This window comes from Natator depressus, chromosome 3 (genome assembly GCF_965152275.1).
Source record: "Natator depressus isolate rNatDep1 chromosome 3, rNatDep2.hap1, whole genome shotgun sequence".
NCBI lineage: Eukaryota > Metazoa > Chordata > Testudines > Cheloniidae > Natator > Natator depressus.
Window position 1 is genome coordinate 197,856,103 of NC_134236.1, and position 119,556 is coordinate 197,975,658.

General features: G+C 43.7%; 1 protein-coding gene across 2 annotated transcripts; it reads right to left on the reverse strand.

Moving 5' to 3' along the window:
* Positions 1-217: 217 nt before the first annotated feature.
* ISM1 (isthmin 1) lies at positions 218-69,147 on the reverse strand. 2 transcript variants are annotated; one of them, XM_074947174.1, is made up of 6 exons: positions 68,725-69,147; positions 21,378-21,617; positions 14,723-14,990; positions 11,357-11,500; positions 6,155-6,244; positions 221-3,640 (listed from the first exon to the last, which is right to left on the reverse strand). In XM_074947174.1, the coding sequence occupies exons 1-6, from the start codon at positions 69,145-69,147 to the stop codon at positions 3,123-3,125; spliced, it is 1,683 nt and encodes a 560-aa protein (XP_074803275.1). In that variant the 3' UTR covers positions 221-3,122. The 2 variants fall into 2 exon arrangements, with proteins under 2 accessions (XP_074803276.1, XP_074803275.1); XM_074947175.1 differs by lacking the exon at positions 21,378-21,617 and having other exon boundaries at positions 218-3,640; positions 68,725-68,942.
* Positions 69,148-119,556: the final 50,409 nt, after the last annotated feature.

Below are 119,556 nucleotides of genomic sequence, written 5' to 3' on the forward strand. Positions count from 1 at the left end.
CAGGTTTTGTTAACATAATCTCACCACTTAAAACAGCAACACAGAGCCAGGTCCATTCAAAGAAAAGACAAAATTAAGGGTCATTTATTTAGCTGCGTGGAGAAAGCCTAATGGAAAGTAGAGTGGGCACAGGGGGTCTCACATAAACTTACTATTGCCCCAGTTTTAAAATTCCTTCTGGGGGGAGGAGGGGCATAATGGCTGTTGAGAACTCTTCAAAGAATCTCTTGGACAGTGTCAAAAATCTTTTCAAAACACTGGTTGACTAGGCAGTGTATGTGTGCGCGCGCGGTACTTAGGTATGCTTTAGTTCCCCCTACGTTTCCCTTTGTTTTATACGCTCGCTTTATTCTATTGTAAACTACATGGTAAGATTTGGTCATAACTGTTTATACTGCGTCTAGCAAGTTAGGGCCCGATCTCTCCATTTGTTTAATTAATGAGACTGAGTCAAATCCATGCCTGGCTGAATGCCAGCATGTTAGAGTTACACCAGGGAGACATTTGGACAATGATCTTTAACAGTTGTTGAATGCAAAGATACAAAACCAAATGGGTTGTAATTTCAGATACAATAGTGCTAATTTTGCTTTTACTTTTTTTTATTACAGTCTGCAGTGATTGAGAATTCTTTCCTCGTGATCTCTGCTCCAGGACCAGTGCTAGGAAAACGTATACTGATCCCGAAAACATTTGTAATGGGCTGCCAAAATGTTTCTCATTTTGGCGCATTGTAAGCAGTGGGCCTTGACAGCTTTTGTCACTTCGTTTATTAAAATAATTTACCTTCCCCACATACCATATTTGTTGTGTGGTTGAATGTTCACGGTGTATTATTAAAAACCTCTCCATAGTTCCACAAATCTTAAAATATATAATTAATTTGTGACTCCTATACACATCTCTCTCCCAGAGAAACCTGAGTTGCTGGTTTCATCCCACGCTGTTAGAAACTGCTGATTACATCACTTCCTCCATTTTCAAGTCATCTAATTGGGCAAAACACTGGTCCATTTTTAAAGACTCCCTCCCTTTGTAATGGGTGATCTTTGAGAGGCCTAAATGTTTAGCCCATCTGCTGTTAATTTCACTGGCTCGAGGCTCCTTACCATGACTGGACTTGCAAGGGTTTACAAAAACTGGTTTTTATAAAAATCAAGGGGACAGATCCTGAAATGAGGGACAGTCCTTTCGTTTAGGGACATATGATGACCTGCCCTGATCAACTGATTCTGATAAAACCAAGAAGCCGAGAGATCTGCATGTTTTCCTTTTGAAAGCTGATTAATCTTCATACAGTAAACTGAATCCCAGTGGGTAAGGTTTCATGTTTAGTACGTATGCATGACTGACTGACTGGGACTCAAGTGAGCTAAATGTAGCTAGCAGTGGAGTTCTCAACAAACTAACTTAAGTGTTTATTACTCCTTTTCACACACTGCAATTTTCTTTTTCTTTAATGAGAATGCAGGTACCAACTGTTTAATTGTGGTTTTATTGATAGATTCACTTTTCATGGAGATCTGCAAGTTAAACATTTGCCTAGAAATAGTCTCTTTCCTGGCCATCACATTCCAACTACAGAAGCCCTGCATGTTAAAAACACCCATTGCATGAGTTATAGCAACATTTTAATAAATACTTTACAAAAATAATGCAAGTTTTTTAAATCACTGACAACTCCTTATTCCTTCCCCACAAAAAAACTCTTTAAAGAATAGCTTTTTCTGTATAATACTGTGCAGTCAGGACATGCTGGAAGGAAAAAGAATTAAGAAGGTGACTTATTGTACCCCAGTGAATATGTTCAAAAGTCTATATTCGTTTCTCCTTTTTAAAAAGTGCACTTATCTCTTTATAGCAGAACCCTTCTAATTACATGTAGGAATTAAGAAATCCCAGTTAGCTCCTAGGTTTTTGTCAACATCCTTTTCCTTTTAACTGCACTCTTCAGCCTCAGCAAATTTTGGCCCTTTAGTCCTTGATCCTGCAAAGACTTACTTACACTGTTTCTTTCTTTGTGCACACTGTGTGGCAGATTCTCTAGTGGTGTGAATTGTCATGACTACATTCCCTTCCATGGAGCTATGACCATTCATAGCAGCTGTAGATCTGCCCCTGTGCATAGTCCCATTGAAGTCACTGACTATGCGCAGTGTGGGAAGTTAAGCACATTCATGTCTTTGCAGAATCCGAGGCCTTATTTTGGATTCTTCTGGTGTAGCCCAAAGGAACATGGCAGCTGCATCTCCTGGAAACCCTACCACATATATACAGCTAACACCTGAGTGACTGGAAGGGCAATGGAAGCTTCATCTGAGAATGATTAACGTTGGTTTATTGATCTTCAGCATTTCTACCTGTTTTCTCCTCCAATAATCAAGATCTTTCCCTCCCAACAATCCTTCCCCTCTTCTTAAAGATATGATTAAATACTTTCATTAATACAGCTCCAGTGAAAGTGTTATTTTTAACAGCTGTGTTTATATTAAATAAGTTACATATAAAAACTGTTTATGAGAGTTTAGGCTTTTTGGCCCTGATACAAAAAAAACCCCTGTCCATGTGGCAAAGCAGGTAAGTTTGTGCTTATCTCTAAGCACATGTTTAAGTCCCATTGACTATAATGGATTTAAGCATGTGCTTAAGTGCTTTGCTGACTCAGGGCCTTTGAGCCTGATTCGCATTTCACTTCCCCTAACTTTACCCTGCAATTAGGAACCGATCATGCATGATTTAAAATCAATAGGATTTAAAACTGACTTTAATGGGAGCAGGATCAGAGCTTTACTGATTTACACTGATGTAAAATCTGTATCAAGCCCTTTATTCAGCATGAATTTATTCACACTATTTTTCCCTGTGGGTTTTGAAATAAAATGCATTTTATTGCTATATAAGCTTCTATCATTAAAGGTTTTATGTATGTTTGTATGCAGAGAAGTGTGAGTGTGTGTGAGATATATGCATATATAAATTACACACACACACAGAGAAAAATACACATATATTATATACAAATATATACACTCATACTAAAGATACTGACCAACCCCATTTCAAATAGATTGTGCCATCTATGGGAATGATCCCCATTTTCCTGTCTGAGGAGGAAAATCCCTTCAGTATTCCCTTGCTTCCTGAAACTGCTTGTAATAGTCTTCATCTGAAGGGTTTTCTGTACATTTCTGACCATTGTTAGGGGGCCGTGCTTCATTGTATCGGCTCCAGTCTCCTTTGCATATAATCCAAGGCAAAATGTCTACTTTGTAATGGAGCTCGGCGGAGAATTCTACGCTGATCAGGTTTGGTGTGCCCGCCCCTTTGCCCCGAGTCATCAGCTGCATATTGTCATCATAGCAACAGTGCTGCGCTGCGAGCGTTGTGCTCTCCAAGGAAAGCATCGAGCGGATACAATATCGGGCTGTGGGCTTGTAGATCTCCAATTTTTCCTTTGGCCCACTGGCATCTTTCCAGCGAAAGTTTTTCCGCTTAATCCGATCATAGATCTCCGCAGAGCTGTAAGCGACTTCTGTGGGGTAGGTGCAAGGGCAGCTGGGTAGGTCATTAACCACTTTGTGCATGTATTTCTTCAAGAACTCACTTTTGCAGCTCATCCATCTTTCGCAACTATCAGTGTCTGTGTGAGGAGGAGAGATACATTACACGGCATGTAAATTAATGACATAGCTACCAAGATAACACAATGAAGATAACCAATGAGAGAAAAGTAACTGTCCTGCAGAGAGTTCTGTGTAACCAAGTAAGGGCTATAAAGCATGCCTGCTTGCAGTGTGGTGACTTATCTTGCTATTGGATAATCAAGAAAGCAAGTAAGTGAATGATATGACAGGAAAAGGCCATCCTACTGTGCATTACATTGCCATAGCTACGTGTATCCTTGGCACTTACTCAGCTTTCATCTTCTTAGGCTTTCAAAGTGCCTTACAAACTTTAATTAAACCTGGCAACAGCCCAGTGAAGTACAATAGACATCAGACCCCGGTTTCGCAAGTGAGTGAACTTGAAGCACAGAGAGGTTAAGTGACTTGCCCTAGGTTAAACAGTGACTCCGAATTGTGAATAGATACTGGCAGCCCTTGCTGTTGACCCTCAGCTCCAAAACCCAAAATCACACAGCCTTCCTGGGACACCACTTGGGGTTCTGAAATGGTACGTGAGGCTCAACTGGTTTATGACGACACTAAAGACTCCAAGATGATCAGCATAGCCTTGTATTTATGAAAAATACTTTGGTTAGGGCTTCATTTATTTTTCTCTTGCCACGTCCTCTGCCTCTCCCAAAAGGATCTTTCAAACAGCTGCAGTTCAAACATGGAGACTGGTCTACAGCACCCAGTAGCAGTTCCAGTTACATGATGTACCATCAGACAATTTCCATAAATTAGGATGGTCTAATGGCACTAGACCTATGAATTTTGGTGCAGGGTGGAGGGGTGGCCAGAGTAGAACATTTACAGCTGCTGTTAATGGATTATGTAGAAGGGGACTGGAGAGAATCAGTTAAGTTTCTCATATTGTTTTTTGGGGGTCCAAATCATCTCAAACTATGGGTCTGGTCCCACATGTAGGGGCTTCATTCCACATTCATAGAATCGTACAATATCAGGGTTGGAAGGGATCTCAGAAGGTCATCTAGGCCAACCCCCCTGCTCAAAGCAGGACCAATCCCCAACTAAATCATCCCAGCCAGGGCTTTGTCAAGCCTGACCATAAAGACCTCTAAGGAAGGAGATTCCACCGCCTCCCTAGGTAACCCATTCCAGTGCTTCACCATCCTCCTAGTGAAAAAGTCTTTTCCTAATATCCAACCTAAACCTCCCCCACTGCAACTTGAGATCATTACTCCTTGTTCGGTCATCTGCTACCACTGAGAACAGTCTAGATCCATCAGGTAGTTAAAAGCAGCTATCAAATCCCCCCTCATTCTTCTCTTCTGCAGACTAAATAATCCCAGTCCCCTCAGCCTCTCCTCATTAGTCATGTGCTCCAGCCCCCTAATCATTTGTGTTGCCCTCTGCTGGACTCTTTCCAATTTTTCCACATCCTTTTTGTAGTGTGGGGCCCAAAACTGGACACAGCACTCCAGATGAGGCCTCACCAATGCTGAACACAGGGGAATGATCATGTCCCTGGATCTGCTGGCAATGCTCCTACTTATACAGCCCAAAATGCTGTTAGCCTTCTTGGCAACAAGGGCACACTGTTGACTCATATCCAGCTTCTCGTCCACTGTAACCCCTAGATCCCTTTCTGCAGAACTGCTGCCTCGCCACTTGGTCCCTAGCAACTTTATTTATGTCATCAGCACTCAATGGGTCTCATCACATGAGTAAGGTGAGCAAAGTTTGGGCCTAAATACTCCAAACATATTAACTCAACGATTTCATGTTCAGTTTTTCATACATTTAAGTCACATGCCCGGTTGTCAATAAGTACTATAGTTTGCCTTACAAGCATACACTAGGATTTGGCATGCCAGGTAACACTGTTGATCCAACTTGTCTAGTATCCTACCTCCATAAGTGACCAATCCCTGATGCTTCCATGGTAGGGAATAAACCCTCACAGTACACGTGGCCCATTATGTGCACTGTTGTACATGAATGGAAGAAAGTTACATACAGCAACCAGCTCCTACCCTGAGGCATTGATTTGGTTGACCCTATCTTGCCAGACACAGCTAAAAATGCTATCATTGCTCATAAAATTATCCCGCTCACATCAGCTACAGCTGTAACGCTTATAAAAATGACCACGAATAAAATGCTGCTATAGCGCCTTCAACTGAGGCTATCGAAGCGCTTGCAAATTAACGTTGAGCAGTATAGCACTGCTGTGAGGTAAGGACGCAGCATCCCTGTTTTACAACTGGGGGAACTGAGGCACAGAGAGCGACTTTGGTGATTTGCGGAAAGTTATTCAGAAAGAATCCCGTGACAGAGCTAGGGATAGAACCAAGCTACTCTGAGGTCTAGTGCTGTTCCTTAACAATAAAATAATCAACAGAAATTTGACTCATTTTTAAGACAGAGGCTTATGAGCCCAAATATTATAGTGATAGTTTAAAAAAAAAATCCTAAAAGGAGCTTGTCTCTTTACAGTAAGAAATACTAGATGGCCAGCTGCTTACCAACTTCGAATAGCTTGGTGGCATTGAACTCTTCGCTTCCTGCAAGTAAGCTCACTTCTGTGGCAGCTGTCCTGAAGGTGTCTTCAATCCCTAAAGACAAACACAAACTAATAGCTGTGTTTTCTTAACAGTAAATAACAATGAAAAACAAAAACAAACAAAGTTTTTATTGCATTGCCTCTATTGAGTTTAGTGCTGGAGGAAAACATTAACAATATAATGATGAGAAACAGGCTGACCTTGTGGTTTCCCTGTAGATAACTGGTGTACTTGCTTGGCCGTCCTAAAATAGCCAGGCCAAAAGTTCCAAACTTGGGTGCCTAGAGCTAGTTAGGGCACCTACATCTATATTTAGGTATGTAACTAAGTGGCCTGGTTTTTCAAAGCTGCCCAGTAACTCCCAGGAATTCCAATAGAAGCTTCAGGTGCAAAGTACCAATGAAAATCCATCCACTTGGTTAGGTGGCCAAGTTTACAGATCCAGATAGCCTTTTCCTAGCATGTGTTAGGGATGGTTGATGACATCTCAACTTGTTGAGAAATTTCTTAGTGAAAGCTGTAAAGCACAATGTGGAATCTGAAACCTATTGGAGCCCATGCTCCAGCTGAGTTGAAATGCTCCAAAATGCTGAACTGGCACTTTTTTTTGGGAGGGGGGAAGCTGGAGCAGCGATGGTCCCAGGTCAGGTGGCTCCTTTCTCTCCCCAGCTGCAGAGAGTCAGTAAGTGCTGATGCTAGGCCTGGGTGGGGGCACTTGGCAGCAAGTCAGCTGGAGGGAGCTGGGGATGCTGCAGCCAGGGGAGCATTGGGGTACAGAGCTGCCAGGAGTCCAGGGTGGAGCTGGAGTCGGGCAGCAGGACCACATGGATAGTGGAGGGAGGAGCCTGGCCCAGGTAGGGGGAGGCAGGGACAGGACAGACTCTATGGAGAGTCACTCCCTGCTCGCCCAGGCCTCCCTCAGCTCCCCCGGTCTTTCTCCCTGCTCCCCCCACTACCTCTCAGCCACCCTCTGCTCCCTTCCAGGGCCTCCCACAGCCCTGCGTTCCAGCACTGCTGTTTCAGACTCCAACACTGGTTGGAGACCACCTCAGCTCCACCTTTTAAACTGATGGGCGACTTGCTAACATGTTTATGTTTACTTGTTGGCAGGATACCAAATGTTTTTCAGTGAGTGAATGCAATAGCGCCTGCCCCAACAAACTGAAAATGTATTTGTGTGCTTCGTTCTTCAGTTACATTCTCTTCCGCTGCTAGGGGAATGAAAGGAGTTGGGAGGAAAGAGACAAATATGGAGATAATGGTCCAAAAATCTTAGAAACTTGGGTTGCCTGGCAAGCTCCAGTAAAGCATTTGGCACCAGCCGAGAGAACCATGGAATAACAAAAAAAAGTGTGAAAACACGGTCATTACTGGGCTAATTGTATTATGCTCAAATGAACACCCTTTCGATGCTATTTTATTGAGCATATATGTACTTAGCTAACTACTATTCTCTTTATATGAAAGCCCTTCAAAGAAGCATTTCAGCATGTAATTTTTATTCCACTGCATCATATATTTCAAAAGTAAGACCAGAAAACTCTCAGGATACAAAAACCGTGTGGTTAATGTAGCCTGTTTCCCTTCCATCCCCTTTCCAGTGAACTTTATCGTGGGCTTGTTACTGGTGCACAGTAATACAAACCAGTGCCTTGCAGAGCTTCCAAACAGCCTCAGGCTTCCTTACAATAATTTATTGTAAGGGCTTTGCCTTAACTGCAGCTGTAGATGCAGAATAATAGATACCCCAGAATCCTTACAAGGTAATAATTCGCTGCAGAGGTTCTGCTGGCAGTATAGACAGTAGACGCTGAGCTTTTTGCCCTGATCATTTTAAAAATACCAGCAGAGACTCGAAGAGTGTATTACATTTTCCTTGCTGATCCTCAGGTGTCTGTTATGTGACATAATACATTCTTTCAAGTCTGCCATGGTTTGATGCTCGATGGTAATAAATACCTGAGACTATAACTGGGAGATGGTGACCTCTTCTGGATTTAACCCATTGTTGTTCAGGTTTGAGGGGGTGGGGGAATGATCAACAAGCAGATTACTTGTATGTGTGAGAGTCAGTGTTTCCTGCAGTGGCTAGGAAACAGCAAGCAACATCCTGAGATGGATGGGTGTGCATGTCAGAGAGTAACTGCTACACACTGCTTGTAGAGTGACTTTAAAAATCTCTTGCAGTGCTGGTATTTGTATAGTCCCAGTGCAACAGCTGATCTCATACTTAGGATTTTACAGGTCTTTCACTTCCTTTACCTTCCAAACTGTGAAGCTAAACGTGGCAAAATGTTGGTGAAATGCAATCTGCTGGGGTGTGCTCCCCCTGGCTCTGCCCAGGCACCCCCTTCCCCCAAGGCCCCACCCCCACCCTGCTTCTTCTCACCCCCGCTCTGCCCCCACCCTGCCCAGTTCGGACCCCAGCCCCGAGCGCACGGCACCCTCGCTTCTCCCCCCTCAGCGCCTCCTGCCGCTGCGAAACAGCTGATCCAGCTGATCCGTGGCAGGCGGCAGGAGGGAGAGGGAAGCACTGATCAGTGGGGCCTGCCAGTGGGCAGGAAGCGCGGAGGGGAGGGGAAGGTTCTGGTAGGGGGGCTGCCAGTGGGTGCTCAGCACCCACCATTTTTTCCCCATGGGTGCTCCAGTCCCGGAGCACCCACGGAGTGGTACTGTAATGTGGATGCACCATTCTGCTCTCTGCGGTGTAATTATACAGCTGCAATGCATCACCCTCAGTACTGCATCATTATATCACAATGCTTCTAACAATCCAAACAGGAATCAATGTTTAAATAAAAGCAGCCCAGAATCTTGCATGTCGATAGTTTTGGGGGCCCAATTTTGATTTCATGAAAAGCATGATAACGGCACCCCAAAAAGTGGGTGTGCAAATGTGGATTAATATGTATAAGCAGAGGATCCTCTCAACACGTCGCTCAAGCTGAAACCACATCCTTAATCTGCCCTGTTGTACACAGGCATTGAAGGGCCAAACCTGCCGGTGTTGAGAATTTTCCAATTTGTAGGCAAAATGGACTAGGAGAGATAGATGGCATTTTAGCCTTAATTCTAGACTTGCTGGTTTGTATTAAGAGACAGGAGCTTTGTGGTTTAATGTCTATTAAAACAAAAACGAAAAATCCCTTGAGTCAACTGCAACAGCTCTTTAGCACATTACTCCTGAGGGCATTCTGCGCCTAAACGTTCTGCATCAAAACATTTAAAATTCTGCGCACATTTTAAAATTCTGCAAAATTCTGAAAGTTTTATTTGTCAATAAATAAATGTAGAGGCTGCAGCATGGCAGTCGGGAGCACAGGCCACTGGCTGCACGAAGGTGGGAAATCACCCACCCCCGGGAGACGGACTCAGTTGTGAGGCTGCACCTGACCCTGACACAGCACAAGGCCTGGGCCTGCCCCAGAAACACCCTTGGACCCTGCAAGGCGCACTAGGTGTGGGGACCCAAGTGTAGAGGGGCTCAGTGTGGGGGGATCCAGGTGTGGAGGGTGAGAGGACTCTGGATACAGGTAGCTCAGTGTGGGGTCTAGATGTGAGGGGATCTGGATTCACAGAGGCTTGTTGGGGGGATTCCAGGTGCCGGGGCAATGGGATTCTGCAGGGGCTTCCGGGTGTGGGAGTCTCAGTAGGGGGGTCTGGGTGCTGGGGGAGTGGGGGTCTAGGTGCAGCTAGTTGGGGGTCAGTGGTGTGGGGGTCTGGATGTGGGGGCTCAGGATGGTGCAGGGGGTGGGGCTCTTGAGTGCAGGGAGTTCACTGCGGGGGTGGTCTGGGTGCAGGGGTGGGAGTCCGGAGGCAGGGCGGGTCTAGGTTCAGGGGGCTCCAGATGCAGGGGTTGAGCGTCAATGGGGTGGGGCTTGGGTATGGAGGACTAGGGAAGTTCTAGGTGTACACGGCGAGGCTTGGTGGGGGTGTCTGGGTATGGGCGGTCCGGATGCACAGGAGTTGAGTGGATGGGGGAAACAGCTCCCCGTACAGTGACCCCTACCCCCCTGCGGCTGAGGAGCGATGGGGGCAGGAAGCAGGGGAGGATGCTGAGCTTCCTGCAACTGGAGGAGGTTTCTAGGGGTGGGTCTGACACAGCCCCAGCCGCTCCTTGCAGGGGGAAGAGGAAATCCCGTCCTCTCCTGCCTCCAGCCCAGCCAGGACTAGCAGCTGATCCCAGCTCAGGGTAGGAGCCACTGACTGGGGTGTCCCCAGCCCTGTGGTGATTTACCTCTCCACCGGCTGCTCCAGGTGCCTAAAACGATGTACCTGCACAGCTAGGAGTGGTGCATGACTGCTCTTGCAGCTTTCCCTTTGCTTCCCTGTCAGAAAGTCATTTTTCTGCAGAGAAGGAAAGAAATCTGCGAGGGACATGAATTCTGCACATGTGCAGTGGCACAGAATTCCCCCAGGAGCAGAACATCTAGGGTATAAGGCCATGTTTCAGATCTCCTCTAAAGCCACTTTGCAGACAGTTGGCATGATACTTTAAAAGGCATATTATTAACTAATATGGAGCCATTATTCCTGACATTATGGCAAGTATATACATTAAATGTATTGCAATGTATGTACTTATTTTCAAATAATAGTCACGTGGCTGTTTTAAAATTGTAAAATTAAAAAACCAAATGTGTTCTAGGTGAAATGAGTGCACATTTCTTTGGGCAAAAGCTTCAGTCCTGTGACGTGCGGACTGTTCGGGTAGGCAAGAAGTAACTGCAGCAACAAAAGAAGTTTGCTTTTAGACTGAAACTTTCTGTAGCAAATTTAACGCCTTGTAGGTGACAACACTGGATTTAATAACAAATGCTTTGTTAATTTAAAAATAAAAACAGAACTACCCTAAAACATAAAAGACAGACATGGTACATTAACATTAAAATACCATGTCTGCCTTTTACATTTTAGGGTAGTTCTATTTTTTTTTTTATGCTGCCACATATGAAATAAAAGTTCATAAGTGACCTTCAGGATTGGAACACCACTTTCTAATAGCACTGTTACCCACCCATGGCCCAAATGTGATGCAGGCCTTTAACCATGTATGGTGAAGCCCGCCAAACCCAGTGCTCTGTCCCCTGGTACAATGATCTTTCTAATAACAATTAAGGTTCTCTCTTTAAAAAACCAACCACCACCATTTGTTAACCAAACCTGGGCAGTTTGGCCTATCACATGTCCTCGACTCAGTGGCTGTGCAGGCATATCCACAGGACCTGGTTCGCTTCTGATTGCCATTCCCGCAGGTTACGCTGCAAATGGACCATGGGCTCCAGTCTCCCTCTCCATCAATATAATCTATCCAGGAACAAAGATGAGGAAGGAAATGAAAAACAAAAACCCTACTACCAAAAACTACTGTATAGATGGTGGTTTTTATTAAGTAGGCATAGCAAGAATGGAATCCAGATGTCTCTACCTGAAACCTGGGCTGAGTGCCAGGCTTAAGCCTGCTGTTTAAATGGTTTTCACACTTGACTCTCCTCAGGGACATGCATGCAACATTATTTGAAAAAATATTTCCTTTCTCTTTTGACCTTTTGGCAGCCGAGAATCTTCAGCAGTAAAGCTGGGTCATGAACTAACAGAACATCTATTCAAACTTTATTTTTCCATCGGTAGGAATATGCTTTCTGATCATAAACCGATCAGATATGTAATAAAAACATTTACTTTAACCTCCTTCCCCCCCCCCCCCCCGAATAAACCCCTCCAAACATATCTATAGCACACAAAGATATTCAAAACTTAATTGGATTTTAGGACAGAATGCAGGTTGGATTCTGTTTGGGTAGTTGATTGTATGTGGAAATATTTCAGCTTCATTCTTTAATCTCCCCACACGTCAGAGCAACGTCTATAACTAACATGTTATAGAAGAAGTCACTGCCGTAGTGAATTACGAGCTCTTTTCAAACCCGTGATAATGAACATTTTATAACACTAACTAAATGACTAACTGTTGTCACTGAGGGCCTGATCCCGCACCATTAAAAGCTCTTTGGGTCAGGAACCAGCATTTTGTTCTGTAATGACTGGGGCTTCTAGGCACTACCACAGTGGAAATAATACAAACATGACTCGGCCCAAATTGAGTGAAATATTCCACTGACTAGTCTGGGAGGCCCAGAGCATAGAGTGTACTGCCTAGTCCCGCTTCATTCCCGATATCAAAGATGCCACTTCAGTGTTACATGTTTGCTAGAAGACCAACCAAGCTCCTGTCTCTCACTATGTAAAGGACCGGGCTAGTGCAGAGTTTTCTGCCAGGGTTAGGGGTGTCTATTTTATAACACGGTTTGTTTTATTGCCAGTGTGGACAGAAAACATGGATAATAAACCCCATTAAAGATGGGCGTTTTAGCCTAGAGAATCCACACTGGGAATAGAAATCTTCTTTTAACACTGATGCCCTTAGGTGTGGCAGAGCACTGTACATCTTTTTGTAGTACTAAAATTTGTCCACAAATACAAGTACAAGAAGAAAGGACTTTAAAATTCTGGCCCAATAAGTATTCAATACTTATGTACATATTTAAATATAAAATTCAGCAAAAAAGCTCTCTCTAAGTTAAGGCTCTAGACTCAAACCTAATCAAAACAAGGGAAACAAAGGGCAGGTCTACACTACAGCCCGGATCTATGCACTGAGATCGATCCAGCAGCGGTCGATTTAGCGGGTCTAGTGAAGACCCGCCAAATCAACAGCAGATCGCTCTCCAGTCGATCCCTGTACTCTCCCCCCACCCCCCGAGGAGAAGAGTAAGGTAAGTTGATGGGAGAGTTTCTCCCTTCAACCCCCCGTGGTGTAGACCCCGCGGTAACTCGACCTAAGGTACGTCGACTCCCGCAACGTTATTCACGTAGCTGGAGTTGAGTAGCGTAGGTCGACTTACCGGGGTAGTGTAGACATGGCATAAGGCTGAAACAGTAAGCTAAAGCCGCTCTGTGTGTAGATGATGCAACGTGAATGACAGGGAATAAAACCACTGCTTTGAAATGCTGCTCTACCTCAAATCTTAAGTATAGGGCCCTACTAAATTCACGGTCCATTTTTGGTCAATTTCACAGTCATAGGATTTTTAAAATAGCGAATTTGATGATTTCAGCTATTTAAATCTGAAATTTCATGGTGGTGTAATTGTAGAGGTCCTGACCCAAAAAGGAGTTGTTGGGGGGAGGGAGGGCTGGCAAGGTTATTGTGTGTGGGGGTGGTTGTGATATAATTCCCTTACTTCTGTGCTGCTGCTGCTGGCGGCGGCGCTGCCTTCAGAGCTGGGCAGCTGGAGAGCGGCGGCTGCTGGCCGGGAGCCCGGCTCTGAAGGCAGCGCCGCCGCCAGCAGCCGCGCAGAAGTAAGGATGGCCCGGTAGGGTGTTGCCATCTTTACTTCTGCGCTGCTGCCTGCAGAGCTGGGCCCTCAGTCAGCCCTTTGGCCGCCCAGCTCTCAAGACAGCAGCGCAGAAGTAAGGGTGGCGTGGTAGGGTATTGACACCCTTACTTCCGCGCTCCTGCTGGCAGGGCGCTGCCTTCAGAGCTGGGCGCCTGGTCAACAGCCACCCCTCTCTGGCCGCCCAGCTCTGAAGGCAGCACAGAAGTAAGTGGCAATACTGCAACCCCCCTAAAATAACTTTGTGACCCCCCTATAACTCACTTTTGGATCAGGACCCCCAATTTGAGAAAGGCTCATCTCCCCTATGAAATCTGTAGAGTATAGGGTAAAAGCACACAAAAGACCAGATTTCACAGGGGAAGACCATATTTCACGGTCTGTGAAATGTTCTTCATGGTCGTGAATTTGGTAGGGCCCTACTGAAGTATATTTTGATTTACAGCTTCATCCTTAGAGGCGCTGAACCATTTGCAACTCCCATAGTGTGCATGAAAAGTCACCTCCCAGAAGTCATTCCAAAATGTGTAGCTATAGCCCAATGTGATGGTAAGGAAATAATTCCTCCTTTCTATTTTCTGCTTTCAGCAACTGTTTCATACAACAAGCTGAAAACAATTGTTTTCCCCATGATACATCTGGAACAGAATTACACAAGCAAAATGTTCCTGCTGTCTATGCCACTCCCTACACAGGAGTCAACGTAACTTGTCTTATTTATATCTCAACCAAACATGACCACATTGTAGTTCTCACTCATTTATCCTCCAGTTACATTTTAGCTTCCAAATCACTGCACATGGTTCTAAATTTGTAGTTATCCTTATACTAAAAATAAATGAGACCTTGTTTCCTTTGTTTAAAAAAGTACACTTATGAATAAAAAAAGAATTCTTGTAGGATAACTGGTATAATTTTCAAGATTATAGACTTACAAATGGAATGTGGCTACCACAGCCTAGTTTGTGCATCTGCACAGATTTGTCTTTAAAAGCCAATGAACAAAAGCCACATGTTGGAAAAATTCTATTTTGCTTGGCCTACTTTCAGCGATGCCTCACCATTCTCATTTTCCCCCAAACTAGTTTTACAATCCCAAGGTGCCCATAAGAGGTCTGGAATGCGAACTCACCATACTCTGGCTGTTCCTTGGATTCAAAAGTCCGGTGGTTGGGTGCATGCCTATCCCACCCACCAAGAGGGTTTAGGAAGTTGCTGTCTTCGGTGGTGCTGTCATGCTTGTAGTCCTGGTCACCGCTACTCATGCGAGTCAAAGTGGATGACGTCTGCCACCAGTTCCTCCAGTCAGGGGATGGGACTGGCCAGCTAGGTTTGCTGCTCTCTTTGTGTAGATCCTTCTCTGGTTCAGTATCAGGGCCATCAACCACTTCTATGGTAACCTAGAGAATTCAAGTTATGCCAGGTCAGTCAGCATGCAAAATCCAAAACTAGATCATCTCCACAGCTCTTCTATACAGCAGATACATGGGACTGATGTTATCTAGCAAAGGGGGCTTATAATCCTTTGGGGCTAGCCGGTTATAAACCATATGTGGATTACTATGAGCCCAGAGATATGCAGAAACTGAGTGATCCCTTCTGCCACCTTTTCCATGTCAAATCTTGGAGCAAAAAGGCCAAAAAAAAAAAAAATCCTGAACAAAACAAGAACCAAACCTACATCTTAAACCTTTACAGTGAAGCTTTCTGTCTTCAGGGGGAAAAGTCGTTTAAAAGTTTAAGAAGAAGAAAAAGAAAAAAACACTCACTTTAAATTCATTGGGCCTGAATATGAAGTGAATGTGAAATGTGCTAGATCAGAACGGTAGCCTTTGTTGTTGGCTTTGCATAGGTGCAAATAACTACACCAGGTGCAAGGCAGTACAGAATCAGTTGCATTCTCTTTGCTTGTTGAATACCTGCTCAAGTGTTGGCCTGGTCGCTGGCTGATAAGAGGATTTGCACCCCAGAATATTTTCGTATAGTGCAGTTGTAACATTGTAATATTTAGGGCTGGCACTAGCGTGTGAAACCATAGTGTAGGTGGCCACAGATTCATTACATTCTTCTTTTACCCTGAGATACCTTTTATATCCAAGGGCACAATGGGAATTTTAATCATAAATGACTGTCAACATTTTTTCAACAAAATATAATAAATAATATACATTTTATATCACTATTCATTAGAGAAGCTTTAAGCATTTTTTGTCAATTATCACAACAGCCCTCTGAAATAGATTTGATTATACTCACTTTCCAGAGGGGTAAGAGGAGGTACATTTAAATCACTTGTCTAAAGTAGGACAGGCCACTATCAACCAGGAATAGAACAGCCCAGATTCAAGATTCCCTGCTCAAATCCCTAGACCACACATACATTCATGCATACAAATAAATCTGTATAATACTGTATAGTAATTATAACACACCCTTTTGCTGCTTTTCAATGCATAAAAATAAATGAATTAATTATGAAACTCTTAAATAAATGTTGGGTGCGCACATACATGTGTATTTAGGGAGACACTGGCACTAGCAATCAGGAATCTAGGGTCCCTGTGTCATGGAAATACAGTGTGACCATAGACAAATAAATTATGGGTCAGAGTCATTGGTATGCCCTTGCTGCTTTGTGCTGCTCCACTAATGCAGTGCAGCTGTAAACCCAGTTCAGCTTGCTGAGTAAGCTGGACTTTTGGGTTGGCCAAAGGAGCCAGAGTGTAGAGGCGGTTCTGTCATATATATCTAATATATAAAATGTGTGTGCGTATGTACATTTTATAGATACACCTACATGTTACAAAAGTCTTTTGGACAGAACTTTCTTAAAATTGGGTTTTTATAAACCAGACAAAACACAATAGCTTGTTATGCTGGGGACATGAAGGCAACGGGATTAGAGTTCGCAGTTTCATAAAATTGGTTTTAATAAAATCATGGTTTACCTGAACACACACACACACACTCTCTCTGGCAAATAAAACCCCATGTACTTTCTATATCCGTCATGCTACCTGTGAGCTGCCGAGGGACATTACACAGGAAGTGGAATGGCTCCAGCTGAAGATCTGCTGGAGCTCAGTTGTGCAGAATGCAGTTGTACACTTACAAAACAATGCACACATTTCCTTTTTGGAGAAACAAGCCATCGCATTTACACACTACTTCCCCTCTGACTATGGTCAGAAAAATTGAGACGAAATGACTAGGAGGTCACTTCCACTGGGAAGTTCCATGGGAATTGTATAGAAAGAAGCAATACAGGTATGCAGTTGTTGTAACAAAATAAGTCTCTGGGAAGGAGATAAACAAAAAATATGCTGGGCAGCTTTGTCTTACATTCATTTTAATGGTGGAATCAAAATGATTACTCCAACAGATTATTCACTGCACTTTCTACAAACTGAGAATTAAAATAGATTTCATATGCTTGAAACGATAAGTGACAGTTCATGGGCTGTACGGATCCAAGTAAAACAGTGTTGTGCATCCAATAAGTGGGAATAAACAAGGTGCTTTGTAGCAGTTTAAAGACAATTAGCTATGCTTGGAAGATCCTATCACTGGCTAAGTATTAACAGGACTTTTTTTTTAAAAAGCACATTAACTTTAAAAGCAAAAACTAAACGAAAGGAAACAAAAGAGATTTTCCAAAGGGAGCACTTCAGAATCAGTCCTTCTTTGCTATTTTTAAATTGTAATAAGATGACCTCTCTGGGTATTTCAAGCAGATGTAACCTGAAATCCCATAGGAATCTAATTTAAAAGATTACTCAGAATACGAAGTTATTTTTAAGATAGTATAAAAAGATCTTTGAATTTTCAGTTAACCCTGCTATATTTTTAATGTGTTCGCTATTAGTCTTATTACAGGGTACTTTAAAACAATAAGGATTGCACATCTCAAAGTAACATTAATTTCTTCTTAAAGCTGGGTTAAAATACAAAAAACCTCCACTTCCACCAATTATTAAACAATTATATTATTCTTTCTGACAGGCCTAAGGAAAATGGATTTAGTCACCCTCCATTCTGCTGCAGTTTTCCCAAACACACCACTCTAATGCAAACTGCAAGGTGTTAAACTCATCTGATACAAATGGATTATTAATAAAGTGTGTACTATATACTTCCACAGAGATTTCACTTCTCCAGCTCTGGAGTCCAAGTATTTCTAACATGCCCATCATTGCAGAATTCAGCTGTCAGACTGTGTAAATTCACATTAATGAAGTAAGTTTGTGTGTGATGAAACTTGACAAAGAATCAAGTTCCCACAGGAGGACAAAATACCACTACCTGCCAAAACAGAAGTATTTTCCCCTTGCCAGGTGCTTCATGTGTCATTTACCACCAGCCTTTTCTGCTGTACTCCCAAGGTGCCTGTATTACAATGGGGAGCGGCAGAGCAGTGGAATGGGACACAGCAGCACAGCACCCTTTAGGGTCCACAGGAGTGGGAAACTGTGACTTGAAATTCAAGCGCAGGGGAGAACTAACATTCCAATAAAAACTGGGGTATCAGGTTCCAAGTTCAGTACCCCCTCAGAGCTGGGTAGGATTGGATGGGTTGTAGCAGGGGCTGGAAGAGAGGAAAGCTCAGAAAGAGAAAATAAATAGGTGGCCACATCCCATTCATGTGACTTCACTCTCGTTGCTAATGGGAAGGAAGAAAGTGATTCTATTTTACACTGAGTAACCCTGCCACACTGGCAGGTCTGCATGCGTTACTGACCTGGCATTTGTCAAATCAATGGAGACCAACAAAAGGGCTTTTCGGTGAGGAAGAAGAAAAAAAAAAATCTGTGCTCCCAAAGGAAATATGGCACTGGTTTTAAAAACCACCTCACATTTTAGAGGACCTCCAATGAATTAGTTTATTTGAGTGCAATGGTGCATTTGGCTGCAGCTCTGACACCAAGCTAAAAAGCAGCCACCATACACTAATGGCAACAGCTGCTGTGGTTACTCCTTTAAACAACCTCTTGCCTTATCAATACTAAACAACTGTACAAATGCAGCATGAAATGATGCAGGGGTTGAAAAATGGGCCAAACTTCTGCGGGGCTAACAGATCACAGAAAAGCCAGTAAGAGAGTCCTTCTTGTATTACTCGCAAAGGGCTTACATACATCACAATAGCAGTGAGTGGTGTTACTTTAGCAGTTATTTAAAAAAATAAAAGTATTTGACAAGTTTTGCATAGATCTTCTAACTAGAACTGACTTTTTTGTGGCTCTATTCGTTTCTAGTGTACTGGATCCAATACCTTTATATTCAACAATGACCTTGTAGTTGGAGTAGTAACCTTGGGGCAGGGCTAGTTTTCTTAACACTGTGATTATACTCCCCATAACCGCACCTCCCCAGGAATAACAACAACAACAAAAATGTGGACAAGCGCATAACTATGACATGATACAGCAATTGCTTTCTTTACCGCTATATAAAACAGGGCTCACAGGAATATCATTTCAAACTGTTTTCACAGGCTGACTTTCAGGCCTGTAAAGTATACTTCTACAATTTATAGGAAAAATGTCTTCATTTTTTGATGTATTATTATTGGTCTGTGTGTATGTCCCAGAAAACATTGGACAGCAGGACCAAGATTTTCAGAAAGAGGAGCCCAGAGCTGGGATCCTAAATCTATATTTAGGCACCTAAGTAAGTAGCCTGAAATTCTGGCCACATATTTAGGTGCTTAAATTGAATTAGGTCCTAAATGAATTTAGTAGCCTAAAGTTAGGCTCCTGTTTCTGTAAAATCTTGGTTTTCTGGGAGAGAAGGCTAAGTTTCTCAGGCCCAAGACCCCACTGTCACTACTGGTATGCCATTGCATGTGTTGTACAGTTTTCAGATGCCACATCATCCAGTGAAAAGGGAGCTCAGAATGACAACAATTATTTATTTGTATGGGGAAGCCAGGAAAATGTTACTCCTTATTTATCCATTCTTTGGCTTTAAGCATTCAATAACTTTCCTGCCAGAGAATGTATCCCCCCTGTCCCCCTCTATATTCTGTGGTTTACATTGTTATTTGTAAATATATATATATGTATAGTGGCACACTATTTACCTCAGTCTGAGCTCCAGGCCTTTGTACAGCTTCCCAGACTACCCTCCTCTAGGAATTCATGAATATATAACGGGAAGACTTCTAGTAGCAGTGGGGGCAAAAGACATATCTGGCTTTAAGACTAAGCTTGATAAGTTTATGGAGGGGATGGTATGATGGGATAGCCTAATTTTGGCAATTAATTGATCTTTGACTATTAGCAGTAAATATGCCCAATGGCCTATGATGAGATGTTAGACGGGGTGGGATCTGAGTTACTACAGAGAATTCTTTCCTGGGTGTCTGGCTGGTGAGTCTTGCCCACATGCTCAGGGTTTAGCTAATTGCCATATTTGGGGTCGGGAAGGAATTTTCCTCCAGGGCAGACTGGCAGAGGCCCTGGGGGGTTTTCACCTTCCTCTGCAGCGTGAGGCATGGGTCACTTGCTGGAGGATTCGCTGCACCTTGAAGTCTTTAAACCATGATCTGAGGACTTCAATAGTTCAGACATAGGTTAGGGGTTTATTACAGGAGTGGGTGGGTGAGTTCTGTGACCTGAGTTGTGCAGGAGGTCAGACTAGACAATCATAATAGTCCCTTCTGACCTTAAAGTCTATGATTCTATTAGAAAGCATGTATTCAACATACAGTCAATTTACTACGTAGGCCTGTTGAATACTGGAATGGCGCTAGGTCCAAATCTGTAAACATTTGGAACATTACAACTTGTCTACGAAGTAATGGAGCATCAGCTTTGATACATTTTGTTGTTTCCTAATAATGTCTGTGACTAACTAAAGTACATCTTTATCTTTAGGTATGGATGCCTAATAGACAGATATATACACTGGTAAATTTGTGGGTGGATGGGTATAGAGTGCCAGGAATGTATTTAATAAGAGAATTTGTTATAATAGTGCATTATGTTTTTGTAAACACATGTTTTAGGCAGATCAATATTTCACTAAATTATTTTGGTTAAACATGACTTCTTCTTAATGCAGATTTTCCTTTGAGACACTAAATTAAATTGCTAATTTTTTTCTTCCTAACCCTCTGTCTTTAAGATGCAAGTGACTTGTAACAGGTTATTCCAAAACCAAGAAGATGATTTTCACTAAAAGCACATCAGATTTTTGCGGAGAGAAGGACTTTCTACTCAAGGTGGCTGCTGCTAAAATTAACATTTAATTCTTTGTTTTCTGAACAGAGGGCCAGATTTCGATCTCTAGGTGAGAATTTAATCTACAGTCATTCCACTGTAATCTGTGGAATCAGTTGAGATTTACACTAATGTAACAAATGAGAACGTGACCATAGTTTCCAAGATACTAGCTTCCTGATAGTCACATTGCCAGTGGTTGGCTACAGAATAAAAGAGATAAAACGCTGCCCAAAACCAAAGAATGGAAAATATCTATATGACAAGAGGATGAAAGAAAGACATCTGCAGTGTCATAAGAAAACTATGATTCTACCTCTAGCTCTGTGCAGTCAGTGGCATTCATAGAGGGGTTCGGGGGAACTGGGATCTGTACATCCAGGTAGGCAAAAGGTATCCAGAATCTCTCTCCACATAACAGCACGATGGGTTGGGATACCACACAGAGGAAGGGTATAAGATAAAGTCAGTGTCTAAAGGACTGAAGCAAAGCTTAAAGCTGGCTTGGTTGGGTTAAGCCTTTTTCCATAGTGTGTAAAATATCAGTCTTAATGAAGTGTGTACCTGAATGTTGGGGTTTTGCCCATTGATGTCTGCTTTTGATAGGTCAGGAAAGTTTGGGAGATCCAGGAGGAAGGATCTGGGTCCATCTCTTTGTAATGATGTGTGTTCATTTTCCTGCCTGAATCGCTGTTTGGGGAATGGCCTGTGTGCTGCCTGGTGGTCAGGATATTGTCTTCTGTCATTAGGGTTTAACGTGAAGCTGGTTTTGGGAGCAGAATGGCCATCGGGATCCAGGGTGTTCTGGGGAGAAAGGAATACAATCAAACAACAAACAACAGTAACAATAAAACAACCCAGCCTTGGCTACACTGACCCCTATCTCCAACTTTTAATTAATGAAGATAATCAAACAGACAGCATGTGTGCAACCAGCAGAATACCAGGACAACATTGCTCAGGCAGTCTTTGTACATTCTGCAAGGTGCATATAAATCCTTACATGTACATCCCAAAGCTAAGAACCCAAGTACATAAAATATAATGCTAGAATTTTCCTAAGAGCTCGGCATCCAACTCTCAGGGAATCGTTCAGTTACAATGGTATAAATCTGCAGCCAGACCAGATGAGATAAGATTCAATGTTACTTGGGTACCCTCGCTCCTTCAGGATCTTTTGACAATCTCAGCCTTCCAGCAGGTCCTTCAACATGGACATGGGCACGTAACTTTAGGCACCCACACGTGAAATGATTGGCCTTCACACCCTGAGCTGCAAAAATGTGGTGCAAGATCAAAAAGTGCTTTTGAAAATCATGCCCCACGTGTTTTCAATGACCTAAAACAATGAAAGGGCATCATTATTGTAAAGTGGTTTGGTTTTGTCCCACAGCCAAATCAAAACAGAAGTACTGAATGCAAAGTTCACGTTGGACTTTGCAGGGTTAAAAGATCATCACACTGCTGAACTGGACAGCTCTTACTCATCTGCCTTCAAACTCACTTAGACACATAGACTTATAGGCTTTAAGGCCAGAAGGGACCATCATGATCATCTAGTTTGACTTCCTGCACATTACAGGCCATAGAACCTCACCCACACCACTCCTGTAATAGACCCTTAACCTCTGGCTGAATTACTTATGTCCTCTGATCATGATTTAAAGACTTCAAGTTACAGAGAATCCACTATATATTCTAGCATAAACCAGAAACTGACCTGAGCCCTCTACTGCAGAGAAAGGTGAAAAACTCCCAGGGTCTCTGCCAATCTGACCTAGGGGAAAATTCCTTCCAAACCCCAAATTCGGTGATCAGTTAGACCCTGAGCACGTGGGCAAGACCCAGCCAGACACTTGAGAAAGTGTACTCAGAGCCCTCCCTATCTATTGTCCCATCACTGACCGTTCTAATCCTCCATGCTATTCCTCTTTGGTCTTGAGCATCTTCCTTTCTGTGGGATCAAATTTTCATGTTTTCTTAATGGTGGGATTGAATTTCACCAAGGTTCGGGTCAGGGGTTAATGCTTTTGCTTTTGTTGAGTGTGTTTTTGCAGTGTATCTTACAGAAGGCTGCCTTCTGCCCAGTAGCTGGGTTGCCAATGTCTTTGACCTAGCCAAAGTGACACATTTTGTATCAAGATAAACCACACCTCAAACATGGTCAGGAGTCAGGACTGTCCTAGGGACCCAAGGAAAAAAATAGCAATCAAATTCCATCTTCTTACGTAGCTTTAAAATAACAGGGCAGTGGACAGATTCAACACTGATTTTGCTTTTGACTCTGAATTTTTAGGATTGAGGTTGCAGGCATGATTGTCTGAGGATCTTTAATGTCCAGTTCACAAAGACAGAAAGCCTGAATGGGGTAAATGTTTTAAAACAAGTACAATTAAAATGAAATGGCCACATGTGTTTCTACTGTAGCATGTTTCTGGCAGTGTTGCTGGTTAAGCACAAGCTCCACCTCCTTCCCCTGGCTCAAATTAAGCTTCCATACCTTTTGTGAAGATCTCAGCTAATAGCATCAGTGAATTTTCATTTAAATATTTTTTTGCTACTCATAAGAGCTCCCAATTGCATTTTGACAGCTTTTACAATATAATCTGCACACATTAGAACAGAACATTCAGTGAATTAAAAAAATTAAAGACAAATCTGGGATCTAGAGAAATCTGCTCTGAAAATAAAAATTAAGCAGATTTCCCTCCCCTTTATTAAAAAAATAACAGAAGCAGAGTGGGTTGAATTTAAAATGTCCTTTCAGCATTTATGTACCACAGCTTGTGATTAGAATGGTTATAACATGGAAGCACAGTATTTTTTTAAAGCGCCAGATTTAAAAATTAATATTAGGTAGTTTAAGGATTAGGGCTCGTCTTCACTATCGGCTAAATTGGCGCCGCTGTGATTGATGCAGTGGCGTCGATTTAGTGGGTCTGGTGAAGATGCAATAAGTCAATGGCAGAGTGCTCTCCCGTCGACATAGCACATTGTAGACACCCACTGTTAATGGATCTAAGCTATGTTGACTTAAATTACGTAGTTTATGTAATTTAACTAGCGTAACTTATATTGACTTACCTCGTTAATGTAGATTGGGCCTTAATAGTGTTAAAACAAAACCTAAACATGGGGACTAAACTACCTAGTCCTCCCTGTCTGTGCTGGAGGATAATGGCAAGGTTTTTGGAGACCAGATTATATCCTCCAAATTAACCTAGTCATCTAGGGCCTGATCCAAAGCCCACGGGAATCAGTGGGCTGTGGATCAAGCTTATCGATTTGATCCAAGTCACACTGACATCACTGACTCAACGCTGATAGACCCTCAGTGGTGTGGGATCAAGCCTCTAGTGCAGTACAGTAGGTTTCAAGTCTAGTACTGGATAGCGATGTTTAGATGACTAGTGCACTCAGTCCATCTTCTCTGGTTCCTCCTACACAAGCTCTCTTCCCTTTGACAATGACACTCCTCCCCTCCTGTCTCCTGCTAGCTGCCATCCTTGAGAGGCAGTGTGTCCATGTGGATAGAGTGCTGGATTGGGACAGCACTGGATTCTATTCCTGGTTCTACCACTGGTCTGCTGGCTGACTCTGAGCAAGTTAATTCACTTTGTGGTGCCTCAGTTTCCCTATCTCCAAAATAGAGATAACAGAGACAATGACCTGCTTTGAAAATCATGTTGAGAGCTACAAGAAAAGGGCTAGGTAGTAACATTATCCTACTTAAAGTTCCATTGCTCTTGTACCACAAGGCATTATGGGGCACTTCAAATACTCATGCTTTCTGGCTTGCTGCCTAATCTTGAAAGTACAGTTTCTAACTCTCAGATGTTGGAGATTAAATAAATATCAGACAATTACTGAATAAAGCTTTTCCCCCTATTTTCCTCCCAAATGGTCATATTGCACTTTTGACTATAAGACACCCAATTTGATGTTGGGGGGTCTTGCCAGGTAGAGCATTTTCAGGTTATTCTACTATTATGGTATTTGGAACTATTGTGGTATGTTCCCAAATTGAAAGTTAGCCAAAATCTGGATTTAGGTTAATAAAAAAAATTCATGTTGAGGCTGTCTTTATACATCAAGAAAAATCAGGAATGAGTAAAACCAAACATTTTATTTTTCTTTGCACTTATCCTTGAAAGAGAAGAGTTTGTCCAAAAGAGAATGATCAAGCTTTTCCTTTTAACGGGATAAACAAATAAAAGGTTCTTCTATCTCCATGTATAATTTTCCTGTAGTGAGATGAAAATATTCTCTTAAAAGTTTAAAATACTAGAGGATAATAAAAAGAAAAGGAGGACTAGTGGCAACTTAGAGACTAACAAATTTGAGCATAAGCTTTCGTGAGCTACAGCTCACTTCACGAAAGCTTATGCTCAAATAAATTTGTTAGTCTCTAAGGTGCCACAAGTCCTCCTTTTCTTTTTGCGGATACAGACTAACACGGCTGCTGTTCTGAAACGTGTCATTATGCGAGGCAGAGGACAACAGTTATCCAAAAGGTCAGTGACTGGTCTTTATAGCTATAATTCCTTTAAATTAGTGTCATTTTCCTCCTAAACAAAGAGAGAGCGGAGGACAGAAAGGAGAGAGAGGCAGAAAAGTAATCTCAGTAACACATGAAAAACAAAGAGCCCAACTTCCCTCAGTAAACTCTTGCTCAGGGTAAAGCTTACCTACTGTTATCACACATTAGAGAGGCATAATAACGGGCATCTGAGGTAACAAAGTCTTCCCACACACTGAGTACCGTCAATCACAGTGCTAATTATTAAAGATATGCAAACAGGATATGGCACTTACAAATCTCGTATATAATTTTAATAGACAGATTGTAAAGTCCAGCCACCTTCAGCTAATGTATATGTTTCTGACAGGAATATCAGTTTAAGGCTTTAGATTTCTGTTAGATAATGAGTAATTTACATCAGTTTCTTGGAGCACTATGATTAAACAGCTTCCCAGCCATGTACATCCGACAAAAGACACTATGCTGCTATAAAATAAATTCAGACAGACAGAAACCAATGAAGAAATCTGACATTTTACTGTTTTGGGGCAGGGTATCTGATGCTAGCAATGACTCTTATTGCAAAATTAAATATCCACTTCATTCCTTCCTGTTTTAAAGGGTTTGTCCTACGATTTCAGAAGCATCTTAATTTTCTACACTAATGCAGCCTGTGTATTTGGTCAGCGGGACTACATAGCTTGAGGGAATTAGTAATAGATATGCACAGCCTTATATCTCTGTATCACTGGTTTAAATTCAAAAAGGCTCAGTATTGACCTGTAGCTCTTGTAACAAGGGTGTGACACACAGGAGTGGTGGTAAGAGACTCAAATATATTTCCACCTGACCTGAATTGGGGTTACAAAAGTTAATACCCTTCACATAACAGGAGTCAGTGGCTACTATTATGCTTACTGCCATCCAGTAGTTCAGTGCTCAAGGTAAGATAAACTGGTGGTTTTAATTCAGTCCTTAGCAGGCAGGTGTCCCCATTATAAAACCATCATCAGCGTTATCGCTAAGACCAAAGGCTGAAAGGAATTGGAGACTGGATTCCCTGGACAGCACAGAGACTATGCAGGTGAGATGAAGGAAAAGGCTTTCAAGAATTAGCCAGCACCGTAATATTTCCTGTTACTGCGAGACTCTGATAGTTAAGTTAGGTTATAGGCCTTGATAGTTAAGTTAGGTTATAGTCTGGCAGTTCTTCTGGTTTCCTCATTGAATTTGATATTCAAATAGCTACAGCGGACAAAAACGCTGGCTTCCAGCTGTGACTGTTAAGAAGGCTCCATCACTTACTACGTGACAATTAGCTGGTGACAATTAGCTGGTTACAGTAGCTCCTGCACCTCTATGACCTCCAGATGGATTACTACTGGGAATGAGTGCACTGGGCTTTAAAACAAGCTCCAGCTGGTCTAAAACTCAGCATCCTGCCTCACAAGCAACATTGGCTGATGAGAGCACATCACTCTGGTCACTACTTTGGTTGTGCATGTCACACAGGTCTGTTTTGAGTTTGAATAAGCCCCTCCCACCCAAGTAACATAAGTTACACCGACCTAAGTACTGGTGTGGACAGCACCACGTTGGCGGGAGAGCTTCTCCTACTGACACAGCTACCGCCTCTCATGGAGGTGGATTTAGTATCCCGACAGGAGAGCTCTCTCCCGTCAGCATAGAATGTTTTCCACAGATGGGGTGCAGCTGTGCCATTGTACCGCTTATAGTGTAGACTAGCTCTAAGCTTAACTTCAAGTATTCAAACTCAACACTCTTCATTGCGGAAGGTGTTCACAATTTGTAGTCCACATTTCTTCATGGAAAAGTATAGCTGCCTGCCTTGTTTTGGAAGAAGGGCCATTTGAGATAGCAATCTCCAGCCAGTCTCTCTGACGTTATGAAGTCTCTGAATCAGGCAGATGGGTTTCTTGTATAAATGATGCATCCCCTCTAAATTTCTAAGATTGCACCAGTATTTCATTTAATTGAAAAGGATTATTCACATCTTTTACATTTCATAAAATAATTTTAAGCCTTTACGCATGACTGCCACCTGCAAAAACAATTCTCTTTAACCCATGTGGAATCAGATATTTATAACTATTCAAAATGGGAAAACAACTAAGATTTCTGAGCTCTCTGAAGTATGCATAATATACACCAGGGGTGGGCAAACTTTTTGGCCCGAGGGCCACATCTGGGTATGGAAATTGTATGTCAGGCCATGAATGCTCATGAAATTGGGGGTTGGGGTGCAGGAGGGGGTGAGGGCTCCGGGATGGGGCCAGAAATGAGATCAGGGTGTGGGAGGGGGCTCCGGACTGGGGCAGGAGGTTGGAGGGGGGGGGTCTGAGGGTGAGGACTCCATCTAGGGGGTGTGGGCTCTGGGGTGGGGCTGGGGATGAGTGGTTGGGGGTGCAGAAGGGTGCTCTGGGCTGGGACCCAGGGGCTCAGAAGGCAGGGATCAGGGCTAGAACAGGGGATTGGGGTGTAGGAGGGGGATCAGGAACAAGGCTCCGGGTGGCGCTTACCTCAAGCAACTCCTGGAAGCAGTGGCATGTCTTCTCTCCGGCTCCTAAGTGGAGGCGCAGTCAGGTGGCTCTGCGCACTGCCCCGTCTGCAGGCACCGCCCCTGTAGCTCCCACTGGCTGCAGTTCCCCACCAATGGGAGCTGCGGGGGTGGTGCTTGGGGTGGGGGCAGCATGCAGAGCCCCTGGATGCCCCTATGTGTAGGAGCCAGAGAGGGGACAGGTCACTGCTTCCGGGAGCCGTGCAAGCCCTGGACCCTGCTCCCTGGCAGGAGCTCGAGGGTCAGATTAAAATGTCTGAAGGGCTGGATGTGGCCCCTGGGCTGTAGTTTGCCCACCCCTGATATACGCTGACTGGAGCACATTGCTAATGGCCATATAACTAGGCAATGCAAGCAGCTCATTAGAGAGAGAGACTGCCACACTAAGGAGCTTTTGTCTGAGGAAGACAGTAGTGTCCTTTCTCCCAGCTCAGTGCCGTGTGTCAGATTCTTATTAGCAGCTGTTCATTTCGGCTCAGTGTGAAGAAAATAAAGATCAAGTGCAGAAAGATTTGTAAGTAATTAGTGGCAGCATGGAGAGCATCCCTGTCTCATTCACTGCCATAGTTCTATGACATGTAGCACGTGATGCAAGGGACCAATGGAAGAGGAAGAATGGTGCAGGCTCTCAACTGAGACCCAGAATGTGACCATGGCCCAGTTACTTAAGTGCTTGAAAATCCCATACCCTAATCTTGCTGTGCCTTAGTTCCTCACCTTTAAAATGGGGAATAATAGTAATTCACTGCCTCCACAGGGGTTTAGTGGAGATCACTGTGCGTGGGACCCAGAGGTTGGGTGAGCCATGTGGGACCTTGACACTGCGGGAATTTGAGGGTGCTGGGCAAGAGCTAATCCTACAGACAGGAGAATTTCCTTATCTGCTATTGCAATGGAACTTTTTAGTAATTAAAACATTATTTGGAAATTCCCCCCCCCCTTGCTCTTTTGCATCCCTCCACAACAGTGAGAAGCGAGCAGCATGGAATTGCACAGCCTCTCTCTCCTAGTAGGGGGTAATACGGGATTGAAACAGGAATGGGAGCTCTCCTTCTACTTTTAATAGCAACAGCCAAAGCGGGGGGAGCACTCTCTATATTTTCAGCAGAGGCAGGGAAGCTGTCCTTCCTCTCCCTCATTTTAACCTCTGCTCCCGAGTTGGAAGTTCAGCTGAGGCAGAGAAGTAAAGGGAAGGACAGGAGCAGGATAGGATATCCTGGAGGAACTACTCTTTCTTTCACCCAAAAGGAGATTGTCATAACGGACCTGGTATTTGCAGATGATGCAACCCTTGTGGCTCAGAGTGTTGAGGCCCTACAGCATCTTATTACCAAGTTCTCCAATTCATGCAAAATCTTTGGGCTAGCAATAAGCTTGAAGAAGACTTATCATGCACTACAGCTCTTCAGAACGAGTTCCAGATATCACCTTAGATGGTATTCGTCTGGATGTTGTTGACCAATTTTGCTACCTTGGCTTTACTGTTACCAGCAATGTAGATCTTGATGCTGAGCTCACTAACAGAATCAGCAAAGCAGCCAGGAACTTTGGTCTTTTGCAAGACAGAGCCTGGAACAATAACAAATTGTCAACTAAAGTGAAAAATCTATATTTATGAAGCGTGTTTTATCCACTCTTGTACTGTATATGGTTCAGAAACATGGATGACTTATGCCAAACAATTTTCATATCACATGCTTCCGTAAAATTCTTTGAATAAGATGGCAAGACAGGGTAACAAATGTGGAAGTGTTAAATAGTACTGGTATGTCATTCAGGGGAATGTTTATTAGTAAGAAAAGACTCGGTGGCTTGGATATGTCAAGTGAATGCTGGATTATAGGATCCTGAAGTGTGTGCTGTACTCTGAAGCTCATGAAAGGTCTAGAAAGAGAGGCAGACCGCTGCACAGACTTTTGATGTTTGCAAAGATGACTTAGATCTTTTGGAATCTCTGTGGATGATTGGGAAAGGAGTGGAGAATGCTGCTCTGGTTGGCGGAGTCAGCTTGTAGATGGAGAGAGGTATTGTGAGGCAGACTTGATCAAGCTTTGTGATGACTGGCATCAGAGGAGGAAAGAATCTGCTGCTTGGATTCAGAGCATAGCTAGTGCATGGGTATGTCCTACCTGTGGACAGGACTGTCACTTGTGCATCGGGCTCAGCACCATCAAAGAACTCATTGGCACACACACCATGCTCTGTAAAGAGTGCCATTGAGTTTTGGCACATTTGCTTGAGCTCCTTAGCCTAGAGATGAATGAATTTGGAAGCCAAAGTGCAACTGACATGTCAAACAGCCCCCAAGTGGCATGGAAATTTATCACAGAAACCTCTGTTCAGCTGCACTGATTTATATTTTTTGGTATTCAACTTTGTCAACATCATTTTACAAGCTATTTCAAAGATCCTGGGCTGAAACTTGACAGTACACCACTGCACTTTCATGATGCACCTGTACAGTTTCCTCAACCACCAAGAACTAATAACATTTATTTATTAGGAAACCTCTCAGATGCTATTAAAGATTATATTGCTTTCAGAGCCTAAGTAAGGCCCAGAGGCTTGACAGAAAATCATTTTAGTCATTAGGTTTCATTCCCCACCTGCCTTAACAGACTGTTTTGATTTTGAAGAGCTGTTATATGTTTCCAGAGATAGTGACTGCTGAAGAGAAGCCAACTCTGGTTTTAAAACACAACTGATGTTTAGCACTGTGTGTTAAGGCATACTATGCATCAATTTGGTACAGTAAGGTTAGAACGATATTGTATCAAATTAAAACTTCTAAGGAAGGATAAGAGAGGCAGGATTTAACGACCCACTGTCACAGTGTGAGTTGGGGATTTACAGGGTTCACCTGGGCCTGGTTTCTATGATCCCACACACTGACTCAAATAGAGCAAGTGAATGAGTGCAGACCTGCTATGAAGTATAAGAGGCAGAACCATTTCTCATTGTGGGAGAGAACGGATAGAAGCAGTGCTGTATCATGTGGCTCTCTATGAACTGGGGAAGTGACTGGAGGAGCTTCCCTGTTGAAAAGGAAGTGCTTCTGTGTATGGAAGAAGGTACTATAGTAAATGGCTCTAGCAAACAGTGGTATAGGCAGCCTACCAATTCAGGGTCCCAGTCTTGGGTATACTCTTCTCCACCTGGATATGAAACAAAAATCTCTGTACTGAGGGGGAGGGGCTGAAGGAGTGTTTTTAGATTAGACTCTTTTCCTTTGCCCTGGAAGGGGAAGAGCTTTATTTTAGCTAGAAATACCCTCTCTCTGACAACCCCACATCAACTGTCCAGCTAGAGGGGACGTTTTGTGATATCGTGTACGGTAAGCTGTTGCTACACCTAATGTGTGGTTACATTTCTTTAGGACTCAAGGGTTAGTACCCCAGGCCAGTGGTTCTCAAACTTTTTTTTTTTGCGGACCACTTGAAAATTGCTGAGGGTCTCGGCGGACCACTTAATGATCTTTCTAAATGTTGTTTGTACCATTAGCTAACTATTGTAAAGCGCTTTGGATAAAAGCACTATAATTAAAAACAACCTTAATAATTAATGTTTTTTTGTTCTACAAATAAAAGCACACAACTCATATTTTAATACCAGAAGTCTTACATTTCTAATGTGATGGATGTGCCCTCTCTTCCCTGCCGCAGCAGCCCCTGAGCTGGGGCTGGGAAGGAGGGCCGTCTCTCCCTGGCAGCCGCAGGCCTGGAGCTGGGGAAAGTCGCCTCTTTCTCTGGCTGCTGCAGCCCTGCACGGCCCAGATTCCCCACACCCCCTCTTCTCACCCCACTGCTCCCTACCCCCTACACCCCCCAAGGCCACCACCTCACCTTATATGCACGTCTTCTCCAGGGTCCTGGCACCTAATTAGTGGAGCCATGCTGGCACAGCTCCACTAATTAGGTGGGTGGCCCTTCATTCTCTCATGTATGGCTGCCCAGGTGTGCATCTTAGAGGGAACTATCTGCGGACCACCTGAATGGAGCTCGCGGACCACAGTTTGAGAACCTCTGCCCTATGCTGATGGGAATCCGAATGACTAGAGCCCTGCATGGATATAAAATTTGTATCTGTGATCCACAAAAATGCTCTGACCGTTCTTTCACTGCAAAAAATATGTAGCAAAAGGAGCAAAGCAGATGCAAAGGCAGAATGCAATTGAGTTTCTCTCTACAAATGTTGACTCAAATTTCTAGCCAATGCATCATTTTAACCCCCACTGAAATCAGTGGAGCTATGCTGACTTACATCAGCTGATGCTCTGGCCTGCTGTATTCAGTCATAATACAGTAAAGTAGTATTTACTTGCCCCATGTTACTCAAAGCATTGCAAAACTGCCTGTTAGTTTGCAGTACTTCTGACAAATTATCCACATGTCTGTGCAAGCACAAAAACTGAGATCCTGCTCCCCCTTAGGGCTTGTCTACATGGAGAACCATTCCTGATTAGTTACATGTGTGGTTGCTCTTAACAGTGTGTATACATGGAGTTAATCAGGAATAGCTATTCTGCTTTAAATCCACACTCTACCTTTATTCTGAATTAACTACTATGTGAAACAAGCCCTTAGAAAAGGTGGAGAGTGATGCTAAGTGAGAAGTTAGTACAAGGGCAAGGTCGCGTGTCAAAGCTCAAGTCTTTAGACTTATGAAGAAAGAGTAGATGCAATTGCCAATGCTGCTTATTACCTTAAATAATCCCTCCTCTTCCTGGGGTAGACTGAGGCATAGGTGCAAGCCAATAGTGCTGCACTGAAATTGCACCAGAATCCCAGCTTTTGTTTTCTACTAAAAGCTTCTAGCCTTTATGGCTGTGAAGAAAATCTTAAACTGCAAGTGTAACCAAAGCAGTGATATGTCTGCAAGTACCTGACGCAATAGCTCTGAGGTGTGAACTGCCCCATGAATGTCAGTGGGTTTACTCCAAGACCCACTACTCTGCTGGAGAGCTCTGCCAACAGCACCCTGGCAGAGTACTATATATGGCAGGAGAAAGAGAGCGCAGGGGGCCTGGGCCCCTCCTCCTCCAAGCAACTACACCCTGGTTGTTGAGGTAAGCTATGCCCTCCAAACCCAATTTATACCTCTACCTCTCTGGGGCTTGGTTCATAGGTATTTTGTGATAATTGGGGTTAGAACAGCCTGGAGGCTGCTCTAGCTAGCTTGTGCCAACAGTCTATGGTCCCCAAGAGACGAGTGCAGTGCACTCTGCCCTACTAGCTGTGGGAAAAGAGGTGTAAGAAGCCAGATATGTTGGCTCTAATACCACCAGTGGGTCCTCTCCACGCCCAGCCCAGGACGTGCAGATGACTTTTGATACCTGAGCAGAGTAGGGTAGAGATTCTGCACCAAACCATTTCTTGTGGCTGCTTGATCTCTTTGAAACAGTATGTTTGGCCCTCAGGCGGAAAGCGCTGGACACCACTGTTTCAGGGATACTTTCTCAGCGTATGTGTGTGCGCATGCTACTGAGCTCATTACCAACTGGGTGATGTGGTGAACAAAGCATACATTTCTGTACCAGTGGGATGTTACATAAGAAAACTCTCCCTTGGAAAGAAACCAGAAAGGCAAAGCAGGAGAGGACACAGCTAGCAAATACGAATTCTGCCTTTCCCGTCCATCCCATGCAAGCTCTATACCATCTGCTGTGAAATAATGGTCTCCTTGCTCTTTCACATCTTATAAACCTACATGTGCAAACTGTTCAATTCGGTGCTTTATGGCATGGCTGAGCCACTCCATAAAGTGGGAGCAGATGCACAGAGACATCAATGCATTGTGGTTCCTGGGTGGTGGAGTACAATGAGATATAGCCGGTTAGGCCCGGCTCCACAAAGGAACTTAGACATTGCAATGCTTAACTTATAGGCGCTTAGAAAATCAAGGGAATGACAACGGGATCCACAAAGACTCAGTTAGGTAGCTAGGCTCCTTATACAAGGAATGGGGAGAGAAAGGTGCCTTGCAATGGGATCCACAAAAGCCATTATGTGAGGCAGGGAGCCACCTAAGTTAGCCAGTGGGAGATGCCAATGAGAGGGGTGTGTCCTAAGCCCAGCCTCTCACAAAGACAGGTGACTATCTCTGCTAGGGATCTACAACCAAGAACCCCTCTCCTGGTGTCAGGTGGCTTAGGCACCTGTGTTGGGTCTTGGGAGAATGCTAGGAGTTGGAGCAGGAGGAGTGGACCACTATGCTATATAATTGTTCTCACTTGTACTCTCTCTGTCCCAATGACTATTTAATTTATTTATACAAGATAGAAAAGTTTCTTCAGGAGAGACTGAGGGAGCCTCATATCAGAATATCTCATAGCTTAGCACTCAACTGAGAGGTGGGAGACCCCTGTTCAAATCCATCAGGCAGAGGGGAGAATTGAATGTGGGAGACCCAGATTCCCGGTGATCATTCTGGCCACTAGGCTAAAAGTTATAAGGTGGACAAAAGCACCACCGCTGGCCAGATCTTGACTGGGACATGATCCAGTGGGCAGTCTCTGAGCATGCCTACTGGATTGGGCCATATGTAGATGGACACTCCTCCACCTATCTTCCCTGGTATGTGGATTGCACCAGGGCTTAGGCAGGACATAGATGTCTGGATGCCCAGAGTAAGGCAGCAGTGCACATGCCCAGAAGCAGCAACTTATGTGCTTAGGGAACTCTTAAAGTAGAAACTTAGGTTTCAAATGAGTGTTGGCCCCTACAGGGTTAGATGGCAGCTAACCAGGACTCTTGTGGATCACAGTGGTGCCTAAAATTGGAACTTAAGTGCCTAAGTATCTTTGTAGATCTGGGCCCTACTGACTATAACTTGACCTAGCTATTCCCCCATCTGGGACCACTTACATTACCTAGTGCTACGTCTTTTTCTACTCTGTGTTCATGACGTGGAGTCAGGCCTGAGGGTTGCTCAGGAGACCTCTGTCTAGCTAGCTTGTGATTTTGTACATTGCCCATTCCAATAGTATCTGAGTCCCTCTGCCCAAAGTGCCAAAGCAACTAAATCCTGGGTCAAGGTAACTTAGCACATGTACATAATTCAGTGAAACTCAGTGCTGATCAGTGCAGAATAATGCACATTGGAAACTACAATCCCAGCTATACGTACAAAATGATGGGGTCTAAATTAGCTTTTACCACTCAGAAAAGAGAGAGACCTTAGAGAGACCTAGAGTCATCGTGGGTAGTTCTCTGAAAACATCTGCTCAGTGTGCAGCATCAGTCAGAATGTTAGGAATCATTGGGAAAGGAATTGATAAGAAGACAGAAAATATCATGATGCTGCTATATAAGTCTGTGGTACACCCACCTATTAAATACTTCATGCAGTTCTGGTTGCCCCATCTCAAAAAGCTATTACGGTCAAGGACGCAAGCCCATGCGCTGGGTGTCCCTACATCTTTAATTGCCAGAACCTGGGACTAGAGACAGGGGATGGATCACTTGATAATTGCCCTCTTCTGTTCATCCCCTCTGAAGCATCTGGCACTGACTGCTGTCGGAAGGCAGGAAACTGGGTCTAGATGGACCATCGGTTTGACCCAGTATGGCCATTCTTATGTACATAGTATTAGAAAAGCTAGGGTCTCCTTCTCCTGAAAAGACCATCCTGCAAGGCCTAATTCAGACCTAGTGTAAGTGAGTACAATTCCACCGCTGTTGCACCCAGTCTAAATCTGGTCCATGATTTAGCATCTGATTTAAGGACAGCAAGATTAGGATTTTGATGTTTTGTGTAGATGAACTGTTCGCTTTTACTATTCTGAATTCCCCAGATCTATAGCACAAGGCCCAAGTTATACCTATACTTCCTTTGTGCGTGGACTCATTCATTTGCTGAATGAAATATGGCATTTAGAAAGGTCTCGAGCTAATCCATCCTTAACTAAGTTTCAGGGGTGACTTCTTCCTTGCCAAGTTCCTTGTCTTTCACAATATTGGTGAATGTTGGTTCCAGATCTGAAGTCCTCTAACAGACAATGGTTTTTCTTCAGAGGACTGGGACAAACCCAACCCTCCTATCCCCAAATTTGGAATCTCTTTGCTACAGGCTTTGAACACAAATTCTACAGCATGGCTGATCTCCTCGTGCTCCATTTTTAGCTCATTGTCACTCTCCCCCTCGCTTGTTAAAATACAAACAGTACAGCTCAGCTTTCAGGTTAGGAACTGACAATCTCTGTAAATCCCCTTCTATTATAAAAAGGTTTATCTGTGGCCAGAGCTCCAGGTCGGCAGGAAAAACAAGCAAGTTATTTGTTTTAAATACACCTGGTCACTAATTCTGCAGCAGATAAACCTATGGGGATTGTTATGCAGGGAGGGGACAAATTATGTGGGGCCTTGAAGGAGTAGCAGCACAAAATTTAACTGTAATTAAGGAGAAGATTTTTTTTTTCAAAGTCTTAAATGGGAGGTGGGCATCCAGTTGCCTTTTGTATCTCTGAAAATCTCCCCTTTAAAACATTAGCTAGCAACAGCTTTGTGTGCAAAAAACTTATTGACTTCACAGTTGAAAAGGCAAAGGAACGGTTGAAATGGAGTCCACCTATTTCACTTGTATTTCAGAACCATCAAGTTACAACAGGTTCTCTTTGAAAGTACTAATTCTGCTAGCTTTTTTTAATTTTAAGACTGGTACAAAATCTTGCCCTGACCACCCTGGAGAACGAAGTGCCCACAGAACAGGTGCAGCAAGGCAGCAATGCCAACTTCTCTGCTAACGTGCCTCAACCCTGATTTAGGGTTGCTAACTGGCTAATCAGACAAACCCAAACATCCTTGCCCCACCCCCTGCCCCGAGGCCCCGCACTTTCACCAGGTTGGGGGTGGGGCTAAGGGGTTCAGAGTGTGGGAAGGGGCTCTGGGCTGACCCTGGGGCAGTGGATTGGGGTGTGGGAGGGGGTATGGGGTGCGGGCTCTGGGATGGAGTTTGGGTGCAGGAGGGGGCTCAGGGCTGGGGCAGGGGGTTGGGGTGCAGCTGGCACATCCCTGCGGCCCCTGGGGGGAGAAGGGGGCTCTGTGCACTGCCTGCGCCCCCAAGCACCGCCTCTGCAGCTCCCATTGGCTGCAGTTCCCGGCCAATGGGAGCTGCAGAGTTGGGGCTTGGGGTGGGGGCAGCACGCGGACCTGCCTGCCCCCCCTCCACCAGGAGCTGCAGGGACGTGCCAGCTGCTTTTGGAAGTGATGCAGATCCAGGGCAGACAGGGAGCTTGCCTTAGCCCTGCAGCGCCATTGGAATTTCAGCACCTAAAATCTCCCAGTTTGGCTTCGATAGCCTCCAGGAGATAGGGCCTGATTCCAGAAGACTCCCGGCAAAACTGGGAGGATTGGCAACCCTACCCTGGTCTCAGGGCCGTCCTTACCCGTACGCAGCTGCGTAGGGCACCAGGAGATTGCATGCTGCTCCAGCCCCTGCTCTGGCTCATCCCGCCCCACCCCTTCCCAGCCCCTGCTCTGCCCCAGCCCCGCCCCCAATCCCCTGAGGAGTGCAGCAGGGCTGCACTGGAGGGTGGTTCCCCTCTGCCCCCCAGGCCAGCCCCGCCCCCCCACTGAGACCTGGGCCCAGCCCCCCTGCAGAGGCCTGGCCCGCCCTGCCCCTTGCGGAGGCCTGGGGCCAGCCCCCCCGCTCAGGCCTGCTCCCCCATGGGGGGGGCGTAGGGCCCCAGAATTGCTAGGGACGGCCCTGCCTGGTTTGAGGGGCCATCACCAAGGGCATGAGGACAGTTCAGTCTCTGGTCATTATTCATTATCTGTATTATAACAGAGCAGGATCCCATTGTGGTAGGCACCGTACAAATACAGAACAAAGTTAGTCTCTGTCCCAAAGAGATTACAATCTAAATCCAAATAAAATACCACTACCAGACATAATCTTGTTCTCTGCTAAGGTGAATCTCCAAGTAAACGGTCAGTGGTATAGCTAGTAGGGGTCTTTCATATTTGCTTGACTGTGAAAGATTCTGCTCTTTCACAGTCAATCTTCAGAAGATTCTGCTTCTGAAAGAGCCCTGCTTTGTGCTCTTTGTGGTGTGGATTTTACACCAGTGCCACTACCTGGAGTTGCTCATGATCACATTTCTGAGAGTAGACTGACCAACACTCCAACCTGGGCCCACCTGACATGGGATCCGTCACCCACTGAAGTGAACAGGAACCCTTCCTTTGACAACAACAGGCACTGGGTCAAGCCTTTAGCCATCTCAGTGCAGAGCAAGATTCAGTAGTGTTGCACGTGTTTGTACTTGAGCTGAAATTTTGTCTATGTAATCTAAAATCCCAATATTTGGAAATCATGTCATCTTTTACACACAACAAGCAAGTCCCAGCGGACTGGAAGTATCTGCTAAAAGCTAGATTCAAAGCCACAAAGAAAATTCTGAAATCCAGAGTGCTAATGTTGCTTGAATGCAATATTTTGGTCTGTGTGGTGGGTTTTTGTTTTTTTTTTGTTTTTTTTGTTTTTTTGTTTTTTGTTTTTTTTTTTTTTTTTACAGGCCAGCATGTATAGTCAGTGTAATTGAAAGACAATAGATACCTACATCTAAATATCTTCTTGTGGCTTTTTAAGATGACCTTGAACAAGTTCATTCCACTCAGTCACTAAGACTATGATTTCAGTGATGTAAACCAGGTTTAATAATGGAAGTTTTTATCTTATCCCAAGCGGAAAAAATGACCTTGCTTGAAAACAATTCACAGTTTTCAAGGTTGCCTTCAGCTGTTTATAGTTTCCAAGAAACAATTACTCCCTGCATCTATGCCTTCCTCGTAAAGGCCACTAAATATTCACCCTGGGCTTACAGAAGTGTCTGTGATTCTGGCTGTGGTATCTGGCAGATGTTTTCCTTGGTGACTTGAAAGTGTTAATTCCACGTGGGTCACAAGCTACAGGATGACTTCATCACACAATCAAAAGCTAATAATAGGGAAGCAAGAAAGCAGACAAGTGTTATATTTGAAAAACATGATGTTTCCTGTGCTTCTGGCAAAATACTACATATGTAACTGAAAAGGGCAAATCACTAGAGTCTTGGATACTGAAAACATGCCACCAAACCACTGTTAGTCTGCTTGCCTGCCCCTCTCCCCTCTCCCATCCTATCCCCCCCCCTTTTTTTTTTTTTGAGGGTGAGTGGGAAGGCAACAATTGCCAATAATAATTAGTGCTTCATACGTTCAAAGCACTGTGCAGATACTAATCATTATTTGCAACAGTCATGTCAGGTAGAGATCTTCCCCAGTTTAGACAGAGAAACTGAGGCAGAGACTTGAAGTGATGAGGTCAAGGTCACGTACCACATCTATTTCCTTGCCCATTATATAAGCAATATATTTTTAAGCCTGGAAGCGTAATGTGATTTTTTTGGCAAAATCATCTCTAGCCCAGTTTCCCATGGGCTATTTTGTTTAGGATTCAACTTTCAAAAGGGATTAGTGACTTTTGGGATCTCAACACTTGAATGCCAAACTTGAGTCTTTATAAAGGTGTCTAATTTTCAGAAGTGTGGAGCACCTATTCTCTGAAAATTGAGGCTTTTTAAGGTGTCTCCATTTGTGCACCGAAAGTTGCCCTTGAAACAAAACAAAAAATTGCTACCTATATTGGCCCCAATTTTGCAAACACTTAGACATGTAACTTTGCTCATGTGGGTAGTCTGACTGACTTCCCTGGTACTACTCATGAGAGTAAAGTTAGAAATGTGTGTTAGCAGAATAATGGTCACATGTTTTTAATTGTTGCTATGATAAATGAAGGCAGGGAGAGAAGCTCCCTTTTATGGGCATCCAGCCAGCCAGTTAGCTGTAAAATCCCTCTTGGTAGCTGTTCTCTGCTTGCTTTACCTGTAAAGGGTTAAAAACTCCCCCAGGTAAAGAAAAGGGAGTAGGCACCTGACCAAAAGAGCCAATGGGAAGGCTAGAACTTTTTAAAATTGGAAAAGAAGCTTTTCTTTTTTGTCTGTTGTGGTTCTCTGGGAAAAAGGGGAACCGAGGGCAGCAGGAATGCTGTGTAAAGTTTCAACCAGGTATGAAAAATCATCTTTCATACCTAGGAGGATTCACTGGGACAGGGAATGTTTAGATAGAAGCGATTAGGTTTATTTCCTTATTTTGGCTTGTGGATCTCCTCTGAGCTAACCCCAGATGCTTTTGTTTGCTTGTAACCTTTAAGCTGAACCCCCAAAAAAGCTATTTTGGGTGCTTAATTTTTGGAATTGCTCTTCTAAAAATCTAGCAAAAGCCTAAATTCCAGATGTATTTTCTTTTTTTGTTTTTAATAAAATTTACTTGTAAGAACAGGATTGGATTTTTGGTGTCCTAAGAGGTTTGTGCACATATTGTTTGATTAGCTGTCGCCACCAGTTAATTTCCTTTGTTTTCTTTCTCAGCTCTTCTCTGGAGGGGGGGTGAAAGGGCTTGAGGGTACCCCAAAGGGAGGAATTCTCAAGTGCTCCTTCCTGGGTCCAAGGTGTTTTTTTGCATTTGGGTGGTGGCAGAGTTTACCAAGCCAAGGTCAGAGAAAAGCTGTAATCTTGGGAGTTTAATAGAAGCCTGGAGCGGCCAGTATTAATTTTTAGAATCCTTGCAGGCCCCCACCTTCTGCACTCGAAGTGCCAGAGTGGGGAAATCAGCCTTGACAGTTGCTGTTTAATTCCTCTTTATGTTTGAGTGGGAGGAATTAATGTCAGATATTGAGCATTGTAGTCAGCCCCCAAATTTTGGGGGTGATGGTAATATGTCTTGTGGGGGGGGGGGGAGGAAGAGGGGCTAGGGAGGCTGACTGGTGCTCCAGCTCTCTTCCTTTTTAAGAAAAGCACAAGTGAGTAGTGGGGACCTGGCATATCCCCTTAAAACCCCCTCCACACTCATGTATGCAAAAACTCAAGCACTGACTTCAGTTGTAAACTCCTCCCATAATCAACAGTGGAAAGAATTAAAATGGCAATACCCAACGCAATCACATGGAGAACATTAAACTTGACCTTATTCTGACCATATATAAAGTGACAAGCAAATCTTATTTCAGCATAACAGTCATTCCATACAAAGCCCTATTTTTGACTCACTTTTAACGTGCTATTTTAAAAAGAAGATACAGCAAAACAAAACAATCTTATTCCTGGAGCGGGACAAAGGCATGAGTAACTCTGGCAGGGTCTGCATCCAAGAGAAATGATCACAAGTGGCACAACAAACAAGATGGAGAAAGGCATTTTTGGCCCCTGGAGGTACCTGTGATTTCAGGTGCACTATGGGATCTAATTGTTTCCCTGGTGCAAACCTCCTTAAGCACTCTAGTTGCTACCTTTAACCAGCCAGTTATACCTCTGCCTTAACTGAACTGAGCTTTGGCCAGTTTGCTTTCATCAGTCTGCATCTTGGGAAACCAAAGACCCTGCATCATCTGGGCCTGATGAGGGAGACAGAGCTTTGGTTGGGCACAGTGTGTGTGTGAATTGCTGCTAAATGTTTCCTTTTTCTTAAATGGTCATCAGCCTAGACTGAATCAGAGTGGTGGCGGATTTGAACTCCGCCGATTTCCGCACAAGAGCTGTCAGGGTGGATGAGTTACGGCACAATACTGCCTTCTGGTATTTCTCCATGGTCTCCACACCTGCCAGAGTCCACAGCGGAGTCAAAGCCTGGTGGTCAGCAATAGTTGTGGCTGACAGATGTATGGTCACCTGACCTTTGCCAAACATAACCAGGGGATCATCCTCCACCAGATCAACAAGAAACCTAGTGACGCGATAGCATCTTGTCTTGGCACTCCTGCCATCTCAGCAGCTTTGACTAGATGGGCAGCTAGATATAGGACAATTTAAAGATCAGGCTTAATGACTGATCATTTGAGAGATGCTGGGGAAGTGTTAGTATCTCCATCTATCGCCCAGGTCTTCTGCGTACAAGCCACAGGAGGCTCTCTCCAGGGTCAGGGCATCCTCACAGTGCTGCAGAGTTAGTGTTGCAGCTCCAGCTCTGCCCCCTACACCCTGCTGGTCCCCAGCTGCCAGACTGGTCGACCCCTGGAACTATTGATATAATTTAAAACTGCCTTTCGGTGGCTCTAAATTACAGATCAGAGACCAGCCCAAGATCAGATAAGCACAAGCACCACTTTCATATGTCCCTCCTGAGCTGCACTGGGCATGGTCTGGACGTAGAAGAGAATCTAGGCCATTACCTCATCACTTCATTTTACTAACCAGGTGGATCATGGGGCCAACTTACAGGTAAAATCCCCAAGTTCTCCCAGCAACTTTGGAAATTCTGTAAAATGAACCAGTCATAACTCAACCAAAGGGATGCAAAAAATCCCATATGAATGAGTGATCGTATTTGCAAAAGAGGTCAAAAATTGTGACATGTGCAATAGTTATGTTTCCAGCGGGTGGTATCACAGATTCACCAACCACTGTAATTTCACCAAATTGTTTATCACCTTTTATTTAACAACTGCTTTCCAAATTTGGCAAAGAGACTATTCATTGTTGAGGGGCAGTCATGTGTCGACTGAGAATTCAGTCCTCTGAACCACTACTGAGAGGAAAAGGTTTTAAACTGAAGGAATAGATTGCCCCTTACACAAATAATGTCAGAAGACTGAATGGTCTCTGCTCAGACTTACTTTTTTTTTTTTTTTAAATCTCTTCAGGCTGAGACCACACATGGAAATCTTCAACCCAAATGAAGATCTTTGTCAGAAAGATGTAAGCAAGTATACATGCAAACCAGAGTGGGATTATAATGTTATTCTGTATGTAACCCCAATTATAGTATTAACTACACATTATTTATAATCTCTACAAGCAGAAAGGGTCCAGTCCTGCAACACTTAATCATGCAAAGAGACCAAGATCACTTGAGTAGCCCTAGTCACTTCTTACACGTAAAGACTTATCTATTACTGAAAGCATTGCAGGGTGTGTACAATAGTTTATAAGACCAAGTAGAACTAACTGAGCTCCAGGTAGTGCACCCAGGATGGGGTCTACTGCTGAGTCTATCCCCAGGCCAAAGGTTAGATTCTCAAGTGAGCCATACTTCCATGCACCCCTCCCACCCTTTAGAGCAATTCAGGATCGTGCTCTATGGTAGGGCTACTGGAAATGGCCGGAGTAAACCCAATGTAACTGGCTCTAAATCAGCTGGGATCCTTCTTTTCAAGGAGAATGCCCACATGCTCTGCTAGGGCAGTTCTGAGAATGCCCACATGCTCTGCTAGGGCAGTTCTGTTAACTTTGTGTTTGGGGTCTGGATCCAAATATTTTTTGCTTGTATTCATGTTTATAAATGTAATTCCAGATACTCATCCAGAAGCAAATGTTGCTGACATCCATGGCATACACTAAAAGTTTGGTTTCTATGTCTATTGCTCTACATGCTAGAACAGTGGTCTCCAAACATTTTATGATCACTTTTTGATCACTTTATGATCACTCCAAGATCACTTTTTGAATTTAAGGGCAACTCAGGATCTACCCTGCCCCTTCCCTGAAGCCTTGCCCTACTCACTCCATCCCCCCGTTTCTCCATCGCTCGCTCTCCCGCTCACTTTCACCGGGCTGGGGCAGGGGGTTGGGGTTCAGGAGGTGGTGCGGGCTCTGCGCTTGAGCTGAGGGGTTTGCAGTGTGGGAAAGGGCTCCGGGCTGAGCCTGGGACAGGGCAGGGGGTTGGAGTGCAGGAGGGGGTGAGAGGTGCAGGCTCTGGGAGGGAGTCTGGGTGCAGGAGGGGGCTCCAGGCTGGGGCAGAGTGTTGGGATATGAGGGGGTATAGGGTGCTGGCTCTGGGAGCGGGATTAGGGCTGGGGCAGGGGGTTGGGGCACAGGAGAGGGGCAGGGGTGCAGGCTCCGGGTGGTGCTTACCTCAAGCAGCTCCCGGAAACAGCGGTATGTCCCCCCTCTGGCTCCTACATTGAGGTGTGGCCAGGCGGCTCTGTGCGCTGCTCCGTCTGCAGGCGCCACCCCCACAGCTCCCGGAAGCAGTGGCATGTCCCACCTCCGGCTCCTAGTGGAGGCGCAGAGCCAGCCAGGTGGCTCTGTGTGCTGTCCCCTCCACAGGTGCTGCCTCTGCAGCTCCCATTGTCTGTGGTTGCCAGCCAAAGGGAGCTGCAGAGCTGGCGCTTGGGGTGGGGGCAGCGTGCAGAGCCCCCTGGCTGCCCCAATGCATAGGAGCTGGGGGGGGGGGGGGGAAACATGCCGCTGCTTCCAGGAGCTGTGCGGAGCCATGGCATGCGTGGAGTGGGGCAACTCCCTGACCCCGCTCCCAGGCTGGAGTGCTGAAGCAGGGCAAGCCCCCGACCCCGTTCCCCGTCAGGAGCTCAAGGGCTGGATTAAAAGGTCTGACAGGCTGGATGCGACCCACCTCTGTTTTAGGGTATAGGAGAGAATACGATGAAGAAAAAAGAAGTATTTAAAGCCCAGAGAGGGGTGGAAATGACAAAAAGGTAGTTCTGATAATAGAGAAACTGCAAACTACTTCCTCATATCAAGATGCTGCACTTCTTTCCCATAGACAGTTAGGACTGAGCATATGGTACAGACCTCTGATATACATGGATTGTCGTCTATAACAATTGTAGTGAATGCAGACTTGTTTCGATGTTATGGAGGCCAATCCTCCTCCTCTGCCTCTGCTCTATTGTTACAACATCAAAGACCAACTGCTGGCTGAGATGCAGTCAATATGAAAAGGGCGACCAGCAAATTTACTGCTTGACTTCATCCCCTTTAAATGGAATAGGCACCATGGCCCTTTTTCAAAGCTCAGTCACAGACATATATCTTCTTTATAGGACATCATGTACAATACTGTGAAGCTGTAACTTGGGGGGGAAAATCAAACACCTTTAAAGAAATCCCTTGAGGTGAACATTCCTTTATAAAAATATCACTGTGGTTACAGGTTTTCAAACACTCAGTGCATTCTAGCTATAGTCCGTAAAGCCTCTACTATACAGAACTATTTTACTGAACTGAATTATATTTTAGGTAGGCTTAACACTTGAATCTCACTGGTTTCAAGAAAATAACGTTCATAAAAAGTGATCTATTTCAAATAAATACCCATGCCATTCAAATAAAATGAAATGGCAGCATTCATGTCCCGTGAATCATTAACTATTTTGTTACTGTCTGATCTGCGTAGTGAACATTGACAGAGCTCTTAAGCCCAAACTAATCTTAAAATCAGTCGCAGATAATGCCACCAACATCTACATCACATCTTCATATAATAAGAAATGTAATCCATCTTAGTTACTGGGCTACTCTCAGGAGACTCTTTAACATTTGCAGCCGCTACAGTCATGTTAAAAATGGGAAATTATAAAAGGCTTTCATTGCTGTAGTGTTGCTAAATTATTTCAGTCTCTTCCACAGGAAATACAAGGTAAGTGAATCAGATGTAAATTGAGGGATAAATCTGATATGGAATTGAAGGATGTAGGCCAGTAAAATTGAGGCCCGATCAATAAAATCATTCTGTAATCACTGTATAGTACATTTTTGTTGTTTAATGTCTACACTGCAAAGAAAAGCCTGCAGTGCCATGTCTCAGAGCCCAGGTCAATTGACTCGGGCGCAGATTGTGGAGCTAAAAACATCAGCGTATGTGTTCAGGCTTGGGCTGGAGCCGGGCTCAGAAACCGGATGAGGGGGGTGGCTCTCAGAGCCCATGTTCTGGCCCAAGCGGGAACATCTATACTGCTCTTTTTAGCCTCACAAGCCTGAGCCCCGCAAATCCAAATCAACTGACTCAGGCTCTGAGACTCAGAGTCACGGGTTTTTCTTTGCAGTGAAGACATACACTTGGTCATGGTTATTTGCCTTACACACTCTTCTCTTACAGATAGTTAATCCCTGCATACCTTGTTACTCATGTTATGGCTTCCATCTTGATTTAATTCTCTCCCCAGCCCTGAAAACATGAGTGTTAGGGTGCCACCTTTCTAATTGCTGGTAACTGGACCCTGAGGCCCTGCCCTCTGCCATGCCTCTTCCCCCAAGGCCCTGTTCCTCCTTTTCCCCAAGGCCCCGCCCCCCTCATTTGCTCCTTTCCCCCACCCCGTCGCTGGATCATCTCAAGGGGCCTGCCGGCATGTAGGAGGCGGCCCTGCCTGAGCAGGGGATGGCACAGGTTAATAACCTGGTGCCTCCTCCCATCCCGCAGTAACCGGAGTTTTGGTTCAAGTGCCATTTAGGGTTGCCAGATCCCCTTTTTGACCAGATTTTCCAGTCGAAAAGCCATCACCCGGTAACCCTAAAGGGCACCCAGACACAGAAGCCAAAAACTGGAATGTCTGGGTAAAACCCAGAGGGGTGGCAACCCTAATGAATGTGAATGTATGCATGCACCCATACAGTTTCCTACAGGAGATCGTAGTTTTCTTAAGGATGGACTCTTAGTAGTCTGGCCCACAGTTTGAAAAAATATCTGTTAAATGAAAATGGTGTATTCAAAAAGTAAAGTGGAAATTAAATAACTTGAACTATCAAAGGCATTATCTTTAATCAACTCAGAATAAACAGCTCTCTGGGTAACATATTGACAAACTGAATTAATCTAAGTGAGGTTTAAATTGATGTAACCATGTCTGTATTAGTGGTTTGCACTGTAACTAGATCAACTTTAAATTGATTTAATAAAATTGCACTGCTGTAACTCACAGGCAAAGCTAAAGACTCAAATTATGCTCTGTTGCACCTGTATTAATGCAATGCAATGCCTGTTGATTTCAATGGAGTTATTCTGTTTTTGCACTGGGGTAACTTGTAATGTTTTTGACACCATGTACTAGCACTTTTGGTTTTGCTTGAGTAGCTGTATCTGTAGGCATCAGCTATGGATTAAGACTGATTTCAGACAAAGACCCTAGTGCAGACCACCAACTTTATTGGTGGTGTGCTCAATTTATAAAAGAACCACACCACAATTGACATGCCTTTGTACCGAGATCTAGTTCTTTTTCACATGGTTAAGCAGAACTTTAGGACTATCTTTAAGTGTGCTGTCTGGTATATCCCAATAATATTACACAGGTGACATGAGACTCTGGCCCACTAACAGGATACATTTTCAATAATACATACAGAATTTAACCATTAAGTATGATGGACAGCTAAATCCAATGCATCAGGCTGAAAATTAACCTCTTAATGCACAGAGGAATATTCCTAACCAAAGGGTAGAACAGTTTTTCTAAAGAGAAATGTAATACATTTCTACATTTATTTTGGTCCAGGCTGTGGCTGTTTTGTGACCTCTTAACAAAGCTCTTTCCTCTTTAAAAAGGTGAAAAGACCATAGGTTTGTGGTTAACACAGGGTCAGGAATTCAGCAGTGCAGGGGATGGTATAGACAGAGGATTCCTTCCTCTCTCCCCCATGGCAGCCTGACAGAACTCACAGTTGCTAAAAAATGGGTATATGTATAGAGGGAAGGGACTGGTGACAGATTACTACAGTGATATGGGCTGTACAAGAACCTGAATAGGACAGATACTAATCCCAAATTTATCTCAGTCCAGGAACCTAGTCCAGAATTTTTCTGAGGCCAACACCTCAAAATTCAATATTCTACCCCAGATTGAAAAAGTTAAGTCCCTTAGAATGTAAACATGACAAATGGGTGGTCTGCTACCATACTTATACTGCTTGACTACCATAAGACAGCATTATTCTTCAGCCCCAGCATGACTTAGAACAGCCATGGGGCTGCTCTAGTTTACCCCAGCAGCATATATAGTAGAACCTCAGAACTTCGGGAATGGAGATTATTCATAACTCTGAAATGTTTGTAACTCTGTACAAAACGTTACGGTTGTTCTTTCAAAAGTTTACAACTGAACATTGACTTAATACAGCTTTGAAATTTTACTATTCAGAAGAAAAATGCTTCTTTCCCTTTATTATTAGTAGTTTATGTTTAACACAGTACTGTATAGTATTTGCTTTTTTGTTTGTTATTGTCTCTGCTGCTGCCTGATTGTGTACTTCTGGTTCCACATGAGGTGTGTGGTTGACCAGTCAACTCGTAACTCTTAACGTTCGTAACTCTGAGGTTCTACTGTAGTCCCTAAAGGACCTTGTACTACCTGAGAATTTGTGAAACAGAGCTCTGTCCTTAACTCTACGTTGTGGTGGAGAGTAGGCAGGAGACATCTGCTTTATTCAAGCTGAGAGCTCCCCCTGCCAGTAGAGTTCTCTGCTTGCTGATTACAGATTTTGGTTCCTTTGCATCACCTGAGCAGGGCCCAGGAACCAGATCAGATGTGAGACTCTGGCTCATTATTTTTATGTATTCTTCAGAATCCAGAAACTATTATCTGTTTCAGTCCACCGTGCTTACTGAAATTTCACAAGCTTTGAATCTGGAACTTCCACATGTGCGTTAACCCAGGCTCTCTCTGTCCTTTCAAACTAGACCTCAGAGGAATACACTTTACAGTGTCCTGTCCCTGCACAGCTGATGTGTGATTGGTAGATAAGGCCAGAAGGCATCACTGCAATTATCTAGTTTGACTTCCTACATAATACAGGCCATTGGACTTCTCTGAATAAGTTCTTGCTTTAAATCCAACAGCTGCATATCTTTTAGACAAACATCCATCTTGTTTTAAAAATTTCCAGTGATGGAGAAGACATGATAAGTTGTTTCAATGGTTAATTACTATTAATTCACTATTAAACATTTGCACCTTATTTCTAGTCTGAATGTCGTTAGCTTAAACTTCCAGCCAATGGATCTTGTTATACCTTTGTCTGCTAGACTGAAGAGCCCTCTATTATCAAATTTCTGTCCCCCTGTAGCTTCTTAAACTGCAATCTATTCACCCCATTAACCTTCTCTTTGAAAAGATAAATAGATTGAGCTCCGTGAGCCTTTCATTGTAAGAAATGTTTTTCAATTCTTTAAATCATTCTTGTGGCTCTTCTCTGAACCCTGTCTAATTTTTCAACATTCTCCTTGAATTGTGGATGCCAGAATTGGCCACAATATTCCACTGGTGATTACACCAGAGCCAAATACCAAGGTAATATAACCTCCCTGCTTCTACTTGATATTCCCCTGCTTGTACATCCAAGAATGCATGCACTGTATTGCAGCTAGTTTTAATATTAATATTCAAATATTAATATGAATTTTCCATTAGTGGATTTGCCAATGATCTGACTTTTTTGAGGGGGGAGGGAGAGAGAGAAGGGGAGAGGAGAACTAAACCCGAGTCACTATCCTCAAATGGTATTGTTAGTATCCTATATGACTGCGTTACCAAAGTGTCCTCTTCACTGTTCCTTCTGCTCTCCTACCTCTCTGTTCGTTACTTTCTCTTCATCTTAGAGTTCCTGCTCTTTGAGGCAGGGACTCCATCTTCATGTATCTTACATAGCACATAAGTGTGCATGGGGCTTTAAAAGGGCCTGATGCTACATTCACTGAAGACAATGGGAACCTTTCTATTGGCTTCACTGGACATTGGCTTGGGACTTAAGTAGTCATTACTAAGAACAGGGCTGTACTCTACCAGAAACTCTACTGTTAAGAGAGGGAAAGCAATCAAAGCCCTTACGGGGGGTTGTATCTAGTACTCATACTGGCACCTTGTACTGTAGTATCTGAGCACAGATATCAAAGGCTACACGGGTAAAGGGGTAAACTGATCTTTTCTAAGCAGAATGTTTTCTTTAGTAACCTCACAGTCCAAGCCCTTTCCTAGATGCTATATTAAACCATAACAATAAAACATTTTGGATCGAGGTGGACTCTCATGATCAGAAAGGATCCAGGTTCCCCAAGGCCCTGATTATCTCTGCAGGAGGGATGTTTTTGCTATGCACATGTGACTTTGCAGAATGGCTTAGTTGTGAAGAACAGCCAGCTCTTAACAGGAGAAAGCGAAGGAAGAAGACTCTCAGCCAGTGGTTTAGCTGGTGTAAAACTGGCATAGCTCCACTGAATATAATGGAGCTAGGCAAATGTACATCACTGGAGGATCTGACCTGGAGTGTACCACCACACAACCCTAGAGTGATTAGATGGATGAAATAAGGTAGAGTAGCAAGAGGGAGATCATCCTTCTGCATTTCTTCTCGGGTTTTCTTGAAAAGCTACTCAAGGTGGAAAGGGTCTAGATGGCTGCATGACTATACCCTCATAGAGGTGAGCAATGACACATCTGCTACCATCTTCTTGGTGTCTAACACAAGAGAAGAACAGAAACTATGTGACCCACAGCTGTGATTGTTCTCGGAGATGCAGAAAAAACAAAAGGGCAAAAGGAAGTGAAAGGAAGCAAGGAGCAGTCCTACACGCCCCCCCACTCCTCTGAAAATATTATGCTGCTGCCTACCTGAATGACTGAAGTAGCTACCTATCAGTTTTAACATAGTGATAATTCATCCTTCACTTTGTTTGGATTGTTGGCATTTTCAATTTCAAATATTTTATAAAACAACAACGCTGGGACTGTTCTGCTCTTAGTGATGGGTAAATGAGTGATCACTGCCCTCACAACTGCCTAAAGAGTAGTGGAAAATTCATGGAAATGTTAGTCATCTAGGTTTCTTTGTGATGTTCTCAATGACAGACTTCAGGCCTGACATTTTCTGCATTCAAGACTTATTGTAACAATATTCCCTTGGACACATTTGTATTAAAGGGCAACAATTATCACTGCAGTAACATTTCCTTCTACAGCTTGCTTAAGCAGCCTGTTTTCTTTCCCTAAATTATCACTTTCTTATTTGTATTGTGGCAGTGCCTAGGACTGGGGACCCATTGTTAGGCACTGTACATAGATAACAAAAAGCTCCAAAGAATTTAGGGTAGGATTTTCAAAAGGGCTTAACGCTGGCCTAATTTCTGCTCCCATAGAAGCCAATGGTAAAACTCCCATTGACTTTAAAGGGAGCATGCTTCAGCCAACAAGAGCTTCTGAAAAAAAACAAAACAAAACAAAACACAACCTTATTATTAAAAAAAGTGTGTAAAGGGAGACAACAGGTAGATACAACAAAAAGACAAGGCGAGCAATAGGTAACAGTGAGAATGGAATAAAACAGATATAATTTGACGTAAAGCACAGTGGTAGAACTGATTGCAACCCAACCCGTAAAACTAAAAACTGGAACTTCCAAATGTTTGAATATCATTTCAATTTTCAGGATGTGAGCACAAAGAAACAAACTGTTTTTTTAAAATAATATTTTGGACAGATCTGTGCCATACAAAAGTCCCTTGAAATCTCTCAATATACCTCAGAAGTTATGCATACAACATACCTATCTTTTCTTTTAACCACTACTCAAAAGAATTTACAAGCATAAAAGGAAACATTTAAATGCTAAAATTATTTCCTACCATTAGCTGTATTCTAATCACTTTTTTCAAACTAAGGAAACAATGAGAAATTGTAATATATAAAATAACACATTTAACTATCCAGAGAATTTTGAATGTCTTTGGTTTGAATGTCAGTTTATTTTTCCTCTTTTCTTTCCCCATGGGAAATATATAAAATACATATTCATACCACAATTTTCCTTATGTTCTCATTACATCAAAAGATATATTTGCTCAGCAGTCTGCCAAGATACCAACATCATACTTATAGATTAATCTGTCAAACATCATATTCATTATTAAATCTATAGTTGAAAATTGTATACCTCATGTTAGTTGTGTACTTAAATTTCATGATGCTAGAACACAAAACACAGGAAGTTTTCAGACTTTTGAATAATGTTTTCATTCTGGAATTTTTCACACCACATTTCCATTTGTTATAATTTATTGATAATATATAAATTTAGTACAAGTGCTTAAAATTAAGACAAAAGCTCAAATGTTAAATACTTAAGTTTATATTTAAAATAGCAACTGGGCTGGTTAACCAGATTTCTCTGTGGTAAAATAATTCCAAAATGGAGCAAGGTGCTGAAAAGCTTGATGTTTTGAATACACAAGTGGTAGATGTAGATTATCTAGTAGCAGGTCATGATATGCATGTTCAAACCACAGTGGGAGTACACTGAAATCAGCTCCCTAATGTAAAATAGAGTTGAGGTCTCTGCAATCTTAAAGATCATCAGCAGAACTTCAACCCGGATTCTCATTTTCATGGGCAGCCAGTGTAAATAAGGACATATAGCATCCGATGAAGTGAGCTGTAGCTCACGAAAGCTTATGCTCAAATAAATTGGTTAGTCTCTAAGGTGCCACAAGTCCTCCTTTTCTTTTTGCGAATACAGACTAACACGGCTGTTACTCTGAAACCAGTAATGTGACAGTACAGAACACTGAAAAAACTAAAGAGGTACAGCAATGTGTAAAATCTTTTTTTCAAAGGAAGCAATGAGTTTGACAATAACCAGTGGAACAGAAAATTGGTGCATGAATCAAAATGGTGGTAAAGAAGAGCAAAGAAAGTTGTTAAATTCTATTTTAGAAATAATGAGTAAATGATATGGTGAGACCGTAAATGGTGTGATTAAGAAACAAAAGATTGCTACTGAAAAGGACGGACAGATCCATGAATGATACAACTACTGCAGGCTGTGTCATTCATTCAATGAAGTGGAATCCGGGGAAAGGACATAATACTGTTCATGGTCAATAGAAAGACTTCCATCATGAGAGAATCCTAGTGCATCCAGCATGTGATATTTTGGGCACCAAATAATTTGAAAATGAATAGCAGGTACAGATACTTAAGCAGATCTGTCATTTATCTCTATCTGCCATTCACCAAGAAGAAAGAACAATGATGAGGCCAAGACTGAATCCTGAGTGACAACAGCAGCTAAAAGAGACAAGGTGGGTGGGGTAATCTCTTTTATTGGACCGACTTCTGTTGGTCAGAGAGACAAGCTTTTGAGAAGGACAGAGCTCTTCCTCAGGGACCTCTGTGTGGCTCAAAAGCTTGTCTCTCTCACCAACAGAAGTGGGTCCAATAAAGATATGACCTCCCCCGCCTTGTCTCTCTAATATCCTGGGACCAACAAGGCTACAACTACACTGCAGTAGCAGCTAAATCATATGAGCAAGACTTATCAAGCTTATCCAACATTCAGAGTAGACAACCAGGTACTTGTAGATAAGAGGCAAACATGTAAAATCCTGACTACCCAAAAGCTGAGCAGAAATAGTGAAGAAAGATTGTAGATGTAGTCAACTGCTACAGATAAGTCCAAGAGGATAAGAAGGAACCGCAAACATGAGACTGAGCAAAAGCCCAGTTAATAAAACCTTGAAATAATGTTATTTAGGTAGAATGGCTAACTTTTGCAAACCAGGAGCTTGAGAACAAAGGAGCTTGAGAACAAAGGAGCTTGAGAACAAAGTTCATGATCCTGCATGAAAAGAAGTGGTTGCTTACTGAAAAATAACTGGGAGTACCCACCTCAAAAAGTGATTAGACAATGTCACTGTGTAGCTAGCCATTATTTTTCTTATCTATTTATACATTGCCCTTCATCTGTGTAACATGACACATGATATCATAGGGAATCAGCTCTTCCAATGACAAGCCCTCAATTAACTTGTTGGTACTGAGCTGGTTTAAAACTAAAACTAAAATTAAAATTTAAAAAAAAAAAAGGAATTTCATTCAGTTTGAGTTAGATTTATTTTTCTTTTTAATTTGCCACTGAGTTGTTAGTAAAATGTTTCTTTGCTTTGAAATTTAATTTTCAAAACCAAATTTTAAAATTTGGAAAAAATCCCCCATATGACTAAACTATCCAATCAAAATTGGGAATGCAAAAAACATACAAATGGTGAAGAATGAACAAACAAAACATTGGTCTCCAGAGTCCCCAGGGGCCACACTACAAACAGTGACAACCAAACATTAAGAGGAAAAAAGGAGGACAATGGTTGCCCTACTTTATCAAATCAAACACAATGACTGAAGACAACTGAACATGAAAGAGAAAACAGACAGAAACATGAAGATGGGAAACCAAAATTGTAAACAAGGTAACATTTTTTGCTTTGTTTCCCTTAAGTTTTCAAAAGAAAAATTTGAAAAACCTAATAGTTTAAAAATGCAATTTTGGTTCAGAATCCACATGCTCTATTTATTACGCTGTAGCAAAAGCAAAATATTAGATTAGCTTTGAAATTATTGCGACCTATCACAATTTTTTTTTTTTTTTTTTTAAAGATTGATCTTTGTGCACCGATGAAGCTGGGGTTTGTTTGTTTTTTTAAATTTTCAACAGTCAATTTAGTGCTCATGACTGGTACTAGCCTATCAGCCATGAAGAATGAAGACAACTATTTATCCACAGAACAGGAGCTTGCAATACAAAAGTGCTCTGATACAGAAAAGCCAATCCTTGGCCTCTCAATGTCACCCTTGTTGACAGTGGCAATTAGTGCCAACGGGGAGAGTGGTCTGTATTGTGAACATTTACCCTCTGGGAAATTGGACTCAGCCCAGCCACTCATTTCACACCCCACTGGTCACCCAACAATATTTACATGGCCTAGAAACGTTGTAGTGAGTTTCCCTTCCCCCACTAGCTCAGATGAAGGAAGGTGTCTTTGAGGGAGACGAAGGGTATGCCTGCAGTTGGAGCTAGTGGTGTAACTCCTGCTTCGCATGGATGTACTTGCACTGGCTCCACTCCAGCTAGCATGCTAAAAATAGCAGTACAGCTGTGGTAGCAGAGGCAGCGGGGCGTGGTGGCATGGGGCTAGCTGCCCCGAGTGCCACCCACCTGACCCCAATGGCGAGCCCGTGCCGCTGCTCTCCCCTGACTGTGCTACCGCGGCATTAGCAACTTGTAGCACATTGGCTCGAGTCCACTACGGTGTTTAGGGCACTTGATCAAGCGGAGCCAGTGCTGGTAAATCTGCTCCACCTGGGAACAACACCCCTGGCTCCAAGTGCAGATGTAGCCTCAGGGAAATGGAAAGAGAAAGTGTGTTTTTGTGTTGTGGGTTGTTTTGTTGTTGTTGTTTTTGAATGTTGCTGTGCTGTAGCAAGGCCTAGAAGGTAAGCTCCAAGCCCACTGAAGTTAGTGGAAAACCTTCCATTGACTTCATGGGGCTTCAGGGCTGGCCCTATGGAAACAGGCACTGCCTGCCATATAAGGGCTCTGGCTGAACTACAGGGTTTTAAGGTAAGTTGACTCTTCTCCTTCATTCAGATAACCCTGATGCTACAACACTTTAAAAGTCTTTCTTAAACTAGTTTCAGAAGATTCAAAAAGAGGTGACAAAAGTCTGTTTCTTTCAAAAAGTGGGAAAAAAGTACTAAAGCTTCCTGTTTTGGATTATCTTTCCCATTTCCTAATTACTGAACCAGTGCTTCGGAGTGGAACTGAAGTCCCTACAACTGAAGGTGTGATCTTCTAATGACAGGGAAAGCCAAAGACCTGACCAGCAATGGTCACGGAGTATCCCATGGTAAATGTAGGGATACAGGTAAGAGTAGAGTTTGGAGGGAGGGTTGACAAGAGTGGGGTGTTTATCTGAGTGTCCTGGCCACATTCCAGCTCAAGAAATTACATTCCACCTACCTCACATTGCCCTCTGTAGCTTCAATTGGATATAGTATTCTTCGATCACTTCCCATTCTCAACTGTTGGGGTGTTGCATAGTGCTAAAAACAGTTGCCATATCCTACCCAAAGGATACTATAGATCAGGGGTGGGCAAACTATGGCCCGTGGGCTGGATCCGGCCCATCGGGGCTTTGAATCCAGCCTGTGGGATTGCCACCCCATGGCGCCACAGGCCCTGCGCTGCTCCCCAAAGCAGCTGGTACCATGTCCCTGCAGCCCCTGGGGGAGGGAAGGGGGGCAGAGGGCTCCGCACACTGTTCTTGTCTGTGGGTACCTCCCCTGAAGCTCCCATTGGCCGGGAACGGGGAACCGTGGCCAAGGGAGCTTCGGGGAAGGTACCCACAGACAAGGGCAGTGTGCTCAGCCCTCTGCCCGCCCTCCCGCAGGGGCCACAGGGACGTAGTGCTGGACGCTTCCTGGAGTGGTGCGGGGCTGGGGCCGGGACAGGCAGGCAGGGAGTCTGCCCTGGCCCCAGTGCACACCGCTGCCACCTCTGAGCCGCTCCAGGTAAGCTGCGTCAGGCTGGAGCCCGCACCCTGAACCCCTCCTGCACCCCAACTCCCTGCCCTGAGCCCTCTGCCTGCACCCCGCACCCCCCCTGCACCCCACACCTCCTGCCCTAAGCCCCCTCCCACACTCTGCGCCCCTCCCTGCACCACTGCCCTGAGCCCCCTCCTGAACTGTGCACCCCCTCCTGCCCCCAACCCCCTTCCGACCCCCCTCGTACACCCCACACCCCTCCTTTGCCCCAACTCCTTGCCCTGAGCCACTTCCTGCACACTGCACCCCCTCCCGCACCCCAACCCCCTGCCCCAGCCCTACATTCATGGCACTGCATGCAAAGTTTGCCCACCCTTGTTATAGATACTTTCCACTGGTAGGTGAATATATCTCTAGGAGATAAGTATATGGATCAGATGAGGCTTAGTTAATCTTTTTTTTAAAAAGGTCTGAGATCTTCAAATGGGAAATGCCTTTCGAAGAGCAAAATATTTTAATATTGGCTTTCTAGCTCTAGAACCTCTTTTTAAAATTCTTGCTGATGTCACAGCTTTGATGAAAGTGAATGTGATGGTTTCTTCAAAGCCCATGTTTCTTCGCTTTTTCTTTTTTTTTAAATCAGCACACAAGTGAGACACTTCATGGGCAGCCTCTGGGTTAGCTTGAAGTAAGCTGGTATTTGATGCAATGGCATAATCACACGGCCAGCTGATTTGGTCTATACACAGAGTTGCACTGGTTTAACTAACGGTGTGGTTTTTAAATGATTTAGTTACAGCAGAGCTGGATGAACTCCTGCCCCACTGAAATCAATGACAAAACTTTTCATTTACATTCAGTAGAGCCAGGATTTCACTTTTGGTATTTAAATCTGTTTTCTATGGAGTCATCTTGCACCAAGCATGCCTGTAACTTACAGATGCAGCTTAAATCCATATAAGCCAGGTCTAAACCTATTAGAGCATCTACACAAGGGTTTGCACTGGTTTAACTTAAATCAATTTTTAAAAATGAATTTAATTAAACTGGTATAGTTTCTGTATAAAGACAAACTTTTGTTTGCTCCATTGCCAGCCGTTTCTCTGTTCAAAGTTGTCCCAAGAACAGAACTACAGGATTTCTTAAACTTAGAAATGAATTGCACTGGCAAAACTATTCTGGAAAACCACCAGGAATATTGAACTTGCTTACCATTTTTATAAGCTAAAAAAGCTAAATTACTTTGCTTAAAGAAAGAATTGACAAGTCATTATTTCTCTTTGCATGACTGAGGTATGCTTCATCATCAAGTGAGCTAAACTTTCCCAGGGACTGCTTTTTCTTTGTATAGAAAACACTCCACATTTCTAGTTAATCATAGGCCCTATGTGATCAATCTTCAATATTCTTACTTAGTGTGTTAAATGCAATAAATGAACAAGAAAAAGCAATGGTCTGACCCTACATGGTGTTAAGGGCGCCTCAATTCCCAAGGAAGTCCAAGGTTCTGGCATTAATACTTTAAAAGTAAAGTTTAAGTATAGTTGTACAGCAATCTTTCAGAGTTCAGATGGGCTCACAAAATTCTTTGGGCTAGGCTGTGGAACCCTTACTGGTGCCGACAGGTACTTTCCAGTGGTCCCATTAGCTCTGGAGAATAAGTGCTCACTAGCATGAGTACAGATGGCAAGATTTAGCCCAGGCTTGTGGAGTCCCACAGGAATCAGTTCTTTCTCTGGTTATATTCCAACATCTACATGCCGCCACTAAATCAACTGGCAAGATGATATTGACTGAAATGCCAGCACTATGCAGACAATGCAACTCTACTTAATCATTCGCCACATATATTACCATGCAAATACCATCAAGATGGCCAAGTGGTTGGAGGAGATCAGCTCATGGACAAAGAACAACTGACTGAAGCGGAATGTGAGCAAGATAAAGGTTATGTTGGTGGGCAGAAGGAAAACACTTGGAAAAAACTTGCATGGTGCAGCCTCCTTTGGCTGATGATAAAGAGTTAGTCAATTCTGCCTATAGTTCTGGAGTGCTGATGCTAGCTAATGCTAAACTCTCTACAAAGCAGCATTCACAATTAACACTTCCTGTCATCTTGGGTTGACTAGGAAATTGTCCTATTCTGGCAGACACTGACTCTAGCCTTGGTTATATTCACTTTCCTTACCTGGAATAAAATATTGGGATATACCTGGGCATGAAGACATCAGCCGTTAAGAAACTCCAGCTAATACAGAGCTTTGTAGCAGATCTCCTCAGCAACACAAGCTATGGCAAGCATGTCAAACCTGTCCCCGGAGTATTAATTCAAGTTCAACATCTCGGTATTTACCTTCAAGGTGGCATATCTAACAGATCACCTAAAGCTCCGGGATGAAGACCAGGGTCAAATCCTCCACTTTTCCAGCACAATGGAACATTCTACCAGATGGGTAAAGCTTGTCTGTGCAGGAGACACAATCCGAGGGCCAGTCCGAATCCGTCCATCAAACTCCCAGAGAAACTAAGGACCCTCACAAACCTCTCCACCTCCTCCAAGTGTAGGGTACATTCCTTCAACCTTCCTTCTCTAACACACACCGAGCAGCATGTACCCTTAAACAAAAACTAAAAATCCTCATCAAAACAAAAAACTTTCCTCAGAGAGAGACTTGCAAGTGGGGTGTGAGGAAAACAGGAGACTAAGGGGGGGAAATGATAGAGGTATATAAAATCATGAGTGGTGTGGAGAAAGTGAATAAGGAAAAGTTATTTACTTGTTCCCATAATATAAGAACTAGGGGCCACCAAATGAAATTAATGGACAGCAGGTTTAAAACAAATAAAAGGAAGTTCTTCTTCACACAGCGCACAGTCAACCTGTGGAACTCCTTGCCTGAGGAGGTTGTGAAGGCTAGGACTATAACAGGGTTTAAAAGAGAACTTGATAAATTCATGGAGGTTAAGTCCATTAATGGCTACTAGCCAGGATGGGTAAGGTGTCCCTAGCCTCTGTTTGTCACAGGGTGGAGATGGATGGCAGGAGAGAGATCACTTGATCACATTTCCTGTTAGGTTCACTCCCTCTGGGGCACCTGGGATTGGCCGCTGTCGGCAGACAGGATATTGGGCTGGATGGACCTTTGGTCTGACCCAGTATGGCCATTCTTATGTTCTTATGAGGATGACAGCATGAATCACCCGACAGAAATCAGTCATGTGCTTCAGGCATTACTGGAAGGCACTCAGATACTACAGTGATTAGAGTGGTCTAAGAACCTATTTGGAATAGAAAAAGCCCTCGGTAAGCAGATAGCACTTTGCCTGTCACTGTCGAACAGCACAAGTCAAATCCATATCCTTTAGGGTGAACAATGTATCCACTAAAATGAAGTCACATATCATCATTAAGCGATTTCAGTCTTCAAAGTATCATCTACTTTCATTCATAAACCAACTGCCTTGTAAAAGTAATTTGTGTTGTGTTAAAACTGTTGATCAAGCAGGTCACGATTTAGTGCCTTAAAATCACTTATGATGAGTGCTTGCTTATCACTCATTTGATTTAACAGGCCAAGGGCTGTCTGGAAGCCATCAATGGAAAAGTCTTAACACTAAGATTTTCAAAGATGCCTATGTGATTTGGATGGCCAATCCTCTTTAAAATTAACAGGAATTAGGGTCCAAATCCCCAGCCATCTTTGAAAACCTCAGCCTGAAAGTCCCCAAAAATATACAGCAATCCTGTTCAGATTGATAGAACAACTGAAGAATTTTGTGTGTGTGTGTGTGTGTGTGTGTCTGAATAGATATCTTGTTGCATTTTGATTAAATATTTCTAAAGAGTAGTGAAAACAAAAAAGCTGCAGGCTTACATACACATTATAGAGCGCTGAAACACTTCCTACCACAGATGGCAGAGAACACACCAACATTTTAAGAACTCTTTCTCCTCTGCTGCCTACCCCTTATGCAGGGCCGGTGCAGCCACTAGGCAAACTAGGCAGCCATCTAGGGTGCCAAGTGGTTGGGGGCGGCCAAAAGTGCGCTCCAGGGAGGCAGTGGAGCAAAGGTGAGCTGGGGCAGGGGGGCGCAGGGAGGGCCACCTGCAGCAAGTAACCGGGGATGGGGGCACGCAGGGGAACTGCTCCCCGCCCCAGCTCATCTCTGCTCCGCCTCCTCCCCTGAGTACGCCACCCCGCTCTGCTTCTCTCGTCCCAGGCTTGCAGTGCCAAACAGCCAATTGGCGCCGCAAGCCTGGGAGGCAGGAGAAGTGGAATGGTGGCGGCGTGCTCAGGGCAGGAGGCAGAGCAGAGGTGAGCTGGGGTGGGGAGCTGCTGCACGGCTCCCCGGGCCGAGGGGAGGGGGGGTGCGGGAGAGCTGCCGCACGGCTCCCCGCGCTGAAGGGGGCAGGGAGCTGCCGCAGGGGGGGCACCTCAGGGCGTTGGGGGAGCAGGGAGCCGTGGTCTCTGTCTCTGGTATTATGAAACTATCTTTGCTTGAAAAATTCCAAAAGCTACTCATCAGCTATTTGTAGCTAAGAATCACTTAGGTGTTAGTGAAAGCACAATATAAATCCATAAAGAGTGCATCCCTGTACACAAGAGGGCTTGAATCACCAGTTAATATAAACCAATTGGCATAAAACTTCAGTAATACAAGGGTGAGTCAGGCCCATTGTCTCTTTGCAGCAGTGGTAACACCTCTGCTCCTACACATAGCATATCCCTAGCAGGAGCAGCGAAGTGAATATGACTCGGGTTGAATCAGTGTTTTCTCCCCGGTGCTGCTGCTACCAGAGCATTATGGTCAGCAACAGATGCATAACATGTACCAGATGGCTGGGAAATGGACACACATGTAGGGAGAATAGCAAGAGCAAAAATAAGGATGGAGATAGAAGCAAATTGTTTAATTTTAGGGTGGGAGTTTTATCTGAAATTCTTTCATCTACCAACCTAATTAATGATGAGAGTTAACTTAATTGGAGGGCAAAAAGAAGTCAGACATAAAACCTCACTTCTAAAATGCTGGAATCTCTTCCGTTATTTGGAAGAGCAAGTGGTAAGGGAAGGAATAGATCCTCCCAAAGAGACTGAATTAGAGGCCTTTACATATAAATATAAAATACCTTTATTTATAGTCTGTAGATCTGTAGCCACACTTGAAGTTTATAGGGCCTGATTCAGAAGGCATCCTTATGCAGGAAAGGCACTTAAGAATGTACTAAATCATTTCTGTTTAGTCCTGAATTCTCATTCACACATATAGGGCCCAGAGAAGGAGAGCAGTCAACAGAAACAGAGGGAAACCTTCCCATAGTTAGGACCCTCCTTCCAGATGACCTTGGGGTATCCTCTAGCACTGAGGTTGCCTCTCCGGGGGAGGGAACTCCAGTCATTAGGAAAAGACAGGTGTTAGTAATGGGAGATTTGATCATTAGAAATATAGATAGCTGGGTTTGTGATGACTGGGAGAACCGTATGGTGACTTGCCTGCCTGGTGCGAAGGTTGCGGATCTCTCGAGGCATCTCGATAGACTTATGTGTAGTGCTGGGGAGGAGCCAGTGGTCGTGGTACATGTAGGTACCAATGACATAGGGAAGGGTAGGAGAGACGTCCTGGAGGCCAAATTTAGGCTGCTAGGAAAGAGACTGAAATCCAGGACCTCTATGGTGGCATTCTCAGAAATGCTTCCAGTTCCACGTGCAGGGCCAGGTAGGCAGAGTCTCAATGGGTGAATGAGACAATGATGTAGAGAGGAGGGGATTAGATTTATTAGGAACTGGGGAAACTTTTGGGATAGGGGGAGCCTATACAGGAAGGATGGGAAAAGGATAAAGTATGGGCCAGATCAGACAAGAAACATTCACATAAAGAATCTGACACATCAGAAAAGGGCAGACAAATAAACTGTGACAAGTTTTTAAAGTGCTTGTACACAAATGCTAGAAGTCTAAATAATAAGATGGGTGAACGAGAGTGCCTCGTGTTAAAGGGGGATATTGACATAATAGGCATCACAGAAACCTGGTGGAGTGAGGACAATCAATGGGACACAATCATTCCGGGGTACAAAATATATTGGAAGGACAGAACAGGTCGTGCAGGGGGGAGGGAGGGAGGGAGTGGCACTATATGTGAAAGAAAATGTAGAATCAAATGAAATAAAAATCTTAAATGAATCCACATGCTCCGTAGAATCTCTATGGATAGTAATTCCATGCTCTAATAAGAATATAACAGTAGGGATCTATTGTTGACCACCTGACCAGGACAGTGATCGGGATGATGAAATGCTAAGGGAGATTAGAGAGGCTATCAAAATAAAAAACTCAATAATAGTGGGGGATTTCAATTATCCCCATATTGACTGGGTACATGTCACCCTCAGGACGAAATGCAGAGACAGAATTTCTCAATATTTTACATGACTGCTTCTTGGAGCAGCTGGCATAGGAACCCACAAGGGGAGAGGCAACTCTCAATCTAGTCCTGAGTGGAGCGCAGAATCTGGTCCAAGAGGTAACTATAACAGGACTGCTTGGAAATAGTGACCATAATATATTAACATTTAACATTCCTGTGGTGGGAAGAACACCTCAACAGCCCAACACTGTGGCATTTAATTTCAGAAAAGGGAACTATGCAAAAATGAGGAGGTTAGTTAAACAGAAATTAAAAGGTATAGTGACTAGAGTGAAATCCCTGCAAGCTGCATGGGCGCTTTTCAAAGACACCATAATAGAGGCTCAACTTAAATGTATACCTCAAATTTAAAAACTCAGTAAAAGAACTAAAAAAGAGCCACCGTGGCTTAACCACCATGTAAAAGAAGCAGTGAGAGATAAAAATGCATCTTTTAAAACGTGGAAGTCAAATCCTAGTGAGGTAAATAGAAAGGAGCATAAACACTGCCAATTTAAATGTAAAAATGTAATAAAAAAGCCAAAAAGGAGTTTGAAGAACAGCTAGTCAAAAACTCAAAAAGGTAATAACAAAATGTTTAAGTATATCAGAAGCAGGAAGCCTGCTAAACAACCAGTGGGGCCCCTGGACGATCGAGATACAAAAGGAGCACTTAACGACGATAAAGTCATCGCGGAGAAACTAAACGAATTCTTTGCTTCAGTCTCCACGGCTGAGGATGTTAGGAAGATTCCCAAATCTGAGCCGTCTTTTGTAGGTGACAAATCTGAGGAATTGTCACAGATTGAAGTGCCAATAGAGGAGGTTTTGGAATTAATTGAGAAACTTAACAGTAACAAGTCACCGGGACCAGATGGCATTCACCCAAGAGTTCTGAAAGAACTCAAATGTGAAATTGCGGAACTATTAACTATGGTTTGTAACCTATCCTTTAAATCAGCTACTGTACCCGATGACTGGAAGATAGCTAATGTAATGCCAATATTTAAGAAGGGCTCTAGAGGTGATCCTGGCAATTACAGACCAGTAAGTCTAACATCCGTACCGGGCAAATTAGTTGAAATAATAGTAAAGAATAAAATTGTCAGACACATAGAAGAACATAAATTGTTACGCAAATGTCAACATGGTTTCTGTAAAGGGAGATCATGTCTTACTAATCTGCTAGAGTTCTTTGAGGGGTTCAACAAACATGTGGACAAGGGGATCCAGTGGACATAGTGTACTTAGATTTCCAGAAAGCCTTTGACAAGGTCCCTCACCAAAGGCTCTTCTGTAAATTAAGTTGTCATGGGATAACAGGGAAGATCCTTTCATGGACTGAGAACTGGTTAAAAGACAGGGAACAAAGGGTAGGAATAAATGGTAAATTTTCAGAATGGAGGGGGGTAACTAGTGGTGTTCCCCAAGGGTCAGTCCTAGGACCAATCCTATTCAACTTATTCATAAATGATCTAGAGAAAAGGGTAAACAGTGAGGTGGCAACCTTTGTAGATGATACTAAACTGCTCAAGATAGTTAAGACCAAAGCAGACTGTGAAGAACTTCAAAAAGATCTCACAAAACTAAGTGATTGGGCAATAAAATGGCAAATGAAATTTAATGTGGATAAATGTAAAGTAATGCACATTGGAAAAAAATAACCCCAACTATACATACAACATGATGGGGGCTAATTTAGCTACAACTAATCAGGAGAAAGATCTTGGAGTCATCATGGATAGTTCTCTGAAGACATCCACACAGTGTGCAGTGGCAGTCAAAAAAGCAAAAGGGATGTTAGGAATCATTAAAAAAGGGATAGAGAATAAGACAGAGAATATCTTATTGTCCTTATATAAATCTATGGTATACCCACATCTTGAATATTGCATACAGATGTGCAGTGATGAGCTGCCAAAATCTTAACCAGTTCCCTCCTCACCCCATGAGGGGGTCATGGCCTGCCCCCACCCCCTGGGACTCCTGCCCCATCCAAACCTCCGCGTTCTTTGATGCCCCCCCTGGGACCCCTGCCCCATCCACCCCCCCCCCCGTCGCCTGACTGCCCCCAGAACCGGGCAGGAGGGTCTCGTGGACCACCGTAGTGGGTGCCCACCCCGGCCCGCCCCTAAGAGCCAGAAGGACCTGCCGAGGGGTGAGGTGGGGAGTCCTGGCGGTGCTCACCTGGGGCGGCTCCCAGGAAGCATCCGGCAGGTCCCTCTGGCTCCTAGGGGCGGGGTAGCATAGCTGGGGGGAGCAGGGGGAGCGGCCGCTCCCCACACTGATCACATCAAAAGTGGTGCCTTAGGCTGGAGCACCCACAGGGAAAATTTGGTGAGTGCAGAGCCCCCACCGGCAGCTCCCCACCCCGAGCCCGGCCCCAGCTCACCTCACTTCCGCTCCGCCTCCTCCCCTGAATGAGCTGCCCAGCTCTGCTTCTCCGCCCCCCCGCCCCTCCCACGAATCAGCTGTTTCTGCGGGAAGCCGGGGTGGGCTGAGAAGCAGGCATTAGAAAAGGTTCAGAAAAGGGCAGCTAAAATGATTAGGGATTTGGAACGGGTCCCATATGAGGAGAGATTAAAGAGGCTAGGACTTTTCAGCTTGGAAAAGAGGAGACTAAGGGGGGATATGATAGAGGTATATAAAATTATGAGTGGTGTGGAGAAAGTGAATAAGGAAAAGTTATTTACTTGTTCCCATAATATAAGAACTAGGGGCCACCAAATGAAATTAATGGACAGCAAGTTTAAAACAAATAAAAGGAAGTTCTTCACACAGCGCATAGTCAACCTGTGGAACTCCTTGCCTGAGGAGGTTGTGAAGGCTAGGACTATAACAGGGTTTAAAAGAGAACTTGATAAATTCATGGAGGTTAAGTCCATTAATGGCTATTAGCCAGGATAGGTAAGGAATGGTGTCCCTAGCCTCTGTTTGTCAGAGAGTGGCGATGGATGGCAGGAGACAGATCACTTGATTATTACCTGTTAAGTTCACTCCCTCTGGGGCACCTGGCATTGGCCACTGTCAGTAGACAGGCTACTGGGCTGGATGGACCTTTGGTCTGACCCAGTATGGCCGTTCTTTTGTTCTTATGTAGAGCCAAATTTATGCTCACTTGACTCATTCAAATCATTCTATTGACGTCCCAAAGTGTCATAGTCTATATTAGATATTAGTCATAAACAAAGTAGAAAATAGCATTTTAATTTGCCCTCTTAGTGATACCAAAGATTCAGGTCAGAGTTTAAAGTGTTAAAAATTTTGGTATACCTGCAGGTTTTGATGCAAATTTTCCTGCTCAGTTACATTTCAAAATGGTTGTGGCACAGAAAGTTCTTTCTTGGGTATGGCAAGTTGTTTGTGCGTACAACAGATTTTATCAAAAGTAGAATTTATCTAATCATATAGCTCCACTACTTAAATAGGTTTTATTTTCTCTTCACAGCACTAGCAAAGCAGCAAAGACAGAGTAGCAAAAAATCAATAAGAAGAAAGAATAAGCCCTGAATGATTTCAGAACACCTTTCCGTAACCCCTGACTATATAGGATCACAGTAGAATAACCTGGATAACTGTATATGTCGAGCAAGCTAAACAACTATGCATATATCAAGCTGACCGCTGTTACATCACATATGGATTTTATCAACCAGTTGAAAAAAAAATTATAAACTAACAGCAACTTGATTTACTACCTTTTGTTTGTAACAACCGATCTATTTGTTATGGTTCTCTTTACTTTCTTTACATTCACTTTTCACAGAGGAATTCAGTGAGGGAGCAGCATACATCTTGTGCTTTAACAGCACAAAATAATTGTTACCAGAGCAAACTTTTCAAAAATAAAAATACTGTGTATGAAAACATCTGCCCAGTAACATTCTGAAATGCAATTTTTTTAGAGCAGGTTACAATATTTTTTGGCTAGAGGATGAATCCCTGCAAGTTATGAAAGCAACAGACTGATAAATTTCCATCTGTTCAAATGTTCACCATGGTCTGATATACTCTCTGCCCTTAATGTCTGTTACAGAGATGCTCTCCCAAATACATAACTGCAAAATCAATTCAGTGGGGAAGTACATAAAACGTTTTATGCTACAAATGGGAAAACATTATGAAAAATACTGAACTGCTAAACCCATCATGTGCTTAAAGGCACAGACTTCTTTTATAATAGATAATTTTATAAAACAGGATATAGAGACTTCTTGGAAGTCAACTGTCAATAGTTTTTAACAGCAGCTGGCCAACTAAATAGATACTAGTTTACTACAATTGTCTGAAGAGGATGACTTTTCCTTTCTTTCACCCTTATCCCTATGTAGTACTTTTAAAAAAAACTCCTTTGAGAAATGGTATCACCTACCATTTCCATTTGCCCAGATGTTTTCCTCATTAGCCTGTCAGGAAAGGCAAATACAGGGTAATTCTAATGATAGCAAACACCTCATAAAAAAACCTCTCCAAATTTACTTTTCCACAAAATATAATTTTAAGGCACTTCATGAACCCCTGCGGAAAGAAAGCATCATTTACAAAATATTATTACTAGAAATCTTAAAGATATTAAAAAACTGGAATGTCAGTCTAGTGATAAAATTTCAGTTTACAAGACAGAATACAACTATGGACCTTATTCAAGGCACTTTCCTCAATTCTGACTTCCACTTAGTTCAGCAGGAAATGGTCTGAGTAACAGCCTGATCCTGCAATGTAAAATGCATGGGTGGACTGCTACATATGCAGAGACCCACTGAAGTTAGTGATTTCACACTGAGCATTGAAGAATAAGGACCCAAGGGGAATAAGGAGTGCTGAATAGGAAGTCCTGTCCTCTATTAACTAGGAATAAGAAAGAAGTGGTTTTAATATAGTTATACTTAAATTTATTATATATTTCTTCTCAGTTCTCTGCACGATATACAAGATATTTCATTTTTTCTATACCTGCATTTAGACAGAAGAAAAAAAAAAACCAATCAGTATAAAAACCCACTTTACTAGAGATTTAAGGTGTATTCAATTTGATCTTACATCTTCCACTACTGGTCTCAAGCCATTGTAAATAACTGGCAACAGTAACACTGTTAAGAAGAGGAGCCATCGGAAGAACAGGAAAGCACAAAAAACAGTGCTCTAAAATTCACTGAGATCATTTCAAGGGACATCAGTCATTTGGGTCCCAAGTTACTAGTGTTACACACATATTTTGTCCTTTTACTGTTGAAATAAAAATTATTTCCGTCAGCAGCAAAGAATCATGAAGCTTGGGTTAGAGAGAGAGTTATTTACACTGAAGGGTGAAATTCAATTATTTTTGGTGGTTTTCACTGGGGTCTTCTCCACACCTCACGTTTGAGCTTCGGCACATGGAGAAGTCTGCTTTCATCATTTATATGAAAATTTCATTAATAAGTCAGCAAAAATACAGCAGCTCTCTCCAGACGTTTTTGAAATACTTGCAACTTTACCAAATCATATGAGAAATCAAAGTGGGAGCTACTTCTAGCCACGTCTCCCCACCCCACTCCCGCCCCCCATCCCAAGACAATATAAATGCAACTAGCAGTTTCAAAAGCTAGTTTGATAAAAGCGTGTCTGGGAATAGCGCTCGACAAGTCGCAAGTCGGGAGAGAATGGCTGTGACAAGCAGGACAGTGACGGGTGGGAAGGAGGGGAACCCATGGGGAGGGGAAAACGGGTGCACGGGGTTGCAGAGATTTCAGCCCAAGGTGGGCCCTGCTGGCTTCATGCCACCCCCTGCAAATCATTTCGTTTAGTGCAGGCCCCCCAGCTTGCTTGAATTCGCACCTTTTCAGCACAAACACGAGGCTCTGGTTGCCACTTTGCACGAATTCAACCAATGCGTCTACGTTTTAAGGATGGAGAGGTGACAAGCACCTGAGGGCAGCAGCACTGACTGGGCGTGGGGGGTAACATGGGCGGAGGGAATTCAAGCTTCCCTCTACCGCCCCATTCCTAGGGGCATCACTGCATCCGAACAACAACAGCGGGGCTGTCTCCAGCCCACGCGTCTTTCTTTTAAGGGGGCGTGGGTCATGCCGCGTCCCATCCCCTGCCCCTGTACCATGGACCTGGGAGCATCGTGCAGCAGCCAGCCTCAGGTTCGTGCCACCCACGGGCACTGCCTCTTTGCGGGGAATCCGGATCCAGGAGGGTCTCAGGCAATGGGGCGGCCCACCCACGCCTGTGTTTTTGTCGAGGTGCCCCGCCCCCCAAACGCATCCAGCAGCCCCCACCCCGGGGCCGGAGCCACGCGCCAGGGCTGGAAGCAGTGAAGGAAACGCCCCGCGGGCGGGACTCACCTGCGGCTGGCCCTGGGTGCTGTTGGCCGGCGCGGGGTCGGGCTGGGCCCGCAGCACGGTGATGTGCAAGGTGAGCAGCAGCAGCCCCAGTAGCAGCAGCAGCTCCGCCGCCAGCCGCACCATCCTCTTCAAGCGGGCGGCTTTAGGGCCCCGCAGGAGCGGCGGCAGCAGCCGGGGGGGAGGAGGAGCCGGAGCCGGAGCCGCCCCGGCCGGTGCGGTGGCCCCGCTGTCCGGCCGAGCCGGGGTGGCGGAGCAGCAGGTCGCGGGGCCCGGGCCTGCTGCGGCCGGCGCCGGGGGCTCGGCTGGCAGCCCCGCGCTCCGGAGTCCGCATGGGCTCGCCAGGGGGTCTCCGGGGCGGGGGGCTGGGGAGCCAGGCGCGCGGGGCAGCCCGCAGCCGGCGGGGGCCCGGGCCGCGCTCCGCATCCAGGGGGAGGCGAACGGGGAGCGGCCGCTGGGCTCCCTCACATGGCGGGGGCCGCTGGGGCCAGCGCCGGGACGCCGCGGGCTATTGCTGCGGGCTCCGCGGAGGGGAGGGCGCTGGCTTCCGCCTGCTGCGCTGGCCTCCCGCACCACGATGCGGGGCTTGGTTCTCCCTAGCTCCACTTCCCTGCACGGGCTGGGCCCCCCCCGTGCCCCTCACACTGCACGGGCTGCCCCACTGCACGGGCTAGGCGCCCCTAGTCCCACTTCACTGCAGGGGCTGCCCTAGCCCGCCTGCCCCCCTCTCACTGCCCGGGCTTGGCGCCCCTAGTCCCACTTCACTGCACGGGCTGCCCTAGCCTGCCTGCCCCCCTCTCACTGCCCGGGCTTGGCGCCCCTAGCTCCACTCCACTGCACGGGCTGCCCCAGCCCCCCCTTCACACTGCACGGGTTAGGCGCCCCTAGTCCCACTCTACTGCCCTAGCTCCCCCCCCCACACACACACTGCACGGGTTAGGCGCCCCTAGCTCCCCTCACACTGCATGGGCTGCCCTAGACCCCCCAGCCCCCCTCTCACTGCACGGGCTTGGCGCCCCAGCCCCCCTCTCACTGCACGGGCTTGGCGCCCTCTCGCTCTTCCCCTCTCACTGCACGGGCTGCGCCGCCTTCCCAGGCAGTGCCCGACCGACCCCCTTGCACGCTGCCCGTAGGCACAGCTCTATCCCCCCGGCCTCTGGCTGGGCTAGCCCCGGGCTCTCTGCCTGGCTGTCAGCGCCTGCTCCCAGGGCGAATGGCTCCCTTCCTGCCCCGGAGAGGGGTGACTTCCCTCCGCGCCCAGCGGTGGCCCCGGGGGCTGAGTTTAGCTCTGAGCTGGGGGTGCCGGAGCCCCGCTTCTCCTCCGCCTCTTCCTGCCGGTGCTGCGGGCTCCAGCCTCGGGGACACGCATCTCCTCGGCAGGGCGGCGGCAACTTCCCTTTGCCCTCATGCTGCTGCGGGCTCCTGCTGCCCTTTCATCCCGTTGCCGATTTCTCCCCCGCTGGGTTAATCCGGGGTAGATTGGTGCCTGCCTCCTCCTCCTCGGAGCTGAACTCCCGGTGCCGCAGCCGCCGCAGCAGCAGGGGGACTGGGCTGCCGAGCTTTAGCGATCTGCTCTGCTTGCGCTCTGGATACCTGGCTCCATCTCTCTCTGTCTCTCTCCTGCAATGACCCTAGGCCAGCTCCTCTTACTCTCTCCTGCCACCGTGTGTGTAGGTGTGTTCGCAAGCGGCTGGCCCTCCTCTTCTTCCAGTCCAGCTTTCTCTCCCCCTCTTTCTCTTTGGAGAGGAGTGAGCGCTGTGTGTGATGCTTTTATACTGCGCTCTCTCTCCCTCCGCTGTCCCCTTTCCCCCTCCCACCTTCCCCCTTTTAAGCCTCCTCTTGCAGCCCGATCTCGTTCCCCCATTGCCTGTGGCCCTGCTGGCTGCTTCACAGTGATTCCCTGTGCAGCCTTGCCTCGCCTCTCCTCATCTGCAGCCAGCACTCTTACTTCTCTGCTCTAGGAAAAGAGCCAGTGGGCACAGTTCTCTCTCTTCCCTGCACCTTGTGTAGGCATTTATACCAGAGCAAAGTGGGCATAAAATGCCACCAAAACAGAATGGAGGCATTGTATACTCACTTTGGACTGGTGCAAATAACTATGCAAAGTGGAGGGCAACAGAGAATGTAAACCCTTTATATTGTTTTTAAGGTCAGGCTTGACAAAGCCCTGGCTGGGATGATTTAGTTGGGGATTGGTCCTGCTTTGAGCAGGGGGTTGGACTAGGTGACCTCCTGAGGTCCCTTCCAACCCTGATATTCTATGATTCTATTCTATTCCTCCCTCCCTGCTTTGCTCTCGGGAATTTATAATTAGCCTGGAAAAATACTCCCCTGGGTGGGAAATGTGTTAAAATTAATTTTCATTTTTCAAAAAAATTAAGGGCCGTGTCCTCAGTTGGTGTAAATCAAGGCAGCTGCTTTGACTCCTATGGAGCCAGGCTGATTTACACAAGGTGAAGATCTGGCCCAGTATGTGAGTTGTTTGTTTTGAAGTTATAAAGTTAACAATCAAAATGGAAGTGTTGGACTCTGACATTGTTCCCCTGCAGTTCAAAAAGCCTGTGTAAGAATATTGTTCAGGTGTGGGCCATATCAGCGATTGATATTTTTAAGCATTGATGACAAAATAAAAAATAATGCTTACAATGGCCAAGAGACTGAATTTCTTTACCAATGGACACTGCATTATTGGTATGAAAAATGGTGCTTTACCAAGCAAGGAGAAGTTCCCTGCCCCAAAACTGGTTTACAGTCTGATTGATTTTATCAGAAGGCTCTTTATGGGCTAAGGGCTGAATCCTTTTTGCCTTATGTGATTTGTCCCATTAACCTCAGCATAATGGTTCAGGTGAGAAAAGCAAGCAACATTTGGTCCCTTGCAAATAATCTGCAGACTCATGGTAGGGACCTGATCTCCTCTTGCTTACACAAGTGTAAATTGGGTGACTCCATTGAAGTGAATGGACTGTTTTTTTTAGACCATTAGACTGCTTTACACCACTCTGAATCCACTCTCCCTATCAGTCATGCACCAAGTCCTTCTCAGCCAGCCCAAAGGACGTGTACCTATGAAAAACTGGAATAAGAGGAACTCCTGGGACATGTGGTGGCTTTTATAGATCTGTATAAATGAACAGATTAAAGAATGAATCAGAAGAGTGTCTCATATCCTTCCACTGAGAATTTTTTTCTCATTAGAATCATTATAAAATAACACTAGACCTGAAATAACTGTATTAAGGTAACAATGAGGATGTGACTAAAAGCCACAAACCTTAAGAAATTCAGATTTAAGGATTTTTATCCATTACTATGTCTCATTGTGTCTCAGTACTGCAGCACATGTGATCTGCACATCTGTGCCCTGATCAGAATGAATATAGTCTCTCTCTGATTTGCCTTGATTTGGAGACCACGTGGGAAGTCACATATAACATCACTTTAACATGCTTTCTTGTGTTCATATGTATTCATGACACATTTACATACATAAACACATATCTTGGACATTAAAAAAAAAACCCAAGAGGTATAACCAGTCATATTTTAAATTAAACATTTTTGGCCAAATTCTTGTCTCAGTAACACTGGTATGATTCTGGAAGTCAGTGATGTTATAAGGTATAAAATCAGTGTAAGCAAACAGAATCAGACCCCTTTCTGAAAAGGACTTGTCCAAGAAACCATTTGATTCTAACATTTTTTCAAAATATTTGCCTTGGTGTCAGATGCTGTAAGCCCCAGATAAGCAGAGTGGACTGTGCTTTTTGACAGGTTTCAGAGTAGCAGCCGTGTTAGTCTGTATTCGCAAAAAGAAAAGGAGGACTTGTGGCACCTTAGAGACTAACCCATTTATTTGAGCCTAAGCTTTCGTGAGCTACAGCTCACTTCATCGGTTGCATTCATTCATCCGATGAAGTGAGCTGTAGCTCACGAAAGCTCATGCTCAAATAAATGGGTTAGTCTCTAAGGTGCCACAAGTCCTCCTGTTCTTTGTGCTTTTTGAAGTGCCCACATGAATACTAATCACCCCTTCCCAGTTTTTGCTCAGACTACATGTGTTCCCACTCTACGTAAGTGCCCTCGCTCCTGCACAATTAGGCTAACTACAAACCTAACAGGCTCATTTGCCGCCTCCACCTGTACTCTGTCTCTGGGCAAGTGCATGGGTGGGTTGGAGAGCATCAGTGAAATGTAAAAGTGTGGTGGTAACAAGGGAAAGATCAGTTCAGTGGCCTTCTGATTTGCAAAATGCTAAGCTGAGAAGTGGAGTTGATTTAAAGTTATATAATAAAAAACACAGATGGTAACTGTTGAAGCTACTGGTATAAACTAAAGCCAGGGTTCAATAATTTAAACAAAACAAAGAGAAGATTCTTGAAAAGTGGCAGAATAATTACAACGTGGACCACGAAAGTTGCCATGCTGGAAAGGTGCAAAATGTCAAAGAAACTTGCTCCACTGGTTTACCAAGGCCTGCCACCCTCAAGTTCCTGTCAGTGGATCCCTGTTGTTGGGGGAAGCTGGAAACTTGGCATGTGAGGGGTGTGTTTTTAGATATGAATGTTACAAATCAGTGGCTAGAGAGATGGAAGGATCATAACACAAAACGGTCCGAGGACAGGATAATGACAAAAACAAACGTGGGTTTGCTGCTGTGCTCTGGGTAATGTAAATCCTCCCTGATCTTATGAAAGAGTATGAACAAACAGAAAGGCATCTTTAATCCAGATGAGCTGGGTCCGTACTAGTGTGTGATTTCCTGATGGGACATTAACTTCTATGCGTCAAGCTGTTGTGCAAAGGTCCGAGCAACAATACTGTTGACAGTTAAGTGGATGGCAGCAAGGAACTGGATTCTCTTGTGACTGGAAAAAGCAAGGATCCACATTGTTTTAAAAATCTAGAAACATCACTTGTACCCCCATGGTGCCAACAACTCTGCGTGGATGACTGCAGAGACATGGAAAAATGATTACATAGCAAAATGCAGTATAAAAAGAGCAATTCTGCTCTGTGTCTGTTGCGTGGCTCATGTATATGAATCGTAAACATTTTTAAGTAGCAAACGTGACTTCACTGGTACATCCAGTGGACTGAGGGTCATAGCGTGGGGTTAAAGTAAAGGACCTTTGCTAAAAGCAAAGGGAGAGCTCTTCCTCTGGTATGGGGAAGACTTGCTCCACCACCTGTCATTTCCTCACTGGGTAGTGAAGGGAGGACTCACCAGGAAAGGGGACTTCCAGCTGAGGACTGCAGGAGGAGCTGCTGTCTAGCCTGGGGAGTTTCGGGGGCTCCCAGCATTACTAATAACAATACCTAGCTTTTATATAGTGCTTTTCATCAGTAGTCCTCAAAGCGCTTTACAAAGAAAGTCAGTATTGTTAGCCTTATCTGTAAAAGCTAAGGCACGGAGAGGTGAAGGGACTTACCCAAAATCACTCAGCAAACCAGTGGCAGTCACCTGAGTCCCAGTCCAGTGCTCTGTCCCCCGGACACACTGCCTCCCACTTCTGTCCAGTAGGTAAAGTAGAAGCAACTCGGGTTTCCCAAGTCAAGAGACTCCTACCAGTCTGTTCTAGTTGGTGATGTGTCCCTTTGCTATCTCCCTGAAAGTAAGGAGTCCTCCCTCTTTCCTCTCCCTGCCCAGGCTCTGAGGGAAGAGGGGACTGAAGATCGCTGCTCCGCTCACCTTGAAGGCTTCAGCCTCCCCTCCAGGGATGAAAACAAGCACAGACAGCTCCTAGAGCAGTCAAATGGCTCCTTTCCCCTCTGCTCTCCTGGAACTCTATAGTGAGTTGGGAAATGAATTTAGGCTAGGAAAAGGGGAGAACAGAGGCCTAGAAAGGGGTGTGTGGGAAAGGATGGAAGAAGAGGGTGAAAGAAGGGGAATGGGGAAAGTCAATCATAGGGAAAACTGAAAAGAGACAAGCACACAGAACAACCCCACTGTCTTCAGATTATGCCCTCAGTTAACCTCACTGAATGAGGTTGCTGAAGGCATGATCTGGAGACTGGGAGGTTGCATTTGAGGATGGCTGATTTGGCCCTTAGACCCTCTACTGCTGGTGACAATATATGACATGCAGGAGCCCAACTTGATGCTCAGTCTCAAGGGCAGTTTGCCAGGCTGGCAGTTTGAAAAAGAAAACATCTTTTCACTTTCAAACTGAGCAAATTTGAGATGGAAATCAGTGCATATGAAATCATACTGTCATTTTCACAAAGTAGGAAACTGCATCTGTTATCCCCAATTTTCCTGTGGGAGGGACCTCCACAGCAAACACCTAGCACATGCCTATTCTTTGACTGGCAGGGAACCTTCTGGGAAACACAAAATCCTTTTAGTATCAAAATTCATTAACATTTCTATTACAGAGCATCAGTATTAGTCTGCCATTATGCTAGGTACTGCACAGACACATATGAAGACATAGATCCTCCCCCTAAGAGTTTGCAATCCAAGAAACTCCCTTCAGCTACATTTCTTCTCTTGACCTAGTTCTCTTCTCCAAGCTGTCTCCTGTCACCACGAGAAAAGGCATGCAAAGCCTCTTCACTTCAGGGCATGGACGCTATAATGGCCACCAAAATGACTTTGTTCCCTTCTTCTTTAGGTTTCAGAGTAGCAGCCGTGTTAGTCTGTAGCTCACGAAAGCTTATGCTCAAATAAATTGGTTAGTCTCTAAGGTGCCACAGGTACTCCTTTTCTTTTTACACAAGTAAAGACCCTAAGCTGCTAGAGTCCTTGCATGGAGATACTCTGGATTTACAGCGTAACTGTGATCAGAATTTGGTTCTTTCTGGGCCAGATTCTCATCTAGTGTAAATTGGCATTGTTCCATTTGCGGTCCTAGCCCAGGGAAGCTTTAAGTTGGGACAGCATAGCAGCAGCAACAATTGCAAATTGCTACCAAAGGGCAGGTTTGTTAAAACAATAAATCATGGATGGGATAATATACAGCAGGACTATTGTTGACACTACTCTAGTTGTTTATGTTCTTCCACACGAAAATTTCAACCACTCTGAAAAGTGGAATTTGGCAAAGGGAGTGCTGCTGAAGGCCTGATAAGTGATTCTGATTCTACAGTGTGTTGTGTATGTCAGTACAAAAATAACAGAGTTTCTCATGGGGACATAGAGAGCACAGGTGAAAATGAAACTGCTTTACATGGGCAAGCACCATGTTTCTTTTTGCCATCACACCTCTTGGATATAAGGTGACCATTTCTATTGAGCAACGGGATTCCATTCTGGGACACTGCTATCATATAATCTTTGGTTGCTCATTCAACAATGTCATTTTGACAATATAGTAAAACAATTACCAGTTATTTTACAGTAGCAAGTGTGACACACACACGCCGGCCTGTTGTAATCAAAGTACAATGCGGTCTTCTCTTTTATGCTTCTTTTAAAATAAATGTCTAATCTTCTTCTTAGCATATGTGCAACATGCCTCAGGTGGCACTTCCCCGGCCCAGGCCAGGTACTGATGGGGAGTGCAATGTGAACGCTGATCCATGCCCCCCAAAGTATAATAATACTGTTGCAATAACATTCATAAGGTGCAGTTAATTTTTCTAACTGAATTTTAATCTGAGTTATCTGTGTTAAATGTTTTTATGCATCCTGCATGTATTAAGTGGCAACTTATTTATTTATTTATTTATTTATTATTTGTATTCCAGTAGTGCCTACCATGGGCCAGGACCCCATTGTGTTAGGTGCTATGTACACACAGATCAAAAAAAGCTCACAATCTAAGACATATAGAAGTTTCAAAAATGTATCTTAATCTTTTCTCTTTATAAATATGTTGCAGCTACAATTCTTTTATACAGCATTCATGAGAATCACTTTGGTAGTCCAATGTGTAACAAGTATTTTCTAAGTGAAAAATTTATGGTAAGTCCACTGGTATCTGTTAACATAAAAGAGCCTTGTTTTGGATTGGCATATAGGCTGCTTAACTGCATGTTGTGATGGTCTTGAAGCTCTGTTGATAAGCGTATGCAGAGTCTACGGTACTAGAACCTAGAATAATTTAAGCCTTATTCTCAGAACAGCCAGCCAGTGTGATTGCCTGACAAGAGGGCTGATAGGAACTGTGGAAGGTGGTGAAAAGTTAATATTAAATGAAATGTAATGTAATTGTGTGTGCAACTTTCTTTCTTTCTTTCTTTCTTTCTTTCTTTCTTTCTTTCTTTCTTTCTTTCTTTCTTTCTTTCTATTACTGTGAATACCACCACTTTACCAAATCAGCTCCCCAGGCATTTGGGTCAGGTCCCTTGCTTTCACCTGGCTGGATCAGTGTTTAGTTGATGTTGGTGCCTTATCTTCCAGTTTAAACCTCTACTCTGGTTTCTAGGCTTCCATTGCTTGATGCAGTTTCTCATGGCTGGCTGTTCCAGTCTGAATTTCCCTCCAGGCTAGTAGATCCTCAAATTAACATAGGTTCTCTAGGCTCCACTCTCTCAACTCACCTGTATTCCTCTCCTGCTCCCAAGACACTGTTGTTTGTCTTTGAGCTCAAGGTTGCTTTAAAACTCTCTGCGGTGAAATCCTGGCTCCACTGACATTTTTGACAAAGCTCCCATTGACTTCAGTGGGGACAGGATTTCACCCTAAATCTCTTTGTAGATTATTGGTGAATGAAAAGCATACATCTGGATTCTGATGGGCTATGGATGGTGGTGACCTCTGCTCTGGTAAGGATTGAGCAAGACTGGGTTGAGATAGATGGCTAAAGTTTTCCCTGTCTGTTCTACTGTTTCCCCACAGCCCCTTTTGCTTTTCAGCTCATCATCTCATCATCACCTCTTATCACAGAATACCTGCCTTTGGAATTTAGTGCCTGTTTGTTTTCCCACCTCTTCTGCCCCCAAACCAGCGACAGGAGACAGAATGGCTGATTAACTGCTAACTGGAACCTCTTAGCTGCAAGCTGTAAATGCACAACCAAAGTTCTTCTTTACAAAATAATCTTCCCCCGAAGGCAACAAAACTCTTGTTATGATGCATGGTTTTCTTGAATAACAATCAGACTCTTTTTCAAATAATTTGTCAACTTGTGGCATCCATTTTCCTGCTTCTCTTATATCTAGGGCCCCATATAAGCAGCCACAAGTTGGGCCTAAATATGGTGGCAAGATCCCTGGATTCTGCGCAGTATCTGATGAGAGAAACTGAAAATTCACTGGAATTTTTGTGTATACAGTCTATAGTCTGGAAATCAAGAGCACAATCCAGTACAGTATCCTCTGTGTTATTTATTTTTTTATACTAAACTCTGCTTATACACTCCCACATTTTCAGTCTCAATATACTACAGATTTTGTATTGACAATGTGGAACTGCATTGTAGAATTTGCCATGGGACAGCTGGGGCATCGGGGAGGTAATGTGGGATTGTGTATGCAGCCTTGCAATACAGATTACTGGGTGTGTGTATGTGTGAATTGCAGCACACATTAAGTAATGCACTGTATCTGCTCCATGCAGATCCTGCTCACAGGAACAGGACTATGGAACAGGACTATGTTAATGTGAACTAGGCAGGCTTTAGTATGTGCTAGCTGGGTCTTCCCTGGGCAGTTATAGCGCTACACTTTAGGGGAGGGATCGGCAACTGTTGGCACGCGGCCCGCCAGGTTAAGCCCCCTGGCGGGCCAGGCCGGGTTGTTTACCTGCCGCGTCCACAGGTTCGGCCGATCGTGGCTCCCACTGGCCGCGGTTCGCAGTTCCAGGCCAATGGGGGCTGTGGGAAGCGGCATGGGCTGAGGGATGTGCTGGCCGCCCTCATGTACATACAACACCCTCATGTACATACAGTATGTACCTAACTGTGCGGGGGAATGAGAAGCAGGTAGTAACTCCACCTCTATTGGCTATTTCACTACCCCTACTAGCATGGTTAAAAAAGAGTAAATGAACAGATGTGTTCCCACAAAATCAAAGCAAACTGCTTACTTACCAGAGGTTCCTTCTGCATCAGGCTTACCCTGTGCTGGACTGGCTTGACTGCTCTGGAAAACAGGTCCTGGCTCACTGCACCACTGGATACCCTGGTCGCCTGTCCCCCATACTGCTCCTCCTTTTCCTCGTCCAGCACCTCCTCCTCGCTGTTCACACCAGGGGCCTGTGACTTTGACGTCTCCAAAATATCCCTGGGGCTTTTGGGGGGGGGTGGTGGGGTGTCTGCTGAGGATGGCGTGCGGCTCTTTGTAAAAGCAGCATGTCTGCACTCCACACCAGAGTTGGCTTCCCTTACCTTCTGGATGCCTGCTGCAGCTCCTTGACTTTCACACGGCACTGCTGTGTAGCCCTTCTTGTCTCCCGTGCCCAAAGCGATCTGCTCATAGAGATCAGAGATAGTTTCTATGGTTGGAGTGGAGTTGTGTCTGCAGAGCCTTTTCTCCCCACAGATCCAGGAGATCCACCACCGCCTGTGAACTCCAGGCAGGAGTGTGTCTTCAGCGTGTAGCTGGCATATAGTCAGCTGGGCAGTTGCCAGGTGAGCTCTCCATGCCAAGCAAATGGGGATGGGATTTCAAAAATTTGCAGGGATTTAGAGGGGAGGGGCGCATACCTGTGTACCTAGGTGCCGGGCAGCAGAATTCAAAATGGTGACCAGAGCAGTCATGGTGGGGCATTGTGGGAGATCTCCTGGAGGCCTCTAAAGTCGATGTAAGTAATGCAGTGTCTACAGTGACACTGCGTCTACTTAAGTGCATTGACCTAAGCGCTACGCATCTTGCAGAGGTGGAGTTATTAAGTCGGCGTAGTGGGTGAGTTACACCGACGGGTTACTACATCCATTTTAGTGTAGATGCTTAGAGTTAGGTGTGTAAACTGCCTATGTCAACCTAACTCTGTAGTGTAGACCAGGCCAAAGTTAGCTATCTTGACGGAAGCATCCTTCCAGTGACATAGCTGCATCTATACAACCTGAGCAATGTAGCTATGTTAACCTGACTTGCAGTGTAGACCAAATCTGGGATATATGCAGCTCAAGTTAGACTGAAGCCTTTAAAGTATTTTTTGTAAATAGGTTAGTATTTCACAAAAGGTTTCTGGTAATTTTTGTGTCTTCTATTAATTTTTGAAAAGAGGTATTTCATATTATAAACTCCACCATGTGGAGGAATATAGTGCGTTTGCAATTTTAGTGATACCTAGCTCTTATAGAGCACTGTTAATCAGTATATGTCAAAGTACTTTACAAAGGAAGTCAGTATCATTATCCCTATTTTACAGATGGGAAAACTGAGGTACAGACCAGTGAAGTGATTCGCCCAGGACTAGTGGGAAAGACTGTGGTCTCCTGAGTCCCAGTCCAGTGCTCTTTCCACTAGGTCACACTGTCTTCTTATAATACATAGCTCCTATATAGCTCTGTGGATCATGGACAATTGTGGACAGGTTTAATTAAAGATAACCAAATGTGTGTGTGTAGGGCGAGGTGGCAGATTATCTCAGATCTGCCTACTGCAGGGATCTTATGCTTTCCTCTGAAGTATCTGGTACTGGCCATTGTCAGAGACTGGATACTGGACTAGGTGGACTTTGAGTCAGATGCCATCTGGCAATTCCTATATTTCATCTAGAAATGTTTGAACACCACTGAGGTTTAGTGAAAGGGTTATAAAACACACGTCTGTTAAGATGCAGATGAAAATCTACGATATAAAGAAATTCTTTCTTATATAGTGTAGAATTATGTTCAGTGAGGGCACATTGGTTACACAGTAGCTTGGTGTGCAATAGTGAAACATCCAATAGGAATAGGCAGAGAATTATTTGTGAAGGTTAAGGTACAAACTATTTAAACTGGCATATATTTCCATTGTCTTCATATTTATTTGTTATATATCACCCAGATCTTCATTTCGCTTTGGTTGGACTGGAGACAGAAGATCCAATTTGGAATTCTCTTACAACATTTTTATGCCAGTCTGACTCCAGATAAATCAATGGCCTTGCATGGGCATGAAATTGTATAAGAGAATGCAGATTTGACGCAGAGTGTTTCTGTTAATAGCAAGACAGCCCATTGTTCTTTCCCTGAAGAACAGTTCTTAGCATCTGTAAATATTAATACAAATTATTAGTAATACAATTAGGAAAAAATCCTTACTTGCCTTGTAAGCTTCTTGGGATACGAACCGTCTCTTTTTGAGGTATTTGTTCAATGCCTAGCATCACAGGGTCCTAGTTTATGATTGGTGTCCCTAGACACTACCACAATACAAATAATGATAAATAATAATAGCAGTGAACAGCGCTAGAAATCTGTCTTCAAATGGGTGTTGAGCTGAATAAAGCCATGCAGGAAGAGTAACAGAGCCTTGGCTGGAAGAGCTGTGCCAGCACAGCCCCCTGTAGAGACGCAGCGTAAGCCAACAGAAGGAGTTCTTCTGCCCGCAGAGCTCCACGACCTCCCCAGAGGGCACTCTTCTGTCAGCATTGTGGCATCTACAGTGCGGGTTTGCCGGTCTAGCTGTGTCAGCAGGGAGTGTGATTTTTCCACACTCCCAGCCGACATAGCTATGCCAGCAAAACTTTGTAGTGTAGACCAGGCTTCAGTATCTGGATCCTTTAATTCAACACTTTCCAAATTCTCAGAAAAATGGTTTCTCCAAGCATCCAAGCTAGAAAACAAACTGGTTACTCTGATCAACAGTTAGAGAGGTACTGAGAGTAGGGCTTGGAATGGAAATGTAAATTCAACCTTATCTATATAGAGTCATGACCAAAGCCTTCATTAATATGGTTGGGGAAATTGGTGCAGGTGTAAACACCTCTTTAATTCAAAGCAGATGTCCTATCTATGGTGCCCCCCCAATTGTGTTATGACAAAAACTGCAAGTTATAAATAAAATGTAATGGGGAAAGTGCTATCTGAATCCGGTGTCCTGCCTGGTGAGATTATGAAGTTGACTAACAATTGGTAACCCTTTTTTCTTTTCATTACTAACATCCTGACCATTCTGCTGCAATAAGGATCAAATACCAAGGTTATGACTTGGGTCAAGTTCTTATTGGAGTCAATGGGGATATTGCCTGAGTAAGGAGTGAGTAAACACTGAGTAAGGAGTGGAAAATTTGGCTCTAAATGGTCAAATATACATGTAAGTGTATCGCACATTGCTGTAACCACTGGTCAGCCTCTGCAGTTATTTGGTATTCAGCTGAAGAGTAAATGTCATACATTTCTGATGCATTTTCCTATTTATAAAGTAATTATCTTAAAATGAAGGAAGAGTCCCTTTTTCATATTGACCAACCTGATGCAGCCTCTCACTGGTTTCACCTCTTTAGGAAGAGTTAAAAGCTGTCAGGCAGTTTTGTGGGAATTAAATCCACCATGCAGGCGGTGGAAAGGATTACTGGCCCAAGAAAAAGAAAGTTTGTGGTTGGGCCCGTTATAAAAGGAAATTCTTTTAGATGATTTACAAATAAATTCACTTCCATGCGGGCACGATCAGACCCTTGTTTAGGAAGATTTTCTTTCTTACTGTATATGGAGAAATGAAAGGGATCTTTGTTAAACAAGAAAAAGCCTGAAATGGAAAGGGTTTGAGGGAGAGAGAGGAGGAGAGAATTAACCCTCTTTTGACTATCAGTGCCTGAGTTCAACTAGCACTTTTAACAGATCCACAGGGGGTTACATCTGTAAAATGCTACGACTGGTTAAGTCATTGCATTGAACTACAGGATGCTGCCATTTAACTGTTGCAGACAGGAAAAGGTTCCATTGACACCTGCTTCACACAACAAATGGTACACAAGTGATGAGACTCATTTCAAAGGGTCTGTTTGTTTGTCTCTTATAACGGATTGAAATGGGGTGTGAGTATTTAGGACTTGATCCTGCTCCCATTCCATTCAATGGAAAAACCACTATCATTGACTTGAAAGGTGCAGAATTGAGCCCTTAAGCAAGAAAGGCAGTTGGCTGTTGTTGATGTTTGTTACTAAAAATTCCACAATAACTGAGGATATAGAATATTTCTGAAGTGTTTCATTTGCAAGCCAGATGTTTGAAATACGAAGAGTCACACTTGTAAAGCTTAGAACAAAATGAGGAACGTTTAGTGAAAAACAATCGGGAGTACAAGAAAAGGGTGTAATTTTTTTAAGAGTGCTAAGAACCACAGTGTTTTGATTTTTAAATACGATTTTTCATTTATTTGATTCAAGTCTAACTCGATTTAGAAAATTCTTCCTGTCTAAAGCAATTTCCATTTTGGGGGGGGGGGAACACAAATAAAAAATTTGCTGAAATTATGTTGTTTGAAATTCAAACCCCAGAAAGTTTAGTAAGGGCGCTGGAACAATTTTTTATAGTATATATGTGATGGAAGCTGTGCATTCAGCTGCCTTTATTATTTCAACCAGGGCATTCTGCTGTATCCTCAGTGCCCTTGAGGTTCCTCACTGCCAATGGTTTCTTCAAGATACCCTGATTAGATACTGAAGCAAACACTTCTTAAATGTCTATATGTTAAAGCCAGTTTGTATATAAATTATGTTGCAAAATAATATGTGTGTGTGTGTATATGTACACCCTCCCCAAATGATTTTTTGGTGCTTTGAGAAGATTACAATGCCTTCTATACCTACCCAACAATGCCACTCTTCACTGTGTCGAGGGTGAGATTGTGAAGAATGGTTCTGGAGCTCAGTTCTGCCAGCTGGAAGAAAAAAGAATCACACTCAAGCATTCTGGCAGATCTTTGCTTCAAGGGGAGCAGAATGCTGTCTACCAGTTATTTTACTTTGATTTTGTGTCAGAGTTTCCAGATCCACATTTCTACCAAATAAGAGGCCAAATTCTGTCTTCAGATGCATGCCTCTAACTCCCATTAAACTGGGGTAGGGTTTGGCCCATACTCTGTTTTTAACTCAGACACATGACCATTTATGGGTTTACACTGATATGTATCTGTAGCTGAGTGAAGATGGGAGCACGGGAGGGCAGTTAGAGAATTCAGATTCTCCTGAGTGTTGCCAATTCTTGTGACTTTATTTTGAATCTCACAATTTTGGGTATTGCCTCAGCTCCTGGAGTCATGTGATTATGCCAGAATCTCAGCCTTCACTTTAAAAAAAAATTACATTTCTAGCCCTCATGGATCTGGAGAAAAGCTTAAAAATATGATCCCTAAAGGTTCCAAAACCAGAAGGAAAATAACCTCCCCAAATCTGATGATTTTTTGGACCTCTGATTCATGATTTTAGTATGTGGTGGTATTGTAGCTATGTTGGTCATGGGATATTAGACAAGGTGGGTAGGGTGACCAGATGTCCCGGTTGATATTAAGGGCCTTGTTGTGTATAAGCAACTATAAACTCCTGGAAAAAAAGTGTCCTGATTTTTCACACTTGCTTTCTGGTCACCCTAGGTGCGTGAGGAAGTTGGTCCAATACAAGATATTGCCTCATTCACCTTATCTCTCATGATTTTAGAGCACTTGGGATTGGCGCTATCAGATTCAGCCCTGACCTGGCAATGAAGTTGAAGAGGCCTGCGAGCAGAATCTAGGATAGTTCTTTGGGTTCATGCAGGTGTGGTGCAAGGGTGGGGCTATATGCAGCTGCATAGGACTCATAGCCTTAAGGCCCCACTGTCTCCTGGAACTGCAGGTTCTTAACAGCTTATGCAACATATGTATAGCCAAGACATACAAGAACATTTGTATGACAAAAGCCCCAATTATAATGCACACATGCAAGGATGGGTAAAGACTGGACTAGAGACAATCACTCTGAATTTCCTGGGTTTTGTAAGTTAAAAGTTTCCCTCTTTAAGTTTCATTAGCAAAGGGTTTTGGTTTTGATTTTAGTGTAACATCCATTTGCTGAATTGGTCTGGGGAAGAAAGGAAACCAATGTTGAGCTAAATACAAGTTGGAACAGATTGTTAAGCATAAGGGTTAACACGTTGTTGGAAGCCACTTGAAATGGAGTGGGCAATGAAGGTTAGATGGTTGTGCAGAACAATGTTGTTTAATATATGTATTAAAGATTTGGTGAATGTGTATTGATGTGCTAAAATTTGCAGATGACACTAAATTATTTAGGTTAATCAAGACTGTGAATGAACTCAAGAGACCTAGCAAAACTAGGTGAATGGATAACATGATAACACGAGAAATTCAGTGTAGACAATAGTTAAAAGTATCTTATATTGGAAGGAGTAATATGAAGTACTTATATACATTGCTAGATTCTAAACGAACTGTAACCGCTCGGGGGGGGGGGGGGAAAGCATAGGTATCATAGTGGACAGATCAATAAAAAACTCTGTCCAATGTACAGCAATGATCAAAAGAACAAATATGTTCAGATTTGTGAAGAATGGGACAGAAAATAATGTTTAAAATATTATAATACCTTAACTATGAACATTGTATTCAATTCTGGTCACCGTGCTTCAAAAACGATATGCCCCAAATAGAAGAAGTCCAAAGGGGAGCAACAAAAATGACTAGGGACACAGAGAGACTGGGAAAGAATAAGACTAGAGAAGAGACAAATATGAGGGTACATAAAAGAGATATATATAAAATAATGAATGGTGTACACACACAGTAAATTGGAAGCTCCTATTTACATAATATGAAAACAAAGGGACACCCAATAAAATTAAAAGGCAAGACATTTAAAACTAATAAAGGCGGATCCTTTTTTTTTTTTTTTTTTAAAAAGAACCCACAATGTACAAATAACCTATGGAACTCACTGACACAAGGTATAATTGTTGCCAGTATGATTGAAAAAAGGGCCAGACATTTATATGGATAATGAGAACTTCTACAGTTGCAAAAGATATGATAATGTATAAAGGGATTTCAGTTTTCATACTTCAGGACTTCTTAAGACAACTATGCAGAGCCTGGTCTAGCGCCCTTTAGTGTCAATGGAAAGGATTCCTCAATGGCCCTTAATTATCTGGGGTTAGGAGAAAACATCTTCTATGAGCAGGTTCTGAAATAATGCACGATTTTGGGGTGAAATCCTAGTTCCCTTGAAGTCAATGGCAAAACTTAGCTTGAATTCAATGGAGCCGGGGTTTGATCCATGGGATTTTCTAACATTTGAAGCATATGGTGCTGGCCAACATTGGGAAAGGATACTGTAGAAAAATGGATCAATGGTTTGGTTGTATGAGGGTATTCCTGTCTCATATATCTGTAACAACTATGTGAAATTATATCACTTGGGGTCAGATTCTCAAAGGTGTTTGGGTACCTAACTCCTATTGCAATCAAAAAAAGAAAAGGAGTACTAGTGGCACCTTAGAAAGTGAGCTGTAGCTCACGAAAGCTTATGCTCAAATAAATTGGTTAGTCTCTAAGGTGCCAGAAGTATTCCTTTTCTTTTTGTGAATACAGACTAACACGGCTGCTACTCTGAAACCTATTGCAATCAGTGGAAGGTAGGCTCCTAAACACCTTCAAGGATCGGGTCTTGGTTTAAAATATGAGAGCCTCTCTATGGAAAGGTTAAGGATGCTGGACAGATTCTGTCCAGTCCTTATGCGGATGCGCAAAGTGTGTGTGTGGGAGGATTTAAGGTGCTTCCCCCCCCCCCCCCGCCCCCATGCATGGTTTGCCCAGGCAGAATTGCAGACTCTGCAGAGGAGCTGTATTTGGTGGGCAATTTAGTAGGGTGCATACTAGGGAATGCTATTTTTCTAAATAAAAGTAAATTGCAGGAAATCCAAAACCAATCAATGCTCAACAGACTGATCAAGGCTGTCATTACAAACACAGAAAGCCGTCATTGTCTATCACAGGATTGTAAACTGGATTTTAAATGACGTTTTAGCTGGAATGAGTTTATAAAGTTATTTCAGCCCAAGCCATGTGAGAAGCACATGCCTCGGTAAATACCACCCTGGAGGAATAAGTGAATCGCAAATAACCCAACCAAAACAATTTTTTTAAGTTAATAATGAGCTAAGAATTTTATAGCTTCAGTTTTTACATGTAGTTTATAATTAGAACGTGACTGACTTTTTAAATAACACAATTACATACATATCCAACCAATAAAAAGAACAACAGATTAAAGGATTCATTTAATGAGTAAAAAACAACGTGGATCCAATGTATGCCCTTCCAGTAGTCCTCATGTTTTTCCATGATATGCAGAATGAATGACAATATAAATGCAAGTGCCAGCAAGTAAGTGCAACAGGTGTGCTTAACATTCCTGGGCAGGAAGAACAAAGAAGAAAAGGGAAAGACAAAGAGATTTTACATCGATTAACTGTTTTGGGGTTGTGGTTTTTTTGCATTCAGTTGAATAAAATATTAACTACAGCATATGTGCACAAACTGCATAATTATTTCAGTTTAGGAGGAGTTCATTAACTCTAGAAAAAAACAGAACAAAAGGCGTATCTCTCATTCCAATCCCTGACCCAGAAGGGCACAGGGCCAGAGCCTCAGAAGGTGCAAATTATCATAGCTCCTTTGACTTTAGTGATTCAATGGACTCACTCCTGGAGGAAGAGCCGAACATTGATTAGTTTGGTGATCTTGCAAGGGAGTTGGTTTTGATGTCATCATTGTGACTGAATGCAGCTGTGATGATTTAAAACCATATTCCCGGCTTTCCAAAGGGAATTCATCCTCATCCTCATTCAGCAGCAGTCTCTGCTAGGGCCGGGCAAGTAACTGAGTTTCGATTCACTGGACAAACTGAAAAATGGAAAGAAAAAAAGATGTTTGGGTTGTTCAAATTTTTGGGAAACCAAAAAAGAAATTTTTTTTAAAATTTGTGCATTTCATGAAAATGTTTCATTTCGTCTTTGACATTTTTTAACTTTTGTCTTTAATTTTTTTTTTAATGAAATTGAAGTACCTTGGAACCAAAAGGCCATTTCAACTAAAAAAAAATTGAAAGGTTTAATGTAGAAAATGTCAAAAATGAAACCTTATGATTTCTTTTCTGAATTCTTGGTTTTTGTTTTTTGGACTGAAACAATTTGGCAATTTAGACATGAATTCAGGAAATATTTTGGTTGCTCTGAATCTGCATTGTTCAGCAAAACTAATTTTTGTCTGAACTAGCGAACCCAGCTCTAGTCTCTGCCCATCTTTAATGATGATCAGCAGCAGGAGTGAACCAGAGCCATAGCTCTTGCACAGAAGTGGAGCAATGTCCGAACCAGCTTATCTCATCATTTAAGTATCTGAGCCATCCCATTAAAGTGAATGCTCAAAGTTAGACACACGTTGAGGTACCTTGCTGAATCAGGGCTTCTGTTCTAATAAAGGGTAAGGATTACAATATCTGTGCATCCAGGCTGTGGGGTTTTATCTTAGGCTAGATATGAGTTTAAAGGATTTTCCTTCCTTTTCTGTATATTTTAAATTCCATTTCCGCTGGTCTACATAGAAGCTAAAATAAATGAAATTACTACTGAAATCTTGGAGAGAGGCTTCTTTAGCTGGATATTTTGGACACTGAATCCTGAGTTTGGCTATGTCTATAGTGAGCTGTAGCTCACGAAAGCTTATGCTCAAATAAATTGGTTAGTCTCTAAGGTGCCACAAGTCCTCCTTTTCTTTTTGCGAATACAGACTAACACGGCTGTTACTCTGAAATATGTCTATACTACGGACCTTATAACGGCACAGTTGTACAGCTGCAACTCGGTCGCTGTAAGGTCTCCTGGGGAGCTGCTCTATGCTTGCGGCAGAGAGCTCTCCCGCTGGCATCATTAAACTACCTCAAACGAGCAGCGGTAGCTATGTTGGCGGGAGACGCTCTCCCATTGACAAAGTGCTGTCCACACAGGCGCTGGTGTCAGTGAAACGTATGTCGCTCAGGTGGGTGTTTTTTCACATCCCTAACTGACAACATTTTGCCAGCAAAAGTGCTAGTGTAGACAAAGCCTGTCAGCTCTTTGCTGCATCTGTTTGTAGTTATGGATTTGATGCAGTGGTGTTTTTTTTAAAACTGTGAACACTGTATGGAAGGTTTTTTTTGGTTGTTTTTTTTTTGCGGATATGCATCAGGAACTGCTGTCTTTGCTCCTTTTTTGCATAAAGATAAAGATGTTGTATAAAAAAATTACAAATAATATGAACATTTTAAACCTGACCATTAAGATTTCATCTGGATTTTTCTATAGCTTTTTATTAGTGCTTATGTGTGTCAATCACCATTGGTAGCAATAAAATATACATAATAATCCTCTACTAATCCTTGGTTTGTATCCAGAAGGCTAGAGTAGCACAATTTGCTATTTTACTAACCTCTCTAACCTATGTCAAAAGTACACATGCCCTTGAGAAGTTTACATGGGAAGCTTAGAAATCAAATGACCAACCAATTAGCTACATCTCACCTTGGTATGTGAATAATAGATCTAAATGAGCATCTAAAGTAAATCTCCTGACTCTGGAAAAGGGACCAGAGACATCTGTGAGGATGTTTGGGTAACATATAAAGATTTCCCTTCTCTTCCCCCTTGAATTCTGTGGTAGGTTTAGAAGGGAAGGGATATGAAATTGTGGAATTTTTAAAAGACTTTTCTTTTGTTTTCTATTCTCCTTGGCTGCGTTCATATATTTTAATGCCATATAATAGTAATGCACAAGGAGAACCATTCAAAATATATTTTAAATCTTTATTAAAAACAGAACTGTCGTTTGCCGCCACTGGACCAAAGTTTATAGAAAACCCATAAAATCCTACAATGGCTGACAGGGCTGTAACCATCACTGTAATTCAGATTTTTAAAGGACTGTAACGAGAGTTTAAATTATCTCAGTGAAGGTAGAATGTTGTACTGTTTTCATATCCCAAACTTGCAGGCACTATCTCTCTGTCTTTTCTGCCTACGTTTTTATATGCTCCTGATCTCTGTAGTGTCTGAACACCTCCTAGGAATCTAAGAGGAAACAACAATAAATCTAGGTTTCAGAGTAGCAGCCCGTGTTAGTCTGTATTCGCAAAAAGAACAGGAGTACCTGTGGCACCTTAGAGACTAACAAATGTATTTGAGCATAAGCTTTCGTGAGCTACAGCTTACTTCATCAGATGCATCTCTCTCTCTCTCTCTCTCTCTCAGCAGATAGGAAAAATACTTTAGTTAGATTATGGATGATTTCTCCATTTAGGCTCTGATTCAGCAAAATACTCAAGCATGTGTTTAACCTTCTCTGACTTAACATGAACTGGCCATCAGTGATGTCACATGGTACTAGCATATGCTATATAAAAACCTCCTAGGATCAAATTATTAAATTTAGCAATAGAAAAAAAGAAGAAGAAGCCAAGATTAGCGGCAGAAGTTCAGCATCCAGATCACTGGCCACTCAGGAAGAGTTGGATGCATGTGCATAAAGGAATGGGAAGTTGTAATACAAAAACATTTTTGAATTATGATTTCCCGCCCCTGCCCCAAAAAAGAAAAAACGGGGGGATGCTTTTTGACAAAGACAGGTCCAAGTTAGCTTTCAGATTCCTCAAACACAAATATTTTGAAGGAATATTTTAAATATCCCTAGCTACCATACTTATTCAGATCAAATGCCTTGTTATAGCCTGTGACTGTATTACACAGCAGGTCAGCCTAGTTGATCACAATGGTCCCTTCTGGCCTTGTGATCTCTGAAAAATATGGCTGGTTTATTTTGCTTCCAAGACTGCGTAGACCTGCAGGCCCACTTGCACCCATCCACCCACTTACTTTTGTAGTCTGTGTTGAAGGAAGGAATTTTAAGGACTTACATGAGATTTGCTGAGGGGTGGGAGGGATTAGAAGTAGGGGGAACATTAGAGTTTAGAACAGAATGGGTCTTGAAACTTTAACTATGGAGAGGACTCCAGTCTATTGTGGGGAATAATCCTTCACTGAGGGATGGGTGGCTAGATTTGATGATTTAATAGTTTTTTCCTCCCATCTCTAATGTTTAAGATTCTGCAGAAATTGGCAGTAATTGGCAGTAAATTCCTGTGTCACTGGAATTCATGGATTTTCTCCACCTAAGGATTTCTGTTTCCAACTCCAGTTTATAAGAGGGATAATATGGTTTACCCCAAATTCTTGCCGAAAGCAAGATCTCAAGCTTCTACACAAAAGAAATCAAACCTGCTGATGAGTTTAATCCGGACTAATCAAACAGTCCATGTGAATTGCTTGTTGATAGAAGCACAGCTATTGGAACTTGCGATTGATTGACTGATTGATATTGTATCTAGTAAAATGAGCACCTATATTATTATCAGGCCAGTCAAACGAGTCACTGGATTCTGAAGCAAAGTCACTCATGGAATATTTTAAGAAAGGAGCATTTAAATATGTTTACATAGAAAATCTTGATCTTGAGAGGAGTCTTGCCTGATCTTGAGAAGTGAATATGTGAAATAAAAAACAAATAATGAAAACTGTAATATGTCATCATCCTTTTCAAATCAGATGAAACGTTCTCTTCAGAATGTGAACACCCCAGTTCATAGTAACAGGTTTCAGAGTAGCAGCCGTGTTAGTCTGTATCCGCAAAAAGAAAAGGAGGACTTGTGGCACCTTAGAGACTAACAAATTTATTTGAGCATAAGCTTTCGTGAGCTGCATCCGATGAAGTGAGCTGTAGCTCACGAAAGCTTATGCTCAAATAAATTTGTTAGTCTCTAAGGTGCCACAAGTCCTCCTGTTCTTTTTTCCAGTTCATAGTACTTCATCTAGTTACAATGGAAATTCTTTTTTTCCTTGTGAAGAACTGGGGAAATTTATCTTGAACAAATACCCTGCACACACACAGTAAACTGACTGATCACAGTCTATTCTCTATTAGCCTAAGAAAAGTATTCAGCAGAAATTACAGCAACGTCACCTATCTGGAGGGCAGTATATCTTAGGCCATTCGGAGTATCTATTATTGCCAGTTTTTATCTGTCTCTAAAGGGAAGCGATGTCTGACCCTGAAGGAAGGTCAACAACTTAATTATTGTACTCGAGACAAAGCTACTTTGTGCACAGGAAATGAAAGCAAAATTGAAGCACTTTGAAAAGAGAGACATTTTGCTTTCTGAAATAAATGAGACTTGCAGAATCCAATATTCTTTTCATCCCAAGCAGCGTCCTGACTAGATGTTAACTGATGTGCATCCTGCAAACAGGGGAAATCCAGCACCCTTCCTGTCTTTGGAACACAAGAGTTGTAGAAGGATGAAGCTACTTGGAAGACAGCAACATAAAGGATTTTACACAGGGTGGGTTTTTAAGGCTTTTTGCACTGTGTTTATACCCAATTAGAAGACCAAATATACTTCCTTTAGAGACCCAGCAACTTCAGGGAATACGCTTATAAAAACATACATTCTCTGTACACGGGCTATTCGGGAAAGGGAGGGGTGCAGCAAGGAGAGGGTTCAGCTGGTTATTTCTCTCCTCCCTTGTCTTGTTGGAAATTAATAACTAATTATACAGAATTTACCATTTAAAAATGAGAAGGAGCAGGAGCAAAGTCTGTCTTAGCGTATCGAAACAGTCCCTCACCGAGGCAGCATATAAAGGTACAGATTGTCATAAGAATTAATAGGTGCCTGGCACCTGTTATAGGATGTTGACAGGTTTCTAAGTTGTATTTTGGTCATTTTACCAGGGATTTTGAGCAAGGCACTTAGGGTCAGATTTTCAAGACCAGTCATTCCGGTTGAGAGCAGTGGGAGCTGCCGCTTGCTGAGCTTGCTGGAAAAAATCTGGCTCTTAGTATTTCAGTGCCTCAGTTTACCCATTTGTAAAAAATGAGCCTAACCCTTTACTGCCACACATGGGTAATGTTTATAAGTGCTTTGCGCTCACTGCATTAGAAGCACTATGGAAGTGCACAGCAGAATAAGTGTCGTTATTCAGGGCCTGAACTAAGCTGCTGTAACCAGTTCAAAAGCACTCCCCGATGCCGCAGAGTAGTTAGAGCTTTTCTTTGGCGGGGAGAAGTTTTACATGAAAGAATGGAGGCGGAGAAGTAACGCTTACGGGAAGGGAGGAATGGGACGAGCGGTCAAGTGGGGCAAGAAGAGGACAGAGGCCCTGGCTGTGGGACTGGAGGCGGAAGGCGGAACATTCAGAAGGATGGGGTAGGTGGGGGCCAAAGGACAAAGAAATCTCCTCTGTCATGTCATAGTCAGGCGTGTGACTCTGAAAACACAAACCCATTACAACAGCTAAGAGGAGGACTGCGGGCAGAGATAGAATTAGCATTTTTTGCATGGGCCTCTCACAGAATTTTTCACTCTCTCTCACCAGCTAGAACAGTCTTCTCACTGAGATCCTGCCACCATGGATAGAGTCAGCCTCCAGGATTTGGGGGAGGAGCAGAGAGACCATTCTTTGGGGGCATCCCAAATTATATTAACTTGATTTTTTATTAAAAGAAAAGGAGAGGGATGGGCTGGCTGGACCGTCCCCATGCCTTGTATTACAGGAGATGGGGAGCCCAGCCACATGTGGTGCTGCACAGCTGCTAACATTGATAGCGATAATAATACTGTGATGGGGTGTGCACCCCCCACACAGGTAGTGAAAGGGTTAATTGCCCTGAGAGGTTAATTAACTCACCTACTTGCACCCGAAGAGCGAACCAGGCCTAGGTGACGACGAAGCCCCAGTGCGGAGGGGCTGGGTGATGCCATATGGAGAGGAAGTCTGGCGTAGACAGGGGCTGCAGGGAGAGCCCTGTGCAGTGCCTCTCTTGGCACGAGAGTGTGGAGGGACTGGCAGGGTCAAGGAAGAAGACCAGGAGAAGAGTTGGCCCTGGGATTCTCTCCCAAGTAGCGAAGTCTGGAGAGAGGCCAGGAGCGACATGGGGCTGCCATTGAGGCCTGATAGAAGGGCAGGCCCTGGGTTTGGGATTTTGTTGGGAGGATTCCAGGGGACAGCCCTGTGAGACTTGGCCCTGGGAAAAAGGTGAACCTAGAGAGGTTGTGGGGAGAAGGCTTGGAAAAGAAAAGCTATGGTAGGAAGAAGTCCAGGGAGGTAGCAGCAAGGACTATATTAGAGCTGACCTTGACTGCTGGGAATAGGTTTCAGAGTAGCAGCCGTGTTAGTCTGTATCCGCAAAAAGAAAAGGAGGACTTGTGGCACCTTAGAGACTAACCAATTTATTTGAGCATAAGCTTTCGTGAGCTACAGCTCACTTCATTGGATGCATACTGTGGAAACTGCAGAAGACGTTATATACACAGAGACCATAAAACAATACCTCCTCCCACCCCACTCTCCTGCTGGTAATAGCTTATCTAAAGTGATCACTCTCCTTACAATGTGTATGATAATCAAGTAGTGTTTGGTATGTAATAAAGAATATACAACAGGAATCATTCTATTTTGCATGGTTTAAGTCCAGAAACTCTTCTCTTACATTTAACCAGTGCACCATTTAAAGCATTTGGAACTGCTTTTAGATTTGTCTCGCTTTGTTTTTTCAGTAGTTGCAAAATGCTGAGCTGCTTTGAAACTGGAACCCTTGTAAAGTAATTTATTGTGAGAACTAGTAATGTTCACAATAAAATGATCACTGCTGGGCTGAAATAATGCACTTCAGAGGGAAGGGAACGAACTGAGCTTCAAAATCAAAAGCTGATGCTTTCTACCTTTCTCTAGGTATGGGGAATTATGGACAAATTGTGTTGACCATGTGAATTTTACTCCCAGCCTACGGAGTGGCTGGGAATGAAACAGTCTGACTACTTACATTAGTCTGACATATTACATAGATTCAGACCAAACAAATAGATTTAAAATATAGAGGGTTGGATTTTAATTTGTCTACGTGTGTATTTACAAAGAGCATAGCATACATAGAGGCCAAAGCTTTTGCAGTCACTACTTTCCAGGATACAGTCCCCCATCTACATTCTTTGTTCCCAGATCTATAGCCTTGCATTCGGCTGTATTAAAACACACATTATTCAAATGAGCCCAGTTTACCGAGTAATACAGATTGCTGACCTGCCTTATTCATTATTTACCACTCCACCAATCCTGTCAGCTGCAAATTTCCTAGCAACGATTTTATCTTTTCTTTCAGATCGTTGATAAGATATTGCATACTTTTGAGCCAAACACAGATCCATTCAGGATCCCGTTAGAAACACCCCTGGTGGATAGTGATTCCCCATTTACAATTACGTTCTGAGAGCCAGTTTTTAATTCACTAAATATATGCTACCTTGACTTTGTAGAGTGCGAATTTTTTAATCAGAATGTCATGTAGTGCTAAGTCGTACAGAAGTCTGTTATCATCTCACAATTCCCTTTATCTACTAAACTTGTAATCTCATGAAAAAATGTCAGATGTATTTGACAACATGTTTTCCATGAACTATGTTGAGTGGCATTAATTTTGGTGCCATCTGTTGTTTACTGAGTGAATCCATATCAGCCTTTCAGACTGTCTATAGTTACCTGGGTCATCCCATTTATCCTCCCTAAATAATAGTACATTGTCTTTTTTCCAGGCCTCTAGAAAGTCTCCAGTATCCTCTGAATCAGAGGGCTCAGAAAAGAGCGTGCTGATATAAAGCTGAGAGAGCTCTGTATGCTACAGAAGAGAGAACTGGCCCAGATGCTTGGAAACAGCTGTTGGTTTCAACTCCATCTGTATAGAACTGGATCGCTTCAGTTCTTGGGGGTTAGCTATATTAACATAGTCCTTTCTGGCTTTAGTTTATGTGTGTTCAGCTCCCCGAGTGTCACCTCAATTTTTTGAGGTTCACATGAGCCCAAAATCTCAAAGCCAAATTCACTCAGAGTTTTATCTACTCATGGATCAAAACCATGTGAAACTATTAAGCTCTGTCTGGTTCCCACCTGTAACTATAAATTATCCTTGGTTCAGTCTAAACGTGGCCCCAGTTTGCACGTATTAGCACAACTGGCCTGAGTTGCAGGTTTTTAATAGGCAAAACAGGTAAGCATCATCTGGCTTCATTATGAAACTTTTGCACTGATCTAACTTCAATCATTTTCATGGTTATAGAGGCAGCACCGCAGAAGTTAAAGATGGAGAAGACGCTGTCTTTCAGCCCATCTCCAGCCCTGCAAAATTGCTCTTGATGGTGCATTTTCAAGTGTTTTGCCCAGTCTATTTTTAAAAGTCCCGAGTGATGTGGCCTCCACCATTACCCTTGGGAGAGTATTTTAATTTCTCTATTGCACTAAATAATTAATCTCCTTCCTTGGTGTTTTCACTTTTCAAGACTATTATCCTATCCCCTCTGAATCGTGGCTTAGCTTCTTCCCTAGACTTTAAGGTAGCCTGCTTACTTTTCCACTGAATGCATCCAATGAAGTGAGCTGTAGCTCACAAAAGCTTATGCTCAAAATAAATTTGTTAGTCTCTAAGGTGCCACAAGTCCTCCTGTTCTTTTTGCGAATACAGACTAACACGGCTGCTACTCTGAAACCTGCTTACACATAGACTCAGTACTGGCAGAGCTCCCCCTCTTTCCCGCTGTTTAGTATACAGCAGGAGGTGTGGCATGTAGGGATAAGGAGCCACCTTCTTGCAGAAGCTTGAGCAATCTGACGGCTGGCTCCCTGGCTGTGTCCACTGGGGGGAAATAACTCTCTGCTTAAGGCCTAGACCTGAAGAGAGGAAAAAGACAGCCATCCTCACACAGTAAGCGCCCCTCTGGAAAGGGAATGTCAAAACTGGCCACCAAATCTTTCCTTCATTTCTGGTTCCTAAAGTTGGACTTGCCTTGGTGTCTAGTCCCACAATTCCTGGTGCTTCTAACCCAACAATGAGTTCCCCTCTCTAGAACCATCAGTGACTGGAATATATATGTATGCTGGAGTGGCTGCCTTGGTGTGAGTGGGGTATGAAGGAGCATGGGGGAGGGGAGAGTATAGGTCAGAAGGAAGAAGTCAGGGAGCATAAGATGACGAGAAAACACAACACAGGAAAAGGAAGAAGGGACATAAAGAGTGATGGAAGGAGAGAGAAGGAAGGATGGAGCAACAAACACTGAATGTGGTGGAAGAAAAAGAGAGTCCAGTGTCTACAGCTGTGAAGGTATGGAAGTGTAGAGAAATTAGAAAAGCATAACAAAAACAAGGAAGACACTGTACATTACATTAAAATTGATTACATTGAATGTTGTCAAGATGTTACTACTAAGTATTAAGACTCTCTGTGATTGGATTCCTTGGTTCATAAAGAAATAACTGTTTTGTCCCCTTTGGAATATATCAGATTTCCCTAAATGGCATGCATTTCACGTTTGTTTTGTTTGGTGTCTCACAACCCACAGGGATTCTTTCAGTTCTGTCCAGTTCTTAAATATTTTGTCACCTGCTCAGAAGATACTAACTGGGTTGGTTGGATCAGCCCTGTTAGGCGACAGATTTTGGACAGATTTTGTCAATGGATTTACATCAGTACAACTGAAATCAGAATCTTGCATTTAGCTCTGCCCTCATAAGCAGTAAGAGACCACGGTTTCTGTATGTCTGGATGCTATTTTAGGGCTTGTCTACACAGGTACACCCAGGAAAATTAATGTGAATTAACTGAAGGTGTGAATTAAAAGGGGATTAGTTACACTGCATTCAAACCCATCTTTGGACACAAGCATTCAGAATTAAAGAGGCCTTAATTTGGTTCAGTTTAATTCACTTTGGACATAATTTACTTTGGAAGTGAATTAAATTAAACCAAATTAGAGCCACGTTAATTTTGAATGAGAATGTCCATACTTTTTTTAACACTTTCCATGCCAGTGTTGGTGCACAAGGCAGAAAGCATTCTCTTCCATTCCTCCTTGTCATTTCCTGTTGCTTTCATTTGCTCTCTGGTGTTGAGATCGACTATTCTGCCTTCCCTGCTATGGGTTCTTCTTAAAGTTTCTCTTAAGCACCCTTGTTTGCTCACAGTGGTTGGTTTCCACTTGACAGCTTCATGTGGGAGTCCGTGTGTTGGTGTCTGGAGTACATGCCCCAGATATGTCCAGGGCTTCCTTCTGATTCTGGTGGAAACAAGCTGCTAGTTGGTGATTTCTCAGATCTCTTCATTGGTGATGAAGGCTTCCCAACAGATGCCCAGAATCTTTTGTAGGAGCTCATTTTCAAAGCTCTCGCAGCAGTACGGCAGTACCATGATTATGCTTGAATTGAAGTTGTCCGTTTTGGTCTGGTGTGGAATATCTTTGATTTCCATCCATTGCTGAGTTTAGTAAATGCTGTGGATATCTTTCCTATCCTTGATGTCACTTCCTTCTCGAGGTCTCAGCTGGCTAATATGGTGCTGCTCAGGTAAGTGAACTCTTCCACTTCCTTGAGATTTTTGCCCTCTAATGTGATGTTACTGTGTAAAGTACTCGATACCATTATCCTAATGAAACTGACAGAGCTGTTCAATGAAGTGTGGGGAAAAGTGACCTCTCCTGACCAGTGGAAACATGGAATCATTGTAGGAAAAGACTTCTGCAGTGTGGTACGATACAGGATGAAAGGGGGCAGTGGATGTAAAGCATAGAGAAGAATGGTCTGGATTCAGGCCCAACAGGTGCTGGCTAGATCAGATATTCACATTAAGGACCATAGAAAAATGGCGAAAGGCATGATGGGGCACTATAGAAGTTATGGCTATCCACTGCAGCTAAAGGAGCCTCCAGTTGTAACAGCCTTTGTGCCACTGGACCAAGCTTCAGCAGCCGAGAGAATGGGATTGTCCCAGTGCAACAACTCTCCCATTTTAATCAACTTCACACACACGTCATTCATGCACATCTCTCTCTTCATGCACAGAAGAATGTATAGAATAGCAAGTTCCTATCTTCATCAATGTCACTGATAGTTTTTGAAAGACATTTGACAGCCTGCCCAGACAGACAGATGTATAATATTCTCCAGTCCTACAGAATCCCAGCTAAAGTTGTCAACATCATCAAGGCCATGTTCAGAGATGCAAAGTGCTCTAAAAGGGTGATCAACCAGACAACATAGTGGTTCAGTGTGGACACTGGCATGAAACTGGGCTGCATTTCAACTCCTCTGTTTTTTGGCATTGCCATAGACTGGATATTGAAGAAGTGTATTAGCAAAACAAAACAGGTATAGAGCAGGTAAATGGGAAGTGTGCATCAGGGTTTAATACAGTTTAACTAATCCACTTTAAATTCACACTTTAGGTAATTTGGATTAATTTTCCTCAATGTCCTCAAGCTTTACTCAGGCCTGGTCTACCCTTAAAACTTAGGTCAATGTATCTACAAGGCTCAGGGTTGGAAAATATCCTTACCCCCGAGTACTGTAGCTACTGATCTAAGAGCTGGTGTAGCTGTAGCTAGGTCAATGGAAGAAGGTTTCTGTTGGCCTAGCTACCATCATTTGGGAGGTGGAGCTCCTACAATGCTGGAAAAACCCCATCTGTTTTTGTAGTCTGTGTCTATACTATGGGGTTACAGCCCATAGCTATGCTGCTGTACCGTTGTGTCAACATGGCTTATAAGTAGTTTCTACGAGTTACTTCGTACTTACCTCATTGAGATTATGTGGCTATGTGGTTTGTAGTTGTAGAATGAGTAGGTATGGGAAGATTGGAAGGGAATGTTAAAAGAAGATCACGTGAATTGCTCTAACATTTTTCATAGAGGAGATAGTAACATTAACATGAATCAAACAAAATATTTTGTTTTTACTTGGCAAAGTGGTGGAACAACTTAAAGCGATAGGCCTAATTTCATGCACTTGACAACTTTCGAAATATTTAGACTTTCACAGTTTTCTTTAAACCCAAGTTTATGGTTAGAAATAGTGAAATTTTCCATCGAGGCAAGAACAAAATTTTGCTTCGTCAAAGGCTTTTTGGATACTTATAAACTACTGAAAGCTGGGGGTTAGAACGGAAACTGGTTCACAACCATATAACTAGAGTGGTTATTGCCAAGCCTGCTATAATAAGCAGCAAACTGTATATTAGGTCTGGGGTAAAATTATAAAAGCACATAAATGATTTAGAAGCCTATATCACATTTCCAAAAGTGACTTAGGTATGTAGGCCCAGATCCACAAATGTTTTTTGGGTGCCATTGTAATTCAGAAGACTCTTGCTTGGCTGCCACTTGAACGTGTAGGTGTCTAAACTCTCTTATCACTTGAGTTTTTGCAGTAAAAGTTCCCTAGGTACTATGTTCCTGCCTCTGGGCATGTGCACTACTGTCTCCCTCTAGGCATCTGGACACCTATCTCCTACTGGAACCCCTAAGTGCAATCCAGAAACTAAGGGAAGATAGGCGCTCCTCTGCCTATCTTGTGTGTGGGGCCTGATCGGAAGGGTGTGCTCAGAGTCACCGAACTCCACACAAAACAGCTGCGGGGGATGGACGAGGAGGAGCTGAATGCCCCTTTTAATTTTTAGCCTACCAGGAGCTGGAAAAACATGTGTTCAGGTACCCACCCCCACAACCTGCATCATGAGAAGGGATATGAACAAGGCTCCACCACCTCTGTGGTGAGTGCCCGAACCAATGGGCTATAGATTCTTTCTCTGTCCCAATTAATATTTGATTCATGCTGGCTTTGTAGAATTCATGCCCATTCTAAGGCAACTATGTCTCCCTGTTCATTGTATAGGGAGCTGAGGCGTCTAACTTAGGCTTTGTGGGTCACAATAGCGTTCCTGTTACTTTTCTAGACATTGCAACTGTCAGAGTTGCTCTGCCTCAGTTCCTTTGTGGATCTGGGCTTCAGAGTGGGACTCAAGGTCTCTGACGTCCCCTAATGGAATTCCCCACCTTGAGTCTCCCCTGTAAAATGCATGGGGAGACTTAGGCACCTATGACTGGCATTCACAAAAGCCAGCACACCACAGGCATAGCTACCAAAATATAGGGGATATTAACAGTGGAACTTAGGTGCCTAGGGACTTTAGGCTCCTACAGGGGTAGGCAGCAGCTGAGGAGGGGTTTTGAGAATGCTACTGGCACTTAAATGCTGAACTTAGGAACCAAACTGCCATATTAGGCACCTGATGGTGCAATTCTCAAGGAGGTGTTAGGTGGCTAAGTCCTATTGACTCTCTGAGACTTATGCTCCGAAGTACCAAAGTATTTGAAAAATGGAATGTAGGCTCCTAAGTTACTTAGACACTTCTGAGAATGCCACCTCTGGTCCCTTGCTTCCTGGGTCAGAGGAGAACGAGTACTTTGCCCTCCAGCAGGGCCTCTGGTCTGAGCAACACAGATGGGCTCCAGAGGCCATTCCATCCAGCCCTATGTGGCCAAGAGGAAGCTGATTCCTGCATGGGACTGGGGGCCAGTTTGAAGAAGAGCTGTGCCACAGAGGGACTTTCCACAGACACATGGAATGTGGCACTTCAGGAGCTCAAACAGAGGTGCTTGTCAGCTGTTGTGCCATTGGCTGATCCACTGAGGATACCATTTTAGACGTTAGTAACATGACCACTTGCGAGGAGACAGCGTGCATCTCTAAGCTCCACCCAGGGGTACTTTAGAGCACGGGTATGGACTCCATAAAGCAGTGAAATATTAAACACATGAGGCCTGATTTACAGTCACGTTACTCTGATTTTATGCCTGTGTAACACCACTGAGCTCAGGTGGCAGGAAGGACTTGGAGTCAGGCTATAGCTGTCTAGATAAGAATTCCCTGGGGTGGGGGAAGCTTTCAGGTGTCACAAAGCCAGTGGTGCTGGCTTCTGTTGTAGCATTCCCCCTCCCCCGCTCCCCCACCATGGGATTAGGGATCATGGTAGGGCAGAGTGTTGGATCATATTAAAGAAGTTCTGTATTAATATCACAAATGAGTTTGATTCTCCATAGTTTAAATTCCAGGGTATAACTAATTAAGAGGTCTCTTGGGTTTTGGTACTGTTTCTCCCTCTCTCTGTGTGAAACTTGCAAGCTCCTAATTGTGTGAGTACATTCTAAGACAGAGTCTGTTCTCAAAGCAATTCTTTGTAACAACAACTACTGACACAGAGAGAGACTCAAAGCAATACTGTGTAACAACAGAAACAGCACCCAGAGACTCCCCGCCCTTTTGTTGTATTCATCTCGCTTTGTTAACAATTGTGATTAAAATAGAGATAGAGGATGTATGTGGATGGATGCTTGGTGTGGATAATAACTGAATGATCAGAGAGGTTCCAGCCTAAGAATCCAGTGTCCATCGGCTGAAGAAGGCGTCAAGTCGAAATAACCAGAGGACCCCCGGAGGGCAGACTGGAATCCACCCAACAGCCTCAAGAATGGGAAAACCAAAGAACAAGATAACATCTGGCAGCACGGAGCCGTCAGGAATGTGCCATCTGCTGATTGATTCAGCAACAGCATGATGAAGCAATTCCCATAGACTGGCATAGGAAGAAATTCCTATAAAAATGGACTCTAGAAAGTGAGAATTTTGGGGTCTGATTCTGCAAACCAACTTCCAGGAGCATCAGATGAGCGTCTGACAAGGCCCTGCTCCCTCCTCATGTCCAGGCCACCTGGCCAGTGGCTTGGCATGAGCAACTCTAAGGCTGGTAATTATGATAACAACCTTGCAGAACCTGTGTATGTGTGTTTGTATGAATGAATGTGTGAATAAATATGAGATTGAATGGAATGTTATAGCTATAACTAACTGCTTACTATGATTCTTTCTGTATTCAAAATAAATGTGGCATTTTGCCTTTTCCTCTTTAATAAGATCCTGCTGGTTTTTATTTTATTGGTATAACAAGAGAGGATGGCTGCTGGAGGTGGGGATGGGTGTGATGGGGGCTAATTCTCCTTAGGTTTGCTCTCACACCAGGGCCAGCTCAACCTGGCCCAAAGAATCAAGGAGCCATAACTGGCTTCCCAATGTCTCCCTCCCTTCTCATATGCAAGAGATAATTTAACCCTAAGGGCACAATCCTGCACCAATGCCATTTATCTCAACAGGTGCTGGATCAGGCCCTATATCTCCACTCTGTCTATGCCTCTTTTTTAATTGGGGGAAAAACTGAATGTTTGTCCCAGCTTCCCAGGTGAGGCCAGCAGATTCCACCCTCCCATAGCATAACTGATTTCTGCATGGAGGGGCGCCTTAGCACAGTTAAATAAATAAACCCACAGAAGACTGACCCACTTTTACAGGAAAATGGGGTGTCCACTCAAAACTGAAGCCTTGCAGATTTCTGAGGAGGCCTGGCAGGTATAAGGATGGCTATTAAAGGGAAAGGAAGGAGTAGTTAGCAGTTGTAACAACATTGAGGAAGGAGAAAGGACAGTACGACTATCACTGAGGTACAACCGTCCAATGGATGCATCTGATTCCAGTCTGACCTTTCCTGCTCTTTCTTCTTGAGGGAAATATATTCTTCTGAAACATTATCCTGTCTTTGATACTAAAGATCTCTGAAATCAGACCCTTAATTATAGAGGAAAAAGAGAACTTGCATGCTGAGATCACATTAGGAGAAATCAAGCAGGAGAACACTTCTTTGGTTACTGATCTTTCTTATCAGATACCCTATAGTTTTATCTAAACACACAGTAGATTCAGCTGTTTGCCCTGGTTCTTGTGAATACAGACCTAGTCAGAATAAGGGAGTCCCCCACTCCCCTTGCCCTCTTTGTTAGGGGTACATCATATTTGTTTTCTTAGAACATTAGTTTCCTTTCATCAGGAAGAATGGTGTTCACAGATACAATATTTACATGGACAGAGAGAGTCAAACTTTGTGCATTTTCCCTAAATCCAGACTTACCCTACTTTCAGCAGTACAAAACTAAATAATTACAGAACAGCTCAGCTCTGTTTTTAGGGTTGGATGCAATCTAAGCTTTTTCTTTCAAGAATAACTTTCTTTCTCAATGTTATGTAGGTGGAATTGTCCTACAGTTATTAATGAATATTCAGAGGCCCAGCTCCTCAGCTGGTGTGAATAAAACTGTATAAAAAAGTGGTGAGAGGAAAATTCAACCCTTAGATCTTGTTCCAGCAATTGGATCTACATGGGCCTGCTTGGAATGCCATTGGCTTCATAGAGGTGCAGGGCTCCAGCTGCAGAGTCAGAGTTTCCTTGTGAATAAATTTACGTCCTTTAATTGTGAAAGTCTCATTTGTGCCTTACCTGATGACTCTGCTTGTATTGGGCTCTTCCTGCACCCACTGAAGCTTCTCCACCACTCTCGCTCAATATTGTTGTGGAAAGGCCACCTGTGTGGAAGAGAGAACAGTTCAGTGCGTTGACCCCATTCAGTTCTTGGCTTCTCCACTGAGATTGCAAACAAGGATAGCTAGTTAGCACCAGGTGTAATGTGCTCTCCTATCCATTAGGAACCCGGCTGAGATACCCACCTTCAATCACAGATATGCATCAGCATCATCAAACATGCACAGTCTACTGAGGACCGTTGCGCCAGCCAGAGTGACCATGGTTGATGGCATTGCACCAAGCACTGTGTAGTGGAGCTCCCAGATTTGTCTCAGTCCTGTGAATCCATGAATTTCTGGGGCAGCCCTTTGGGCAGCACCATGTAGGGTCAAAGTGTACTCCTCTTCATGCATCAATGGAGAGTTTGAGAGCATGGGGTGCAGTGGTATTTTTGTCCGCCCTCGTGATGTGGCTGAAGAGCATGCAATGCTAGTTTTGAATATAATGAGGGATTGGAGGAAGGCCAGATCTCTGTGAGATTGTGACAATTTGCACAAAACCAGAGCAGTTTATCCTCAGGATTTGGTGCTGACAGCACATGTAGAATACCTCTAGCCACTCCAAGGTTTCTGACCTGTATACCAATACAGGTAGTATGCAGGTTAGATAGATCCTGAACTCTGTCTCAATGCAAAAGACTTTTTTGCATCCATATGTGAGACATGGACTTCAAGCAGGAAGCAGAGAGACATATTCATCAAATAATGACCAGTTTGCTGTGACCTTTTGGACTCTGCTTGTAGCCTAGGTAGATGAACCTGTAATGCTCTCCACAGTACTCAACCCCGCCTGGCTCAGCTGTGAGGTTCTGGACCTTGGTCTTCCGCCATAAGACATTCAACCTCATGGTACAGGTGAGATCTTGGATACCTTGGGGGGCAGGGCTCAAATTCTCTGACTTCTTCACAAGGAAGGAAGTGTTGTTGGTGTAGTCGTGGTCAGTAAGCTCTTTTTGACCAGGCTTGATTCTGACACGTGGAGCAGCAAGTCCTGATAACTGGTCGACAGCTTAACAGAATAGAGCTGGGGTGAAAATGCATCCCTGCACACCTGAGACTGTATAGAAAGTCTGTGAAAGCCATGAACCAACATGCACTCTTGCACCAGTACCGGTGTACAAGAAGAACATAGGGAACACCAGTTCCTTTTAGGGCAAGCCGAAGTGTTGACCCGTCATCTGAATCAAAAGCTGCTTTGATGTTGATATATACCACAGTTGTGGCAGAGGTTGATTCAGGGCTCAACTTTCCTAAAATTTGTGGTGTTCAGATTGGGCTTTGAGGTTTGGGCTCGTCTCCAGCAGCTGGCTGGCTCAGTGGTTTTGTTATACCAACTTCTGATCTTTACTGACTTGAGCAAGATACATACTGCTGATCCAGAGATGCATGGTTCCATCTTTCAACACCATGAACTACCCCATTCTCTTAGCTGTTGTTTCAAAAAGTGAAAGCCCACTAGGGACTTCTCTTGAGTCCCCAGTTGTAGCAAGAGACCAGATGGATGTACATGATGATATAATTAAGTGAAACCATTAAGGTTTGGTCGCCATAAGAGCTTACTCCTGAAAGCATAGAAATCCACTGAAAATTCGTCTGTTTAATGTGGGCAACTAGAGTAGTGCTCATGTTTCAAATCTTTCAGTCCTTGTTTGCTTTGCTTCCCCCACACCTAGAATGTGGCTCTGTTTCTGTCCATACATGTATGTCCAATGCACAGCAAATGGCAATGCAGCCTATATGGGATATTGGAAAATAAGGGTATTTTCTAGGGCTATTGATTAATTGCAGTTAACTCACGCAATTAACTCAAAAAATGTAATCATGATTTAAAAAAGTAGTTGTGATTAATCGCAGTTTTAATTGCACTGTTAAACAATAGAATACTAATTAAAATTTATTAAATATTTTTGGCTGTTTCTCTACATTTTCAAATATATTGGTTTCAATTACAACACCAAATACAAAGTATACAGTGCTCACTTTATATTATTGTGTTTATTACAAATGTTTGCACTGTAAAAATGATAAAAGAAATAGTATTTTTCAATCCACCTCATACAAGTACTGTAGTGCAATCTCTTTATTGTGAAAGTGCAACTTACATATGTGAATTTTTTTTGTTACGTAACAGCACTCAGAAACAAAACAATGTAAAACTTTAGAGCCTACAAGTCCACTCAGTCCTACTTCTTGTTCAGCCAATCACTAACACAAATAAGGTTGTTTACATTATGGGAGATAATACTGCCGGCTTCTTATTTACAATGTCACCTGAAAGTGATAACAGGCGTTCGCATGACACTTTTGTAGATGACATTGCAAGGTATTTACGTGCCAGATATGCTAAATATTCATATGCCCCTTCATGCTTCGGCCACCATTCCAGAGGACATGCCTCCACGCTGATGACGCGTGTTAAAAAAAAATGCCTTATAAAATTTGTGACTGAACTCATTGGGGGAGAATTGTATGTCTCCTGTTCTTTTTTACTCACATTCTGCCACATATTTCATGTTAGAGCAATCTTGGATGATGACCTAGCACATGTTGTTCATTTTAAGAACACTTTCACTGAAGTTTTGACAAAATGCAAAGAAGATTTCTAAAGATAGCTACAGCACTCGACCCAAGGTTTAAGAACCTGAAGTGCCATTCAAAATCTGAGGGGGATGAGGTGTGGAGCATGCTTTCAGAAGTCTTAAAAGAGTAGTACTCCAATGTGGAAAATACAGAACCTGAACCACCAAAAAAGAAAATCAGCCTTCTGCTGGTGGCATCTGACACAGATGATGAAAGTGAACATGTGTCAGTCTGCATTGCTTTGGATCGTTATCAAGCAGAACCCCTCATTAGCATGGATGCATGTCCTTTGGAATGGTGGTTGAAGCATGAAGGGACATATGAATCTTTAACACACTTGGCATGTGACTATCTTGCGACATCAGCTAAAACAGTGCCAGGTGAACACCTGTTCTCATTTTCAGGTGACATTACAAACAAGAAGCGGGCAGAATTATCTCCTGCAAATGTAAGCTAACTTGTTTGTCTGAATGACTGGCTGAACAAGGACTGAGTGGACTTGTAGGCTCTAAAGTTTTACATTGTTTTGTTCTTGAGTGCAGTTATTTTTTGTACATAAGTCTACATTTGTAAGTTCAACTTTCATGATAAAGAGATTGCACTACAGTACTTGTATGAGGTGAATTGAAAAATACTATTTCTTTTGTTTTTTATAGCACAAATATTTGTAATAAAAATAAATATAAACTGAGTACTGTACACTTTGTGTTCTGTGTTGTAATTGAAATCAATATATTTGAAAATGTAGAAACATCCACAAATATTTAAATAAATGGTATTCTATTATTGTTTATCAGTGCGATTAATTGTGCGATTAATCACGATTAATTTTTTTAATCACTTGACAGCCTTAGTATTTTCTTAACTGCTATGCTCCAGGAAGGAACAATAATAATAAACAAGATGAGTAAACCAGACGGAAATCTGAGAATTCACTTTCTATTTAAAAAATCACTATTAACATTAGGCTAGTGGTGCCAAATTCACCCTGGGTGTAACTCCGCTAACATCCAAAGAATTATTCCAGGAACTAATTTGTCCATGGGATCTAAATGAAGATATAACATGCTCTCACAAGAATGACCATGTTACACACTATGCAGAGAACCATTCTAAACAGACTGTGTTTTGTGCACTAAATATGCAACACAAGTGTACAATGAGTAAACACGCTGGCCAAAACATCAGCTGGTATAAATGGACATAACTCCATTGATGTCAAGAGAGCTGTTGCAATTTATAGCACATGAAAATCTGGCTGGCTGCCAGCTTCTGGCCAGCTTCCATCCCAAATGGGAGATCACAGAATAAATTTTATTTAGCACCAACATGATGCTCTTCCCCACGCCAGTGTGTAAGTCCTTTGCTAATAAAAACAGAGAGAAAGCAAATGGAGTTAGAATTTGTATGAGAAACCAGGTAACCGAAGATCTAAATCAAATGGCAGTATTAATGTGCTAATTCTTACCTCCTGCCCCATCTCCCTCCCCTTCCCACCCCCCAATGGGCTGTCGGGAGGGGTGTTAACTATTAGACAAGAAACACACAGCAGTATCGTTTGTTTTTGTAGACTGCTCCTGTCTGATTTGATTACAACATTGTACCATTTTCCAATCAGTGCAAACTCCAAAATGGGATCACGCCATTAAAAAAAGGGTCTATTGGTCAGCTATGATTTTAGACCATACCTATTGAAATCAGTTCTCCCAGAGCCATTAGGGGCTTTTCAATATTGCTTGCATGGGATCATAGATGCTTACGTTGGAAAGGGGAGATCGACAGAAAAGGTATATAGATGCTTATGTTGGAAAGTTCAATCTCCTACTGCTAGTGCAGGGTTATGCCCTGCATTATTGCCCCAAGTGTGGTAGCTAACCCTTTGCTGGACATTCCTTCTGATTGTCATCTACCTCACAGCTCCATTTCCACCAGGAAGCGTTTCCACTATGGCTACCCTAAGCCTTCCCTTGCTTAATTTAAGGCCTGTAAGTCTTGGGGGGGCAGATTTTAAAAGGTATTTAGCGGCCCAACCCCCGATGATTTCAATGAGCCACCTAACGGCCATTGATTTATACAGTATTATTGGTTCCCCCCCCCCGCAATCGAGATCTTTCTGTGTTTTCTCTCTCCTGCACTGACAATACCTCTGCCTTTTGATACCACTTGACTATTTGATCAGCAGAACGCCTTACTTTATTTTCCAGTTCATTTAGGGTTAGGGAGGTGGCCAAGTCCTGATGCTTGTGCATCTGCCCCCACCCCAGAGATTGGGAACTCTTCCCAGTCTGAGGATTAATAATTTTCACAAGTCTTTGTCTCTGATTTGGGGACCACCTCTGCAGTAATGTTTTGTTTTCCACTTTTGCCACCAACATTATTTTTCTTTAGATTTTAACTGCTAGTCCATAGCTTGGCTCTCCTTGTTCTCCCTTTCTCAGTGTCTCCCATCCTCTCTCAGCTCCTTAAACAGGTTCCTGTGACCCTCATTAGTATTTGTTTTATGCATCAGAGCCCATGCTGCTGTCTTTATTCTGTGACTTCAAAGGGAGTTTTGTCAGAAAAGGGATAAGATTTGCTATTTAGTTTTATTTTATGACGCTTCCTTGTGGATTTACCTTTGATTTTAATATGCATTTGATTGGCCTGGTGCTAGCTAGACAAGGACTCTGGAAATATTATGCCCATTTTTAATAATGCTGCAATGAAGGAAACAATTTTTATTTCCTGAACAAATGGGGCCATTGTGAAAGATCTTTGGTTGGTGTGAACCAGCCTAGCTTCAGTGCAGCGACACCAATTTATACCAGCTTGGGATCTGGCCCAGGGAATCAAGTACCTTGACATTCCCATAGATCAGTGGTTCTCAACTGTGGTCTACCGCTTGTTCAGGGAAAGCCCCTGGTGTGCTGGGCCGGTTTCTTTACTTGCCGCGTCTGCAGGTTCGGCCGATCGCAGCTCCCACTGGCCGCAGTTCGCCATTCCAGGCCACTGGGAGCTGCGGGAAGGGCAGCCAGCACATCCCTCGGCCTGTGCCGCTTCCCGCAGCCCCCATTTGGCCTGGAGCATCAAACTGTGGCCAGTGTGACCTCCGATCGGCCGAACCTGCGGACGCAGCAGGTAAACAAACCAGCCCGGCGCACCAGGGGCTTTCCCTGAACAAGCGGTGGACCACAGTTGACAACCACTGCCACAGATCCTTTGAAAGCCAAAGTTCTGCCTGCCCTAAAATGAGTTATCTGGCACTATATGTAAATGTGTCAGCTCATTGGTTGCATTCGTTCTGGGGAGATGGTGAATTTCTGAGTATTCTCTCCTCTGGCTGAAGCTTTAGCTTCCTTTCCTTTAGAAAGCTGAGAACAACATGATGACGACGAATGAGCTATATATGAGAATACAGTCCATGTTGATCTATGTTGAACAGAGGAGTGCACTGGAAAGGACATAAATAAAATCTTCACAGAGCAATACAAATATTTCCCCTTCAAGCACCCGGGGGTGAAGGGAATCAAAGTCAATTTGCATCCACATGGGGGTATTTAGAAGGATATTTGTAATTCACCACATGGGCAGCCACACTGTCTGGTAACCCTTGAGATCATTTGTGGCAATGTACATGACATTAGATAGATGGTCACTGAAGTGAGAAAAAAACTCAGCCTTCCTTTTAAATGCTAATGGTTCCATATGGATGGGAACTAAACTTCTTTTTGTTGGTGGCAGTAACTGATAGTGTTGATAGAGGGAAAGAAATTGCGTACCTTATTGTTAACTCACACTCTGTTCAAGCAATGCCTGCTTGTTAACAGTGGCCTAATTTTGTATGTAACAAATCTGACGGAAAAGATCTTCAAGATCAAAGAGCTTTGGCTGGGTTACAAACACCATGAAAATAATGAAGGATTATTCTGTCCTGGCATGCCACGCAATGGTTTAGCATTTAAAATGAAATAGTCTTAAGAAGGGTGTGAGAGATTTTGTTATTCATATTCTCACCTGTTGGCTGAGTAAACACTAAGGGCTTGTCTACGTGGGGACACTCAAGAAAGTCAATCCGAATTAAATAAAAGGTGTGGATTAGTTAAAGTGCATTAAACCCATGAGTGGACACTTTCATTCAGAATTAAAGTGGCTTTAATTCATTTTAATTCTGAAAGAGATTGTCGACACAGAAGTTTCATGCAATTTAAATTATCCACTTTGAATTCACACCTTTAATAATTCAGATTAATTTTCCTATCCCCGTGTAGACAAGTCTTAATAGTAAACAACTGCCAAACTTCTGAGAAAGGAGGAGGAAAACATGTTTCCTGAGCTCAGGTCTACACAGGAAATTAAGTTGGTATAACTATGTTGCTCAGGATGGTGAAAAATCCACACCCCTTAAACCAACCTAGTCCCTGGTGTAGACCCATCAGCCCAGCTACTGCCTCTCAGAGAGGTGGATTATCTATGTGGATGGGAAAAGCCCTCCCATTGGCCTAGGTAGCATCTTCACTGAAGCGCTACAGTGGCTCAGATGCAGCGTTTTAAGTGTAGACAATGAGATTCAGATGTAGGACTCCAAGCTAAGACACGTAGGGTTTATATGCACATCTTGTTTTCCTCCAGTACGTCTTCTGCACAAATGGAAGGGTGTATTGGCTGCATAGTATTTACCCGAAGATTATAGGAAACATGATGCTGGTGCAGCAGAAAAGGTGAGCTTTAAGTCAAAGTGCATTCAAGTTATGATCCTATTCCAGCAATGAGACAATGCACTTTTCAGAAAGAGACTACACCCCAAAGAGTATTAGTGTGAAGAAGAGTGATGGACAAAGTTTGGTATTCTGATCCAGAACAGATTTGGACTGGGCTGAATTAAGGCTCAGGTTAGAAGACAATGGCACCAAAACTATGGGAGCTGTTCTCAGGAGATTTTGGCCCAAAGTGGCAGATATCTTGTGAGATCAACTCATCTCATGTCATTTCTGTCATTGTGAAGTGTAGGAATCTTGACAGGAAGGTTGAATTTGAGGTTTCAGGCGTATCCAAGCCAGAAAACTCTCCCGTCTTTTGATTTTGGATCCCAATCAGACACAAATCCCTTAAGGATGGGTTTGGATCTGGGGGTTCAGGAGAGAATGTGAAATATACACTGAAGCCAATAATACTAAATCTTTTAATAAAATCATAATTCAAGAAAAAATATGCCCCTGGTAAATAAACCTTTTGGAGTTCTCTCAGCTGGGTGACTCCCTTCTCTTTCAGCCATGAGGCAAGTCCTCCAGCACATACACACAGGGGCAACGGAAGCTCCCCAAAAGTGTGGGGGTCACTGGTGCCTGAAACATGGCCCTGCTATCGCACCACCTGTTCTCCTCAAGGCCCCACCATCGCACTGCCAGTTCCCCCTGGGCCCTGCCCCTTCTCACTCCTCTCCCCGCCTCCCCCCGTCACTTGCCGTTAGGGCCAGTACAAAGTGGGAGGGCATAGCCCTTTGACCTTTAAAAGTGATGGGGACATGGCCCCCTGGCCAACCTGTTCCGGCGCCCCTGCAAACACACTGAGGTTCTTTACCGATGGTTCATACTCAGTTCTAGGAGAGAGAACACAGACACCCCACATTTCAAGACTGGGGTTTTTAAAGATGTCTAATGGAGTTGGCTATTGAAATTCCATGGGAGTTGGTTGCCTAGATTTACAGTGTGGACTCCATCTTGGTCTGGAACAAAATTAGGCATCTGGGCCAATGAAGAAGCTACTGTCACATGCTGTTAAGCGATGACATGATATACTCTGTTGTAGTTGGACATTTTATTGATTTATATTTGAAATCCTGGATGGCAATGTACAGAGAAGCTGACATGTCAGGTTCAGATTTAATCTGCGTATTTCTACTTATACTGTGATATAAATTGAACACCACTGTTTCAGGATTCTGGGTAAAGAGTAAAACTGTTTGAGCTGCTCCACTCTGGTTTGAATTAGCTCCTAGAAAAAATATTTTTAGCTTTGAAGACTGTGCTATAAAATCTTGAACATCACATTAACAAACAGACAACAGACATTTAACAAATTGGAAAAAGGTTGGTTCCAAATATTTTAAAAGATAAATTCATACGTTAAAAAGATTGAAAATCTGACTGGTATTAAGTAGAAAGAACCGTACAAAGCTATAGCTAATATAGAAGAAAGCAAACTTTAAAAGTCAGTATTCCAGCAATTTTTATACAGTGTTTATAATTAATTCCTATCATTGTACTAGTTATTAGGTTTGGTATGCATAAACTAAGCGCTCTTCTAATACTTTTAACAAGCATAATGAACCAGTTCTGGGATCTATAAATAAAAAGACCAATTCAGATAATAATACCAAGCTCTTACATAGCGCTTTTCACCCATAGATCTCAGAGCACGTTACACAGGAGGCCAGTAGCATTATCCCCATTTATAGATGGGGAACAAGAGCACAGCAAGGTGAAGTGACTTGTGAGCAGGGCCCACAGCAGTGCTGGGAATAGAACCCAGCTCTATTGAGTCCTAGGGTATGTCTGTGCTTAAAATGCTACCGTGGCAGAGCTCCAGCATTGCAGCTGAGTCCCTGTAGCGCGTCAGTGTAGAATCACTCATGCTGATGGGCTGAAAGGTTTATTTATTAGGTGCATATTTTTTTTCTTGAATTAAGATTTTATTAAAGGATTTAGTATTACTGATGTAAGTGCATATTTCACATTCTGTCCTGCAGCCCCCGATTCAAACCTGTGCTTAGGGAGTTTGTGTCCAAAACCAAAAGAAGGGATTTTTCACACTTCTGAGAGATGTAGTGATGCCAGTGTAAGTTCACAGTGTAAACCACCCCCTAGTCTGGTGCTTTATCCACTAGGCAACACTACTGTGAAGAGACTATAGAAGATTTTCAAAGGTGGCTGCTAGAGTGTGCATTGGGGTGCTTTGAACGTTGGGAATTTTCAACCCTGAGCGGGTGGTCCAGGAGCTCTGACAATATCACCTCTATTGTGACTGCCCCAGCTGTAAATAGTGGAACCCCCAGTCTTAGGCATGATCAAAAGGCAGCTTCCCCATGAGGTTAGAGTATCGAGCTACTGTGGTGCCCACCAACACCTGCACTAGTCAGGAGACCCATCTGGTGACCGTGAGGTAATTGTAAAACAAGACATCGATCGAGGAAGCTTTGTCTTCGGAATGTATATATCGGTCAGATGCCAGCTCAGAATAGTTGCTGGAGAAGTATTGTAGAGAAGGAATTTAAATCAGACCAGGGGCTATCACAGCATACCTTACCGGTCAAACAATCTCAGGAAACACCCTTTCTCTGGAGCTTTACTTGGAACACTGGGCACTCAACCAAACCTCCATTACCTACAGCTTTTTAGCCCACTGGAGATCATACCCAACCTGCAGGCATGTTTCAGTGATCTGTGATCTGCATATGGAGTATAAGATGGGTAAATTGCTCTCTGTGCTATGGGTGGGTATGAAGAAGCCCCTTTTGTCCTTGTCACAGGCACCAGAGGCAATAACCAGGGACAACACCTGCAGAGAACTCTACTGAATATTCCCCTTCCGCTAAAGATGCAATGAGTCACCAGACACATAGGCCCTGGCCTTGTATAAGAGGAGGGTGCCAGCCTACTGTCATGGCCAAATTCAGTCAGAGGGCCTATTTCAGTGGGGGGTTCATGAGAAAGCAGACTCCACTACCACTCTACATCCTAATTCCTTAACCCTAGGCCTGCATATGTCAGAGCTCCAAGAGCCATAGCCAATGATGTCACTGGCATTGCTTGTAGCCGAGTTACCTGTGAGCATCCATCTCCTCCGACTGGCTTCCACGTCTTGCTTTCCCAGCGACATCTGGTTGATCTGGCCTCCTGGGGGATGGGGGACGGACTCACTTGCTGGAGAGACATGCATGCAAAGTTTTCCTGAATCTGCAGAGAAGGAAGATATTGTCAGGCCACCACTGGAGCGAGTAGGTATAGCAGCTACTCCCAATACAGCACCATGCTAAACACACACCATCCTCACGAAGCCGCAGCAGATGATTTATTAAACACCCCTCCCCCCCGACTTGCCCTACCTGCTTCCCAGGCAGGGTAACCCTATTGGAGATGAGGAGGCACCAGAGGCCACACTTCGAGGACCCAGTGACACTGCACAGCTGCTGGCCCAGGGAATACAGATGATGCAAACCCTCTTGGCCAGCTGACAAAGGAAGAGGGTCTGTTGGTGTGTTAAGGGGATTTTAAGATGATTCCAGCCAGTGTGAAGAAGGCACAGAGAAATCTGAATTGCACAGATTACATTAACCCATTCATTGCTGGCTGACACAAATGGGAGCAGTGTGACCAAGGAGGTGCAACGCAAGGTCATCGGTGCCAGTGTCCCTAAGGATGCATGCAGAATCTGCATCAGCTTATACGGATGCTGGCAGACACTTGCTGGATCAGATGTTTTAGCAAACTCAGCTGTCCCATTATTCTTTCCCAAATACTGACGCATTAGAAACAGGTATATGCATGAAGCCATGACACCTGAGCAAAGATCTCCCATCAACTCTACCATACACTGAGTCCAATACCAAACTGAGCCCTGGATATGTGCACTCCCTGAGCCAGAGGTACCAAATGAGCTCACCTCTGACTCCGTGATGGGCCCCACCTCTTCCAGTGACTTTCTGCTGTCAGACCCCACACCTGACTCTCCTCAAGCCACATCAGCCTGCATTGTCATCACTGACCAGCACAGTGCTTCAGCTCTGCCAGGAGGAGGGTGCATCACTAGTGCTCATCTGCTCCGGCACAGCACCCAACCTGGCATAGGGTGCTGCAAGAGGGGGGAAATAGGATAATAGGGACAGATGCAGCCATCACCCCAGCCTCCTGCTCTCCTCTTCGTGAACACATTGTAATCACAGAGTCAGATTAATAGGCTGCTCTTTGCATGAGCCATAGGCAAGCATCACCATGATATCACAGGGAACAATCTGCACCCACAGAAATCGCATGATTCAGTTCCTTGTGCACTGCTCACCTGGAAAACTGTGTGCACTGTGTCTGTCCCTGATTTGTCGCACCTGGATTCTGGCCATGGTCCCCAGCTCCACCACTTCTGTCCTGGTCCTGCAAACTTCATCCCTCTCCTTAGCCAGTTATCTTGCAGCAAAAGCTGATTTGTGTCCACTCCCTCAGGTGAGGGCCTGACAACGCTGTCTCCTGGTAACAATGTGGTGCGCACACCAGGAATAACCTTTTGGGGAGCCTATTGTGCCATGACGCTTATACAGATGCCAGGATCTGGGAGGTGTAACAGCGAGGAGCCCTTCTCGACATGGTAGTAAGGAAAACCTCCAGGCTGCACAAAAGGGAACAGATTGGCTGATGCTAGTGGTGTCCCCCATGGTCCCAGGTGAAAGGACTCAGTGGTAGCCTGCCTGAGGAGATGGCAACCCTGACAGGAACCGAAGGGGTGTGCCTGCAGGTCATGCTTCAGTTCATCACAATCTGCAAGCCTCCAGGCTCTAACAGGATAAGCCCTAGTCCTAACATTGCATTACCTGCACCATGAGGAGGTCCTTCCTGGGCTCACAGACCCTCGCTGCAGGGTGTGGACTCTTCCTGTGTGTGAGTCTGAGACAGGGCAAGTGGTGCCGGTCTCGTCCTCTGTTTCACTTGCCCTCTCATGGCTAGGTGTTGTGCTGAAGCCAGAGTCTGCTGCACCCCCTTTCCTCAAAATGGCAAACAAGACTGAATCCTCTTTCAGGCCCTCTCCCCCAACCCCTGACCCCCTGTCCTGTCCCTTCTAGTCTAGTGCTCCTCCTCTTTTTTACCTCCGGGCCCACATGACTCTGAACAACTGCTGTTACTCACTCTCTCCCCACTGGGCTAGCCAGAGTCTGGTTTGTGAACACAAACTGTATTTGCACATATATGAGGGAAACACCTCAGTACTGTATTTGCACATACAAATACAGTTTGCAAATATGCTCTTGCACACCCAAAATTTGAGATGTGGCATTTGGAATTGCGCCTGCAATTTTTTGCCTGTATATTGTAGGCCCTTTGGAAAATTTGGGTCTGGATCTCAACTTCCACTCAAAGAAAAATGAAATTTAGTGCATGAATAAAATGAGAGCATGTTTAAAATGTTTTTTTGTTTTTTTTGCATTTTTGAGGCAGTTGGAGATTTGTTTGTTGCAGCACACTTTAGATGAAAGAAAATAATTTTCCTCCATTAACCTAATTAAGAATTTTTTGCCCTGTCCCTATAGGCTAGCAATGCTTTGTGTGAAATGCTTTCACCAGAGGACAGACTGGAAAAAAATGAAGTGATGGTACTCTATCTAAATGCTTCCCATAATCCTAAACTTCACCCAGAATACCTGGATCTTCCTGGTAGCGATCAGCTGTGACACAGTCCAGATAAAAAAAATCTCATCATTAGTTGTCCGAGTTAAAATTCCATTGAAATAAATGCGGGAAGTTCACCCTACACTTAGACCTATTGGGCCTGATTCTGCTCTCACTTATGCCAGTGCAGCTCTGTTGACTTCAGGATGGGAGTCAGTCCTGATCTACACTATTATGGGTGAGTGGCGAACCAGGCCCAAGCTCAGACAACCCTGCCTTGGTTCAAATCTGTAAGGTTAGCACCGTACCCAGAGGTGAATGTAAGCCGGTACTCCCCGGTACAGTGTACCGGCAAGAGCCGGTGCGCCGTATTGGGGTGGATCGGCTTCCCCAGGCGCAATTTAAAGGGCCTGCGGCTCCCAGCAGCGGCTGGAGCTCCCGGCCCTTTAAATTGCTGCCAGAGCCCCGCTGCCGGAGCCCTGGGGTAGCGGCGGCAGGGCTGGGGTGGAGATTTAAAGGGCCTGGGGTGGTAGCTGGGGCTCCGGGGACGATTTAAAGGGCCCAGGGCTACGGCCGCCGCTACCGCCCCGGGCCCTTTAAACCGCTGCCAGAGCCCCTGACTGCCGCTGTTACCCTGGGGAGAGGGAAGGAGGCACTTGCCGGTACAGGGTGGGCCGGGGCTGGCTCTGACCCCCCAGCCCTGCCCCTTCCGCCCGAGGCCCCGCCCCTTCCGGGGCCAGAGGTGGCCCCAGTCCAGCCCCATACCGGTAAGTCCCTAGACTTACTTTCACCCATGACCGTAACAAGGAACTTTCCTTTTGAAAAATGAAAGGTTAGAATGAGCAGAAACTGATGGGGCCACCAAAAAGCATCGGCACAGTGTACTGTGCTTGTGATGCCAATTCTCCCCCCCCACTCCCAGGTTTTAAACCTGTATGTTCTGAAGCTGCGTGGGTGCTCTCTGATGGTTATAGCAAACCAACTGCACAGGAATAAACAAACACATAGAAGTGGGGCTGGGGCACATGACTTATGAGGAGAAGCTGAGGGAACTGGGCTTGTTTAGTCTGCAGAAGAAAAGAGTGAAGGGGGATTTAATAGTAGCCTTCAACTACCTGAAGGGGGGTTCCAAAGAGGATGGATCTAGACTGTTCTTGGTGGTGGCAGATGACAGAACAAGGAGCAATGGTCTCATGTTGCAGTGGGGGAGATCTAGGTTGGATATTAGGAAACACTATTTCACTCGGAAGGTGGTGAAGCGCTGGAATGGGTCACCTAAGGAGGTGATGGACTCTCCATCTTTACAGATTTTAAAGGGGCGGCTTGACAAAGCCCTGGCTGGGATGATTTAGTTGGGGTTGGTCCTGCTTTGATCAGGGGGTTGGACTAGATGACCTCCTGAGGTCTCTTCCAACCCTGATATTCTATGATTCTATGATTCTAAGTGGATGTAAAGATTATGGGAGGGAAAGGAGGCAAAACATCTTGTCAAGCAAGACAGGAAAAGGCGAATAATAAAATATAGGTGGGAGTGTGAAGGAAGAGGAAAGAGAAATGGTTCAACAGCTTTGTCACATAGACCTCTTAGGTCTTACCAAAGCACCCACCAGTGGACCAGCACTTTAACTCACCAGGCTGCTGGAGCTGGCTGAATTTGCAAAGGGTTATTGAGCTCACTAACACAAAAGACTTGTATGAGGTTGTGGCACCTTAGAGACTAACCAATTTATTTGAGCATGAGCTTTCGTGAGCTAGCTCACGAAAGCTCATGCTCAAATAAATTGGTTAGTCTCTAAGGTGCCACAAGTACTCCTTTTCTTTTTGCGAATACAGACTAACACGGCTGTTACTCTGAAACTTGTATGAGGTTGTGTCACATGACATCATGAACAATCTTTATTGATTATTCAAAAAACTTAGGAAGAACTTCTATTAAAAGCTTAAAATAAACCAACTATAGATCTCCACTTGTTCAGACAGAGAAATAAATCTCCCACAAACGTATACTCCTTCAAATGGAATACATTTTATGAATCATTTCCCAAAAATCTGTGATCATTATACTGGATGTGTTAATTTCCCAACAGATAACCCATCACATGATGATTTTTTTAAAATGAAGTGAAGTGCCTTCATTACCAAGGATTGGCCAAATTCTGATCTCACTTACACTGGTGTAAAGCTGGAATAACTCCACTAAGGTCACACTGAAAACTAGCGTGAGATAATTAGGACTCGATGGGAAATTCTGGCCCCGTTGAAGTAAATGGGAATTTTGCTATTGATAGAAATGGGGCTAGGATTTCACCCCAAGCATTCAAAGCTGAATACTTTTTGTAATACGTAAGATGTGGAGGGAATCAAGGGAAAGCATTTAATATTTATATATAAACTGACAACTCTGAAAAATAGAGGGCCTGTCTCCTTAATATGAGAGAGCGAGCGAGCAGAGAGTAATTTTTGAGGGCAGGAGGAATTTTGCTTTAGACAGACAACATTCCCCAATAGGATGAAAAGTGATCAGTCTCTAGCTTAATGAAACTCAGGCCTTACTGAGAGAAATATTGCATGGGTTGTACCAGCACGTGTAATGCTGCTTTCTGAAGTATAGACTGTGACCATATACTCTAAGATGGGAGGTCAGAAGTCAGCTATACTAATTTACACGAACCGGCCACAGATGTGCAGGAGTGGAGAGCAAAACTCAATATATCAACTCAGTT

Coding starts and splice junctions, on each gene's coding strand:
- ISM1 (XM_074947174.1), bottom strand. CDS start 69,147: ATGCGGAGCGCGGCCCGGGCCCCCGCCGGCTGCGGGCTGCCCCGCGCG. Junction 21,618..68,724: donor GCACCCAGGGCCAGCCGCAG/GTGAGTCCCGCC, acceptor CTTTCTCCCCAG/AACACCCTGGATCCCGATGG. Junction 3,641..6,154: donor CACCAAGCTATTCGAAGTTG/GTAAGCAGCTGG, acceptor CTCCTCACACAG/ACACTGATAGTTGCGAAAGA.